Consider the following 144,179-nt stretch of genomic DNA (forward strand, 5'->3'; position numbering starts at 1 on the left):
ACATAGTGTTTAAAATTCAGTACTGTTTGGTGGTAAATGTGGTTGAGGTACTATGGAAAATTATCCCAAAGGAAGTTACTATAACCCCATAATCAGATTACCAAACTCTGATCACCAAATATACATTCGTTCATTCAACAATTATCTGTCAGTATCTATTAGACAATAAAATACATTGAATAGAATTTTATCTCTGACTTTTTCTATTTAGAATAATAATTTTTACTTATCGCTATGCAGCAAATCCTAAGGATTCATGCTTTCTCTGAGTACTATGATATTTTTTCCCACCAATATTAGGCACCCCAGACCTAATAAAAATTTGAATTTATACAATCTAATCCAGAATAAATGGATGTGTTCTCTAATATTTATAATCAGAATTATTTTTATGAATAAGTAGGAAGTTGTTATTGGTTATTCATTCAGTTATTTATGAGTTTTCTATGTACTTCACAGACTTTATATTGATATATATACATTTCAACATTAACAAAAGCTAGAATTCTGTTTCAATTCTCTTAGAAGCTATCATCATGTTGTATTTTAAAACGCAGTAAAAATCATCGGTGATCCCATTAACTGTGTTACAGACTGTTGGCTGAGTGTAAATGCACACTTATGAGAATATGTATTAAGTAAAGTTTACCTTAAAAGTAAGTTCAGTTTTTTACCCTACTGAGGATTGTTATAAAAATTGATCTCAGGAATATTTGTCTAAACTATTTCCAACTTGCATTTAGAAGAAGTGAGGAGGGTAAAAAAATAGCAAGGTTATTCAGAGGTCTCAACAGTTAAATGTCTCATAAAAAGGATTCTTTCCTACACATGTTCTTACTCAGTACACATTGCACACAGATGATCCTAATCACTGCTCCTCAAATCACCTGATGCCTCAATTACCTTGGCTTCAGTGAACACATTCCAAACTCCAGAGCACCCATATACGTACTCTGATAATAGGCTGCCAATTAAGTTATCTTTCTCTGGAAACTTATTACGGCAATTCAGTGAATATAATATCATTAGCTCCCTTATATCATAGCCTGGGCAGTTGCTGACACTGCATGAATATAATTGCTAAGCTATCAAAGTAGCTGTTCAACCACAATAGCCTTGAAATTAAAAAAAAAAACAAAACAAAAAACCCTGTAGCTGTGTGTTCTTGTTTATATGTGTGAAGCAAGCACGTTAAGTGTGAGTGTATGCATTTATGCATGTGTGTATAAGTAAGTCTTTTGTATAAATATTTAGATGAGAAAAATGATTGTCATACACAAAGAAAGCACAAATACCTAGATAGAAGATAGAGGAATTATTAGTAAAAATTGCCCATAAAGCTCATGCAACTTTGCCACCAATAAAAATGACATCAGTGGTAGCTATGTTCAGTATTTCTGTAACATGGAACACTCCCGGAACACAAGACATTGGATTATGTCTTGTAAAAATATCCTATAAGGTATGCTGTTTCCACATGGGATCTTGGAATGAAATTAACACTAATTTGAAACTCTAATTATGAAAGAATGTTTGAGAATAACTAAACTCTTACTCTATAATTAGACTAAACACATTTTCTAGAAAGTTAAGCATAAGGTTACACAAAAATTATGAATATTATTTTTTGAGATTGCAATGTAAGCTGGAATCATTCTTATTAATTAATTAATTAAACTTATTCTTATTAAGAAGCTGGTGAAAGCCATCAGGAGAATAATCTGCTTTACTGGACACTAGTTCTCCTTAGAGTAGAGATAAAGAGCCTGATAACCGGAGTCATTCTGATTGAGTCAAAATCTTGTTTTTACCACTTACTTATACTTGGCAAATTCTTTTTTTTTTTTTTTTTTTTTTTTTTTGCGATACGCGGGCCTCTCACTGTTGTGGCCTCTCCCGTTGTGGAGCACAGGCTCCCGGACGCGCAGGCTCAGCGGCCATGGCTCACGGGCCCAGCCGCTCCGCGGCATGTGGGGTCTTCCCGGACTGGGGCACGAACCCATGTCCCCTGCATCGGCAGGCGGACTCTCAACCACTGCGCCACCAGGGAAGCCCATTGGCAAATTCTTTGACCACTCTAAGCATCAATTTCTTCATTTATAAAATGGGCATTAAATAAGCACGTATCCCATAGGTTTATTGTGAGGATTAAATAATGCAATACATAAAATATTTAGCATGGTGTCTTGAAAATGGTAAATAATATATGATAACTTTTATTTCTATGATTATTTATATTTTTCATTATTTTAAAATTTTCCAAGTTTTACTCTTTTAATGGCTCTTATGTGAAACTGGCCTGTACTGATTTGCTACAATTTAGATTAGAGTCATTACTATAATTTGGTCTTTACTTTTACATATGCTCAGTGTTTCCCTTAAATAAGGTGTTTATCGATTGTATTAATAAGGAGAATTGTTTCCCACAAAATGGATGCTGTTTCACCATTTAATTTAATTTATTTATTTGGTTGCACCAGGTCTTAGTTGTGGCAGGCGAGCTTCTTAGTTGCTCCTTAGTTGTGGCATGCGACCTCTTAGTTGCAGCATGCATGTGGGATCTAGTTCCCTGACCAGGGATTGAACCCAGGTCTCCTGAACTGGGAGTGCAGTCTTAACCACTGTGCCACCAGGGAAGTCCCCAGCATTCTATTTTGTTTGTGAATTTTTTCCTAAGCTCCAGTTCTATTATTTAAGCTCCCTGGCTGTTTGCATATATGTTCAGTTCCTTTGTTCTCTGCTGTGTTACAACAAAAGGAAGGGTACTTAAAATACCTCTTGGAGAGAATGAGTAACTTCCTAATTGAGGTTTTCATGTGAAAAACCAATCACTCTCCCACTTCCTCCCATAGAAGTTTGGACTCCATAACGCTTCCAGATTAAACCATTAACGTTACTCTTTTGGTTGCATCAATTCATTGTATCCTGTGTCTTAAGATAATGTGTGATATGCCTTGTTAACCACTTCATTTCTAATATTGTGTAGACTGTATTCAACTTCCGTACCATTTATATTCTATGTAATAAGAAGATAATTTAAATGTTTCCAACCACAGAAAAGAAACTGTACAATAAAAGAGAACATTTAAGATAAAAATAATTCTAAAAATTAACACAAATTCTTAAAAGCTGAGACTAATCTTGTACCATTTATATCCTTGGACTACTAAATTATACTTTGAAACTAGAATATGGTTAGGGAAACAATGACTGGTGCATGGGTTTCTGCAAAACTATGATACTAGAAGCACAGTGTGTGATTCATTATTCTGTGAAAGGAGCATCTTGAAAAAAGCTCTATATGTGGAAATCAACTGCCTATCAGAGAAATCAGGGAAAGTGGTGTGGTGGGGGAATCAGAAGCTGTTTCCTCATCAGATTGGGCTTTTGTGCCTTGCATTTGAGAGCTCTCATAATGGAAGTCGTGCAGAACTTGGAGAGACAAGAACAAAAATACAGATCCCACTAGGCAGTTCTTTTTTATAATCATTTCATCAGTAATATTTCAGGGCTCTGTTCCTTTCAGAGTTCAGCGATCTGAATGTTACAGAGCATGGCAGTACTGTTCATGGGGCTAGTGGAAACTTACTTTACCTAATCTTGATTTACGCCTCTTAATTTGTAAAGGACTGGCCTTCACTCTGCTGAATCCCCTCCTGCTTCCTTTGGTGCTCGTGCCTGAAAGTCTGAACTCTAGCTAAATTCCCCCTGTGGCTGTACAATATATGAAACGTCTGACTATTATTTTCAAAAAATAGTGGAATACCAAAATAATAAGGAAGCAAGTAGAATCTTTTTCTGAAAGCAATATTAAATGTTGATAGCAAGGGGAAAGATAGTTGTGTTTTGAGGTAAATTTAATTTCAGAGGACTCCTCTTTATGTTTGACCTATATTTTCAGGTGATATGGACCAGTGATGCTGGGATTCATTCCATTTCCCTAAAGATGAAGGTGAGGTACTGGAAGCAAGTAAAAAGCACGGGAGGCAAGTGTGGGAGAAAGGCCAGATCCGAGCTTTGTAACTGGATCATTAAAAAGTACTAAACTGAACTTTCCCGTGGAAGGTTTTTAAGGGTCAGAACTCCACGAGTTCTAAGATTCTGATAGGAACTTGCTGTGCAACCTTGAGGAAGAAAGGCAGTGCACTATATATGGAATGAATCCTTGGGTAGAGACCTTGATATTGGGTATTCTTTGGAGAAAAAAATTCTGGTTTTGGACATTTTAGTATCTGATTATAAGAAGTTAAACAAAAGGGAGTTAGAAAGAGGGCATGAAAAAATGATCCTATGCATGTGTACACACACCATCTAAATCCTGGACATATGGCTACTTAGGCAGGGACCCAAGAAGTCTCCGTCAGAGACCTTGGAGTCACATCTAATCAATCCTGAAATGTTCTTGATTCTATTCCTTCAATAGTGTTAAAATTCATTTCTACTTCTCTCTAGTCTTAACTGAAGTTCTTTTAGATTGGGGTGCCAAGATTTCTCTCGGGGATGACTGTAATAATCTCCTTACTCCTGCCAGCTAGCAACCCTCCCTCTAACCCCTTCTGCACACTGCAGCTGGAGGGGCTTTTCTTTTTTTTTCTTTAATTTTTATTGAAATATAACTGATTTACAATGTTATGTTAGTTTCAGGTGTACAGCAAAGTGATTCAGATATATATGTGTGTGTGTATATATATTTTTTTCTTTTTTTAACATTCTCTTCCATTATAGGTTATTACAAGATATTGAGTATAGTTCCCTGTTCTATACAGTAGGTCTTTGTTGGTTATCTGTTTCAGATACAGTAGTGTGTATATTTTGGAGGAGATTTCTAAAGTGCACATTTGATCATACTGCTTTTTCCCTGAGAATCCTTTACTGTCTCTCTATTGCCCACAGAATGAAATCCAATTTCTTAGCGTAGCAGGACAACCCCTCCATTGTTTAGTCTCTGCTTACGTCTGAGATTCAACTTTCCCAATCTATGGTTCATGTTCACTGGTCCATGAACCACCATGTTTTTACCTCTGGGCCTTTTCATGGGAGTACCTTCTCCCTCCTTAGCTTCAAATCCTCCTTTAGTTATCAAAATAAGTGACTCTTCCTCTGGGCAATATCTTTCAATCCCTCAAGACTGTGGGTCCTCCCCTTACTCCCCTCCTGCCGAGTGTTCTGATAGCATCCCATGCTTACACCTTTTGAAGCATACAACTACTTAAATGACCTGTGACCTCATCTGTTTTCCTCATTAGATTGTAGAATTCTTGACAAGATCTGTGTCTTGTCAATTTTTTATATCCTCCTACATGTTAGAGAATATTTGTTGAAAAAATAAATTGAAATAATAAATGAATTACTTGTTGAATCAGCCTGTCACAGTGTAGCTTATCATCAGTCAACAAACTTTCTGGACCAGCACACAAAGTGTGAACCAGACTGAAATGGTCCCTGCTCTTCTGGGCCTGTGAGGAAGAAAGGAAAATAAAGACAAGAGTACAGACTATTGAAGAAAAAGAGAAGTGCAGGGTGAAACAAGAGAGGATGGGGGAGGGTCCTCAGGAAGTGCAGGGCACAGCGGCGCATTCTTAGGAAAATTCCCTGAATGGGTCTGAAGCCACAGGCACAACTGTAGAAATATCGTTCCTTCTTAAGAGACTAAATGAGACTAAAGTACAATTGTCATGATTTTATGATATGTATATACATATTGCTATGACCTATGGACATTTACACTGAAAGAGGAGTAGTGTCTGCATTAATGCATTCTCCACTCTGCTTAAAGCCAGTTTACATAAAATTTGTATAAAATCCTGCTTGCTTGCCTTCTATGATATGTACAAATTGAAAGAAACTTGTTCCTCTGAATCTCAAATAGGCCAAAAATCTTTTAAATTGGATTTCAACTTTGGCTCATAATTTCTGTTCCAAGGAAAGTAATAATGTGATCATAGTACCCCTTGACCTTCTTTGGAAGTATTGTCTTGTGCTTTTCAAGACCCTAAGAACCCCTCTGTGATTCACCCTAAGAACCAGTGAATCACACCAACTGTGGGAACCTATGAAACTGGGTAATTGAAGATTCTCACTTTCAGATAAGAGGCTGTAAGCAGCGCAAGTAGTATTTGGATTTGATATTGCTTAACAGGGGTAAGGGCCTAGGAAATCTGAGGAATCTTTATCTTTTAGTGTCCTGGAATTTCTATTTCTCATTGAAATAAAAAATTGCAATATTTTCTACCTTAGCAAGATGAGGTATCATGGTGTGTCACTGGTTAAGAGCACGGGACCTGGATCAGGCTGCCTGTAGTTTGAAGCTCCACTCCTCAATTCCTAGCATTGAGACCTTGGTTGAATTTTTCATTGGCTACAGAGTCCTTATCTATAAAATGGGACAATAACAGTATCTGTCTCTTTAGGTTATTTTAAAGATAAATTGATAAATATGTGCAAAATGTCTAGAACAGAATCTGCTACAACAGGAACATCCAATAAATGCTACATGTTATTATTGTGGTTGTGGCTGCTATTGTTGTTGCTATTGTTATTTGTATTATTTCCCAATTTGGCAGTCCTGCCATAAAGGCATCGGGAAAGGCTTTCCTGAGGAAATGAGGTTTAAGTGACAAAAGAAGAGAAAAACTTTTCAGACAGAGCTCAGAGCAGATGGGAAAACCAGAGACAGTAGAAACCATGGTGTGCTCAAGAAATGGAAAGAAACCCCGTCTAGTCGGCATGTCTAGAGCGAGGAAGAAATTAGTGGGGAGTTGAGACCGCGGAAGGAATTGGAAGCCAGATCCTTTATGGTCTTGGAGATCATGTTCAAGATTTGACCTTTATTCCAAAATTAGTGGGCAGCTCTGAAAGTTTTTTTTTTTTTTTTCCCACACGAACAACTTTATATTTTGACTTCTGTATACACTACAGTGTGCTCACCCCCAAATTTAGGTTTCCATCCATCACCATACAGTTAACTCCCTTTACCCATTTCTCCCAACCCTTTCTTCCCCTCTGGTAACCACTACTCTGCTCTCTGTATCTATGTGTTTCTTTTTGTTTGGTTTGTTCATTTATTTTCTTTGTTTGTTTGCTTGTTTTTTATATTCCACACGAGTGAAATCATACAGTATTTGTCCTTCTCCATCTAACTTAGTCACTTAGCTTAATGCTCTCAAGGTATTAAGAGTATTGTTGCAAATGGCAGAATTTCACCTTTTTATGGCTGAGTAGTATCCATAGTAGTAGTAATATTAAAACCTAATATATATTATATATATATAGATAGATATTTTATATCTATCTATCTATCTCTCTCTATATATAGAGAGAGACATGTTTTAAGTGACAATGTTGGTAAATAACAGAATGGCTAGAGATTGTGTACAACCTGGAGTAGGTAGCTTAATCCTGTCCCAAAGACTGAAGATGAGGGATGTGGTTTGATAGAATGAATAGGAATCTGTAACTAAAATGAGAATTGGTAATGTGTGCATTGTGGTAAGTCTTCAAACTTGAGGCTAGGAGTTTTGTTTGAATTTTAGAGCCAATGTAGAGCCATTTGAGCTGTCTGAGAAGCAAACAACATAAAGAGATGTATAAAGAATCTGCTGATGAACATAGGGTTGCACCCATTCATGCTGCTAAATCCAAGTCAATTGTGCTAAACACAGCATACCCTCCTGAAAGTGAAGAGGAGAGCTGGTTACCTTGCGAAACGTAAACTTTTTCTATCACTTAAGGTGTAAGATATGGAGAAACATTTTATGAGTTGTATAGCTTTTGGACTCTTGTTTGGAACTTTTCATTCCAACTGGTATAAGTTGAATTTCACTAACAGAATATCACTGAAGAGCTAACTTGTTTTGGAGATCCGAGAGTTAGAGTTTAAATGAAAAACGTAGAGGACACATTTTTTTTTTGGTTTATGAATAATTTTAATAGAAAATATAATCACCATTCAAGTAATTCACTTCATCCAACCCCCAAAATACACTGAGACGTGCACATGCAAACCCAAAAGCAAGCAGGCTTTTCCTGCCCTCAATATGGAATCTGCATGTGGCTGAGGATTCCCCAAGTCAATCTGTGGTCACAGTCTTGGCTTGGCTCTTTCTCTCCCTGGGCCTGTGGCCCCAGGCAAACTCTACTCCTGAAACTTAACTTTCATCCTCTCCATAGTGGGAGTCAGAAACAATATTTGCGGAAGATTTTGTAAACATTGGGGAAGGAGGCCTTTGTGTCAGGCAAGTGTGTCTGTCGAGGCTCCATAGGAGAGGTAGAATGAGCAGCCGTCAGGCCTCCCCCTCGGGCTGGCCCTGCACCCTCAGCCCCATCTGCTGCCCCTGGGCCAGCCTTGCATGCCCCGGTGGGACCTCTTCTCTGTCCTCTTCCCCCAGTTTCTGACCCTGTTTGTCAATCACTTCTTCATTTTTTGTAATGATCTATGTAGTACCACACAGTTTTGATTACAGTAGTTATGTCTTGAAATGGGATAGACTGATTCTTCCCATTTTCTTCTTCTTCAAAATTATTTTAGTTATTTTACTTTCTTTGCTTTTACATATAATTTTTGGCATAACCTTGTCTATACCTATAAAAAGCCTTGCTGGGATTTTGATAGGAATTGCTTTAAATCTATACATCAATAATCAACTGACACACAACTATCTTCCAATTAAAGAAATCCTTACTGAACACAGAGCTGCTCTTCGGGTTTGACAAGAACCTATATAGGATATGAATAATTTTCTCCTTAGCTGTTTCATAAGAACTGGTATTCTAGAATAGTCTCCAAAATTAAATGGAAAGAAATAGGTTAGAAGAAAATAGAATTTTCTCTTTAGTTTGCTAGGTTCTCAGAGGTGATCTCATTTCTGAAACGTCTACCTTAGTGCCAATTTGTCAGATTCTCCCAGCTCCCAATCCAGTGTTGACAGGGACAACACATTTGAATGATAAAGCATTAATGTTTGCAAAGGAAGGCCTTGGAAAGACAGTACTTCTTAAATGTTTTTTTCACAAGAACAACCCAATTACATCTCTTACTTAATTTTCTATAATTCTAAATGTAAATTGGAAGGAGCTAGTAGATTTTATAAGGCATTGTCCTTGTTTCAGTGATATAATGATGAGCCATGATGAAATAATGGCAGGTTTCACTTTATTACAACACTGTTTGCTGTTTTTAACATTCTACAGAAAACATGGGACATATGGCATTTGAAAGAAGATTTCACTGCATGCTTATCTGACTTCCAGAGACCCTTTGAAGCAACTATGTAGTGGCCTTAACCATGATCCCATTAGATGAATTTTAATTTTAATGGAAATTAATGTAATTTTGATATTGTATTAGCTATTTAACACTGTCAAGAAAAAATGTTTTTATTAGTCACTAATTATTTGTATTTAGTATATGAATGCTTCGCATTTATAATCACGAAGTATAGTAAATGGTAGTCAATTATGCACAACAAATACCTTTTCAGATATAATGCTAATAAAAGCTAAGTGTGCATACTTACTGCAGTTTATAATCAATAAGACCATGTAAAATAAAATTACAAAATTATGTTACTTAATGGTTGTATTAACCACCAGCTTTTTTTTAAATTGAGAAAGGCATTTATATTCATGGAAGAAAATTCAAGCATTGCAAATATAATACAATGAAATTAATTCCTCTCTTATCTAGAACCCTCCAGCAACCGATTCTGTAGTGTGGAGGGATAGCTGTAGGTCCAACTGTTATTTACAGTATTTATGTGATAAAAAATAGTTTAAAACTACACTAACTGAAAGGAAGGCCATTACAACCTGATGTAAAATCTGAATTATAGTATATTTCAAAAGAAATATAGCTTTACAACTTTGGGCTGTAATGAGTTAATGCTGACTAAGAAAGGGGAGGATGGAGCAGAGCATTTATTTAAAAGTGTCCATTTGTGCTTTTCAAACCGATTTTACCCATAATTCTTTTAATAAAAAGCTATTGATATTGTGGTGCTTTAAAAATAGTTTGCTGCTCTTCACTGTTAAGTATGCTAAGTATTTGCCATGTTTACAGTATGCTTTGCTTATCAAATTCTATTTTACAGAAAGCACAAAAATAAATTCTAGCTCAACAGCCTGAATTGCATTCATGCCCATTCATATATCAAACATTTCAAAGTACTGAACCTTGCTATGTTCCTATTAAGGACTGTATATGTTATTTGTGAAAATACTTGTGGAAACATGCAGGCCTCATATGTAATTCTTTTTAAAGATTATAATGTGTTTTTGAGCATATTATTTTATCCCAACAAATCCCTCTGAGTTTCATATGGCCAGCATTAGGAGGTTAATCTCTAAGGCAATTGTTCTTAGGAAATGTTACTGGGAAATTATGATTTGAAAAAAAACATTGATAAAGAGGAATGAATCCTTTTTTTAAAAGATATATACACTACCAAATGTAAAATAGATAGCTAGTGGGAAGCAGCCACATAGCAGAGGGAGATCATCTCAGTACTTTGTGACCACCTAGAGGAGTGGGATAGGGAGGGTGGGAGGGAGACGCTAGAGAGAGGAGATATGGGGATATATGTATATGTATAGCTGATTCACTTTGTTATAAAGCAGAAACTGACACACCATTGCAAAGCAGTTACACTCCAATAAAGATGTTAAAAAAAAAGATCTCATTTATTATTTATTTATCTGTTTATTTTAAAAGTTTATTTTCTTGATGTATAGTTGATTTACAATGTTGTGTTAGTTTCTGGTTTACAGCAAAGTGATTTTGTATACACACACACACACACACACACACACACACACACACACACACACACATAATAGTTTGCATTTGCTAGTCCCAAACTCACAATCCATACATCCCCCGCCCCACTACCCCTTGGCAACCATAAGTCTGTTCGCTATGTCTGTGAGTCTGTTTCTGTTTCATAGATAAGGTCATTTGTGTCATATTTTAGGTTCTGCATATAAGTGATATCATATGGTATTTGTCTTTCTCTTTCTGACTTACTTCACTTAGTATAATCTCTAGGTCCATCCATGTTACTGTAAATGGAATTATTTCATTCTTTTTTATGGCCGAATAATATTCCAGGGTGTGTGTGTGTGTGTGTGTGCGTGTGTGTGCATTTTATATCTATCTATCTATCTATCTCAATCATATATTCTTTATCCCTTCATCTGTTGATGGACATTTAGGTTGTTTCCATGCCTTGGCTATTATAAATAGTGCTGCCATGAACATAGGCATGCATGCATCTTTTCCAATTATAAGTTTGTCTGAATATATGCACAAGAGTGGGATTTCTGGATCATATCATAATTCTATTTTTAGTTCTTTGAGGAACTTACATATTGTAAGTTCTGCACCAATTTACATTCCCACCAGCAGTGTAGGAGGGTTCCCTTTTCTCCACACCCTCTCCAGCATTTGTTATTTGTAGACATTTTAATGAGGGCCATTCTAATCGCTGTGAGGTGGTACCTCATTGTAGTTTTGATTTGCATTTCTCTAATAATTAGCATAGTTGAGCATCTTTTCATGTGCCTATTGGTCATATGTATGTCTTCTTTGGAGAAATGTCTATTTAGTCTTCTGCCCATTTTTTAATTGGGTTGTTTGTTTGCCTTTTGATATTGAGCTGTATGAGCTGTTTGTATATTTTGGAAATTAATCCCTTGTCAGTTGCATTATTTGCAAATACTTTGTCCCATTCTGAGGGTTGTGTTTTCGTTTTGTTGATGGTTTCCTTTGCTGTGCAAAAGCTTTTAAATTTAATTAGGTTCCATTTGTTTATTTTTGTTTTGATTTGTATTGTGTTGGGAGACTGACCTAAGAAAACGTTGGTACAGTTTATGTCAGAGTAGGTGTTGTCTATGTTCTCTTCTAGGAACTTTATGGTGTCATGCCTTATATTTAAGTCTTTAGACCATTTTGTGTTTATTATTGTGTTGGTGTGAGGGTGTGCTCTAACTTCATTGATTTACATGCAGTTGTCCAACATTCCCAACACCACTTGCTGAAGAGGCCATCTTTTCTCCATTGTATTTTCTTGCCTCCTTTGTCAAAGATTAATTGACCGTAGGTGTGTGGGCTTATTTCTGGGCTCTCTATTCTGTTCCATTGATCCATATGTCTATTTTATGCCAGTACCACGCTATTTTGATTACTGTAGCTTTGTATTATTGTCTGGAATCTGGGCACATTTGCCTCCTGCTTTGTTCTTTTCCCTCAAGATTGCTTTGGCAATTCTGGGTCTTTTGTGATTCCATATAAATTTTAGGGCAATTTATTTTAGTTCTGTGAAAAATGTCACGTGTAATTTGATAGGGATTGCATTAAATCTGTAGATTGCTTTGGGTAGTATGGCCATTTTAACAATCCAAGAACATGGGATATATTTACATTTCTTTAAATCATCTTCAATTAGAAAAATGAATCTTGATGGAAAGGTATAAGTACAGAAGGAGGAAAATGTAAGATAAGTTATAGAGGTAAAATTTTACAACCCAATGGCACAAAGGACTAGAGTAGGGAGCAATGAGAGTATACTGTTACTGAGTTCTTACATTATTCAAAATGATACAATATTATTTGAAAGTAGATTATGATAAGTTAATGATGCAAATATAAACAACCATTATAGAGCAACCATTAAACATATAAATATAGAGCAACCATTAAACATATAAAATGAAACAGTGTAAATAATAATATAACAGTGAAGATAAAATGTATTTTAAAAACCTCAATTAATACAATGAAGGCAGGAAAAGGCAAAAAGGGAACAAATAACAGATGGCCTAAATAGAAAACACAGGAAGGTGGTGTACTTAAACTCACCTGTATTTAAAATTATATTAAACATAGGTAGTCTAAATACTCCACTTAAAAGTCATAGATGATCAGATTGGATTAAAAAAAAAACTACGTTTTTACAAAAAAAAAAAAAAATGTACTTTATATTTAAAGACCCAGGTAAGTCAAAGTAAATGATGGAAAATTTATGCTGTGCAAACCCTCATCATAAGAAAACTTAAATGTCTATATTAATAATAGATAAAATAGACTTTAAGCACCAAAATATTTATAATGTTCATTTATAGCAATGAAAATGTCAATTTATCAAGAAAACATAAAAATCTTAAAGCTATATGCAGCTTATAACAAAATTTTGAAGTACATGAAGCAAAAACCAAAGGTGTGAAATAAGAAATAGATAAATCCACAATTATAGTTGGAGATTTCAGTACTGTTCTTTGAGTAATCAATAGAATAGGAGGACAGAAAATTACTTAGGAGCTAGAGTATTTGAACCATACTATCAAGAAACTCAACTTAATTGACAATTATGGAATACTGTACTTGATGACAGCAGAACACACAATTTTCCCAAGTGTACATGGAACATTCACTAAAATAAATCATATACTAAGCATAATAGGAATGTTAATACACATAAATGAAGTTATACATAGTATGTTTTTTGAGCACAAAGAATATAAATTAAAATTCTTCAACAATGAAAAGGAAATTTCTTCATGTATTTATAAAAACATCCTCAAATAGAAAAAAACACAAGGAGAATTAGGCAATCTTTTGAACTGATTGATAATGAAAATAATATATTATTTTTTTCATTAAGCCAAAGTAGTGCTTAGTGGGCAATGTAAGCTTTAAATTTGTATACTAAGGAAAAATTATAATTTCTATAACCATTTTCCAGGACAGAAGTCTGGCAGACTTGGCTGGGTACACTGCTTAGGGTCTCAGAAGGCCAAAATCAAGGTGTCAGCTCTTCTCGGCCCTTATCCGGAGACTGAGGGAAAGTCCATTTTCAGGCTCATTAGGTTGTTAGCAAAATTCAGTTCTGTGTGGCTGTAGGACTGAAGTCCTCATTTCTTCACTAGCCTTTGCCCAGAGGTCATTCTCGGTTTCTAGAAAGGAACACTGTCTAAATTCATTTATAAGGTTAAAATTATCCTGACTCTAAAACCAGACTGATACATTACAAAAAAACAAACAAACAACTACAGGAGAGAATCTCTTGTGATCATAAATAGAAAAAAAAAAATCTTTAACAAAATCAGATCAAACAATATATGAAAAGGAGATACATCATGACAAGTTGAGATTTTCTCAGGAATGCAAGGTTGTTTAAACATTTGAAAATTAATAAATGCAATTCACTATGTTAATAGAAAATGAATATTAACAATATGATCATCTCAAAAGATGCGGAAAAAGCATTTGACAAGATTAAATAACGATTCATTAATAAAAACTCTCAGCAAACTAGGAATAGAAGTAAACACTCTCAATCTGATAAAGGACATCTATGAAAACCCTAAAGTGAAGGTTATTATTAATGTTGATACTTTCCCCTTAAAATTGGGAACAAGATAGGAATATTTTTTTCACCACTTCTATTCAGCATTGTACTAGATGCCCTAGCCAATGTAATAATGTAAAGAAAAATTTAAAAAGATTAACAGATTTAATAGAAAGGAGTAAAACTGTTACTTTTATTCACAGAGGCATGTTTGTGTATGTAGAAAATCCCAATGAATCTACAAAAAAGTTACTAGAGTTAATAAGTGAATTTAAACAGGATGCAAGGTCAGTATACAAAACTCAGTTTTATTACTATGCAACAAACAATTGAAAATGAATAAAGGTGCCATTTACAAGGGTATCAAAACAAAATATTTGGGGATAACCTTTAAAAAAATATATGTAATGGTATAGATGAACTTATTTGCCAAGCAGAAATAGAGTCACAGGTGTGGAGAGCAAACTTATGGTTATCAAGGTTGGTGTGGGACAAATGGGAGATTGGGTTAGCCATATATACACTACTATGTATAAAATAGGTAACTAATGATGAACCTGTTGTATAGCACAGGGAACTCTACTCAGTGATCTGTGCTAACCTAAATGGGAAAGAAATCTAAACAAGAGTGGATAGATGTACATGTATAACTGATTCACTTTGCTGTACAGTAGAAACTAACACAACATTGTAAAGCAACTATACTACAATAAAAAAAAGAAAAAGAAAATGGAGAAAAATTACAAGAAAAAATATTTATATAAATCCTACATACTGAAAACTACAATATATTATGGAGAGAAATTAAAAATGTAAGTAAATGGAAAGATATACTAGACCATGAATTAGAAGACAACATTTAAAAATATAAATTGTTCCCACATTTAGATATATATGTACATGTATATACAAAACAATCTCAGTCAGAGTATCAGTGGACTATTTTTTTGGTGGTAGAAATTAGCAAGAACTTTATACAATTTAAAAGGATATATAAAAGCTAAAATAATTTTGAAAAAGAAAAACTCGAAAAAGTTGGAGAATGTACACTACCTGATTTCAAGACTTATTATAAACCACAGAAATCAAGACAGTGTGGTATTGGTATAAGAAAAGGCATATAAATAAATGACCAGATGGAGTGTCCATAAAAATATAGAGACACGCATATGGTTAAATGATATTTAATTAGAGTGCCCAAAAAAATAAGGAAAGGATAGTCATTAAAGCAAATGGTATTGGAAAACTTTTTATCCACATGGCAAAAAGTGAACCATTACTCTTATTTCACCCCTTATACATTTAGGTAAAAGCAAAACCCATAATTCTAGAAGAAAACATAGAATTAAATCTTCTTGATCTTTTCTTAGACCACAAAAAAACATGAATTATCAATGACAAAAATTAACAGATGTCATCAAAATTAACAAGTCTATTCTATAAAAGACTCACACAAATGAAATGGCAAACCACAGATTGCAAGAATGAAAAATGGACTGGTATGTACAATATATCATGAACTCTTACAATTCAGTAAGACAAATAACCCAGTATAAAATCTGCAAAAGGTTTGAACAAATAGTCACAAAAGAAGATATATAAATGGTTGGTAAGCACGTGGAAAGATGCTCAACATCATTCATAGTCAAGGAAATATAAACTAAAACTACAAAGAGAGTCTATTGCATATCCATTAGAATAGCTAAAATTAAAAAAGACTGAAAAAGACAAAATGTTGGTGAAGATGTGTAACAACTAGAACTTTCATACACTGCTGAGAGGAGTGTAAAATATTACAATCACTTTGAGAAACTATTTGACATTTTCTTATATTATTAAACATAGAAATTCTATATGATGTAGTAATTCTACTCATAGGTTAAGATGAGATCATACTGAGTTATGGTGGGCCCTAATCCAATGACCGGTGTTTTTATAAGAAGAGGGATATTTGGACATAGAGACATGCACAGAAGGCAGACAATGTGAGACATAAGGAAGATAGCCATGTGAAGACAGGGGCAGAGACTGAAGTGATTTATCTATAAGCTAAGGAATGCCACCAAAAAGCAAGGAAAAAACAAGAGAGTCTCTTCTCCTAGAGCTTTCAATGAGAGCATGGCCCTTTCAACACTTTGATGTCAGACTCCTAGCCTTCAAATCTGTGAGAAAATTCATTTCTTTTGTTATAAGCCACCAGTTTGTGACACTTCTTACAGCAAGCTCTGGCAGACTGATGTAATACTCAATTTTTAATGTGTGATGCAAGAAAATATTATGGTGCTATGGAAGAGCTAAAGTAATGCTAGTTTGGATTCCTAAGGAAGATCTATTAATTAAATGATCTCTAGTTCAGATGGAGGTAAGTAGCAGTTAGCAAGATGAAGATGAGGGCAATGAGGAAGAGAAGGGTACCCAGGCACAAAACAGACAAACAAACAAACAAAAAACCAAAAAGCAGCATTTACAAAGTCTCTGAGTCTGCAAAGATCTTGCCATGTTTCTAGACTTGGAGAGAAGGCAGCTTGCTGGAGACTAGAGAGGGAAGTGCAGAGATGAGATTGGAAAGAGAGACTGGATTCAGAGCATGCCTTTTAGGACACAGTAAGGAGTTTGAATTTTATTTTAAATGTCATGGAAAGCCATTTTATGGTTTTGAGCAAGAGATTGATGTGATCAAATTGGATTTGGTTTTTCAATTGATCAGCCTAACTTCTCTATAAAGAAGTCATAGGAATACAGCAGAATGGGCATAAAAGAAAATTAGGAGAAGTTAAGAGGGTAACTATTGTAGTAATTCAAGTGACAGACATCCTGGCTTAAACTAGGGTGGAGAAATGGTGAGAGGCAGACTTATTTGAGAACATTTTTGGAGGTAGACTCAACAGAACTTGGTATGGGTTGGATGTCAGGTGAAAGAGAGGAAGATATTAAGGGCAACTTCCAGGTTTCTGGCACAAACAATTAGATGGTTGAAAATTCTGTCAGCCATGATGATAAGACTGAGGGAGAAACAGGTTTGGAAGGAGATCAAATTTTGTTTTGGACCTTCTGAATGTGGGATATTTGTGAGATATATATGTGAGTATGTGTCTAAGAGATAGATAGATAAGCCTGGAGTTTAGAAAAGCTAGAGATACACATTTAAGAATTATGAATACATAGGTAATATTTTAAGTCATGGAGGTGAATAAGAACATTTAAGGAAAGAGTGTATGGCAATGAAAGGCCTTACACTAAACCCTGAGGAATTCCAAACTTCCGAGGTTAGATAAGAAAAGTAGTCAACAGAAGTGGCTGAAAAGAACAGTCAGAGGGGTAGAAGGAATATCTGGAAAGGACAGTGTCATGGAAGCCAAGTGTTGAGAGTGTTACACAAATGAAAGAGTATCCAACTATGGAAAAATAGTTGACATGCCAAGTTGACATACTCTTCACCAATATTCACTGCCCCTCCCTGTTAAAGTCACACATAGCAATGTACTTGCTTTCACTAGGGGAGACTTGAGTCATTTCCCACTAGCACATATGTCACTTACCCTTTTTCCTTTAGCCATGGCACAAGCAATGTTTCAGGTAGAGGATACTCCACCAGCATCAGCCTGGCTTCTAGAGTGAAGGCAAGGTGGAGCATAGCCATAGCTGGTCTGTGATGGACACATAACATGAATGAAAAAATCAGCCATTGTAGTCATTGTTGTTGTTTGGGTCATATTTTACTGAAGGAAAAATCTAGCCTATTTTTAGTGATAAACCAAGTAAGATACTAGCAAAACAGAGGACTTTGGCTTTAGCAACATAGGTATTTGGTAACATTTGAAAGAGTATTAACAGAAGTATGGTAGGAGTAGATAGCAATGTGAAATTACGTGAAGAGTGAATGAGAGATGAGGAATTGGAGATAGTAAACTCAAGAATCTTTGGGAAGTGGAGCAGAGAAATAGTGTGAATACTCAGGGTGGGGGATATGAATTTAAGGTTTTATCCCTTTAAGATACAGATGGAATTAAAGCCCATTAGAACATTGAAAGAGGTGATTCAGTAGAGAGGAAGAAGACTGAAGATGCCAGAGAGAGAGAGAATGACCAGAATTTAGTCTCTAAGAAGGGGAAGGAGAGAAAATGGGAGTAGATTGGAATCTGATAGGACCTGTGCTTCAACAGGGGGGAAGAAGAAGCAGATGGGGTGCATGTCCAGAGCTGGGAGAATTTGCAGTTCTAAACAAAGGTAAATGTCTTTTAAAAATATTCACATTTTGGAACCAATTTTATAGCTCCATTTTAGAATGTAATGATTTGATACAGTTTCTTACGTAAACCCTCAGTCTGAAAAACTAAATTTGGTTTAAAAAATTCTGTTAAGTTTCCATCTACCTCATTCAGATTTACAGGGTAATTCTACTTGAATTTATAAAATTCTTTTAAGATACCCAGGCCAAAATCTAGGTGATGCTGGAAATTTTTCATTCTTGTGAGTCAGTGATTCATCCTTTAAACAAAGCTTTACTGATTATATTTATTTATGCATGTCCTGCTCTGCTCTATACCTCTAAGCATCAGAGCCTCCTGATCCTCCCATCCAAAAGCATTTCCAGAATCTCCTTAATAGCTTATAGCACTCTTTGCTTTGGGGACAGATGGATAAGACACTGCAAGCTTTTGGGGGAAATTGTGGCTATAATTTATTTTCTAGGGAATAAGTAGTATTGTACACATCAGGATAAAAATGGATGAGCATGAAATTATTTATTTCCTAGAAGAATATAGGGATGTTTTACAAGGTGCAGTATAATTGTTAGGATTTGTCCCTGGCCCAGTCTAATGTTGACAGGGACATAGTCAGTATCTGTCTGAAACATTTTCCCCAGGGCTCACTGAATGGCAAATATAATTCCTGGGGGAAATCTTGATGTTCATAGTCTCTGAAATACTTACAGTTGAAAGTCAGGATAAAAGCTATTCTATGGCTCTGACAGTTTGGTGGGTATATTCATACTAAATCGTATGGGTTCTTAATATTGGGTTGGCCAAATGAAAAAGTTCATTTGGGTTTTTCCATAACAGCTTAACAGTTCTTGTTAATTTAAATTGCAGTTTTAATTTTTGGAGACCATTTCTGTCTTGAAAGACTCTGGTGAGATCTCTATATTCACACTTCTGGGCTTAGTAGCAGGGAGGATAAGTGAGTGATCTTTCCTCTTCCTTCTCTTTCTTTTCTGCCTCTTATTCATCATTTTCTTTTCTTATATGTTAGCTAAATTATTCAGTATAAATAATCTTCAGACTCCATTGCTCCATGAATTAATAAAATTACAGCATTATACATCTATTGATGCCAGACATTCAGTCAATTTCAGGTGTCATTCAACACCCATTAGGATATTATCCCTTGTTGGTATATATGAGTGGCCACATACATAAGGTGCTTAATAGAGGACTGATTCATGATAAAAACTTTTAAAAAAGTATAAATGCCTAACAATCTCCTCTCCTTTTTAAAACTGATCTTGATCTCGAGTATTGTAAGACCTAAAACTTCAAGGGCTGCTTGACATCTCTGAGCCTCACAGGGCCTGTGAGTTCCCCTGCCCTTATCAGATATATCAATACTTCCCACAGGCAGGAAAGCCTCCCCACCCAGATAGTTCCCCTATCAACTGGACTAACTTTACTCTAGCTGGTCCTCAACCTAATGGATTACACTTCCCTTTCAGCCCATAAAATTGTACAGCAAGCCGTTCACATCCTACAGCAAGAACCAGGGGGCACCTTACCTGCTTGTTACTACAGACTTTCCACCCACAGCCAGTGTTGGTTCACTCTGCTCCTGAATGCAACCCCTGTGTTGACCTACATGGTGTGTAGTGCAGGAGTATATGAGACTAACAAACTCCTCTCATTCTCATGTGTCCAGTGTTGGTTATCTTGTAATATTTAGGGTGGGAGATAGCTTTTTCACTAATGGGGTGAGTAGGAGGTAATCAGAAGCATCTCATTTCTATCCTTATAGAATAAGAACAAACACCATATGCTGCTGGATTTTAATCAGGCTTAAAGTACTTATCATTAACCTAATTTCACTTTTTTTGAATTTTATTTTATTTATTTTTTATACAGCAGGTTCTTATTAATTGTCTATTTTATACATATTAGTGTAGATATGTCAATCTCAATCTCCCAATTCATCTCACCACCACCAGCCTCCCCACTCAGCCACTTTCCACCCTTGGTGTCCATACATTTGTTCACTACCTCTGTGTCTCTATTTCTGCCCTGAAATCCAGTTCATCTGTACTATTTTTCTCGGTTCCACATATATGCGTTAATATACGATATTCATTTTTCTCTCTCTGACTTACTTCACTCTGTATGACAGTCTCTAGATCCAACCTAATTTCACTTTTATTTTCCTAAACAAACTTTAAAAGAGTGGCAATTTGGGGGCACTATTTAAAAATTTGGATAGAGTTATGCTATTGCTTTTTTCTTTTTCAGTAATTTATATACATATACACACATGTGCATATTTTAGGCTTCTATAGCTTTTCTCATGGTTTTGAACATGATTAGTATAAGTTGCCTTTACAACAGTTTGACCAAAAAGAATATTAAAAAGAAAAAATACAAATTATCAACTTATTAAAATATTATTGCCTATAAAAGTGATTGTTCAACTCAAATCTGTCACTCAGATTTGTGTGTATATATCTAACTGTGACCCTGTTGTCTAGAAAAAATCTTTTGAAATAAAAAAAAAGTTAGTGGGTCACTTTTAAATCTAAGTAGAATAGTGGCTAAGCCTTTCAATAGCATAAACAGTCAGTGGAGGTTATAACTACATTTCTCTACCCAAAGTATACTTTCTAAGTCAGTGAAGCTTTAAATTAATGAATTCATTCATTCATTGATTCAGAATGTACTTATTATGATCCTGTGTGTACTAAGTTAACTAGTTTGGTGGGTGCTGAGAGGATAATAAAAATTGCTTAGAACATAATTCCAGGCTAAGAATTTAAGCCAACTCATAAAATTACAAAATTGTAGAGCTGGGAATGACTTTAGAATTTCTATATCAAGGCTCAGAGAGTCAGAGGGACTTACCAAAGATCACACAAACTCTGTTAGCCTGATAGGCCGCAATGTGTGTTATAAAAGAGATTCAATGAATGGCAGCGATATGAAAAGCAGTTCTCTTTCAAGTGCCAAAACATATGATAATAAAAAAAAGTTATAGGAGAAAACAGAGATATATGTAGGTAGTCCTTACATATGAGAATCCATGAAGAAAGGAGGCTTTTAGCTGAGCCCAGGAATGGTTTAATATAACTTTCACATGCAAGGGGAAAGACTAAGGACATTTTTATGAAAAGGGATATTGGAAGCAAAATTCTCCATAGTTAGGAATGTGGTAAATGTATGCTTGGGTCCATAGAGTGACTGACTGAATTAGTGGTTAAATTGCTTTTTAGAAATAAGAGTACATAGTAAAAAACAAAAACAAAAACAAAAACAAAACCAAAAGTTGAAAAATATTAGTACAGTAAGTTAGCAAGTAAAAAGTGAAGTTTAATATTTCCATGATTTTTGAGAGTTAATGTGGTTGCAGAATACTTCTAAAATAAAGAGGAAGAATCTTAGGTACCTGAGAAGTCAAGCTTAGCATTGTTTGTTGTTTGCCTAGTGAGAAGTTTGAAAGACCGATTTAATTTCTGTGGGTGTTAGAAAAGTTGCTCTAACCTGCCTTATCATTCTCCATCCCACCTCACCAAAATTGATTCCTGCTAATGACCAGACATGTTCATGATTGTTTGAACCAATATTAATAATGATTATCATTTATTGAACATCTACTGTATGCTCATACACTGTGATGAAAATGAAAATAACTTTTTCTTATATTGGAGAAAGTGGTATCTTGTTAGTATAGATATATGTTTCTCTCTTTTTGAGCTAGAAAATGAAAGTTATCCATCATTCATGTCTAGAGGGAGGAAGTGGGATATATATTCTATACCAGCATCTTGAGAGTAACTCACCTTGGAAATTGACTCATATTTGTGCTTTGAAGCTGTCATTTCCCCTATGAGAAGATAATTGTAATAGGACCAGAACTGACAAGTGGTGTTTTGATGTAAACAATGAACAAACCAACAGATCAATAAATGCTGAGCAAGGCATGCTTCACCTCAGATTATATTGACTTACTGCAAAAATAATGGAGTGACAAAATGAAAATGTATTATGTTTTATCAGAGTTATGGTTGTAGCAATATAAAAGGTAATAGATTAACTCAGATAAGACTTGCTGCAAAAGAAGAATCAAGAACAACTATAAGAAAATCAATTTGCAAACGCCTTCATGAAAACAAGTTTCTAAGGAACAATCACCATACTTTACTAAGGAAAAAGACCTGTCACACTTACTTGTTCACTATCTGTAATAGAGGACCAGATTGGCCAAGAATTAACCTTTTTATTTTAGCTAAGGATTTGACCTTCAACAGAGGTTATTTTAACAATGTTATTACTCAGGGGCATCAGGTCAATATCCCAGAGTGTCCAAAATTCACAATCTTGAGTGCTTTTTGACAAGGTCTTAGAAGTAAAACTGTGACAATGATATGTACCTTTCAACTAGTATGGTGAGTAGACAGCCTTTGGCTGTTAACTCTTTCATTTCCACCTTATCATTTGAGTCAATATCACATGCTTCTTAGGGTGTCCTTAATCAATGACTAATCCAGACTATGCTATGAGGGCAGGCTGCTTTCACTCAACATGGGACTGCTCTAACAGGCACGTTTTACACCAGAGCTCCCTGTTGGCTGATGGAGACTTTGTCAGAACCTCCTGCTCAGTTCACTTTTTCCTTTTTGCCTTTCATGGGTGTTGTGTGCCAGTAAAATTTCTGTACCTTAGCTCTATCTCAGGATCTGCTTCCTGGAGAACTCAATTAACACAGTGGTACTAGCAGAGGTCTAATAAAACAGCCAATAAGGTGGAATTTGCGGTCTGGATTGCTCACCACCTCGTTGGCAATAGGATCCTATCCCAGGTAGTATCCCTGGCAAAATACCTTATTCTTGGCACAAAGTGGTGGCCTAGTTGCTAAAATTTTCATTGGTAGTGACTTTGGAGAATTTTCTTTCTTTTTTTTTTTTAAAAGAGTCTGTGCTTTTTAAAATAATTAATTAATTAATTAATTAATTATGGCTGCGTTGGGTCTTCGTTGCTGTGCATGAAGTCCGTTGCTGCGGACTTTCTCTAGTTGCGACAAGTGGGGATTACTCTTCGTTGTAGTGCTCTGGCTTCTCATTGCGTGGCTTCTCTTGTTGCAGAGCATGGGCTCTAGGTGTGTGGGCTTCATTAGATGTGGCACGTGGGCTCAGTAGTTGTGGCTCACGGCCTTAGTTGCTCCGTGGCATGTGGGATCTTCCCAGACCAGGGCTCAAACCCATGTCCCCTGCATTGGCAGGTGGACTCTTAACCACTGTGCCACCAGGGAAGCCCCTGGAGAATTTTCTAAGAAAGTAGACATGGTGGGAGAGTACAAAATGCTGATGACCAAACTCAGGATTTAGCAATTACCAGACTCCAAAGATGATTGAATGCTCAGCCAAGGCAGGACTGTTATGCTGAAGTCAGCACCCTGCTTGGAAAACCAGCACCCTGACACATCTATGTGGGTGCTGCTCTAGCTTTTCGCTCCACAAGTTTCTCTGACTGCTCAGACCCCTCATCTTGGGCCCCCTCTATCCTGGAAACACTATAAATTCCTTCTTATAGGAATAGTCACTTATCCTGGATACTGTCTTTCATTCCCACAGAGCCTCAATCAAAATCACGACCTAAGGCTTAGGGAATACTTGCTCCCCTGGCATTGAATCCCTACAATATGGCACCTGACCAAGGGACCCACTTAGTGACGGAGGTGATGAGGTGGACTCATGACCATAGGATCCATTGGTTGAATTATACACCGTACCATCCAGAAGCAGCCAGACTGACAGATCACTGCAGTAGTCTACTGAAGGCATAGCTGAAGCATTAGAGCAAAAGTAATAGTTTGTGAGAATGAGGGGCCATACTCCAGGTTGTAGCATACCCATCGAATTAAAGAACTTGTATGATTCTCTGAGCCCAATAGGGAGAATTAATTGGTCAAGGTACAAAGGGTTGGAAATAGGAATGCCTCCATTTACCATTATTCCCAGTGATCCCCTGGGGAACTGTGTTTGCTGTCCCTGTAGCTCTGTGCTCTGTAAGTTAGAGGTATTTGTCCCCAAAGTAACCTCACTCTTGTCAGGGGATGCAGCAAGGTTTTATATGAACTGTAAGCTACAGTTACTACCTGAGCACTTCGGACTCTTTATGTCCAGGAACCAGGCGTCAAGAAGAGAAATCATGATATTGGTAAGGATAAATGATCAGATGATCTAGAGGAGGTAGGGTTGCTGTTACTATGGGGACAAGGAATAATAATACACGTGGAACTCTGCACCTGCTTGGCTGCCTATTGGTAATCACTCAACCAGCTGTGATTGTAAATAGACAAGTTCAGCAACCCTATGTAAGAAAGGTATTTTTTTTTATCAGGGCTCAGATATCTCAGAGTGATGATTTAGGTCATACTTCCAAGTAAGCCACTGTAACCACCAAAGATGATAGCTGAAGGCAAGGAAAATTTAGAAAGGAAAGGGGAAGATGAAGATGATTTCAGCCTTGGAACCAACCAGAATGACTTTTCTAAGTGTTCACTTTGGAAGAGAGCTCAGAGTCCTGGAGCTTGCTGCATATATACAGAGAAGTGGATCCACATGGTGCAGAGGGTAGACTGTGGTAGACATAGAGATACAGTGCTCAGACCCCTCCTCAAGAAAGGGCTCATTGCCCTGCTTTGAAAACTGTGCTTAACCAACAACCTCTAGCTGGTAACATCTTCAGGTCCATTTCCAGTTTTGAGTGAAGATAATGGCACCCGCCCCCAGACAATGACCAAGAAAGACTCTTACACAAAGATATAGCCATTTTTGCCCAGTGCAGAACTACTTTATAGGCATTCTTCTGTTTGGAACTCCCCTTTGGCTTATCCAAGACTTTGTCAAATCTGCAATTCAGATTAATGGCTCCCCTACTCAGTCCTGCTTCCTATCTTTTCCTTTCACAAATCTGACTCCTCAGCAACAGTTTACACTCTTAACTTCTCTGAAAATCCAGATGACTCACAAATTAAAACATCTACTCTATATACATTAAAATTTTACGTGTGACACTTTAGCACTATATCTTAAGAGAAAAACAAATCAGGAAATGCTCCAGATTAGTAATTAGAAAAACCTAGGTTAAAGAGGTAGAAGAAAAGGTTGCAAAGAGATACATGAGAGCAGACAAGAAGGATTAAGAGTAAATAGTCTTGGAAAATAGGGATAGAAAAATAGTCTACAATGCTGAATTGTTCATTATATTCTGGAAAACTAGAACTAGGGAGCTACTTCAAAGCTTAATGAGGTTAAACTTAAGATTAGTAAAAGAAGTATTCTTTATTATTGTGGGTAACTGTAGACTTAGAGTGGTTGTTACTGCCAAAGAAGGATGAGATTGGAATATAGGTTCAAAAGGTCTTCTAAATTCTGTGATGGTAAATATATAATCATTAAACAAATGTTGGAGTCTATACATTTATGTTTGTTTTTGAGGTTGGTTTTTGGGAATATACCCATTCTTTCTTACAAAGAATCCTTTAAATTTGCTGCCAGAGTCAGAAAACTGGGGGATGCCCAGGGTCTGGGGGATATCAGATTTATGCATTGTTAGATGTGGATGTTCCCTTTTTTGACATGGATGTTTCCTTTCTTGGGGATAAATACCTTTAATTTCATCTCATGAAAGAATACCAGATATTTATTTTAGAAGAGAATATCCTGAGAAAAGCACAATGACTGCCTTCAAATTGTTGGAAGGCTGATACTATGGCCAAGGATAAACAGTAGAAAGAAGCAGATAATTAACCTAGTGCAGAACAGACTTGCCCAGAGAGGTATCCTCACAAGGTGTAAACTCCCTGTCACTCAGAGTGATCAAGCAAAGAAAGGCAGACATATCAAGGAGGTCATGAAAGAGACTTTGGGAGGTCATTTATCTAGGTGATGTTAAGACTCTTTCCTATTCTTAGTTTAAAGAATTGAAATTAGAATCTAACCCTATATAAAGGCTTGTTCTCCAAAATATCTATTACATGTTTATGGAATTCAAAACAGAATAAAAGGGGCTAAGATATAGAAGCTATAAGATATATGGAGGATATAGGCTGGATATATAATAAATAAATAAAGCTAATAGCAAAAATGCTAAAGGCATATTAAACGGTTATAAAATCTCTTTCTCTAGAGGACTTAAAATCTATATTAAATCCTCATCTGTTAGCTGGGATTACTGAATTCTGGCCCATTCTGAGGCAGGTGGGAGAGCAGACGAGAACATATTTGCGTGTCTTTTAATGTCCTGCCTAGTCCCCAAATTTGATTCTTTGAATTTGTGCTGTCTTCGGAAAAATATGCAGTTTATCCAGGAAATTACTATTTTAAGTTTTAAACTTCTATTTTAAGTTTAAGTTTAATTTCTATTTTAAGTTGTAACAGAACCCTGTTACAACTGTGGTGAAGGTTATCATCTTTAGTTTTGGCTTTTTATAGTCTAAGGAGAATGTTTTATTATATATTAAATGTGCATAAGACGAATAGTTCTGGCATGGTAAAAACATATGGTGAGGATTTATTTTATGTGAAGAAGCAAAAATGATAAGCAATCCATATTATGTTCATAAAGCTAAAACAAAATGAAATTATGGCTTTAGAAGTATTTTAAAGCCTGTTTGAATGCCTTAAGAGCCCAAAGAATAGTGATCAAAATAATTCACAGCAGCTTGTCATTTGTTAGATTTTATTTTCATGTTTATATGAAAATTTCAATTTATATTTACACTTCATGTAGATGCTTTTAAGTGGATTAAAAACAACTTAGCTTTGAGTGATTGAATTCCAGAAATTTTATGACAGAGTGAGTAGGCAGCATGAATTTAGAATGCACTCTGCTTTAGGGCATTCGTTGTAAAGTTAGAGGAGAAAACAAAAGGCATGAGCCTTTCAGTTGTGAAAATTGATAGGAAAATGAATTAATTTCAATTCAACAAAAATGTGTTGTGTTTCAACAATTTGCTCTTCACTGTGAGCTATATGCTCTAAGGATTCACAAGTCTAGTGTTTCTAATTTAGTTTAGTGTTTAGTGTTTCTCTTAATTTGGGAAACAGTATTCATCTTCATGAGGAGAAAAGCAATGGTGGCAGAAATAACATAGGCTCTGGAGTCCAATTTTGTTCAAAAACACGTTGAAGACTAGTATGACGTATTTCCATTTGGACGGATATATGTTTACTGTGCTTAGGCAAGTAGATTAAACATTTCTAATAATTTTGAGAAATTATGAAAATTTTTATCATGTTTGGGCTTGATCAGTTGGCCAATTACAGAAACATTTCCAATTACATTTTGGGGGAGTTATATAAGTGGACTAATTAACATGCCTACATATATTTGAGAATCATGTATTGAAAATAGAAAAAAGAGTGTCCCAATGAATGTGTAAGGTTAACAGTTTGACATTAATTGTTTAGGAAAAAATAGCAGAGGAGGCTCCAAGCATGCATTATGTCTTTCACTTGGTAACTCACTCCCACTTTTATTCTTGGCGAAGGTTCATTAAATCTCTTAACTGAATAGTTTCTCTCCTTCCTTGAATCATTAACCTGCATTTCTACTCTACCTCTGTGAAACACCAGTATGAACTTAGTCATTAGAAGGCATGCCCCACCTCTGAGATCTAGACTCTGCCACTCCTCCTCTGTCTACAATCTCCTTACATATCTTCACTCTTATTAATCTACATACTTCATGCTGGGCTCACTCTCTCTCTCCACACTCAAGTTCCCTTCCTGGATTGTTTTGCTTAGTCAAAGATATAGTTAGAGGTGGGGTTTTTTTGAGCATCGGTAACAGTCCCTTTTAAATGTGAGAATATTTCATTTGAGTACATATTTCCTGAAAATGGTACATATTGAATCACACATTCAGTGCTGTATAATGAAAGCATTAACTTTTAAGAATGAAGTTATTAATAACATCCATGTCAACCTGAGTGGCAGTTTTTGGATTGTAAATAACATTTTCAGATGAGGATTCATGGAACTGAATAAATAGAACTCGGGTCAATATGGCAGATGGACCATTTTAAGTGTCTTATCAGTGCTTATCCATATTGGAATCCTAGGGGCAATGTTATGGTTGAACTTGTTGCTAGTAGGTTAGGAAGTGAATTTTAAAGTACGTCTAGTATTCAATAGATGAATCCCTCCTTTTTATAAATAACATTTAGTGGAGATACTTAATTGTAGTTTAAAATCTGTTTTCAAATTATTTACTCTTGAAATAGAAATGAGTTACTGCAAGAAAAAAAAAACAGACGAGATAGAAAATAAATTTCATTGTTTTATTAGATAGGGCCACAGACTATATTTTTAATAGACAAATATTTATTGGTAATATGACAAACAAAATATCTATCTAATTATATCTATATTTAATCATTGTGTTGTATATTCTTCACTCTTTTCTGCCTTGCTTATGCCCCAGGAGGCTGACAACTAGTTTCCATCACCCTGAATTTTTTGCCTTCTGACTGATTTCAGCCAATGGGAAGCACAAGCAGGAGATTAGATGGCAGGAGAAGAGAGAGGTCAGAGTACAGAGCCCCTATTCCCCATCCTCCCTGCCTTGCTGTGGTTCTGTCAGTGACTGGTCCTACAGTTACAGCTTCTGTCAATGGCTCCTCTTTTACAAACTTAAGATGTCTCTCGGCTTCACTAATACCTTTCCTTCCCCTAGTTCCTTAAATTCCAGGGATTGTAATGGCTTCCTGTTGTTAGTTCCTGGATGTTCCACCATTGCTTGCTTAAGATTCTCTTACATCTACTTCAAACTCCCTTTGCTCAAGAAATCCTCAGGATTGCTGTATCTTTCTTGGCAGAATCCTGAAAATTAATACCTTAATTTTCAGTTATGTTACAGAGAGTTGAGAAAAGTCTGGGGAAAAAAAAAGATTTCGGAAAAAAGAAGTAACGTCATATCACCTTAAGATATACCAACTTCATGGGACTGAAATAGGGCTTTAGCATAACATATATATGCAGAATAATGGAGCCTGCTTGAGGACATTATGAGCTAAGGACGTTATGATCATTCTCACTACTTGATTAATCACAATGCTTTATGATATGGAATATAATTCAGTTAAATAATAATTAACACTGATTTTACTTGACTTGGGCAGAGTGGAACCAGCTTCACTGATGTAAAAGTATAGACTGAATCTGCTACAGTTATATAATATCATGAATATATTGTTGAATTACTCAATGAGTCTTCATAAATTTACCCATTCGAGTGAGACTTAGCTGCCGATCATGGCAGATGAGTGTATCAAAACACAATCTATAGGGAGGGAGGGAGGGAGATGCAAGAGGGAAGAGATATGGGAACATATGTATATGTATAACTGATTCACTTTGTTGTAAAGCAGAAACTAACACACCATTGTAAAAGTTATACTCCAATAAAGATGTTAAAAAAAATTTAAAAAAAGAATACTTGGCAACTAAAGTTTCTAAAAAAAAACAAAAACAAAAACAAAAAACAATCTAGTTTCTACACTGCTATATTCCTGCATTGGGATGACTTGATAGATGGTTTCAGAGTCTAAAAATCACCATGTGTTTTGATTCTAAAATATTAAGAGATTATGTAAGTCTGTAGCTTACAACTCACTATTTAAATTTATTTGAATTACTGATGTGCAGTGTTATGAGTTTGGCAAATCATAAGTCACACCAAGGTCATAGGTTGACTTAATTTAAACAGTGGCCTTTTGATATGGGCTGCCAAGGGTGGCAAAATGGAAGTGCTCTCTGCTTAATTACCATCTATGTGGTGTTATGGCTAATAATGTTACATGCACCCTTGTACCTCTTGAGATTTAATCCCCTTCTCAGCTGACATTTTTCTGTTTGAATTGCTGTGGCTACTTCAGCCTGATTGCAAGAGCCCGGAGCAGAGACCAAGTCCTCTTCTAAGTCAATACAGAGCAGAGCACACTGTCAGTGTGTTGCAAATGATTAGGAGTAAAACTTTGCAGAGTCTTGCCTTACTGACATCAGCTGAATAATGAAGGCAATAGCAAAGAGACAAAAATAGAGCCTTGCTGTAAGGTTCTTAGTTTCTCTTGACTGATAACATTAAATTTGTTTTTCCTTTTCTGCAAGTTTCTGGACTGGGTATTTGGGCTACTGTAGAAGGGCTTTCCTTGGTCCTTTCTGCTTCTTGCCTGCTATTTTTCTCCCTGATTTATGTTGTTAGGCTTATGGCTCACAAGCTCTCACTCTTCCCATTCAACATCTGTCACCCTTTTATGGCATCTTTAGAGAACTGAGATTGAATGGAAATATTTTAGTTTTAACAAATGCATAACTTGTCTGAGACATGAAGATATTCCCCATACATAAGCTACATTTTAGAAATGAGTAAGTTGGTCTGATTTGCAATTGTCCTTGAAAATTAACGGTATGCAATTAATACTATGCTAATTAATTTTATTATGTGTTCCATATGGTATTGGCTTGAGTTTCATGATAGGTTTGCTCTTTTGAAAATAACTGAAAAATAATTTCTTAGCATTGAGAAGTTTTAAATACGAGGCAGCATGATCTATTGTGTAGAACTCTGGACTAAAAGTACAGAGATGAACTGTATGTATTTATCGTGCAATAATAACCAGAAGGTAGCCCTGAACAACTCTGGAGGGGGCAGTGATTTTTTCCTTGCTAGGATTTATATGTATCTTGGTTTCCTTTCTCTGCCACATTCTTTTTTTTTTTTTTTTTTTTTTTTTTTTTTTTTTTTTTTTTTTGCGGTACGCGGGCCTCTCACTGTTGTGGCCTCTCCCGTTGCAGAGCACAGGCTCTGGACGCGCAGGCTCGGCGGCCATGGCTCACGGGCACAGCCTCTCCGTGGCATGTGAGATCCTCCCGGACCGGGGCACGAACCTGCGTCCCCTGAATTAGCAGGCGGACTCCCAACCACTGCGCCACCAGGGAAGCCCTCTGCCACATTCTTGACTGGCACCACTATCTGAGAACTCACAGATAATGACATCCCATATGATACTGTTTGAACCAAAGACCCACTTTTTTGGCAAAGGAGGCACATCATCATGAAATTCATTGGTCCTACCATATATATCTCTTAACCTTGAAGTAGCTGGCCTAATGGAACTTTGGGATAGCCTTTTAAAAGCATAGTGAAGTACAGCCCTGTAGAATTGTGGTATTATCCTTCAAGATATGGTATAACTTTAAACCAATGGCCACCATATGTTGCTGTATTTGTGACAGAATACATGGATCCAGGAACAGGGGTGAAGTTTGGAGAGGCCCTTGTCACTATTCCCAATGACCTTGGGGAAATTTTACTTCCTTGTCCTCTGCTGGATTAGAGGTCCTGATTTCCCGGGGAGAGATTTGGCATTTCTACCAGGGGATACAGTAATGGTCCCACTAAAGGGCTGCTGCCAGGTCATTTGACACTCTTTGTGCTATTAGATTAACAGGGAAAGAAAGGAGTTACTCTACTGACAAGTAATTAGCCCTCATTAAAACAAGGTGAGGTGGCTACTATATAATAAACATAGGGAGGGGTATATATGAAACGCACAAATTCTCTAGGAATCTTCTTGAGGCTTTCATAATAACACAAAGGTATAATAAGTGGGCTTGGGCCTCTCGGGGACAAGCAGAAATACTGGCTAAGGTATTTAGAGTGAATATAGTAAGTGGTATCAGGAGATGTACAATGTCAATTATAACCTCAATATCATAACCGTAATAGTGAGGACTGTGGCTTTCCCCATTATATTTCCTGTGTTAAGTTCCCATTAACCTTCTCATTGTAAATCTTATTTGTTTTTTAGAAGTTATTATGGACCACCAACTTGAAGAAGCAGTGATGGGATGAACTGAACTCATCTTGGGAGATGAATGAATCTGTGCATAGCAAGTGGCAGGATTTAGCAGATGTTATTGGAGCCCCAAGCACATCCCCTTCAACAGTCACTGTTGCAGTAGCACTCACTGTTTCTGTACAAGAATATATTGATGGTGATTTGTTTAAAAATCTTACAACTCTCTACCTGAGGGCTTTCTATTGGCCCTTGCCCAAGGCAAGCCAGAAGTGCTGGGATAGTTGTTTCTAAGAACAGCTCTCAGCCAATGAGGAATGGAAATTTAGGCATAAACACCTGTAGGTTATAACCCCCCTAGATGGGACAACTCTGAAGCTCCTTTTGCACTGTCTCCCAGGGTTTGCAGCAGGACTGAACCCCAGGTGTCTGCAGTGGCACCCTGCTCATTCATATGCCCTATATTGGCTTTTTTCCCTTCTTTTTCTCACTTCTCCACCGCTCTAATGGTGCTTCTTAGGATCAATTCCTAACCTTCCAAGTAAACCACTTACACTCAAAGCTGCTGAGTTAAACAAAGCTAAAGAGGAGTCTTGAATGCTGCACTTCTTATGTTTTATTGTGTTCAAGGGTACTGGGTATCAACAAGCAGAAGCTCTAGAAGAACTTGTCAATCTCATTCAACCATAGCATCTTTTTCACAAATTCCTTTTCATATCTTGAAGAAATGAGGGTTCTTTAGAAAAAATTTAGAGAATCATTTGGAGAAAAACACCTCCATGAGAGATTATTCTAAACTAGATCAAGCTTTCTGTAACTATCCTTAAAAATGTATAGACATAATTAAGTACCATCTGTGTGATAACCAGAACCTTCTTCCCTCATGCTCAGCCTGAGCACTGCAAACTGAAATCATAACTTACTGTCTACATTAATATGACTTTGCAATTCATGAACACTTCTTTACTCTTCCAGGACTGTCCTGCTTAAGCAGATAGTGTGATTGTTTATTACAGGAACTTCTCAAAAGACACATCAACTCTTCAATGGACAATATCAACAGACATTTTCTGCTTAAAGAGTCTTTGAATCCCTCAAAATCCTAGCCTTTGATGCTTATATTATGATTCCTGCTCAGTCCTAATCATGACCCCCAATTGAAAGACCCACCTTAAGCCAAACTTCCAGTTCTCAATCAATTCTGACTGTACTTCCCTCTTTGAATTGCCGTAAAAGCTTTGCAAGGTGATATCCTCCCATGTATTTGGTAAGCAATAACTCAGCTTTGTCTTACCAACAGATTATGTTAATAACGTTTGGGGAGACAGCTTTTTGCCATATGGTAAATTACTTCCTATTACAGTTAAGAAAACTGGCCCCAGTGTAAGTAGTTGTGTATTACCTCCTAAAAAAAGAAGTGATGTAAAATTAAAGCTGAACCTCACTATGGGCCAAGTCATTTGCTAAGCACTTTATATGTACTATTTCATCATGAGAGACTGAATATACAAGTCGACGTAGCCAAACCTGACAATAGAACTCTAACCCACATCCTCCACAGCAATCACACTGGGAAACCAAATCTCTATCTCCGCACCAATCAGCCCAGAAAGACCAGCACTTGATCAATGACATCCAGATTCCCTATTCCACAACTTCATAATCCCCCACCTTCTCATTCAGGACCAACAGAAGGAAGCAAATATGCTTCCCAAACAAATGGCAGAAAATGCTCTGCTTCTGGTCAGTGTGCCTCCAGCTTCCTTGTGCCAACAACCTGCCATCAGAGCCTACCAGAGCCTTCCCTCATTTTCTACTGTGAAGGTTTTTCATTCCCCTAGCTGCCTTGTGTTGGTGCCAAATGCAAGTGCTGGTGGCCAGCTCCCTCGCTATAGCAACCTCTACACAAATAGCCTGTTTGTTCTCATGTGCGTGGTCTTCATCTCACAATCATAAGAACTCTGTGAAGTGCTTTAAACAAATGAAAATACTGAGACAGAGGTTATGTACATCATCCATTTCACAGCGCTGGTAATAGCAGAGCTGAGATCTGAAACCACTCTGTCTGACTTTATAGCTTGTTTTGCCACCACTCCAGAAATAGTGCAAAATTCTAGAGGTCCTAGAACTACACTATTCAACAAAGTTGAACTTGATTAGAGCCCTGTGACCCTGAAAAACAGGGACAGTTGAAGAAATTGCCACCCTTGGTTTCCAGAAATTGGCTTGCCACAAAGAACCACCTTTCCTCATATTATTTCCATTTAGACTCATGGATGTCCTCCTTGTTTACCTATGCCAAGGCTAGACATATAACTTCCACATTCCCATTTCTTTGACTTATAAAAGATGAGCTGAACTGTTTGTCCCAATTGATCACTCAGAACAAAGTGCTTATTAACTGACTTGACCAACTTCGGTCAAACTTCTCTCCATCCCCTGGGCCCCTGATCTCTGACCTGCCCTCAGCCTGAACCAGTATACAAGCCATCCTCACCTATTCTTCCCTAGAGTCAGCTGACTGCAAGGAAATACATTCCTTGATCAACTGGTCGATCATGCCACCAAGTCCCCCGCACTCAATTTTTTCGAGTCTTGTTTACCTCTCTGTATAAAAGAAAATGCCTTTCTGTCTAACCTTTGAGATGCTTTCAGATCTTGTTGTCAGAGACGTCTCCCTATTGCAATATTCCTTTCCTTTTCCTTTGTTATAGCAAATCTTTCAAATAAATTCTCTTCTTACCCAAATCTGGAATTTTTAAAAAAAATGACATGTCCAATCAAAATGAAGTGCCAGCCACATATATAATTTGAAATTTTCTAGTAGGACATGGAAAACAGTAAAGGAAACAGGTGATATTAATTTTAATAATCTATTTTATTTAACTCAACATATTCAAAATATCATTTCAACAGGTAGTCAATATAAAATTATTAACAGGCTGTTTTATATTCCTTTTTCATACTTACGTTTTTGATATCCAGTGTGCAGTTTTATCTCAGTTTGAGTTGCCACATTTCAAGTGCTCAATACTTCGCTATTATATTCAACAGAGCAGTATTTTTGGTGCAGGCTCTCTTTGTCTATCTTGCTGGAAAGTTTGTTTTTCTCACTCCTCCTCCTCCTCCACTTCATCCCCCTCTTCTACTACTTTAGTCTGTCTTCTCCTTGCCTACCTTAGAAGGTTGCATGTTTTTAATGTCCAGATTTCACTGCATGAGACACAGCTCCTCTTTTTCCAACTTATATAAATATCTGAGCTCTTTAACAATAGAAAAGTATAAGAATAAAACTTAACACATATGATTATTTTCTACTGTTAGATTCCTTCTCACGTTGGAGGAAAGAGACATTCCTCACTTATCTAAAAAATATATCTATAGCTCGTTAATCCATATGTACAGAAATATTAAGTACAGTAACCCCAAAACATCTCAGGCACTCTTAGTGGGTTAAGTTGTTTGGGTGTTCAGAATTGAATATTGGGGGCAGTAAGTTGTGGAGAGCTCAAAAGGAACAGGGGGGAAATTGTACTTGACCAAAAAGTCTCAATGTATGCCTTTTCTGAAGTTTCTTGTTCTCTTTTTTAAAAAATCATAAAAAACAACACCTAAGGCTGGTATATTCACATTTGGGTCTGGATCATCTGAGCAAGTGAAACGATAGCTTAGGATCTGCTGCTGCTTGAGTGCGTCTCTGGAGATTGCTTTGAAGTATCACTACATACTCAGCATTTGAGAAACTGAAATTAATTTGAGAAGGATTGCTGCTTCAGTGGTCCACGTTACTCAGCAAGTTTCCCCAGGTGCCCATCCAGTGTCATCGCTAATGTGGCGTTGTTTGCCAACTGAACACACAGGAGTTCTTTGCTTGGCCCGCCAGTCACAGAGATAATGGATGGGCCATGATCCAGGCATTCTTTCTCTATAGTTAGGCTTAGTTCTTATTTAGATTCTGTTTCATTTCCTCTTTTTCTTCCTCTTAGTTTCAGCTCTCATAAAGGAGTGTTGAATTTCACAGTACCTACAAGAAATTTTTAAATTATCTAATTCTACCAAAATCTATTCAGAAGCTAGTGTGTGCTAGGCATTGTGTTAAGCACTGGATGTGCACAACTGAGTAAAATACTCAAGAATCTGATACTTTAGAAGGGATAGATATAGAAAAATATAATTAGTGCCATGATAGAGTTGTTTTTAAAATGTGGGCATATCAATGAGTGAGATTAGTTTCATTCGGCAGTGAGAGTATAGGGGAAAACCGCAGCATGGTGGTTATATTTGATCTGATATTTAAAGGAGTTCATGCAGACCAGAGATGCAAAAATCCCCCAAGTAGAGGAACTAGAGCCAGCAGGGGGCAGGAGGTATTCAAGATGAGTAACTATAGGCTAGGGTGGAGTGGAAAAACACCAGGTGATCTTAAAGTTGTAAACCATGGATAGACTATGTATCTGCTGTAAGCCAGAGTAAGGAGTTTGTAATTTTTTGGTAGTCCATTGGGAACAAAAGGAGATTGTGAAGTTGATGACATGATATGACCTGTGACTTACAATTGTGATTTTGAAGAGTGTGAAGAATAGTTTGAAAAGGGATCCTGATGTAATATGTTGAAAATAGTTTAATTTGAACATTTGCAAATGTACCTTTTTAAATTCCACCTTTTCTGACATGTAGCTGTTATTTTAATTTTGCAGTTTCCTGCCCAGGTGATTTCGTGTTAATGGGCAGGCCCTTTGTGTCTAGTTATATGAGACTGTCCATGACATAAGGGATCTGGGTATGAAGTGTGATTCGTCTTATAGGACTGACCACTTCGGAGGATCTTCAGTTATCCTTGATAGCCAATCGATGTTCTCAAAAAAAAAAAAAAAAAAATCCAAAAGAACCAATAGCTATTGAAGACAAGTACCCTGCAATTAAATTTAAGAAAAATAAATTATTTGGATCTCTAGTGCAATATATGTTTGTGTATTGGGTTGGCCAAAAAGTTCATTTGGGTTTTCCCATAACATCTTACTGCATAACCTGAATGAAATTTTTGGCCAACCCAATATATGTGCAAGATACACATACATACAAATATATTCAGAAATGATGAGCCTAGCTAGTGTTTATTAAATTGAGATGTAAGAAGACACCACAAACATGTACAGAGAGCGAGAGACCTACAAAGACACCTACAGAGCAGAACACACACATACTCGGACACATAACACTGGGCAAAACAAAGAACCTAGCTCAGTCTTATTTAAAAGTAAAAAGGAATGAAGTACTGATACATTCTACAACATTGATAAACCTTGAAAATATTATGCTAAATGAAAGAAACCAGACACAAAAGACCACTTATTGTATGATCCCATTTATATGAAGGTCCAGAAGAGGCAAATCCATAGAGACAGAAAGAAGATTAGTGGTTGCCAGGGGCTTGTGGGAGGGAGAAATGGGGAGTGGTTGCTTCATGGGTAGTCTTTCTTTTTAGAATATTGAAAATGTTCTGTATTTACATAGGTATAATGGTTGCATAACACTGTGACTATACTAAAATCCACTACATTAAAATGGTTAAAATGGCAAATTTTATGCTACATGAATTTTATCTCTTAAAAAAAGAAAAAGAGTCTTAACCACCCCTCACCACACACACATACAAACATTATATATAGAGAGACATAAATACAGCAGCTACATACAATACACAGGGAAGAAAAACTTATCCATAGAAACATATACAGAGAACAAGAGAGACACATAGTCATAGACAGATACACAGAGAGACAGACAGAAAAAGACAGGCATCAGAGTTGAAGTGAGAGTACAAAAAGATTATATGGAAAAATAATGAAATCAAGGTAAACAAGAACCTCAATTTGTAAATAAGTCACATAATTAGGCAGGATTGACATGTCCCAAAAGGAGTCTTAGGCTATATGAATGGTGAACTTTTTTTAAGGTGACATTTATTAGACTGTGGCAATGACAATATGTAAAACAATATTTCAGTCATTTAAGCCATTTAATTGTAGAATAAGAGAATAAATGAAATAATTGGAATTTGGGACTTGTGAGAATATCGGTTATAGTCACACAGAGGTGTTCCTCTTTAATATCTGTGACATTGCATTATGAGTAAATAATCAGTGTATGAATATGGTGTGGAAAGGAATAACATTCTTCAGGAACAAATTTAACTAATTTCCTGTATATAATATTTGGCCTTGATTTTCTTACAGTACAAAGTAGCTTTATTATCTCAGTTGATTTTATTTTCCTGATAAAGGGCTGTTCTAATATTGCCATGCCTTGCAGGACTGCTATTTATTTTAATAAGAATTTAATAAGTGTGAAATCCTTTGGGAACTTGCAACTGAAAGTTACCAGATGTTCTGTGTGAGTACAATGTGGTTGAAGTATCACTGAAAGCTGTTGTGCTGTTCTCGCCTTTTTAAAAAGAATTGAGTATCCTGCTAATCTAAACCTAGTTCACAACCATTGTTCTTATTTAGTTTCCCTCTTTTTTATTCAGATTGCATCCTTTACTATTTTTATAATGGAAACTTTGCATTAGTTGAGAACACATGTTGTCACTGAGTATTGCAAGAAAGGAAGGAAAGTTTGTCTTATATACTGGGGTTGGAGGAAAATAACTATTCTCTATAGCAGTTTGACTTCACCTTATCTTTCCAAGGTTATGCCCCTTACTACATTCTTGAAAGAATGCTTCCAGTAAAGTGCTTCCTTATTATGAATGAGGTCCTCTTATTGTTCACAGGAGTGCTAGAAGCCACCTTTTTTCAGCTTCACTTCTTTTATTATCCTCTTTTATCTCGTTCACTTTCATCTTATGCTTTCTCTTTGGCTTATAAAATGAGTAAGCTGCAAGAAAGGGGGGGTAAAGGCCATGACTCAGACAGTGGCCAATGGAAGCTTCTATAAAGTCTAAATCTTTTGATGAAGGTTGCAAAGTAAAACATAAAGGTGCTGCCATTTCTATAGAAAAGATGAAAGACTGTTTGAAGGACAATACATATATGTCCAATTAAAGGTTATTAAAATGAATGTTTGAAAGTTTGACATGTTTGCTGAATTGCAGGATGAATATATTGATAAAGAGAAATGGGCCAAAACTCAACTGATCCTAGGGACCAAAGACTTTCAGTGATGAGGGAAAAGGGCTTTGTTTGGGGGCAACTATTTTAATTCAAGAGGCTATGTATTAGCCACAAAATAACAGAGACATGGAAATGAATATTGAATAAATGGAAAGAAAATTGGTTTTCCCATTGGTATCTAGTGAAGATCAGCTTCTACTAAATGATGGGGTGTGTAAAGCAGTTGTGTTATAGCTACTAATTTACTAACTGCCACACATTACCTTTCAACCTCTGACTTTCCACTGTATGTGACTCTTTACCAATTACTTTCTGACTTTCCTTCTTTACTTCTTTAGTACTTCACATTCCTGATTCTCCTCCTTACTCCTTGACTTTTGTTTCCATTTTCCTCTTCGGCTGCTTTTCTTACATGTGATCCTTAAATGTGAGTAGTAGTTTGTATCTTGGTTTGGATCTTGATGCTATTCCTGTCTCCTGCTATGTATTCTCCCTGGGCAATATCATTTTCATGGACTCATATGTTTATGGTCTCCAAATTTCATGGATGGACTCACTTATATTCATAGTTTTAATGGGCACACATATATTTATGATCTCCATGTGTCTACCTGCAACTCAGATTTCTTCTGAACTGTCTTAGCTTATTGAATATTCCATTGGGATTTTCCACAGCCATATTAAATGGTTTAAGCTTAAATAGTATGTTCAGAATGAAATCATGTATTCAACTTCATTTTCAACTTATTCCTGTTTTAGTTTACAAGGTATCACAATATTTCTACTTAACCTGGAAACCTGGGGTCATCCTAAATTATCCATTTTCTCTTTTGCTCAAAATAACCTAAACATTCTGTTGGTTCAATCTCTTTCCCATTTCTTACCTCCATGTTGCCCCTTTTCATTAATTTTTCTTTACCTTGAAGCCAGAGGGCCAATCTTAGTGAATGTCTTACAGTTTCTGAAATAAGTTATCTTGCTCTTATGCTCTTTCCTTTGTACATGCTATTTCCCTTTGTAGGTCTGCTTTGAGAGCCTTCTGTTATCCATTATTCAAGATCTAGATTGAGCATCATCCTTATCTCACATCTTTCCTGCCCCTCTCTTCCTCCTAGAATCATTATTTTCTTTCTTTTTACCACAATAATAATTGATAACTTATTTAATCTCTCTCATACACCATTTTATGTTACATTATGGATTCATTAAGGCCAAGAATCTTGTCATTTTAATAGTGATAACAACAATGGTAATAATATTAGTCCCAGAATTTTGAGGACTGAGTGACAGGATTTGCAATAATTGTAAATGATCACTCTGGAAACTGTGTGGGAGCTAAAATGTAAGATAAAAGACCAGCTCTTGTAATGACCCATGTGAGATGTGATGTTGGTTTAAATCAGGATGGTTGTGGGAAAGGTTAGAAAGAAGTAGTTGATAGAATTTGCTGACAGGTTAGGGATGGATAATTGCTGTGGACATGAAAAAAGGGTGTCACAGATTCTGTCCTGATTAAATACATGGACAGAGTAGTCATTTATAAAAATTGGCAGACTATGGGATCAGTGAATTTTAGGAGTGTATGGGAATCAGGAGTTGAATTTTGACATGTGAAGTTTCAGATATCTATCAGATATCTATCAGACATCCATATGGAAATGTTGATTTAGTAGTTAAATATGAGTCTAAAATTCAGGGTAGAGTTTTGGGATGGTATAAATTAGGGAATTTATGTGTTTAAGGTATTTAAAATCATGAGACAGGAGATCATCTAAGAATAAAAATGAATAAAGAAGAAAAGACCGGGGCTTCCCTGGTGGCGCAGTGGTTGAGAATCCGCCTGCCAATGCAGGGGACGCGGGTTCGTGCCCCGGTCCGGGAAGATCCCACATGCCGCGGAGCGGCTAGGTCCGTGATCCATGGCTGCTAAGCCTGCGCGTCCGGAGCTTGTGCTCCGCAACGGGGAAGGCCACAACAGTGAGAGGCCCGCCTACCACACACACACAAAAAACCAAACAAACAAAAAAGAAGAAAAGACCAAGGTTTGGAGACCTCAACATTTAGAGGTTATAGAGATGAGGAGAATTTAACAAAAGAGCAGGGGAAGAAGCGGGCAGTAATGTAGATAGAGTACCAAAAGAGCCGAGAGAAAAATGTGTTCTAAAGAGGAAGTGATCAAATTGGTTAAATGCTATTAATAGGTCATGATGAGAGATGAGGCTTGATCATAATTTTTATATGAAACCTCATTCATTCATTCATTCTAAGAGTGTGCTTGAGAAACTTGAGAGGTACTGGTATGGGAACTGTAAATCAAATTTGAGGAAAACATATACAGAACAAGAAATAAGTGGGAATCTCATAATCAATCTCAGAATACATGTGTATTCATGAATGTTCCTGCACTATCAGAGAATTTTGATGTAAAAAGTGACATGAGTGGAAGTAATGCTTACAGTCTGTGGGAGAATTGACCAGCATATTTTCCAGAATTTTCTTTAGTAGGAAGGAAGAAAGCTACTATTTCAAACTCTTGCAATATAGCTCTTCTCTGAAGTCTTGGTGGGAGTTTCTATAAAACAATTAATTGTTGAGTGAAAGAAGCTGGAAGAATTTGTTTGACATGCTTAGGAATGGTAGGGTGGATTTGAGTAACATCTTATATTCACTGGCACTATGTGAACATGCATACATAATGACATTTTTTCAAAAGGTTAATGCATGTACTATGTAAGCATGGCTTACTATAAAGCAGTGCAAATTTTCTCCAAGAATTAAAAATGAAAGTCTGCCTCCATTCTGTCAGTATTGAATATAAAAATTCTAATACAAAGAAGTTGAAATACAAATAAAGTACATTAAAAATTTTAAACTATGAGGATTAAAATCATTCTTTGAAGAAAATCAGCAGTTTTTGAGCTTATTTCCCCTAATTTAAAATAATTACAAATAAGCAGTATATTCAAATGGATTAAAATTAAAATGAACTAAACGGGAGAACTTTCTGTCCCATTCATTTCCCACTAGGTGCTTAGTTTTATCCTCCCAAGAGACAATCAAAATGATTTGTTACAATTAAGCATTTTAAGTTCATGTTAAAATTCATTTGTTAAGTGACTTCTACAAACAAGATGCTATGTTAGATGTTTGGTATCAGACTTAAGGGGATTTGAAAAAATTCAAATCTGACTCTGAACAATATGCTAACACTACTCAAAAGTAGATAGCTGCAGTACTACAGTTCCACTCTGGGGTGACTCTGAGGGACAGTGGTGAAAGGAAATCTCAGTCAGCAGAACTTTAAACCTTGAAGGAGAAATAGCCAGAACACTGTTTTATCAGTGGCTGTTGGTTAGATTGGATAGTCAGGAACTTAGAAGGAACACAGTTAGAAAGTTGGTGACAAATTGCTAAGGGGTAGACATATCTTGATGAAACCCTGCATGGGCACAGAGTGTGAAGTCATTTGTATCCCCTCTGAATGCTCACCAGAGAGCCACCTCAGCAGAGGAAGAGCTTACTAATAAGATGGACAAGATAATGCGTTCTATCTCCAGCTATTCCTGTCCTTGCTCAATGGGCTCACAAACTTTCCATGATGGTGGCAATGGAGGTTTACGTGGACTCAACAAATGGACTTCCAGTCGGCTACAGCCAATGCTGAGTGCCCAATCTGTCAAGAGTGGAGAACAACACTCCTCTCCCCAATATGGTGCTATTCTCTGTAGTGATCAACTATCCAGCTGTGGCAGATTGATTATATTGGATCACTTCCCTTATGGAAAGGGCCAGGGTTTGTTCTCATGGGAATAGACATTACTCTGGATATGGATTTGTCTTCCCTCTCATCAATTATTCATCCAAAACCACCAGACATAGACCTGCAGATGACTTAGCCACTGTCTTGGCACCACAGTATTTCTTTTGACTAAGAGACTAATCAAATAAAATGTGACAATGGTCTTATGATTGTGAAATTCTCTGGTCTCACCCTGCTCTCCATTACCATGAAGTATCTGATTTGATAGGTATGTAGAATGACATTTTGAAGACTCAGTTTTAATGCCAGTTTGGGCAACACATTGCAGGCTGGGGTAATGGCTGGCAGGGTGTGATATATACTCTAAATCAGCCATCAGTGTGTGGTGGTGTTTCTCTCATAGCAGGATTCATAGGTACAGGAATCAAGGTGTGGAAACGAGTGAGTTCTCATTCTATTACTTCCCGTGATCTTCTAATGAAAAATTTCCTTTTCTCCACTTAACTTTGGACTCTGCTCGTCTAGAGAACCTAGTTCCTATGAGAGAAGTGCATCCATGAGGGGCACAGGAATGGTTCTATTAAACTGGAAGTTGATATTGACCCCTGGGCTTCTCATACCAGTGTATCAACAGGCAAATAAGAGTTGCTGCACCGGACATGGTGATTGATCCTGACTATCATGTGGAAATTTGTTTACTACTACCCAGTAGGTTAAGAAGGAGTCTCTCCAGAATGTAGGAGATTTTCTAGAACACTTATTAATAGTTTCAATTTCTGTGGTTAAATTCAATGGGAAAGAATACAACAATCACATACTAATGGCCCTGACCCCTCAGGAATAAAAATCTGGATTACTATGCAAACCAAGGTGCCTGCTGAGGGCAAAGTATACATGAAATGGGTAGTGAAAGAAAGATATTATGAATACTAGCTCCTATCATGCACTCAGGTGCAGATATTAGGACTGTAATAATCACAAATGTTTATTCCTTATTTTGATATAAGTGTATTTGTGTATATTTAACTCTTTTTCTTTCCTTATCTCATTCCCCTATGATCTAACAGAATGTGATAATAATAGCTAACTTTGTATCTTGGTGTTTTAAGTTATAGGGTATCAAGGAGAAGCATGACTTAGATGATAGATGAACATCATCCAAAGATGAATAGAGTGACTTGCCTTCTTTCTTGGGAGGAGGGTTAGTATACATTTGGTTATACAAGAGTTAGTGGCATCATGTTAAGTGAATAAATGATTTTGCTATTGCTTTTATTTGGAAAATAAGCATGGTTAAAAGAGATGTGTGTGATGCCAAGTTAATTAAGGGTGGACCATGGTGACTTTGTAATGGGTCCACTTGACTAATACAGGACTGCATTTCCAGAATTCTTTTCCCTCCATGGTTCTGGACTGGGGTTGACCACAAGAGAAATTTGTTTGAGATTTGGAAAGCAAAAGAGAAACAGCAACAATACTTACAACGAGAAGGTTGGCATAGGCACAGGCACACTTGCACCTCATGTGCATTGTTATAGACCTGCAGGCTTATCTCCAGGTCTTGTTAGATCTCCTCCTTTAGCTTCTTCAAATTCTGAGAAAGCTTAATATACAGCTTCATGGTGAAGTGCACTAGGTCTGCAGGAAACCTGTACCTCTGAAGCTGGGGTTAGAGGCTTGGAGGAAGTATGGTACAAAGGCAGATTCTGGTGAGAGGCATGTAGGTTTGTCATCCTTAAGGTTAAAACTCGTCCTCATGGATTTGTTCATCCTTGCTTTCCCCCATTCATATTTATTTTCCCTTCCTGACCACTGGCCCAGTTTACTTGATGCCAGGCACTATGTGTAGGGGAAAGAGATGTAGCTGAAATAAATAAATCTCTAAATAAGCCCTTATATTACCCATAGAGGTTCTGCTACTCTGATGGAAAAAGACTGATAGATATTCTAGTCAGAAAGATACATGTGTATAAGAGGAACTGTAAGGTAGTATGCCTAGATATAACATGTATGTATGATTTTGGAAACACAGGAAAGTGTGCCTGTGCAGGACAGTGGTGGTGGGGGGGGAGGGGAGAGGGAGGGAGGGAGAGAGGGAGGGAGGGGAGAGAGGGAGGGAGAGAGGGAAGAGACTTAGGGATAGGGAAAGACTTCATGCAGGGGGGGGGGCATTTTATTCTATGAACCTTGAAGAATAAGTGGGAAATTTCTACTGTCATGAAAAGGGACCCAAAAGAGAGATGACAAAGTTACCTACTTCATACTTAACAATTGCCAGACATTGGTACCCTGGGAAACAAAACAGGCACAATTCCTGATGTTTTGGAATTTATAGACTAGCAGGGACTATTCACACTGAAAATGTAATGCACTTCATCTAGTGAAGGATTCTAATTATTTGCTGCATAGTTTGCTCTGATTGTATATAAATGACCCCTGAATGACTAGCTGAATCTTGAATACCCTAATATTTTCCCAGTATGGATAACTTTTGCAAGATACCATTAACAAGGTGTAAGGAAAAAGTCTCTGGGCTTTTGGTTTCCTCCCCTTGTTTCCCTTTCTCACTCCTTACTCCAGCTGTTCCCTGCCATCTGTCTTCACTATTCTACTGCAACAACTGTTGCACAGGCCACCAGTGCTCTAGTTACCAAATCTCATAGACACATTTTGGTGCTTATTTTATTTGACATTACTTTGCCATTTGACATTGTGGTCATTCCCTTTTTCTTTAAATTCTCTCAGCGCCTGACATGACCATCTCCTGGTTTCCCTTCTGTTTCTCAGTTTCTTCTTAATCTGTTCTATTTTTGTATTCAATATTTGGTAAATGGCACCTGGAAGTGCCAAAAATGACCTGAAAATCAATTTATCATTCTTTTTGTCTATCACTCTATGCATCCAACTGATGATTAACCCCTGAGCAAATAAATTGTTGAATTCCTTTCTTTGATTTGTGCCCTCTTATTCAGTTTGATTCTCCCTGTTTTCTTTTAACCCAAATGACTTATTCCTTGGCTACTATGAGAGCTTCCTTTTTCTACTTGCTTTATTATTATTATTTTTTAACCTTTTAGGGTATAGTTGTTTTACAATGTTGTGTTAGTTTCTATCGTATAGCAAAGTGAAGTAGAGTTCCCTGTGCTATACAGCAGGTTCTCATTAGTTACCTATTTTACATCTTTTTTTTTTTTTTTTTGCGGTACGCGGGCCTCTCACTGTTGTGGCCTCTCCCGTTGCGGAGCACAGGCTCCGGACGCGCAGGCTCAGCGGCCATGGCTCATGGGCTTAGCCGCTCCGTGGCGTGTGGGATCTTCCTGGACCGGGGCACGAACCTGTGTCTCCTGCATCGGCAGGCGGACTCTCAACCACTGCGCCACCAGGGAAGCCCTGGTTACCTGTTTTATACATATTAGTGTATATATGTCAATCCCTATCACCCAATTCATCCCACACCCCCTTCCCCACCTTGGTGTCCATACGTTTGTTCTTTACATCTGTGTCTCTATATCTGCCTTGCAAACCGGTTCATCTGTACCATTTTTCGATTCCACGTATAAGCATTATTATTTATTTGTTTTTCTGACTTACTTCACTCTGTATGACAGTCTCTAGGTCCATCCATGTCTCTACAAATGACCCGATTTCATCCCTTTTATGGCTGAGTAATACTCCATTATATATATATATATGTGCCACATCTTCTTTATCCATTCATCTGTTGATGGACATTTAGGTTGCTTCCATGACCTGGCTATTGTAAATAGTGCTGCAGTGAACATTGGGGTGCATGTGTCTTTTTGAATTATGGTTTTCCCTGTGTATATGCCCAGTAGTGGGATTGTTGGGTCGTATGGTAGTTCTATTTTTAGTTTTTAAGGAACCTCCATACTGTTCTTCATAGTGGCTGTACCAATTTACATTTCCACCAACAATGCAAGAGGGTTCCCTTTTCTCCACACCCTCTCCAGTATTAACTGTTTCTAGATATTTTGGTGATGGCTATTCTAACTGGTGTGAGATGATACCTCATTGTAGTTTTGATTTGCATTTTTCTAATTGTTATGGAGACACAAAAGACCCCAGACAGCCAAAGCAATCTTGAGAAAAAAGAAAATGGAGCTGGAGGAATCAGACTCCCTGACTTCAGACTATGCTACAAAGATACAGCAATCAAGACAGTATGGTATTGGCACAAAAACAGAAATATAGATCAACAGAACAGGATAGAAAGCCCAGAGATAAACCCACACACCTATGGTCAACTAATCTATGACATAGGAGGCAAGGATATACAATGGAGAAAAGACAGTCTCTTCAATAAGTGGTGCTGGGAAAACTGGACAGCCACGTGCAAGAGAATGAAATTAGAACACTCCCTAACACCATACATAAAAATAAACTCAAAAATGGATTCAAGACCTAAATGTAAGGCCAGACACTATCAAACTCTTAGAGGAAAACATAGGCAGAACACTCTATGACATAAATCACAGCAAGATCCCCTTTGACCCACCTCCTAGAGAAATGGAAATAAAAACAGAAATAAGCAAATGGGACCTAATGAAACTTAAAAGCTTTTGCACAGCAAAGAAATCATAAACAAGACGAGTAGACAACCTTCAGTATAGGAGAAAATATTTGTAAATGAAGCAACTGACAATGGATTAATCTCTAACATGTACAAGCAGCTCATGCAGCTCAATATCAAAAAAAAAAAAGAACCCAGTCTAAAAATTGGCAGAAGACCTAAACAGACATTTCTCCAAAGAAGATATACAGATTGACAACAAACACATGAAAGGATGCTCAACATCCCTAATCATTAGAGAAATGCAAATCAAAACTACAATGAGGTATTACCTCACACCAGTCAGAATGGCCATCATCAAATATCTATAGACAATAAATGCTGGAGAAGGTGTGGAGCAAAGGGAAACCTCTTGCACTGTTGGTGGAAATGTAAATTGATACAGCCACTGTGGAGAACAGTATGGAGGTTCCTTAAAAAACTAAAAATAGAACTACCATACACCCAGCAATCCCACTACTGGGCCTATACCCTGAGCAAACCATATTTCAAAAAGAGTCATGTACCACAATGTTCATTGCAGCTCTGTTTTACAGTAGCCAGGACATGGAAGTTACCTAAGTGTCCATCGGCAGATGAATGGATAAAGAAGATGTGTCACATATATACAGTGGAATATTACTCAGCCATAAAAAGAAACGAAATTGTTTTATTTGTAGTGAGGTGGATGGACCTAGAATCTGTCCTACAGAGTGAAGTAAGTCAGAAAGAGATAAACAAATACCAAATGCTAACACATATATATGGAATCTAAAAAAAAAGGTTATGAAAAACCTAGGGGCAGGACAGGAATAAAGACACAGATGTAGAAAATGGACTTGAGGATGTGGGGGAAGGGTAAGCTGGGACGAAGTGAGAGTGTGACATGGACATATATACACTACCTAATATAAAATAGATAGCTAGTGGGAAGCAGCCGCATAGCACAGGGAGATCAGTTCGGTGCTTTGTGACCACTTTGAGGGTTGGGATAAGGAGGGTGGGAGGGAGATGCAAGAGGGAGAGTTTATGGGGATATATGTATACGTATAGCTGATTCACTTTGTTATACAGCAGCAACTAACACAACATTGTAAAGCAATTATACTCCAATAAAGATGTTAAAATTTAAAAGTACAACTCCAATATGTTTATTAATATGTGGAAAAACAATCCTTATATTATCAGGTGATAAATTAGGATCTCTCTCTTTTTTTTTCTCTCTCTCTCTCTCTCCCACAGGGAACAAAAATCTAAATTTATTTATTTTGGAGGTAGAATTACAGGTGATCTTTTCCATTATATTGTTTATTTGTGTTTCTTTTAAAAATTGTTAAAACTCATTTATTTTAGCCAAAATGTATAGTATATTTTGTGATTTTTCTGATTTATCCTTAAGGAAAGGGCAGGGAAGGGAAAAAAATTACTCTATATTGAGTTCCTACTGTGTACTAGGTACAGTTTTAGGGCTTCACATATATTTTCCTAGAATCCTCCCAATTTTATAGAGGAAGAAACATCCCCTTCAGTTAAGTTACTTGCCGAAGATCACTCAGTTATTTCCATAGCTGGGATCTGAACACAATTCATTCTAATTCCAGAGTACGTTTCCTTAATCACTAGTCTACACTGGCTCTCTAACCTACCGTAAGCCAGCCCCCACTGATTTTTCCCTTCACTGAAACTACATGTTAATTTGATTCTTTTTTGTATACAGATAAATTTCTTCTTTTATGCTGTTTTACAGGATATAATGTACATATACCATGAAGTTCACCCATTCTAAGTGCACAGTGTTTTTTAGTAAATTTATACAAATACCAAAATCAAGAGTGAAAGCAGAGAAATTACTACTGACCCTATAAAAATTAAACTAATTATAATACTAGGAGCAACTTTATGCCAACAAATAAGAAAATTTAGATAAAATGCACACATTTCTAGAAAGACACAACTACCAAGTTAATATGATTCTTATGTGAATTATTTGGTCATATTCTAATTGCTTTGCATGACTTAGGTTTGTATTCTTAACTAGATAAAGGAGTTGTTTAAGGCAAAGGCAGTATTTTTTGCTCCTTTCATATATTCTTAGCACCTAGAACACCTAAGAGTACAGTAAATTTTTGAGATTTATAATTATTAATATCTTAAATGAATCTATAAGAAATAAGAAAATTTTTAAATGTTAGGAATATATGTAATTTTTTTGCCTTTTAAAGGCCCGCCATTGCCAATGTTTCTATGAACTGCAAGAATAATATCCTGAGGGTTTTAAATTTTATTCCTATCATTTCATATACATTAAAGGTTTAGAATGTTCATTTCTTAATATTATGTAGAAATGTGAAATCTGCATTGTTTTGTCTGCTTTCCAAGATATCCCATAATCAGAACTTGGTTATTCTGATGCTACTTTTCATTTCCCCTACTTTTCTTTCTCTCACACATTTTGCTGAAGTCCAAATAAACTATTTCCTGAATGCTCTAAGCCCAGTTCCTCCATGTTATTGTCTGTGCTCTTCCTTTGGCTTGGACCAATCTTACAAATAATCTCCAAGCATCTAAATCTCACCTATCTTTCGAGGCTTGTGACTTACTCAGTCTCTTTCTTGAAGCTTTTTCTCATAAACTTGACTCATAGTAATGTTTTCATCTTCTGAATACAGATATCATCCATTTGCCATTTCATTTGACCCTTTTAATTTTTTTTCCTGTGGTAAAAAACATGTAACATGATATCTACCCTCTGAACAAATTTTTAAGAGCTCAGTATTGTTTATTATATGCACATTGTTGTGTAGTAGGTTTTGAGAACTTTTTCATCTTGCATGATGTTAACTCTATACCTGTTGAACAGCAACTTCCCATTCTCCCCTCCCCTCAGTCCCTAGCAACCATTGTTCTATCATACTTTCTGCTTCCATGAGTTTGACTACTTTAGAGACCTCATATAATTGGAATCATGCAGTATTTGTCCTTCTCTGACTAGCTTATTTCACTTAGCCTAACATCCTCAAGGTTCATCCATATTGCTGCATATGACAAGATATCCTTTTTTAAAGATGAATAAAATTATGATGTTTGTGTGTGTGTGTGTGTATTGGTGAGCGCATGTGTAAAACAACATTTTCTTTATCCATTAATCTGTTTTTGGACATTTAGGTTGTTTCTACTTCTTAGCTATTGTGAATGATGCTGCAGTGAACATGGGAGTGTAAATATCTTTTTGAGATTCTGATTTCAGCTCTTTTTGATAAATTCCTAGAAGTGGGATTGCTGAATAATACGGTAGTTTTATTTTTAATGTTTTGAGGAAACTCCATATGCTTTCTATAGCTGCAACTGTGTCCCACTAACAGTGCACATCCTTACCAACACTTGGTATTTTCTGGGGGTTTTTTTGTTGGTTTTTCATTTTCCTGTTCTGATAATGTCTATCCTATCCTAACAGGTGTGACGTGATATCTCATTGTCGTTTTGATTCGCACTTTCCTGATCAGTAGTTATGTTGAACATCTTTTCATACACCTGTTGCCTGCTTGTATGTCTTCTTTGGAAAAATGTCTGCTCAAATCTTTTACCCATTTTTCAGTTAGGTGGCTTTCTTGCTTTTGAGTTGTATGAATTCCTTGTATGTTTTGGACATTAACTCCTTTTCAGATTATGATTTGCAAATATTTTTTCACATTCTGTAGATTGCCTTTTCACTCTGTTGATTGCTTCCTTTGCTGTGCAGAAGATTTTTAGTTAAATACAATCCAATTTTTTTCTTTTTTTAATTTTTTTTTACTTTTGTTACCTGTGCTTTTGGTGTCATATCCAAGAAATCATTACCACGGCCAATGTTATAAACCTTTCTCTCTGTTTTCTTCTAGGAGTTTTATAGTTTCAGGTCTTAAGTTTAAATCTTTAATCCATTTGAGTGGACTTTTTGTTTATAGCACATGATGAGGGTCCAATTTCATTCTTTTGCATATAGATATCCAGTTTTCCAAGCACTATTTGTTCAAGAGACCATCCTTCCCCATTGTGTAGTCTTGACAACCTTATAGAAGATCATTTAACTATATTTGTGTAGGGTTATTTCTGAACTCCCTATTCTGTTTTGTTGGTCTATATCTGTCTTTATGCCAGTATGGCCCTTAGTATTTTTAGACTTGTGTTAAAATTAGCTAATGAGAAATTTAAGCATGCTTGATAGTTCCTCCACTCGATAGTAAGTTTTTAAAGGCTGCCACATTAGAATCTATTATTGAATCCTTCTTAATAATTTTCAAAACTGATAATGTTCAATATATTTTTGAATGAACATATTCATTGATATAGCCTTAATTCTGTTATTATGGTACTAAAGAAATGAGTAAAAAAATCACACAAAAAACATCATTTCTCTCTCCTGCCCACCCTTTCCTTTACAGCTACACTCATGGCTAAATCTTGGGTTACTATCTGTTTCTCTTTTTATTTAATATGACCACTTTTGATAAACAATCTTTTTTTATTAATGCAAGTATCAAAATTTTTGAAAATGTTTAGGAAACATTGGTGATAATGTTATTATGTGTCTGCATTTTGAAAAATGAATATAATTATGAAAAGAAAAATTGGAAATTAGACTTTAAATGAGAATCTCAAAATACTGAATTTAAAGCTGTTGGTGCTTAGACAATAAGCTAAGCTTAGATGGATAACTCAACAACATACATTTCCAAAGGGAAAAAGTAAAAAGAAAACAAAGAGAAAGAGAGAGAAAAATAAAACCACAGAGTTTTCTTTGCAATACAGAAATGTTTTGTTTTATATTTATCCCATGTTGTTGGCAGTCATATACATAAACACATGATGTGTATATGTGTGTATTATATATAATATTTTGGTATGAATTATTGAAAGATAAACTGAGGCATATTAAAATTTTAGGAGTTTATTTGAGCAAAAATAAGTTCAAGTTGGGCAGCAGCACCAAACCAAAAGTGGCTGGGAGTGCACCACCAACAGGAGCTTGGGGAGAGACTTTTACAGAGAAAAGGCTGAAGAAAAGTAAAGAAATTATTGATTGGCTATAGCTTAAAGTGTAGTTGGCTGTTTGTTGTTGATTGTCCTTAGGTTTCAGTTTTGTAGCTTTGAGGCATTTTCAGGCTTAGGTTTTGGTTTGCTTACATAGACCACCACAGCTTAGAGCCACCTCAGTCTAATGGTCTCCTTGTTTAATTAATTTAACAGTACAAATATAAGTTGCTTTATTATATATCATTCTGCTTGAATTACCTTTCTCCTCCTTGTTTGATTGAAAGGATCCAAAATCTCTAATAAAGAAAGTTAATTTTCACGACATCACGACATCAGGTCTCTGATGTCATGAAGTACGGGGAAATTCTGACATAATTGACAAGAAGTCTTCAAAAAGGGCAACAATAAGGGGATTTCATGGGTAGAGCTTCCTGGAAATTCATACTCGCCCTTCATGGTTAGTTTGATCCTGTGGCCAGTGTCATTTCTATATCTTTCAGTTTAAATTCTTGAGAGACAACAGAGAGAAGATAATTGGCCCAACTTTGATCAGATATTCTTTCTCTCCAATATCCTATAGACAGGAAGGCTTATTCCTATCCATTAAGCAGAGGAAAAATGAGGGACATTTCTAAAGTCTCCTGAAATTGTCTGTGTCCTTAAAGACCTGTCCAACATGATGGCATTTCTCTGACCCCTTGTACCTTTTTTTGCCTTTGTTTTCTTCTTCCTTGGGTTTCTACATTTTTTCCACCAATTTCTGCTGTAATACTTTTTATAATTGATTTATCTTATTTGCCAGCATGTGAACTTCTCAGAGTAGGGAAACATTTTGTCCATTTTATATTCCCAGTGCATAGTAAAGGGTTTGTCATATAGCAGCTGAGCAGTAAATATATAATAAATGAATAAATATTGCTGGACAATGATAAATGGCCATCGCTGAATAACCTAGCATTGGACTACACATATACTCCATATAACTGAGCATGCTGCATTAGTAGACAATAACTTTTTTAAAAGGAAAAAGTGGAGGAACTTAGGGTGTACCAGTTCTACAGTTGTCTTCATAACTATGATCTCCATAGCTCATGCTTAGTCTTCTGGCAGGTATCTTACCTTTTATTTTTGACACAGCATTTAAAAGGGATCTGTTCATCATCATCAGATCCAATACTTGCTCAAAGCAGGATTGTTGTGGGTTTGTCTTTTGCCCCTTAGTAAGAAACTATTGATTTTTCCCTTTTCCCTTGTACCCAACAATTCTCAAATCAAATAAGTAGAGTTTATTCTAGGTTAAGCTATAGATATCAATTCCAATAGAAATATTTCTAGATGTTCTATTCAATAGATATGATTAGCTAAAGTCATATTTTTTTGTTTGAAATTAACTATTAGGTTTAGTTCTAGAGCTGTGTATCTGTGTCTTGTGTGTATGTATATGTATATATGTATATGTTTAAGAAATATAATTTATATTATATATATATATACATGCACATATATATGCACATATTTGAGACATGGGTGAATCTTGAAGACATTATACTAAGTGAAATAGCCTAGACACAGAAAGACAAATATTGCATGATATCACTTACATATGAAATCTAAAAAAAAAAAAAAAAACTTATAATAACAGAGTAGAAAGTTGATTACAAGAGGCTGGGGCTTGTGGGAAAGGGGAGATTAAAAATATATATAAAGCACAGTGGAGGTTGCCGGGGCAAAGGGGAAGGGATCATGGTGAGTGATTATTTAATGGGTACAAACTTTCAATTTTGCAAGATGAAAGAGTTCTGGAGATGGATGTTGGTGATGCTTACACAACAATATGAACATATTTAATACCACTGAACTGTACACCCAAAAATTATTAAGATAGTTTAGGGGAACAAAACTTGCCACCCCCAAATGGCTTGCCACCTCCAAATGGCTCCTTGGCATGTGATTTTTTGAGCTGAAAACAATTAGGACCCGAAAGACTCAGAAAGAAACTTTGACCTTTCCTCTAACTGCCTAAAGAATGTAGATAGAAGACCTGTTTTGGGGAGAGAGCTATCACCACACATAACCATAGTATGAACTAGGTATGCAGACAGGGAGGAACCTAGCAAAGTCTGTGTGTTAAAATTCCTCTTTGTATCCCATTGTCTCTGCAGGCCCAGCAAACATTTGTTTATCAAACACATGCTTTTCCATATCCATGTCAATTGCCTTCCTCCCCTTTGAGGTCCCAAGCCACTACCCCCAACATCCTCTTTTGGATGTTGAAGATGGTATTTAAGGTTAGAGTTTCAGCCATTTTGGTGAGTTACTCAGTTTTTCTGGGTCTTACCCATGTATACATGATGTTAAACTTTGTTTGATTTTCTCCTGTTACTTTGTTTCATGTCAACTTAATTCTTAGACCAACCAGAAGAACCTAGAAGGGTAGAGGAAAATTTCTTCCTTCCTAACAATAGCAAATTTTATGCTATACATATTTGCCACATAAAAAATTGGAAAAAAATTGAGGTGATTGAAAAGGGTCCTGGATGTCCCTTCCCTAAAATCTTCTGAATCACTTTCACCAATGCCCCTTCAGCTTTTTCTGCTGGCCTTCCATCCAGATACTAGCTGCTGTTAGCAATTCCCTGCTTTTATAAAGGTGATATTAGGTGATGATTAATGAGGATTATAATTATGATGGTGATGATAATGATGGTGATAATAATGATGGAATATATAAACAATAATTATAATAATTTGCATATAAAAAGAAAAAAGTGAAAAGAAAAGGAAGAGGAGGAGAATAAGGAAGAGTAAGAAAAGAAGGAGAAGAATTACTATGTTCTAGTAGCTGTGCTAGTTGCTTTGTCCTTTCTTTCAATAAGTATTTATGGCATGAAAAATAAGAAAGAGAAAGTGGAAAACCTTATGTTAAAGTCAGTAATGTCATTTTAGAACAGGGTTTTCTAGATCTGAGTGTTTCAGGATTTGATATATATTAGAGCATTTTGAGTTTTCAGTAGGATTTATGAATTTAAGACAAATGTTTGCTAATTTCCTTTCACTAAAGTCTTTCTAATATAGTTTAAAATCTAAAAGAGACAAAGGACCAAGTGTATTCATTTTTTGTCCCAAACATGTACCAATGTGTTTGATATCCATTAAAAATTTAAATATTTATTGAATTTGAATGAATAAAGTGGCATTATATTAAAATAATCTATTATGGGAACATAGAACAGATGGAGTGACAATATTAATTGGCAGAAAGCAATTTCTAGTTAATTGAAGTGATAAGGGGGAAGAGAGTAGTTATATGAGGTTTAGATTTAACTGGTAATGTAAGTAGGGCTGTTTCTTAAAATGAGAGTTTGCTTCTGGGGGTCTGTGGATAATATGAACTGATGAAGTCAGTAAATAATTTTTTTCAGATTCAGGTCTTAAGAATCATTCTTTTTTTTTCTGTGTCTAATTATTATGGAACTGTTTAGCTATCCCTAAAGCCCTACTACCATATGAGTCTATTATTCTCTCAAAAACAAGTCTTTGACTTATATACTTATCTAATATGAGAGTATAGCTAGATGTAATTTACTTTTCTACCTAATCCCTCAGTAACTTTCTGTGGTGTCATAATCTTTTGTAAGCAAGCAAATGGTCTTTATATTGTGGTACACACTGTTCTAAGCTCTTAATACACATTAACTCTTTTCATTTCTGTAATAACTTTTTGAAGTAGGTACTATCATTATTCCCATTTTACAAACAAGGAATCTGAAGCATCCAGGAGAGGTTAAATGAATCAGTTGGCAAGTAGCAGAGCCAGAATTTGGACCCAGTTAGACTGGCTCCAGAACCTATGCTCTTAACCACCAGCTCTGCTGCATACGGGTCATGCTAAAGCAGCATTTCCCAGAGATCATTCCTCAGAATATTATATCATGGGACACTGTGATAAAACCTCTGTATCCAAAATAGTTTGGGAAATATTTAAGACCATATAAACTTTGTATTATTTCCTGTTGCTGCTATAACAGTTGCCTCCAACTTAGTGATTAAAGCATACAAATTTATTTTCTTACAGCTCTGGTGATCAGAAGTCCTAAGATCAAGGCTGTATTCCTTCTGGAGGCTGTAGGGAGAATCTATTTTCTTATCTTTTTTAGCTTCTAGAGGCCTCCTGTATTCCTTGGTTCCTAGACTCTTCCTCTATCTTCACAGCCTATAGTTTAGCATCTGGACCCACCCAAATAATCCAGGACAGACATCCTATTTCAGATTCTTTAACCACATCTAAAAACCACATCTACAAAGTCCCTTTTGCCATGGAAAGTAATATATTCGTAGGTTCTGGAGATTAAAACACAGATATCATTGGGGAACATTGTTCTGTTTACCATACACATTTGGGGCCATCACAATGTATTGAAAGCTATGAAAATTCTTCAATAATGAAGGTTTCCCTTCTTTAAAGCACATATGCAAGCAAGACCACCATTACCCTGATACCAAAACCAGACAATGACACTACATAAAAAGAAAATTACAGGCCAGTATATCTGATGAATATAGATGCAAAAATCCTTAACAAAATATTAGCAAATGAAATTCAACAGTATATTAAAAGGACCATACACCATTGTCAAGTGGGATTTATTCCAGGGATGAAAAGATGATTCAGTATTCGCAAGTCAATCGGTGTATTGATAATACACCACATTAACAAAAGGAAGGTTAAAAATCACATGATCATCTGAATAGATGCAGAAAAAGCATTTGACAACATTCAACATCCATTATAAATGCTCATCAAAGTTGATATAGATGGAACTTATCTCAGCATAATAAAGGCCATTTATGACAAATCTACAGTTAACAGCATACTTAATGGTGAAAAGCTGTAAGTTTTTCCTCTAAAATCAGGAACAAGACAAGGTTGCCCACTCTCACCTATTTAACATAGTATTGGAAGTCCTAGCCATAGCAACCAGACAAGAAAAAGAAATGAAAGGCATCCAAACTGAAGGGAAGATGTAAAGCTGTCACTATTTGCAGATGACATGATACTATATGTAGAAAACCCTAAAGTTTCCAACAAAAAACTATTGGAACTAATAAATGAATTCAGTAAAGTTGTAGAATACATGATTAATATACAGAAATTGGTTGCTTTTCTATACAATTATCAGAAAGAGAAATTAATAAAGCAATCCCATTTATAATTACTTGAAAAAGAATAAAATACCAAGGAATAAGCTTAACCAAGGCAGTGAAAGACCTATACTCTGAAAACTATAAAACATTGATGAAGGAATGTGAAAATGATACGAAGATATGGAAAGGTATCTCATGTTCTTGGATTGGAAGAATTAGTATTGTTAAACTACCCATACTACCCAGAGTAATCTACAGATTTAATACAATGCCTATCAAAATACTCATGACGTTTTCCCCAGAACTGTTATAGAACGAATAGTCCTAAAATGCATATGGACCAACAAAAGACCCCAAATTGCCAAAGCAATCTTGAAAAAAAAGAACAAAGATGGAAGTGTCATGCTCCTGGACACCAGACTATACTACAAAGCTATAGTAATCAAAGGAGCATGGTACTGGCACAACTTCAGTGGAACAGAATAAAGAACCCAGAAATAAACTCACTCACCTACTATCAGTTAATCTACAACAAAAGTGGAAAGAATATACAATGAAGAAAAGTCAGTCTCTTCAATAAGTGGTGCTGGGAAAACTGGACACCTACATGTAAAAGAATGATATTAGAACACTTCCTCACACCATATACAGAAACAAAATGGATTAAAGGCTTAAATATAAGACCTGAAACTGTAAAACTCCTAGAAGAGAACACTGGCAGAACACTCTTTGACATAAATCACGTAAAACATAGCAATATATTTTTTTAACCTGTCTCCTAAAGCAAAAGAAATAAGAACAAAAATAAACAAATGGGACTTAATTAAACTTAAAAGCTTTTGCACAGCAAATGAAACTATCATTGAAATATAAAGATAGCCTATTGAATGGGAGAAAATATTTGCAAATTATATGCCTGATAAGGGGTTAATATCCAAAATATATAACCAACTCATACAACTCAATATATATTTAAAAAATACAAAAAATGAGCAGAAGATCTGAATAGATATTTTTTTCAAAGAAGATATACAGATGGCCAACACAACACTTGAAAAAATGCTTAACATAGCTAATCATCAGAGAAACGAAAATCAGAAGCACAATGAGGTATCACCTCATACCTGTGAAAATGGCTATCACCCAAAACTCTACAAATAATATATTTTGGTGAGGATGTAGAGAAAAGGTGACCCTATTACATTGTTGATGGTGTTGTGAATTGGTGCAGTCACTATGGAAAACAGTATCGAGCTTCCTCATAAAACTAAAACTACCATATGATCCAACAATTCCACTGCTAGGTATATATCCAAAAGTGAAAACAATAACTCAAAAAGATACATGTACCCCAATGTTCACAGCAGCATTATTTACAATAGTTAAGACATGGAAGCAACCTGTATCCATCAACAGGTTGAATGGATAAAGAAGAGGTGGTGTATATATATATTATATATATATATAAAATATATATATACACAATGGAATGTTAGCTATAATAAAGAATGAAATTCTGCCATTTACACCAAAGTGGATGGACCTAGAGAGTACTATGCTCAGTGAAATAAGTCAGACAAAGGCAAATACTCTATAATATCACTTATGTATGGAATCTAAAAATAAAACAAATGGATGTATATAACAAAACAGAAACAGACTAACAGATATAGTGAAAAAACTTATGGTTAGCATTGGAGAGAGGGAAGAGGGGAGGCGTGAGATAGGGGTATGGGATTAAGAAACACAAACTACTATGTATAGGATAAATAAGCAACAAGTATATATTGTACAGCACGGGGAAATGTAGCTATTATTTTATAACAACTTTAAATGAGAGTATAATCTATAAAAATATTGAATCACTATGTTGTACACCTGAAACTAATATTGTAAATCAACTCTACTTCAATAAAAAATATAATGCATATGTAAGATACATAATTTATAGTACCAAAAAAAGGAGAAAAACAATGCTAATTCAATTGTGATATGACATTTTCCAACTAATTTTATTTTATATACATTGAAAGTTCCATTTAGATTCAGACACATTTTATCATATGTCACTTCTGTATATAAATAAAATAAAGTGAGAAAAATGAGTTAAAGTATTCTTAGAAGGTCACATTTAGAATCTCATTCTTCTAAATCACTTCTGATTCATGGTTATTGATGTTTGTGCTGTTTAAAAACAGTACTGTTCTTTGTGCAATCTAGAGTATTGGTGACACAGTATTGAAAAAATCTAAAATACGGTAACACAAATCAAACTGAAATACTCAATAAAATACTAAAACCTGTGCTCTTAATTGACTTTGAAATTTTATAGAGCTAATATTTTGGGAAAGTTGTTAAATACCTCTGATTCACACTTGCTTCAGCCAGTCCCACAATGGTTTATTTTACAGAGATAAAAAGAATGCTTAACTCTTGATTCTGACACTTATTTCAAGATATTGACCCTGATTCTGCAAGGTTTGATAGTGATACTTCTGTGGTTATAATATAGACATGAAATGACATCATGTGTCATATGCCTGATAGCAATTGTAGAAGTTCATAGATTTTTAAATCTGAAAAAAAAAAGCCTTAAAATTCACAAAATACGGCAGTTGGATTTCACTAAGAATTTGGTGAAATAGTCACTTCAGATAGTGGAAAAGCAAAAGTACCAGAGATATATACATATATCAAATCATCATGTTGCACTCCTGAAACTAATATAATGTTATATGTCAATTATATCTCAATTTTAAAATGTTCAGAGCTGATGGCTGTCAGTGTGAGGTAGAGAGGTCAGAGTACTGAGCTGCCTGTCCCTGGAAGTGATGAGCTGAAAACCATCTGCCAAGGATCTTGTAAGGAAAACTTTGTATTGGATGGGAAATGGGTCACATGACCTCTCATGCCATGTACCTGTCTACTAGCAAGTCTGTGAGGCTGAGCTAGCCTCAGAGGAGTAATGGAGAAGGTGGCTTGAAGGGGATATATGACCTGGAATGCCATGGGGTATCAATGTGCACTTCTGCTTTCCATTCAGAATTTCCGTAAGATCCCTCTGTACTTTTTCCATGACCTTCCAAAGAGTAAGGTAACAGCTTTCTAATCATAACTTGTCAAAGTGTCCAAATTTGACTCTATACCCGTACTACTTCCTGAATTACTTTACTGCTAGAAATTCAACAGGCCTAAAGATAGAATGGGACCAAATATGGACAGCTTAAGCCTTCTGCAAAGAAGACTCCTCTCACCAACATAGCGATGTGAGGGCAAATTATAATAACTGGAAACACAGTGACAGTGGTTGTGAGTTATACTGCTGTGGGTGTACATGAGAAGATGTAATTAGTGTTGCCCATCTCTTTGCTGTGGAGGCAGAGATGACCAAAAAGAGAAAGCCTCTCTGAAGTCAAAGGCTCTATTCTTTTTTTCCCCTGACCTCCACTCTACTTTGCCAATTTAACTCTCCAGTTTTTGCCTTAGCTCTGTTTTCTCCCGTTGCAGAAGTGTTGCAAGCCTCTTCCACTAACCAAGTTTGTCCAGCAGCAGTGGGGGAAAGGACTCTGCAAGAAGGATCAGGATCTAAACAGGGACTGATGATGGAATGCTAATAAAGTGCCTCTTAGTTTTCTTCCATCGCCCTGACTTGTCTCCAAACAATTGTCCATAATCTGTATAATAGCACTAGCATTTATTTTACTTATATTGTGTTTTAGGACTCTCTTTTTCCTTGTGAGTTGTGAGCATGCATATGCTGTTTTTTCCCTTAGGTGGAAAGCTAACCAACAGTGTCTTCTGCTTCCTTTACCCCTCTTCAGTGCCTGAAATGGGTCTTTGTCAGAGGGGATGCCCAGTGACTGACAGTGAAAAGACACATGCTCCACTCTCCTTTCCTAAAATTATTGTTTCTATCCAACACTCTATACCACCCCCCAGAAAAAAAAAGTGCTAGAGGAAATTGTTGGACCATCAGGGAGTGTTGTGGCTTAGTTGTGATCTGATGTCAGAAATTTAACATGAGACTGCTCAGTATTAATGTGTTTCTTTCTCTAGAAATGTTAGGATATTCAAGTACAGCTATAGAAGTTAGGGTGATAGCTGGGTTTAATTTAGGATATGCAAGGTGAATATTGTAAAAAGAAGAAGGGATGAGTGAGTTAAGGGGGTTTGCTGGGAAGTGGTTACGATGCTAATCTACATAATATCAGCACGGTTAAAAGATGAAGAAGATATGAGTGGATGATTAATAGTGAAAAAGAACTAGGGTCTATATTTTGAAGGTCTAAATTTGGTCAGAGAAATGTAGGAATGGAAAGGCAACATCTGGACCAGTTGATAACAGGTTCTGGAGGCAGATCATCTTGGTTTGAATTTAGACTCTGCCACTTACACACACGTTCTGGACAAGTTACTTAATGTCTTTGTGCCTCAATTATCTAATGTATATAATGGGATAAAAAATAATTCCTGTTTTATTGTGTTGTTTATGTGGTTTACATAAGTTGATATATGTACAGCAATTAATTCAGTCTCTGGCACATAGTAAGGACTTAATAAATACATAACAAATTTATTATTTATTTAATAATAATGTTAAATATTTCCTTAATAATAATGCAATTATTATTACTTGGCTAGGTATGCTGGAAGAATAGGAAGTGGTAGTTTGAAGGAGGCTTGCTTGAAATAAAAGATGGGAAGATGGTAGCTGGTGGTTGAGACAGGGTACAGAAAAAGGTTACCGGAGGTAAAGAAATCAAGGAACCAAGGGACCAGGGAGTAGGAAGGATTTTCTTCCTCAACAAGTTATTGCTTTTCAGCCTTTTCTCCCCCCAAATGAGATTCTGCTGTTTTGATAGATTGAATTATTGGCCCTGATTTCTCACACTTCCTTCCATCCATACCCTGCTATGGTCTCATCCTAGTCAGTGTGTATTTCCTTCTTCTCAAACTTGAGCTTGGCCACATGACTTGTTTTGGCCAACAGAATGAGGTAGAAGTGACACATTATTAGTTCCAACCCTAGACCTTCAGATGCTTTGTGTGTTCTGCTTGCTCTGCCTCTGCCATAACCAGGAGAAGAACCCTCTCTGGGTGGTGTTGCCCCTTCACCAGAGGGAGCTTTTGCGATGCCAAAGCAACCCAGCCCACCTCAGAGCTGCAACAAGAAGCAGAGCCTCTTCAGCTATCAAAGCCTGAGGAAGAGCTGTCCTGGCTCACAAACCTGCAGATCAATGTGGCGTGGAGTGTCATTGAGATTGTGTGCTTGTTTGCTTTATATCAGTAGCTAGTTGATATAATAATTTCACAATTCCAAGCTTTTATTTTTCAGAGTTTTCTTGAAGACAGTCCTTAAAGGTATTGGACAATTTTTCTTCAAATTCCCTGTCATTATATAAGGTGATCACACCTAGAATTTCAACCTTTTAAATGGAACTGAGAAAAAAGAAATGTAAAAATGTGCATTAGGTTTAAGTACTGAAAGGCTAATTACATTCTATAGCCATTCTCTTAAATATAACAGCACCTTCTATATTTCTAAGTTTTCATGTTAAAATGCATGAAATTATACTTTTTAATAAGAATCATTTTGTATTTTAATAGGAGTATACAGTTTATGATATATTTTAATGAAGCTAAATATTAGAATTAATGAATCATTGCTTAGGAATTAAGGTGGCATATGACAAATCAAAGTTCCTTTCAACAGAGTAAGAGCTAATAGAGCTCTTAATAAGAGCAAAGAATTCTTTGTTCTACCAATTGTGTTGTATGACTTACATGTTTAATCTCATTTAAGCCTTACAAGAGCTTAATAGACATTGAATGTGTTTATTCATATTCATTTTACAGATGAAAAAATTCATGTTTAGGGTTCTTATGTAAGTTGTCCAAAGTTACATAGCAAAAGAGCTAAGATTTGAATTCTGGTCGATACTATTAATCACTCTTCAGCACTTCAGTCCGTAAACTCTTTCAGTAAAGAGCTCAGGTTCTGGAGTCAAACCATCTTATTTTGAGTCTTTACTATTATGCTTATTAGTTCTGTGAATCTTTTTCCTTTCTTATAAAATGGGGAAAACAATAAAATTTATTTTTACAGAATTGTTACAATGGTTAAATGTCATAATTCATGTTTGGCACATAGAACAGAGGCTGGTAGGTAGAAAGCATTCAACCAATGTCAGCACTATCTTCATCATCATCATCATCATCATCATCATCACTGCCACTTAATAGAATTTAGTATTTATGTGAGCAATCCAACATTAAAGTGGAAGGGCATTTGTAACAGAACAAAAGGGTCAGTAATAAAGAGCATCTGGTATTGTTTTTCTCCTCGTGGCCTGAAATTTCATCTTACAAATAGCTGGTGATAAGAGATTTCAAACTCTGTCTTCCAGTAAATGTGGTGATTGTAATTAAATTGTTTAGTTATCTTTTTGTGCTCTTCTCTCTGTAATGCTGATTTAATCATCAGCATGTAGTATCCTATTGGCAGGATTCCCATGTGTACTTGTAAGTGGAAGGTTATATGCTAATGGATGTTCGTTGTGTAATGGGAGCAGGGGGATATTTATTTCTTATGGCAGAGCTTGTTATTCAAGTTATTGGTTCCTATTTGTAGTCGGTTTTTGCACATCTTACCTGATCATGTGAAGGCTGAGTGGAATATATGCAGTCTCTCATTTCTGCCACCGCAGGGGGTTTATATGCTTTATTTCTTTGTGTGTGTGTGTGTGTGTATGTGCTTTGTTTCATTTCCTATTCTAGCAAGTATTTTTTACTGCCCAATATTCTCCTGAATTCCTCTCATGGTTGAGCGAACCAATTCACCCGTTTAACATTTGTAGTTTTGATGAGTCACAGGAAACCTGGAAAGTTCATGACTTGCAGTACTTGTAAGCATGTGGGGCTCATGACTGAATCATGTGTCCTTGAGTCTGAGGGGGAAAAAAAAAACCCATGAGACTATGAGTGAGCCTTATCACCCATTTGGTTTCAATATCAGTGTGACTCTGTTGTTCTCAGCTTGTCATCAGGTACGCAGAGCCCTCATTAGAGGTCTGAAGGGGTTATTTGAATGCATCGTTACATTCAACAGATTTATGTGAGGAATTATATGCTGTAGTATCATTTACACATGTAGGAATTTGCAAAGGTCTTTTGACATATCCCTTGTGAGTGTTACATGTCTATGGCATATGTTAGATTAAGCCAGCTGTGGTTTGGCCTCCCCCTATTGGGGATGACCCCAAAGCGTACTGTTTTAAAATAAGGTTCTGGGGAACTGATGGTTGGTGAACTCAGAATTATTGTCCTGTCTTGGCACTAAAATGGAGATCAAATTGTCAGTGTAATTCAACTGTATTCAGATAAATTAAATTTCTTTAAAATCTTGAAAGGAGTTTGCAACTTGAAACGTTGGACGCTAAGGCATTAAGAAGAAGAAACAATGCTGTGCATGACCAGTTTGGATTATATTTGTATAACAGGTAGGCAGAAACTAGATGAAAGCTTTCATGAGCACCTACTTTATGTCAGGCATTGTGCTTAATAACATGTGTCACATGTTATCTTACTGGATTCTTAAGACCATTTTAAAAAAAGGTTAGTATGGACTGGGGGGGGTGGTTTGAAGGGTATGCCTGCATAATTAATTAGACAAGACAAGTTATCACTTGCTGAGGACCCCACATCTCAATGTAGAATTTTAATTAACTAAGCTGTAATTTATTGAGACTTCATTTCTAAGCTCTAGAAACAAATTACTGGTATACCTAATGTTCTGTTCAGTCTATTTCTACTCCAAACTTTATACAAGTCTTGTGTCTCAACATTTGAATGTGGTTAAAAGTTTCATATGTAATACTCAATTACATACATTTTAAAAATTATTCACTCTATTTCCCCACTTCCCTGGGGATAGTGTAACTCCTCTACCTTGGGTGTAGTCAAATAACTTCTTTGGTCAATAGGGTGTTGGCATATTTGACATAAGCAAGGCCCCTGAGTGTGATTAGACATATTCTCTTGAGCTTTTGCCTTTGCTATGAGATGAACAAGACGGGGGCCACCTGCTGGTCCCAGGGGGAGGGTTACATGGAGCAGAGCTGATCTGTCACAGCCCAAGCTAGAGCTCCATCCAGGATCCCCCAAGGTGTGGAATGTAACCAGGTGAAATCAGCAGGGCTCTGAGCCCTGCGTCAGCATCAGTCTACTCATAGATCAATAACAAGGATTATTGTTTTAAGTCAGTATATTTAGAGGAGGTTTGCAACACAGAAATCTTGTGGCAGTAGCTAACATATGCTATTAAAAAGCAAAAGAAGATATAAGACATACAGAAACTATTTGTCTGGTACATTCTTTTTTTAAAAAAAAAAAAAACCCTGTGTTGTGGAGTGAACTATGTCCCCCTAAAATTCTTATGTTGAAATGCTAACCTCCAATGTAACTGTATTTAGAGAAAGGACCTTTAGAGAGGTAAGTCAAATGAGGTCATAAGGGTGGGGCCCTAATCGGGGCATCCCTATAAGAAAGATATTTTTATCTTTGCACACACGCGCACACACACACACACTCAGAGACACACACAGACACAGAAGAGACCATGTGAGGACACAGCAAGAAGGAAGCCATCTATAATCCAGTAGGAGAGGTCTCACCAGAAAGCAACTCTAACAATGCCTTGGTTTTGGACTTCTAGCCTCCAGGACTAAAAGAAAATAAATCTCTATTGTTTAAGCCTCTCAGTCTATGGTACTTTGTTGTAGCAGATTGAGCAGACTAATATACCCTGTTATAAGTTACTACCTCCTAGTAAATTTGACCTGAATGGTGTCCTCAAACTTGGATATATTGATAACAACATACCCTTGATGGTGAATTAAAATACTATCTGGATTTAGATATATACTTGGGGAAGACTACGGGAATGAATGACTAGAAAGGGAAAAAGATATTGTATTTCCAATTTCTCTTCTGAGAGAAGCCAGTACCACTTTATTATAGGCCCAAGAAATTAAGGTACCAGATCCATTTCCAAAGTCATTGCGCTTTACACTAAAAATAGGCCAATATTTATTTGGCATCTGCCTTATGTCAAACAGGGGTTACTGTGCTAAACATGAGCTGGAGGGCAGGGGTGGGGCAAACATGAATAAAAAGATGTGTAATATAATGTGTATATTGAATGCGAGTCTCATTTAGTACACCTTCCTAGATAAGGAGTAAGTTTAAGTTTTTAGCCACTTAGGGTTAAGAGGCAAAATTTCGGTCTTAGGCTGGATCCTGTTTTTTAGATTATTATCTCTTTGGTTTCTCAATTGTTTTCTCTAGGGTGATACTTGGATCGACCCTCTCTAGAAGCATTCTAATCCTTGAGATGCTTCAGGCTCTTTCATCACATTCCTAAATCTAATTTAGAAAACATTTCCATTAATTTAGAAAATTTCCCTATACTGCTTTAATATCTTCTCTCATTTATCCATTTCCATCTTTACCATTTTAATCTGTTTATAGCTGCTGTTTTTCACATTTGGAAGGTTGTATTCATTTTTCCTGGGCTTTGTTTTCCTGTAACATGTACTGCTAGGCTGAGCTAACTAACTTAACCGGTATTCCATTTGTGTGTGTGTGCTGCTCTTTCTACCTCCTTTCCAATCTGTGAGTTATCTTCTGTCAAATGCACCTCACCTTGAAGAAAGATCTCAGGGCCGCTTTCTTATTTTTGGAGAGGCCCCTATGTCTGTGGAAGGACAGATTTTCACCAGCGTTGTCTTTCTGCCTATACTCGCCACTCTAGCTGCATTTGTTAGTATTACAATCTCTTTGGTTGTCATACTTCTCCATTTCTTCCTCATTTTTGTTTTTGGCATGATCCTTCTTTATCTTGCCCTGTGGAATTTTAAATCATGGTCTTACTGCTTCCATGGGACAGAATGACTCCCACTCAAAAGTAGCCCTTTCCCCCAGATTTTCAAATGGCCATTAAGTGTGTTCTCCTCACTTGGGTGTCAGCTCACAGGTCACTTCCTCAGACAGGCCTTCTTTATCCTGTTCAAGTATTTTTCTCCCCATCCAAGTGTTGCCTCTCCCTTCTCTGCCTTCTCCATCTCATTAGCCTGTTTTTATTATCTTTAAAGTGCTTTGTTAAATGATCTGGTTTTTTTTTCTTGCATTACTGTTCATTTTACTTATATGAATGCAAACTTAATGAGAACAATAGTCTTTCTTTTTTCTTTACCAATCTACCCCACCCCCGATAGAGGTAAAAGAATTCCTGGCACAGTCTGAATAGCCAATAGATATTTGTTGACTGAATGAATGAATAGATGGAAAGATTGTCCTTCTATGAAATAACAGAATGAATCCTCTGTGGATATTTTTCCAGTTGCTTATTTCTAAAATGTCATCTTTCTTTTACATTTGTACACTAAATGTATCAAAACCTGGCCTTAGACCGAAACTCATGTTATTCTATGAGGGAATTTCACCAGTAAATTGGTTTTTTTTTAACATCTTTAATGGAGTAAAATTGCTTTATAATGTTGTTAGTTGCTGCTGTATAACAAAGTGAATCAGTTATGCGTATGCATATATCCCCATATCCCCTCCCTCTTGCGTCTCCCTCCCACCCTCCCTGTCCCACCCCTCTAGGTGGTCACAAAGCACCAAGCTGATCTCCCTGTGCTATGCGGCTGCTGGCTGCTTCTCACTAGCTATCTATTTTATATTTGGTAGTGTGTATATGTCAATGCCACTCTCTCACTTGGTCTCAGCTTACCCTTCCCCCCTACTGTCTCATATTTATACATTCTACTAGAATATTGCAGTGTTTGAAAATGATGATTTTCCAATTCCTTGACCCATTATATATCTTACATATTTTCAAGATATTTTTTTCTTGTGTTGGGGTTAAATAGTATCAGATGATTGATAATTTTTTTTTGAGGACTGGTAAAGGCACTTCACTCGACATCCTGAAACAACATATGAGAAGAGGAAATACATTAGAGTAGTTGCCCAAAGTAAATTCTGAAAACTAAGAAAACAGGAATCATGTTTATTACCAATAACAATTTGTGTATTATTTTTGGCTCCATTTTTAGGCCTACTGTTTTATCTTCTTAATACTCTTATGATGTGGCTGATGAACAATGGTCTCCATTTCCTGAGAGTGAGGTGAAGGCAGTCATTAACAATGATCACGACTGTTATTAAGAATCCCAACTTTTCATCCAGGACATTTCCATTCCTATCATCAAGTACTCGATTGTTGACACATAACTCGATTTAGCATAATATAAAAACACATAATTTCTCTAGCTGAAAACTACATTTCTGTCTCAGGAGAGGTCTTTAACATTTAGAATGGTGGAGTAGAAAGTATCCTGGATTAAGAATCAGGAGATCAAGGTCCACCTCTAACGTATTACTAATTAGCTGGTTGTCCTTGAGAAAAGCAATTCACTTTTTGGCTTCAGTTTTGGCCTATGTATGATCTTCTAGGTTACATTAGCACTTTTTTCTAAACGTTCTTTAGCAAAACCACTTGATAGGTGTACTATAAGAAAAAATACCTCTGGTCACAAAAGCTTGGAAAATAAAGCATTCAGTATTTTCCCCTTTGAAATTCACAACACACTCTAGCATGTTAAAGGCTCCAAGAAATACTGGAGTTTAAAAATATAAAGAGAAGGAAAGAAGAAAGGAAAAATGTTGCTGAGCTTTATTTAACCAAATGATTTCCAAACTTAGTTGGTTAGTTATGGAATTTCTTCTTTGGGAGAAATGCACCCCAGAAATAATTCTCTGACCAAGCAAGTTAGGAAAGTCTGAGTATCTTCTGGTTCTGAAAGCCTATAAATATTTTATGGACTATAATTTAATAAGCTAGCTGGATTTACTTTATACCAAAGATTGATTTGTTAAGAAACACTGGTATGGATTCTCATAGAAAGATAATATGCTTTTTGAAACATGTATTTGAGTATAGTATAAAATAATCAAAGCCATACTAAATTCCAACATTTTTGAGATTGTTAGAATAATTTCTTATTCTGTTGAAGGATGTGCCCTTGGCCTAGCTTCAGGCCACTACATGATCCCTTTTCCCTTGATCCATTTTCAAATTTGAGGCAACTTTGGGGCTTCAATCAATTGACAGACTGTAAAATATTGTTGCCCTAGGGCAAGTCATAGGTTCTTATTGTGGTTTTTCTATTAGTGACTGCAAAAAAGGGAATCTTTTAGTGTGAGCATGTGCTGGATGTTTGAACCATTTGAACCATTTTTGGAACTCAATAAACATTTTCTTTTCATTCCCCTAGCTGTAAGCACTGTTCATTGACAAGCAAGACAAAGGGAAGGAAGGAAGGAAGGCAGGTGGGAAAGGCGGGAGGGAGAAGTTTATGTCTTAGCAAATAATCCTTCAGCAATTTATTGTGAGAGATAAAACTAAGGTTTTGCAGAATGAGTTGGAATTGCTGGGATCAAACTTCAGTTCTGCCACTTAAATTGTTGCAAATAGGAAAAACAATATTTTGGGGCTTGGAAAAGCACATGTAAAAAATAAAATAAAATTTTATTGATTTATTTTCTTATTAACTATGTGACTTTAGGGAAAATAGCCTTGATGCTTTACCTTTAAAATGATGATGATTATACAATTAATAGTCTATTAATTATCTAGGGGACTTCCCTGGTGGTTCAGTAGTAAAGAATCCGCCTTACAATGCAGGGGACTGGGGTTCAATCCCTGGTCAGGGAACTGAGATCCCACATGCCACAGGGCAACCAAGCCCATGCACCACAACTAGTGAGCTCGTGCACCTCAGCTAGAGCCCGCATGCCGCAAACTACAGAGCCCACACACTCTGGAACCTGCACGCCACAACTAGAGAAGAGAAAACCCTCATGCCACAACTAGAGAGAAACCCACGCACCACAAAGAACCCCGCATGTCTCAACAAAGATCCTGCGTGCTGCAACTAAGACCCAATGCAGCCAAAAAATAAATAAAATAAATAACCTATTGAGTAGGTCCTATATTAAATGCTTTAAAAAGTATTATCTTAGGGCTTCCCTGGTGGTGCAGTGGTTGAGAATCCGCCTGCCGATGCAGGGGACACGGGTTCGTGCCCCGGTCTGGGAAGATCCCACATGCCACGGAGCGGCTGGGCCCGTGAGCCATGGCCGCCGAGCCTGCGCTTCCGGAGCCTGTGCTCCACAACGGGAGAGGCCACAACAGTGAGAGGCCCACGTACCGCAAAAAAAAAAAAAAAAAAAAATTATCTTAATATATTTATACAACATACAACTAAGGCTCACGGTGTTGCACAACTTCTCAAGAACCCAACTCAAAAATAAGTTTTACCCACAATCCATACTACTTCTGTGTCAAAAGTACAATGCACACATCTGTTTCATGAGACAAAGTTTTTAATACTTAACAACAATTGAACATTTGTTTTATCATAATGTCCTAGAACACAAATTTGGTATCTAACCAATTGGAGATATTGATGTTAATGCTTATGATTTAGCTGATGAACTTAACTAACTTCAACTCTCTAAAAGGAAATTACAGATTGTGCAGTTATCTGTTTTCTATACCTAGAAGGTCCCAAGTCACGTTCCAGAAATAATCATTTCCTGAAGAGTGTTTCCAAGGGGACACCTCCATAGTTAATGTTAAATGATAAATAATCAGGCTTCAGACAAACCAGAGCATTCCTAGGCCACAGGAAAGAGAAAGTCTTTGGACTTGGTTAAACTACATTATAATAAATTGATCTTAATGTTAAAAAAAATATCTTTTAAGGAGTCTAGTTCTCTATTAACATCTGATGTCATCAGTATTTAAGAAGCTTCATTTAAGTTTCATCATGATACATATTCGTGTTTCTGAATCTGCTGCATTTGGACAGGTGATCTGAAATATAGATTGGCGGGGGCATGGGGGATGCATGAAATAATTGCAGGCACTGGGCCTACCTGGCTCTTACTTTTTCTGTGGCTTAAATAATGCATAGCCCAGGTACCCATGGTGGTTTTACTTCTCTGCATGTAACATTTAAGTGAATTCCCTTGATTTAAAGAGCAGTGATAATAATGGTTTAAATGATACCAGTATGTACATAAATACAAATAGTAGCTACAATTTGTGGGTCTCATTATTTTCTAAGCAGGATTTTAAGTATTTTGGATGTAATACCTTGCTTAATCTTCACTGCATTTTTATGAGGTAGGGGCCATTATTATGCACAGTTTACTTCTGAGGAAATCACATTTTTAGAGAACTAAGGCATATGCTATTACCATCTCTAGGTAATGTGTTTCTGTCTGAGTATTTAGTTAGATATGCCTATGATGTTACTCTAACCTCTTCCTCACTTTGCTTTGTATATCTTCAAAAGTCCTTTCTAGTATGTAGGATTAGCACTGCATGGGAGCACAAGGCATTTGAGAATGAGTACAATGTGAGCTTCACGAACTATTCAGTTTCTTCCTAGTTGCGAATTTCCCCAATTTCTGAAATGAGATAGAAGAAGAAGATCTGGCATCTCTAGGTATTTTCCTATTAAAACAAGCAGAAGTAGCCAAATTAGTTTACACACATAAATATAGACATGTGAATATTTTAAATCTTTTGTTTTTCATTTTATTAACTGTATCTCTTTGTGTGGTATAAAGGCGTCTCTTCTAAATTCACACCTAGAACATGATTTTCTGTCTTCCCTTGCCTCCTTCGTACATTGATATTCCGTAACGAAGGACTTTTTTTCCCAAGACAAATTTCTATTTCTAGTATTGCTAATCATATTTTTAAAAATTTCATTTTGACCTAACTTGATTACTTTTTACAAAATATTATCTGCTGTTATGTAGGTATGCTTGTTTCCTTTTTTAATTGTGAGACCTTTTTTCAGTCACTGATGAAATTTCATACGTATTTTAGAAAGTTTGGAAACTACAGTAAAGAAACAAGAAGGGCATTCATAATCTACGCAAAGGTAGCCTGGATAACTGATTTTTAAAGTCTTATTTTTCTTTCTATCATGGACTATATGTACTTAGTTTAAAATGTAATAGCATAAAAATTAAAAGTGGTCACATGCTCCACCCGCAAGACACCACTCCCCAGAGGTATGAATGTCCAACACTTTAGCTGAATCTTCTAACATTTACATGCACATTTCTAAATAAACTACATATACTTCTGTTTCTTAATTTAATTTTTGATATTATCTATTGACTTTTCTGCTGTGGTAGATGAATATTTGTATTCAGAGGCCATCCACTTTCAGTTAAACTCACAAGCACTTCTGTAATGCCCATTCTTACCATGAGATTATGTCATATTTTTTGGTTTAATGAAACAATGTTAATTATTTACATCATTATGGATATGTAAATATTGCTATAACTGAGCAAAAATACCAGAGTACCGCATTATAATTACATTTGCTTTCTCTTGAAGCTTTTTTTAAACTAGAAATATAAATTGCCTCTTTTGGTTTGTATTTTTCTCTGTGTACCCATTACTTACACTCCATCCACACTCTGACAAGCTATAAAATGTCTCTCACTTGCCTTGAAGCAATGATGTGTTTGCTAGCAGTGAGCACACTCGGCACACCCAGATCCTGTTTTCTAATACCATTTTCCCATAAAAGGAATCAGTGGTCCTTGGAGAAATGACTGACTCTCAGGCTGGGGCAGGGCAAATGTGAGTTTAGCCAGGAGCATCTTGTAGGACCAGAAGGTAGTGAAGTACTCTGAAAGTGGGAGGATGGAGTCATGTCACCGAGACACGGGAAATTACCCAAAAGATAATCTAATGGCTAAAGCTGGAGCACTTTGAGTAGTATTGGATTATAACCTAAAGAAAAAATAAATATAAGTGAATCTATACGCTGATATAAATAAATTATTAAATAAGTGAATAAATGGGGGAGAAGAGACACATCTTCTTTATAGAAATATTCAAATAATATATGAAGATATTACCCCCTTCAGAGATGAAATTTAACCCTGGTCTAGTTATGAGAAAAACACCGGAGAAGGCCAGAAACCAGGCTAACACTCCTCAAAACTGTTACACAAAAATCAAGGAAAGTCGGAGAAACTGTCAGAGACAAGAGGAGACTGGGGAAACATAACATTTCCATGCAGTGTGGTAGCTTGGATTGGATTGGGGAAGAAACAGAAGACATTAATTAATGGAAAAACTGGTGGAATCTAATGAAAGTCTGGACTTAATTTTTTTGTAAAGAACTAATGTCAGTTTCTTAGTTTTGGCAAATATACCATGGTAATTCAAGGTGTCAACCGTGGGGAAACTAAGTGAGGAATATACAGGAAATCTATGCACTATCTTGGCAAACTTTTCTGTAAATCTAAAATTATTCCTACCTGTAAAGTTAATTTTTAAAAAGAATGCTTCTCACTGAGACCAAACATATTAGGTAATCTACCAGTAGCTTTTTTTCTTTCATTTGGAGACATTTTTCTGGTGCCCTTCACGTCCCTGGTCCAAAGGAGACTGCTTGCTGTCTGGGTCTCTTATACAGTCATCAACATGGAATTTCCTCCCTCCCATCATCCTGGGAATTCCCTTTGCTCTTCATAAGATAGAACCATTATTTTCCCATGTCCTTTTTCATATGTCTCCAACCACCATTTTTGGAGTAGCTGTTTTAAGTATAGTACAAGAGACGTCAAATTTTTGAGGCTTTATTTAAAAATGTCTTTATTCTACCTTATAACTTGAGTAATTATTTGGAGGAAATTTTAAAATAGAAAACTTTTGATAAAACCAACACCAACTTTATTCCTGCATGTATCTTTGCTTGTAACTTTATCTGTTTCTCCTTTGTGCTCCTCCTCTTTGTTTTTCTCCTCATTTCATCATCATTATCCCTGGAAGATTTTACGATATCTTTATCTCTAGAGCTCAGAAACCTAATGTTGACGTACTTTGGTGCGAGTCATTTTTCATTAGTTATGGTGATAAATAATACACGTCTTTCAGTTTAGAGAAAAGTAAACAAATTTCTCCTCCATTTTATTTTTACCTTTTTTCCCCTAGAACTTTTGTTGGTCAGCAGTTGAACTTCCCAGATAAACTGTCTAGTTGTTTTTCTTTATTTTTTTCTTTCATATTAGTTTTTGAGAGATGTCTTCAACTTCATCTTCCAAAATTTCAACTGAAGGTTTAACTGTTGTATTTCTATATCCACAAGGTCTCTCTTTTTGCTCTATTTTTCCTTTTTAAAAAATAGCATTCTGTTCTGTTTTCACAGAGCAATACCTTCAAGGATATTAATTACATGTACACATTTTGAAGTTGACTCCTATTTCTTGTATTATACCTATTTCTCTGCATTAGTTTTCTTCCCTGTTTTGTTTCTTAATTTTCTAACATTTATGTTGAAGGCTTTCCTCAATTGTTTGATCTTTGACAATCTGTTCATATTTAGGATTGAAGCAGTAAAAACTGGAGACTCTGGTGTTTGGGAAGAATTTGTTGGCTGTTGGACTTCACTGTGGCGTGATGTGGCAGAATCATCAATTTGTTGGGGATGTCTAAATTTCACCATCAGCATGTATTTTCTTTTAGGCTGAATTGTTTGTCCAAGAAACATCCTTTAGTTGTAGCCCTGAGGAGTATAATCTGTCTGCCAGAGTCCTGGACTGTGTAGGAGAAATCATAACTTTGTATTTGTAAGGAGTCTTCTGTTCTTCATCATTAAATTGTGTTGTAGTCTCAGCTGTTACCGAAGTATTCATCCTTGTGTCCAGAGCCTAAGTCTTTCAAATACTATACCAAAGTTGAGAGGAGTAGTCTTGTGAATGGTTAGGGTTAGGAAGGAAATTGGGAGGTCTAACTGCTCCTTTTAACTGATTTTCAAATACTTCTTTTATTTTTAGTCTTACCGTGATCCCCACATTTTGAAATACCTGGTGTCTCCGATTCCTAAGTCTTTCTGGGTTTCTAATGCATAAATTGTCTGCTTCCTGTGGACATTCTCTCTTGCATTTTCTCTCAGGTTTTAAATTTTTCCTGTTTTAATAATTACTAACCTCTCATCGACCTGGTTTTCATCTTTCCAAAACTTGTTGACATTTTTTGGGTATTATATGTATACCTGTGTTCCTTAGTTCTTCTGGAGTTATTCCTTTCTTCTTCTTCTTCCTTTTGTTCCCCTGTCATTTTAATGGGTTTACAGGAACACTTAATCTATAATTTTATCTGGAAACCTACACAAATTCAGTTCCAATAGAACATGTGCTAATGACAAAGTGTTGACAAATATAATTAATTTGGGGCTTGTTCTGAATCATGAAAGAACAAAAAAACAGTATCAATCTATTTTATTAATGTAAACAAATATTTTACTGAAAATGCCAAGGTTTAGTTTGTTCCCTATTTGAAAGGTAGAGTATTTATATCAAATTACTTGGTCTTTGGGAGAAGACTTGATTGTACTGAAAATGAATATGACTAGGCTGAATGTGTGATTTGTACTGACATTTCTGAGATGTTCGGATTCTTGCATGTGAAATATAAAATGAGCCTCAGCAGGAGTGTGAGACTAACAAATTTGAGCCAACTAGTTTGTTTGCAAAAAAGTCTATGGATTAAAAAAAATTTTGGATAGCTCTAATGCCAACTGAATTAAGTTGTCATTGTCTTAAATCTGAAACTCTGAAGCATCCTATAATAAGGAATTTTGCATTACCACTTGAGCTTGCCCAAATAGTCTTATGAAAATGGAAATTAAATTACACAGTGCTTTTGGAGGCCTTGGTGAAATCAGATTATGGTGTAATACTCAGTTAGAAATGACTATGTAGATTATACACTCAGTAAAAATGGGTAGAGTCCAGAGCACATGATGACATTGGTAATTGCAGGCAGGCCCATCAAACTTTGCTTCCATCTTTTAAAGCATTGTACACAAGTACTATTGGATGTGGAGGAATGAGACACCTTCTTTATATCTTTGAAAGGAGTTCTTTTCCCTTTATTTGAAGCCCTTCTCTTCCTATGTGAGGTAGGAACTTGCCATGGAGGCTTCCCTGTTTTCCAAGAGGCAAAGAGAATGCATGATCCCGGGCTGCTTCTTTAAGGCTCTTCACTGGGGCTTCTACTGTGATTGGAGAGAAAAGAAGAAGTGAGTGAACAAGACTTCATTTATTTGTAATTTTTATAAAATGGTAAACAGGAGTTTCCCATTGTCAAATGGCATTTGAGTTTATAATTTTTCTAGGTAAACCAACTTGTTTGTACATGCTATTGCCTAATATTACACTCCATTCTGCAAATTTGGCTTCCTGCAATGTAAGTCAGGTTGAAGAAAATTTATAGTAAGTATTATCATCTAAAGATTAGGCTTTCATTATACATCCTAATTAGGGTATTTTAATGAGAATCCAGTGTATATCTTTTAGTGGAGTTAGTGGTGTTTTTCATATTATAAAAAAGTATACAAATATTATTTTACTTTCTTTATGCCTAGTAGACCTCAGATAACACGTGTCAACAAGGATCTCCAGATGACAGTATTTAAAGCTAGATAAATTCAATGATTCCTCTGTGGCCAGATGTAACTTATATCACCATTAATAGGTTTTACCTGCATCAAAAGTAGACTATACATTTTTAAAACCTCTTTAACATCTAGTTTGATCCTCACAAAAGTATTTTCTTCCATTTCACTTTAGGAGTACTAAGAATAATCACAAGAGTGTGTCTTTAACAAACTAAAAATAGAAAGGAAATGAATTTCAGGTAGGAAAGATATTTAACACGTACGCTACTTGGATATACATTTTTTTTTATGCCTCAGTAAAATTTTCTCTGATTTTGTAGTTGTTTTTATAGCTAAATACATGAAGGATATCCATCAGTAGTTCTTTATTGACCTATATTGATGTGGTTTATTCTGAATTTGGTGGTACTCTTTATGTCAATCTGAATTCATAGCAGTTTTTCATCAGCACATTATGTTACAGCCTGGGCATCACAGTGACCTCACTGATAGTATCAAACCAGAATATTTAGATGGAAGGAGTAGTGAAGGAACTGCAGTCATTATCAGTGTCATTCAGTTTGGGGATAAATGTCCTTTATATGGTTCAAGGGAATCTCAGGCCAAAGCCTTTTTTGAAAGTGCTATTGTTTATTTTTCTCTGGGGCACAAAATCAATGTGCTATTTCTCCATTTCAGAACTGCTACATTAAAATGTCATGACATATGTATTTAAAATGTAAAATCTATAAAAAGGAAAAAAAATCCACTTAATGTTGATGGTATTTTGTTTTTACCCTTTCTTCATGGTACAAAAAGTTGTCCTTTTTCTTTTATTCGTTACAAAGTTAAATATGTCATTTATTTACAGATGTGTTTGGAGAACACCCTGCTTTCTACTTGAGGGGATAGGGCAGATGGTGATCCTTTAGCAGACAGTCTTGGTTCCAGGTTTGGAAAGTTGGATTTTTCTTCTTCTAATTCCTGTGAGAGACTGCTTGATTTTATGCTTGATCATTTGCTTTTTAGCTATCCAGATGCTTGTGGCCCTCTGTATATAGGAATTTAAAGAGTCTATATGATATATATTATGTAATATATATTAATATTCTCCATAAACATCTGTAAATAATAAATAGTGAATATATATATATATATATATATATATATATATATATATATAATAAGCAAACAGGTATTTTTACCCAGATTCTGATTAGTATGAAAGTATCTTGAGAGAAGGGTAGAAGTTCATTTTCATCTTTACTTTATAGGTTCTACAATGTCTAGAATGTAATAATTTTCTTAATTTGAAAACAACCATTCAGAATAATTGGGAGAAACCATCAGTGACTAATGAATATTAACCTGTTTTTAAAATGATCAGACTTAGGAATGTTGATATTGTTAAATGAAAGATTCAAATAGATATAAGGTATCTAAACAGCCAGACTGAAATTAATATTTAATATCTGTTTCTTTTTCAACGAGTGCCAGTCAGGTGAAATGAGGTAATTTGAATAATACTTGTCCTTGCACATAAGTGTGACACCCTGATGATTCACAGTCAATCTGTAGCTTCAGTGTCTTTTATATCTTGTCTATATTTCTTTTGGTTTTGGGAGGCAGAGTTTTAGTTTAATTTCCTAGGATTTAGTTCTTTCATCTAAGTCCACATGATGAATTACTGGAATGACATCATACAGTGAAATTTAAATTATTAAATCTGGGCTGGATCAGGTCTGATGTCTGGAAGTAGATTTTGGTTAACGAAACTTTCCAGGGTTCTGGGTCTGAAAATATATGTCTGTAGGTTTCACTAGAAGGTCTTTAACTTGAAACTTTGATTTTTAAGCTAAGCTGTTCTTATGACATCATCTTCTAGAGGTCCAGGGCTATATTTACAAATATAATATACAAATTGAGGGTTCAGAACTATACTTTGTTGCCAACAATACTTTAAGAAATTTACAGAGTCCAAGGAGGAATTAGATACAGAGAGAACCTGAAATTAACCTTGGCAATAGTGTCAGCTGTCACAGTTTTGTTCATTAGATCCATCAGCTGATCAACAATAGTTGTCCACAGAGAGATCATCTGGACTTTCTCCTGTCCTAGCTCAGGGAGGCCAGTACTAGCTCAATGACTCAGAAGGACTTAGTATGCAATGGTAATGACCATCCATTTGCATATTTGTTCAGCACCGTAGAGATGTGTGTAAAATGTCCCATTTTGTTTTCAGACCAAGTCCCTTATAATTGTTAAATACCCAGTCAACGTCTCTAGTATAGTGAAGAGTGGCTGGACTTGAAGAGTTTGTTATTAGGATACTGAGGCAAATAATCAAATCAAATGAAGTCAGTGGCAGACTGCTAGGGACAGGGAAAAGGGGGGAAGAAATGAGTTTTAAGGTGAGCTCAATATGGAAAGCTCAAAACCTATCCCAAGATAGGTTAAAAATACAGAGAAGGGCTTCTTCCCTCGTGGTGCAGTGGTTGAGAGTCTGCCTGCTGATGCAGGGGACACGGGTTCGTGCCCTGGTCCGGGAAGATCCCACATGCTGTGGAGCGGCTGGGCCCATGAGCCATGGCTGCTGAGCCTGCGCGTCCGGAGCCTGTGCTCCACAACGGAAGAGGCCACAACAGTAAGAAGCCTGCGTACCTCAAAAAAAAAAAAAAAAAAAATACAGAGACGATTTAAAAATATCTGTGGGTGAGTGTGGGTTTCTCTAAGTGATGAAATACAAAATAGAATCGTATAGGAAATGGAAAAGAGGGGAGATTGAAAGGAATACATAGAAGCTAGCTGTCAAGAAACGCAGGCACACAATAAGAGACTCAAGAAAGCAAAATGAAAGGACTCAAAGGAAATAAGAAAAGTTTCTATAAATACATCCAAGAGGAGGAACGAAATAGAGAGAAAACCACTATAAAGTAAAAATGTTGAGCAGGTGAAGACTCAAGAAATGACCATAAGCCTGTCACATCTTTTGTTCTCCTCAGCTGTCAGTGAAATCTGGATTAAAAAATAATAAAAAAGGAAATGGAGTTTTAAATTTTTTTTGAATGTGTATGAAAATGGAGGAAGCTATTAATGACAGTAATAGACAAAACTATCATTGAGGAAAAATAGCAATTGTAAAATAAAATTTTATGATGTACTCCTGCAGGTTAAAACTAAATGATTCTGAACATTTTGAAAGAATTGCATAGAGTGTTATAGTCCCAAAAAGCTTCCAGTAAAAAAAAAAAAATTTAAGAAGAGAAAGGTAATATTGTACAATTGTATCTAAATTCCCTCTCTAGGAACAATCAGAATGAAATCAGGGAATATGTGCATTATCAATTACAATTTTCTTCCCAGAATTTATGACACACTTGGAAGCATCAGTTAAGTGTGTTTTGCATCACAGATATGTCTTATTTCATCTAAGCCTTGTTAGGAATTTTTAGGATTCAGGTTTTGTTGAGGATAAGGATGTCAAAAATTATTTTGTAAACTTTGTGTGTGTGTTTGTGTGTGTGTAGGGGTGATGTTTGTACATTCAAATACTGTGGTTGAAGAAAATATAGACACCATGAGATGTACTGCAATTCAAAATGCAAAGAAAACATCTCTAGCATTATGATCTAACATTAAGTTTGAGCTTAACGAATTTTCCTTTATTGTGTTGTTTCTGAGTGTGTTCAATTACTTTCATGGTTCACACAGGAAAGAGTTCCCCATGTGTAAGGCCTCTACAAACACTTGAATATGTCTCACTCCATCCCTGAGTAAGTTCTTTGCCTCACTATCCTTGCATCATGTCTACCCTAGATTTTATTCTTTCCTTTTAAGGTCAGCTTTCTCTTCCTGTGGTTATATGGTTAAATCATTAGAATATAGGACAAACATTTCTACAGACCTTAAAATATCTGCTTGTGTGTTATATGCTGTCAGTTTCTTAGCACTAGAGGGATTAATTGGTAATGCTATATTAATAAACTGAATGTGTAGGCTTTTCTGCTATCTGGAGATGCCTGTTCCTTTACTAGCAACAGAAAAAGAGATGAGGCCAACACAGATGGGGTTAATAATTATATTAGAAATAAATCGAGTTGCAACACAGGTAGCTTCAAACCAGATAATTTAGAAATAGTTTAGATAATTACTAATTGGGTCTACTGACAGAAGAATTTGAATTATTCATGAAAATCTGAAAGCAGAGGATAATTCATTCCTGAATACCTCTAAAACTAATTGGAAAGTCATTTATTATATTTTTCACTGGATGCTGTGCTGGTATTTATTTTGTGCTTTATTTTTGACAACTTTATTTTAGAAATATCTTCAAGTGACAAACAAAAAGGTTGTTAAGAATGATCTTAGCACCACAAAAATTAGCTTAAAATTCTAAATAAAAATCTACTTTTTGTTGATTAAGATGAATTTTATGACCTTTCTGAATTCCCTTTTCAAAATATTAGGGAGATTCCTTTGGCAAGCACTTCTTCCTCTAATTTATTTTATAACATTGATTTTTACTGTTTAAAATATTGCTATTTATTTGATGTTTACTATTTACAGTGCTTCTTAGATTCATTTTTATTGCTGGGCGAGGGATATTCAATATTAGCTTTCAGAATGATGCCTTATATCCATAGGTTATACATTTTTATTTAAATTTTAACCATAATTTGCTTGAGTAAATCTTCAGGAATAGAAAGAAGCAATCTTAGTGATTCTGAGTTTTCAGGTGATAGAGCCATTCAAACATATATTGAATACGTTTTGTATTTTATTTACGTATATTTAATCATTCAACGATTAATTTTATTTCTTTGGAGAAGCCAGTATGCAGCATTACCACTTTGCAAAGCAATGGAAACACATAGTATCTCCTTCCACAACTCAGAATCTAGTGGGGCTATGTAGTAAAGATGGTAGCTAGGAGCTGTTCATGCAAAATGTGTGTTCTCCCTCCATAGTATGAAACAGTCTTGGTGGACTAGATTTTGCCTATGAAACATGAACAGAAGTGATGATTATCAGTTTCTGGTTGGAATGTGTAAGAAGTGTAGTTCCATTTTCCTCATCTGCTTACTGATCCTTGAGGATGGCAAGGCAGGGCCACAAAAGAAAGGAGGCTAGATCCCCAGGTCACCACATGGAAGAAAGCCACCAACTACGAGAAAAACTATACTTGGACTGAGAACCTTCCTGCCATGGCAGCCACCCCACTGAGGACCATGATGAGAGTACCACCACAGAAAAAGCACCCCATCAACCACCACTTGTTACAAAAAATGGCTAGACACAAAAACCCTCCAGGTTTAACACTAAACAACCATTTCTCTTTTGAAATACTCACGAACTACTCACTTTACCATCCAGCCAACCAACCAAATGGTGCCAAATGTATCTGGAGACCAATTAGAGATTCTCCCCCACTTCCAAAGATATGACTTTAATAGAATGCTTTCCAATCAGAAATTCTGTCAGTATTCTTTATACTCTTTAAAACTTACTTTTCTTCTGATAACTTTGATCCTCTGTCTGAATAAATGAAAATAACAGCAGATGGGTTCTCTTGTCAAGTTTATGAATAAACAGCCATTGTTAATTTTGTCCTAGACTTTGTTTTGCCTTTGACAGAACTTTTATGAGTGAGAAATAAACTTTTTTGTGTTAAAACTCTGGGCTGGTTGGTCTCAGCAACTAGCATCACCTTAGTGATATCAAATGACAGGGAAGTAAGTCATAATTTTAATATTGTGCTAATATGAGTACAAAGGACCTATGACAGGAAGGGAAGGAAGCTGTGGAAACACACTGGAATGCCACTAAGGTAGTTTTGCATGTTGAGGCCAAGTCGCAGTCAGAAAAGGAAATTTGCAGGAAGCAGGATTTCATTCAGGGTGTGATTGACAAGTAAGAGTTGGCCAGGCTAAGAGGAAATGATGGGTGAAAACAGAGAGAGACTATAGTCGAAAACTTCACTAATATGGGAAAAGAAATAGTCAATCAAGACCAGGAAGCACAGAGAGTACCATACAAGATAAACCCAAAGAGAAACATGCTGAGACACATATTAATCAAATTATCAAAAATTAAATAGAAAGAAAAACTATTACAAGCAGCAAGGAAAAAACAACAAATAACTTACAAGGGAAAACCCATAAGGTTAACAGCTGATCTTTCAGCAGAAACTATGCAAGCCAGAAGAGAGTGGCAGGACATATTTAAAGTGATGAAGGGGAATAACCTACAACCAAGATTACTGTACGCAGCAAGGATCTCATTCAGATTCAGCAGAGAAATGAAAACCTTTACAGATAAGCAAAAGTTAAGAGAATTCAGCACCACCAAATCAGCTTTACAACAAATGCTAAAGGAACTTCTCTAGGTAGGAAGTACAAGAGAAGGAAAAGATGTATAAAAACAAACCCAAAACAATTAAGAAAATGGTAATAGGAACATATATATTGATAATTACCTTAAACGTAAATAGATTAAATGCTCCAAGCAACAGACGTAGGCTGGCTGAAAGGATACAAAAACAAGACCCATATGTATGCTGTCTACAAGAGACCCACTTCAGACCTAGGGACACATACAGGCTGAAAGTGAGGGGATGGAAAAAGATATTCCATGCAAATGGAAATCAAAGGAAAGCTGGAGTAGCAATTCTCATATCAGACAAAATAGACTTTAAAGACTATTACAAGAGACAAAGAAGGATACTACATAATGATCAAGGGATCAATCCAAGAAGAATATATAACAGTTGTAAATATTTATGCACCCAACATAGGAGCACCTCAATACATAAGGCAAATGCTAACAGCCATAAAAGGGGAAATTGGCAGTAACAAAATAATAGTAGGGGACTTTTAACACCCCACTTTCAACAATGGACAGAGTATCCAAAATGAAAATAAATAAGGAAACACAAGCTTTAAATGACACATTAGACAAGATGGACTTAATTGATATTTATAGGACATTCCATCCAAAAACAACAGAATACACTTTCTTCTCAAGTGCTCACGGATCATTCTGCAGGATAGATCATATGTTGGGTCACAAATCAAGCCTTGGTAAATTTAAGAAAATTGAAATCATATCAAGTGACTTTTCTGACCACAATGCAATGAGACTAGATATCAATTACAGGAAAAAAACTATAGAAAATACAAAAACATGGAGGCTAAACAATATGCTACTAAATAACCAAGACATCACTGAAGAAATCACAGAGGAAATTAAAAAATACCTAGAAACAAATGAAAATGAAAACACGATGACCCAAAACCTATGGGATGGAGCAAAAGCAGTTCTAAGAGGGAAGTTTATAGCAATACAGTCCCACCTTAAGAAACCAGAAACATCTTAAATAAACAACCTAAGCATACACCTAAAGCAATTAGAGAAAGAAGAACAAAAAGAAACCCGAAGTTATCAGACAGAAAGAAATCATAAAGATCAGATCAGAAATAAATGATAAAGAAATGAAGGAAACAATAGCAATGATCAATAAAATCAAAAGCTGTTTCTTTGAGAAGATAAAAAAAATTGATAAGCCATTAGCCAGACTCATCAAGCAAAAAAAGGGAGAGGACTCAAATCAATAGAATTAGAAATGAAAAAGTAGAAGTAACAACTGACACTGCAGAAATACAAAGGATCATGAGAGATTACTACAAGCAACTATATGCCAATAAAATGGACAACCTGGAGGAAATGGACAAATTCCTAGAAAAGCACAACCTTCTGAGACTGAACCAGGAAGAAGTAGAAAATATAAACAGACGAATCACAAGCACTGAAATTGAAAATGTGATTAAAAATCTTCCAACAAACAAAACCCCAGGACCAGATGGCTTCACAGGTGAATTCTATCAAACATTGAGAGAAGAGCTAACACTTATCCTTCTCAGACTCTACCAAAATATAACAGAGGGAGGAACACTCCCAAACTCATTCTATGAGGCCACCATCACCCTGATACCAAAACCAGACAAAGATGTCACAAAGAAAGAAAACTACAGGCCAATATCACTGATGAACATAGATGCAAAAATCCTCAACAAAATACTATCAAATAGAATCCAACAGCACATTAAAAGGATCATATACCATGATCAAGTGGGTTTTATCCCAGGAGTGCAAGGATTCTTCAATATACACAAATCAATCAATGTGATAAACCATATTAACAAATTGAAGGAGAAAAACCGTATGATTATCCCAATAGATGCAGAAAAAGCTTTTGACAAAATTCAACACCCATTTATAATAAAACCCTCCAGAAAGTAGGCATAGAGGGAACTTACCTCAACATAATAAAGGCCATATATGACAAACCCACAGCCAACATCGTTCTCAATGGTGAAAAACTGAAATCATTTTCTCTAAGATCAGGAACAAGACAAGGTTGTCCACTCTAACTACTATTATTCAACATAGTTTTGGAAGTTTTAGCTACAGAAATCAGAGATGAAACAGAAATAAAAGGTATCCAAATCAGTAAAGAAGAAGTAGAGCTGTCACTGTTTGCAGATGACATTATACTATACATAGAGAATCCTAAAGATGCTACCAGAAAACTAGTAGAGCTAATCAATGAATTTGGTAGAGTAGCAGGATACAAAATTAATGCACAGAAATCACTTGCATTCTTATACACTAATGATGAATAATCTCAAAGAAATTTAAGGAAACACTTCCATTTATCATTTCAACAAAAAGAATAGAATACCTACGAATAAACTTACCTAAGGGGTCAAAAGAACTGTATGCAGAAATCTGTAAGACACTGATGAAAGAAGTTAAAGATAATACAAACAGATGGAGGATATACTATGTTCTTGGATTGGAAGAATCAACATTGTGAAAATGACTATACTGCCCAAAGCAGTCTACAGATCCAGTGCAATTCCTATCAAACTTCCAATGGCATCTTTCACAGAACTAGAACAAAAAATTTCACAATTTGTATGGAAACACAAAAGACTCCAAATAGCCAAAGCAATCTTGAGAAAGGAAAATGGAGCTGGAAGAATCAGGCTCTCTGACTTCAGACTGTACTACAAAGCTATGGTAATCAAGGCAGTATGGTACTGGCACAAAAATAGAAATATAGATCAAGGAACAGGATAGGAAGCCCAGAGATAAACCAACACACGTAGTGTCACCTTATTTTTGATAAAGGAGACAAGAGTATAAAATGGAGGAAAGACAGCCTCTTCAATAAATGGTGCTGGGAAAATTGGACAGCTACATGTAAAACAATGAAATTAGAACACTTCCTAACACTATACACAAAAATAAACTCAAAATGGATTAAAGACCTAAATATAAGGCCAGACACTACAAAACTCTTAGACGAAAACATAGGCAGAACAGTCTGTGACGTAAATCACAGCAAGATCCTTTTGGCCCACCTCCCAGAGGAATGGAAATAAAAACAAAAATAAATAAATGGGACCTAATGAAACTTATAAGCTTTTGCACAGCAAAGGAAACCATAAACAGTATGAAAAGACAACCCTCAGAATGGGAGAAAATATTTGCAAATGGAGCAACTGACAAAGGACTAATCTCCAAATATACAAGCAGCTCATGCAGCTCAATATCAGGAAACAAACAACCCAATCCAAACATGGGCAGAAGACCTAATTAGACACTTCTCCAAAGAAGATATACAGATTGCCAACAAACACATGAAAAGGTGCTCATCATCACTAATCATTAGAGAAATGCAAATCAACACTACAATGAGGTATCACCTCACACTGGTCAGAATGGCCATCATCAAAAAATCTAGAAACAATAAATGCTGGAGAGCGTGTGGAGGAATGGGAACCCTCTTGCACGGTTGGTGGAAGTGTAAATTGATACAGCCATTATGGAGAACAGTATGGAGGTTCCTTAAAAAACTAAAAGTAGAACTACCATATGAACCAGCGATCCCACTACTGGGCATATACCCTGAGAAAACCATAATTCAGAAAGAGTCATGTACCACAGTGTTCATTGTAGCACTATTTACAATAGCCAGGACATGGCAGCAACCTAAGTGTCCATTGATAGATGAATGGATAAAGAAGTGTGGCACATATATACAATGGAATATTACTCATCCATAAAAAGAAACGAAATAGAATTATTTATAGTGAGCTGGATGGACCTAGAGTCTGTCATACAGAGTGAAGTAAGTCAGAAAGAGAAAAATAAATATCATATGCTAACACATATATATGGAATCTAAAAAAAAATATGTTTCTGATGAACCTAGGGGTAGGACAGGAATAAAGACACAGATTTAGAGAATGGACTTGAGGACACAGGGAGAGGGAAATGTAAGCTGGGACAAAGTGAGATAGTAGCATTGACATATATACACTACCAAACGTAAAATAGATAGCTGGTGAGAAGCAGCTGCTTAGCAGAGGGAGATCAGCTCAGTGGTTTGTGACCACCTAGAGGGGTGGGATTAGGAGGGTGGGAGGGAGATGCAAGAGGAAGGGGATATGGGGATATACATATGCCTATAGCTGATTTACCTTGTTATACAGCAGAAACTAACACAATTCTGTAAAGCAATTATGTTCCAATAAAGATGTTAAAAAAATATATATATATGTGATTAGATTGGGCCCACCTGAGTATTCTCCCTCTCTCAAGGTCCTAACTTGAAGCATATCTGCAAAGTTCCTTTTGCCATGTCAGGAAACATATTCACAGATCCTGAGGACCAGTTGTGAATATGTTTGGGAGTGATTTTTCTGCCTGCCACACCATGAGATTGGAAAGTTTATCTAAGAGACAGAGATTGATCATTCATTTATTCAACAAATATTTATCGAGCATTTACTATATGACAGCACCCATATAGGAACTTGGGATAAATCATTGAACAAAACAGACGCATATCCCTGATTTTGTTGAGTATTCCTTCTAGTGCTGTGTGTTGAAGACAGGATCAAATCTTACTTCAAGACAATCCTGGGCTTTCCAGTTTTGTGTTGATAAATTATTAATTTTGTTTAAATGAGCTTGTGTTGTGTTTTATCATTTGGACCTAAAATGACCCTGCCTAACACAGGCAGTAATAGACTTAAAAAAAAATCTGTGTTGCATGACACAGTACTCTTCCTTCTTTACTAATTGTGCCTAGCTGAAATTTAAGAATATCCATCCATTTCCAAATTCAGAAAGGTACCCAATTATTTATCCTTTGTTCCTTCAAAAAATATTTACTGAATAACTACTGGATCTGGGATGAAATTGGTACACAGTTGACTAACTTCTCTGCAGAGCTTACAGTGTGTCAGATGACAGATATTAAACTAATGAATACCAAAATATATTTATGTGTATATAACATTTGCAGTAATGATATTGCCATGAGAAAGTGTCATGAATGAAAAGAATAGTACGTCACAGAATGCCAGCATAGAGATTAGCATAGGCATGCTGATCAAGTAAGAACAGGTTAAGGAACGCTTAAACCTGGTTTAGTGAACTTGACAGGTGATTTTCATTTGCAAATGACATGTCAACTTCAACTCTGTCTTGGACAAGATTTGAGGATCTCCAAATCAGCATCAACAATGAAGTCAGATTTAGTCCCTATCATTCTATGGGGTTCATCTTTCAAAACCTAAAGCAGATTAAGATGTCAGCTCTCATATTAAAGATAGATTTGTATGCTTCACAAACTGTGAGTCAAAAGTTCTTTTTTTATGTCTAGTTGCTTTATCCTTTTACTTACTTTCAGAGTTCTATAATCAAATATTTCTATCCCAGACGTAGACACATAACTTGTAAAACAATGTCAATAAAAATTAAAGAGGATCAAAACAAAAATACCTGTAGATAACACTTTTAATGACTGAATGAAGTTGAATAACTTCATAAATAATCAAGATAATGTGGTAGAACTAACACCAGATTAAGAAATTAGGAAACCCAAATTCTAATCTCTTCTCTACCCATGATTCATCTCACTTACTTGGGTTTTAGCATGTCATTTATAGAGTTAACTTTTTTCCTAAGTTTTCTTGCAGCCTAAATATTCTTTATAACACATACCATTTAATTCACATTAATACTCAAGCATATTAAGAGAGGAGTTCTCTTAATGTTGAGTGAATATTTACTGTTTTGGTAAAGAACAATGGTAACATTACAGTACAACTGAGTCAAAGTTATTTAATAGTAAACACTATGCTGGCTGGTTTCTTTCATTATCATGTGGATTGAGCCAAAGAGGATCCTGGTAGCCCTGGAATATCAAGAAATTTACATCCTAGGGCCTTTAAAACAAAGAGCCTTCCTTATCTCAAGTGCCTTGAACTTGGCCACAATGGAAGGTTTATAAGGTCACTCAGAAGTTCTGAAGCCAAACTGAAACTCTGAAATTCTCTTAGGCATTTGTTTTCTATCATTCAAATAGCACTTTCCTTGGGCTGTTTAACATTATCGCTTTGGTTATTTGTGTTGTTACTTGACAGCTCTCTTTGAGTTCAAAAATATCTGCATCATTTATATATATATATATATATATATATGTGTGTATATATATATATATACACACACACACATACATATATATATATATCTTAAAATATTCAAACCTTACTGAAAGGTGTATTTAAATTTCTAAAGTACACAAATAATCTTACTATGTCACATGGTTTCTTTTCCTGCCAAAATGCCAAAATAATAATGGAGGTATAACAGTGATGACATAGAGGAGCAAAAATCCAGGTATCTACTCTTAGTTATCCTTGTTGTAAATACTTTAAGTAACATTTTCCAGTTTCAAAGAGAGACAAACAGGTCCCTGTCCCCTGACTCCTCCATGGAGGTAGTTGTTAGGAGTTCTACAGACTTTTTTTGAGAAATATGCATCAAGATTTTCTTTTTAATCTTGTCAGGGCCACTCATCACAGCCAGTATAACATGATGGCTCTGTATTTGATGAAAAGTGATACTCAGTGGTGGGCAAAACAAAAGAGCCTTTGGTTTCATTATGGTTATTTATCCAAATTAAACATTACATTCCCCTCATAAAAGGCCTCTAAATTCTTGTGCATGGCTGGTAAGTGTTACCCAGTACTCTCTGTACTATTCTTTTGAATATGGGGTGTATTTCTCTTGCAGGGCACTAGTAATATCTACTCTTACACACTGGGTCTACCCCCTTACTCTTGCAGCTATGGCATTTGGGAAGAGGGTAACTGAGGTGGAAGTGATAAACAGGGCCATAACAGCTCGCATGTGCTCTTCATGCAGACAGGGAGCTCATTCAGCTTTTTTGCTGTTGGAGTCCCACACCATCTGTGCAGGCTTATTCCCTGTATAGTGCAAATGGTTCCTGTTCTGTGACCTCCCCTTGGTTATCACACACTTTTAGAAGATTGGCTCAGAGCAAAGGTTGTGTGCTTATCCTCTTTGTGAATACAAATCATGCAGGTAGACACCTACTGTCTTTAAACATAAACCTCTTCTGTTACATAAATAACAGGTTATCTTGAAGGTTAAAGATATGTCTCTTTTATTTTTATTTTTTTAATTTTATTTTTTTTGCGGTACGCGGGCCTCTCACTGTTGTGGCCTCTCCCGTTGCGCGGAGCACAGGCTCCGGACGCACAGGCTCAGAGGCCATGGCTCATGGGCCCAGCCGCTCCGCGGCACGTGGGATCTTCCCGGACCGGGGCACGAACCCATGTCCCCTGCATTAGCAGGTGGACTCTCAACCACTGCGCCACCAGGGAAGCCCCAGGTATATCTCTGACCTGTTGTTTTGTCAGTGGCCTAAGTTTAGAGTTAACTCTATGAGGTTCTAAGGTGCTAAGGTTATCCCATGGTCACATCATGACTTGCTGTTAAAGTTGGCAGCAAGGGATTAAGGGTTTAAAAACTTAGGCCTTCATATCACCAAAAAACTCTGCCGTTTACTAACTGGGTGATTTTAAGCAAGTTTCTTAATGTCTCAGTGCCTTAGTTTCTTTACCTTTAAACTACGAATACCTCCATAGTGGTGTCATGAGGATTAAAATGAGATAGTGTGAAATGCTTAACATAGTGCCTGATACCCAGTGAGTACTTAATAAATAAGAGTTACTGTTATGATTGCTGTTGTTCTTAGCTGGACATTTTCATTTTCTGAGTATAAAAATTATTTAAACCAGTGTAAAGCCATCCTCATTTTTCTGTTTGTAAGTCCAAGGAATTTCACCCAAATTTAGAACATCTCTCCTACACCTTTAAAACATATCTCATTTACTTTCTATATTTGAGAATTACCTGTACGTCTCCAGATTCTATACATTTTTTTCCATTTTTCTTTAGGGTGCTAGTTAAATAGGTATCAGTAAGGAGTTTCCCAAAAGAATAGGTGAAAATTGAGAGGCTAAAATTGTTCATCCCACATTATTTCATGTGAAATTTGAAACTGATAGAACATTTTGGGACACAAAATCTTATAATCAATTAGTAACTTGTTTTGAATAATGTCTCTTCATTTTACTCCCTTGCTTCCATCTTCCCTGAGCACATTTAATACCAGATGGCTTTAGGATGTTTTTAGGCTGTCACACAGTCTGGACCACATTCTGTTCCTGGAGGGCTGTTACCCACATGTACGTAGTTCATGAAACAGAAGAGTAGAGTAATACATTGTGGTAAAACAATTTTATATGCAAGGGAAAAAAACATGTCTTAATTTATTTGCATTCATTAAATTAACATTCTTCTAAGTTGACACATTTCAGTTGAAGGATTGGGCTGTGGATCTTGTCAATGTGTTTCTTCCTATGCACACTCGGACTCTTCTACACATGCTTCCATTTTGATGAAATATGGGAAGAAAGAGTTAGCAGTACTGGCATTCAGTGCAAGCACTTCATATAGACTGTGGCATATTTTTATAGGCAGAAAGCTTAAATATCTTGTATATATCAAACTGACTGTTCTCACTATCTTAAGGGAAAAAAAAAGCAGTTATTTTAAAAGTCACAGTTCCATGTAAAATATTGCTTCAAGAAGTTCTTTGGCTTTGAAGTGGTGTCTAAAGCTTTGCATCTTTACGAGGTCATATTTTTCAGACTGAATTTTAAAATATATCTAATATATGTATGTACACATGTCAAGGCAGAGGGATGCTTTGTATATGAATTTAATTAAGCAATAGGCCACTTTGGGACTTGTTTTATAGGGCCATTTGTTTCATGCGAGTTCAACTGCCCAAGCTACCATGCAATAATGGTCTCATAAAATTATTCTCTGGAGGGTCTTATTTCTACTATAATGTGCTTTTACTTAAAATTTAGTTTAATAGCAACATTTTTTCTTATATATCAACTGTATACAAGTAAAAGCTATCAGAAAATTTAATGGTTAAAGAGCTCTTGGCTTTCTATATTTACTATTGGGAATTGTTCATTCAAAGAATTAAAAATGAGGAAAGAAGAGAAAAATGTACATATTACATTAGTAATCATTATATTTGCTGTTTGTATCTAATTATCTCTTGAAATGCTCTCATTTAAATCCCTTGGGGCTATTTTCGCCCTCAGCATACCCAGCACATACATATGCTTGATCCCAGTTTAACCTTCTTAGAAACAATGAACCATTTAAAGTGGTATTTCCTAGTATGTGCCAGAAGATAGGCTCTTTTTTAGGACCACAGTAATCAATTGAGACCTAATTCCAGTTTTTAGTAAGCAAACAGATTTGTCAATAAAGGTTTATAAAGTTTGTGAAATTTACAGCAGTATGTCCTGGACATATATTCAAGCCATGAATTTTGGTATACATGAAATGTATCTCTCTTCATTTTTCTACAGCTGAACTTCATTTCTATTTTGAGCAAGACTCCCTGGGATCCAGGCCAGAGTGGCTCTTGCCCAGAGCCCTGTACTTTAGAAGACCTTAAATATCTTAAATATGTGTACCCACCAATTTTAAAGAACATATAGGTTTTTCTAACACGTGGAATCTAACACTCACTGCTTACATACCTATAATACCAAACACCTGCTGTCCTGACTAATATCACTCCCATCCCAGTGTAATATTTTTCTCCATCTCTTGCAAAGGCAACTTTGTCCAAATGATGTGAAAGTTGTGGGCTGTGCCACTGATGGCACTGGGGATACGCATTGCTTCTGAGTAAAGGGAGGATCAGAGTGGGAAAAGGGCTTAGTTAAGAGAAAAGATAGATTAATTAATCTGTCAAATACCACTTCTCAAATAGCATAAACCTGGTAGATTTTTGAAAAATATAGCATCATTTCTCAGTAGTGCTGAGCATCTATTTTCTTGTTACCTTTCATGTTCCAGTTTGTTTTTCCAAAGATACAAATAGCAGGTATTCACAATATGTTGCAGAGCTTAAAATATTTTATAACATTAAATGATTCATATTTCTTTAAAATTTGTATTTACCTGGGTTTAGATATAACTTTCATGAAGCATGATGCTAATGCTTTACTTTGGCAGCTAGACAGATGTGAAATGCAAAATTGTAATGAGTTGTATCTTTATAAGATATTTAAAAAGACTTAATTAACTTTTTAGAATTAAAAAATTCAGATTTATTTAAATATTTTAATTTAAAACTGATATTCCTAATTGTTTTTTAATAGTTAATCTTGAATACTGAAAAATAATTTTGGAGATAGCACATGAAAAATAATACTTTTTAATATTGTATTTTATATTAATGAGTAAAAATATATTCAGATTTTATGTACTTTGAATTTAATTACAGTTTATTTTTTAACAATGTTAAGTAATTGAGAAGGAGTACAAATTGAGATTGTGATAGAAATAGAAAATACGAAAACAGTGCGCAGAAAAATCTAAAAAGCAGAAAATGGAAAATAAATTTTAAAAATTCCTCAAAGAGGTGACGTGGTCTGCTTAAAATTTTTAAAGCTGGAAACTATGAAAGTCAGCAAATGACTGCTCATGATGATTATTGTAGGATTTATTAATAAGTCAAAGCCACAATGGGAAGTACCTCTGTGTGACTCTGGGCAGTGCACTTAAACTTGCTGTGACTAAGATTTTCTTTTGTAAAATGAATATAATAAAAGTGCTTACCTGTAGGGTTGCTGGGAGGATTAAGTAAGTTAACATATGTGAAATTCTTAGAACAGTGCCTGACAGAGAGTGCAAGCATTAATATTTTGGGCAGGGTGGATGTGATGTGTACAGTTAAATACCAGATGAAAGGAAATAGGGGTATATAGGAGGTGTTTTATTGATTTATGTTTATTTATGTTTATTTATGTCTCATCGCTTATTTTGGCTAATATGTATAAGAAGGAACTAATGGAATGGGAAACGTTACCCACACAGGAAAATTGGATAACGGTTGGAGCAAGATCCTGGAGGAAGCAGGGGAAGATGACATATAAAGCATTTATGAAAGGAATGCCTTGGAAAAAAGAAGCAATATTTCTCCCTCTGATGTGGAGATGAAGGTGATAGGGTAGTGAGGAAGCAGATGAAGTCCTTCACTTCCCTCTCTCATGTGAGGGTGAAATTGAGTCAGGCAGAGTCCAGCCCATGTCTTAATTAGAAAAGATAGGGAGAAAGGGAGTGCCCTGAGCCATTTAAAAGGAATTGTCCTATTTACATGGCTGGGTCTGCAGAAGTCTGGCTGGAGGAGGAGAGAATCCAGATGTTTGGATTTATTTAAGTGATCATTTTCTAGGATGTTGAACCCAAAACACTTAAACGTAAAGAAATTGAGCATACTGGAAAGAGGATCGTTAAATTGATACCGATGGATTTAGGATGGACAGGTCAGGAGATAAGGTTGGAAATAAGGTGATGGGTAGGGTAAAAAAGAAGGGTCAAGGGAATCAAGTATTTTGAGGTCAAAGGACATGTTTAGTGGGAGTGAGGGAAAGAATCAGCTTATCAGGGGATGCTGAGGTGCAACAATTTTCAGATGCTCTTTTCTAGACTTTTTAGAGGAGAATTGTGCAAAGGAGAGTACCAGATAGGAATCCAGTCCCCTGAAATGAAACAAAACACAAATAGTAATTAATTCTTAAGTAGCCATACCTATTAATTACAAAGATTAAGTTTTTTTGACTAGGTGCTTACATCAAATGAGGTTTCAAGAAAATGAATAATGGAAAACACATTGCCAGTGCAGCTTGCTTGTAGACCCTTTATGTAGGCAATACCTAAAGTCCCAAAGAGGGCCCATGTTAATTAATGGGAGAATTGTTCTTCACTTGGCTTGAATCACTCATCCAGAAGTTGGGTGAAGTGCTTTCTACCTGACAGTAAAATAACCCTTATTTGCAAATAAGCACTTATATGAAACAGGAACAACTTAATGCAGAGCTTGAAGTCAAGACCTCTGAAAACAGACTGCTTTTCTTATGGAATTCCCTGGGCCTCAGTTTGTAAAATAAAGATAATAATACTATGCACCTTGTAAGGTTGTAATGAGGATTAAATGAATTAATATTTGTAAAGCACTTAGGACAGTGCCAGACACCTGGTGAGACTATACAAATAGTATCAAAGAGGTTTAATGATGATGATAACAATAGTAATAATAGTAATAGTAATAATAATAATAACATTAGCAAATATCAGCAAAAATACTGTAGTAACTAAAGGTCTTACACATAGTTCCCTTGTCTATGTTTCACACAATATTTGACTGCCCCCATAGCATCTGACTCAAAGTTACCTCAGGTTATTAGAGGACATTTTCTAAGCCCAGAACCCCGAAGGCCCTAATGCTGTCCTCTGCCAGTGGATTTATCTTATTGTCCCCTCTGGCCACAGCTCCACAGTGTGCTTGTATTTGCTTGGCCAGCACTGTGTGGTAGGGTTTGTTCTGCTTGCTGGGCACTGCTGTGCATTCTCTGCTGACCTTGTGGTAACTTGCTTAAAAATTACTTCCTTGACTCCCACATCCTTTCAGCTACTGCTGCATTTCTCTGCTCATTTGAACATCCAGTTTTTTGGCAGGCATATTCTATAGACGGTATCTTCACTCTCTCATTGCCTAATCACTCATTAAGCCATTGTGATTTTTTTCCTCCCCCACCGTGTCACTGACTCTGTACTTTTCATAATCTCCAATATTGCCATGCTCAATTTCTATCCTTTTATCTAACCTCTCAGCAAAATTGGTATAAAAGCCCATTTCCTCTTTATCAAAAATACTAGCTCCTCTTAGTTTCCATCACCCTCTTCTGATTTTCATCCTTTTTCTTCAACTTGTCCTTCTCCGTCTCTCTTTTTTTTTTCAGCATAAGGACCAGTTTTTATTTATTTATTTTATTTTAAAAATTTTATTTTATTTTTTTCTCACAGTACTTTTTATTTTTTTTAACTTTTTATCTTATATTGGCGTACAGTTGCTTAACAATGCTGTGTTAGTTTCAGGTGTACAACAAAGTGATTCAGTAACCAGCAAGGACCTACTGTATGGCACAGGGAACTCTGCTCAGTATTCTGTAACAACCTAATTGGGAAAAGAATTTGAAAAAGAATAGATACATGTATATGTAGAATTCAGTCTCTCTTATAGGGTTCTTTTTTGTACCCAGATCCTATGTACTGTGAAGCCCAGAGCTCTCTCTGTGTGCCTGTTTCCTTTATACGCATTCTTCCTGGTAATTTATTTCTTCCCATGGCTTTAAATGCTTCCTTTGAGCTCATAATTTTCAAATTTATTTCTTATGCCCAAACTACTTTTTGGAACCCCAGACAGTTTTCAGCTGGCAGTTTGAGGGTTAGAAAAAAAAGACTGGAAGTTGAGGAGAACTTTCCATTTTGTGACTAATGAAGAGACCGTCATCTGCCTAATTGTGGCTGTCCTATGCACTCTCATCATTTCCCCTCTATATAAGAAAGGGGACGCAATTTCTTAGTGGCCATTTAGGGTTATCTGACACAGAGTAGGCAATTAAATACGAATTTTGTAACAGTCTTTTGGTTTCAGGCCAGATTCCCTTCTAGGACATCACCTCCTGTTAAAGGAGGAATAGGGGCTAAGTCATGAAGAGTTGCTTCACATTTGAGTTCAGTTACAAAACCTACGTTAAGGCTGTATTGACTTGCTGTTGTACTGGGTTCTAGAATCTCCAAATAAAGGTAGCCTGAAATATCCTAAAACTTAGAGAGATCTTGTCCTTCATTCCTTGCAAGATGATTGTCAGAGAGTCTGGTGCCTACGAAGTTTCCAGAGGTAGTGGTTACTTTTACAGAGGACAATGATGAAGCAAGTTTCCATGCATCCATGGAGAGAGAGTCTTAAACCATCAAAAGGGCCTCAAACTTAATACATCCAAACCAAATGCTCGATTTCTGCCCGCAAGACCTTTCTTGCTCTAGTTTTTCCTATTTTGATCTTTAGCACTACATTCCCAATTATTCAAGCCAAAATTCCCCTCTCTCACTTACTATATGCAAATGATGAGTAATTCCTATTATTCCTACTTACAAAATATTTTCCAAATTTATCTTTACTCTCCATCTCCAACTGCTACCATTCTTGTCCAAGAGGCATCCTGTCTCATCCAGACTCTGTCAATGACATTATTGATGGTCTCTCTTTTTCTCTTGGCTGTATTTTATTTTATATTTTACTCAGTAGACCAAATAAAATTTGGGGGAAAAAAACAAGAACATGTTACTTCTTTGCTTAAACTTTTTAATGACTTAGCAGTTCCCTTAAAATAAAATTAAAATTCTTCAGCTTGTACAAGCCCCAGGGTGATCAACCTGCACTTGACTCATCATTGACATTCTAAGGGCTCTTTCTCCTTGTTCATTGGGCTAGCCTCTCTGGACTTCTCTCAGGTCCAAATATGTCCAGCTTTCCCTAATTCACTTTGTTGAGATCATTTATGACATATTTAATATTGTCTTATTATTTGTTTTCTTATTATCCTTTCATTCACTTGTTCGACAAATATTATGGAAGCTCCTACTATGTGTCAGGAAGTTTTGTGAGTGCTAGAAATAATAGCAGTTAACAAAATGAAAAAAAATGATCTGCTATTAAGGATCTTACATTTTAGTTGTGGGGTGGTGAGGAAGAAAAAACTAAATTAATATAAAATGTGTCAGATGTTGGTAAGTGCTGTGGAGAACAATAAGCTTGGCTGAAGGAGTAGGAGGAGTTTTCTATTTTATAGGGTGGAGTGGTTAAGTCTCTCTGACAAGGTTATGTTTGAGCATATAATCCAAGATAGTACCAGAGGGATCTATGAGGCTATCTGGTAAAAGAGTATCCAGGCAAAGAGAACAGCAAGTAGAAATGCTCTGAGGTTGGAGAGGTCTTGAGATGTTTGTGTAACAGCAAGGAGGCCAGCATGGCTGAAACACAGTGAGTGAGTGAGACAGTGGCTGGAGATGTGAAGAGAGAGGAAAATCTGTGTGTATGAATTAGACCATCAGATAAGGGAAGACTTTTTGAACTTTTACATATTTGTAGAATTTTTAGCAAAAGCATGACATGATCTGATTATGTGTTAAAATTTTCACTCTGAGTGCTGTGCAGGGCACAGGCCTTAGGGAAATATTGGTGGACCAGAGAGGAGGCTACGACTATAATCCAGGATTGATATGATAGGAACCTGAATCAGGTGGGCAGCTGTGGGGATCCTGAGAAATAGTTGGATTCTGGAAATATTTAGGAGGTAGAGCTGAGATAATTTTCTGATGGATTGGATGGTAGGTGTGAAAGTATTAACGAAGATTCCAGAGATTTTGGGCTAAGCTCTGGGGGATGAGAAAAATGTGGGAGAAGAAAAATTAGTGGTACAGGGATGTGGGATCAGGAATTTATTTTTGGACAGGTTAAGAATGAGATGTCAATTAGAAATCAAGTAATCTTTGAGTAAGCAATTTTATTCTGATTCTGGAATTAAGAAGAGACATCCTGACTAGAGATATAAATTGGAGGGTCATTATTTGTGTATAGATAATAGTTAATGCCATGAGATATGTTAGACAATTGAAAAAATTAAATTATTTTCAAAATAAGTTGAAGATCAGAGATGTACCCTTTGTTCCTTGCATAAACAAAACAAAACAATACAACTAAGATTCTTGGATATCCAAGACACAAATATAAAAATATTTTTAAAATGAAAAATAATGAGGAGAAACATAATTTGGGGAACAAAAGAGAAACTGAAAGATGTTTTTAGTTACATAGATTTGAGAATATATTGCAGTCTATAAAACAAGAATAGAATGCTCTAAAAAAGGAGCTAGAGGGCTTCCCTGGTGGCGCAGTGGTTGAGAGCCCGCCTGCCGATGCAGGGGACACGAGCTCATGCCCCAGTCCGGGAAGATCCCACATGCCGCGGAGCGGCTGGGCCCGTGAGCCATGGCCACTGAGCCTGAGCGTCCGGAGCGGCCACAACAGTGAGAGGCCCGCATACCGCAAAAAAAAAAAAAAAAAAAAAAGAGCTAGAGATGGTCTAAGGGCTGAAGTCTTGCTACGTGTACAGTCAGATGAGTAAGAAGAATCACAAGACACTGTGATATTTTAGAATACTAAGAGTAAAGGGATGATCTTAAAAGTTTCTGTAGATAAAGAAAAAATAGATTAAAAGGAAACAGGAGTCATTCTGGTAATAGGAAATGCTTCAAAGATCCAAAGAAAAATGATTTTAACCTAGAATTTTGTATCAGCAAAAATTTTACTTTTAGCATTCAAGGACTCAGAAAGTAAACCTCTCCTTCACTTTTTATAGAATGTTACTTAAAGTCATAATATGGTGGGATGTAGATGGTAAAAAAAAATGGGATTCCAAAGATTTGATATTTTTCTTGAAATTCTGGAACAACTTAAGGAAATGGTAAAGATAATTAATACATATACAAATAGAAAGGCAATTGATAACTCTAGGAGAAAGTAGAATAACCAAAAAAGCTATATGAGAGAAAAATATAACCCAGTACAGTGAACAAAAACTCCAGCACTAACTACTCTTTAGTGATTTTTCAGCATGTAGAACAATGAAGAACTGATTACAATTAGAGAACAAACTATAAATATTATTGACTTAAGAAATATAAAAGTAGAGGTGATCAAAATTAGAAGCTGGAAGGTAGGAAAGGATAAGTCAAGGGGAGGGTAGAGACACACATAGTCTTGTACAAGAGAAGTTGTCTCTATGTTTTGGAATAAGAAATAAGGTTATAAGCAGATTATTTAATTATAAATTAACCAGTAGTAGAACTAACAATATTACTGTAATTGGGGAGGGAAAGGTAAGAGCTAATGGGCAAGGGTATAAATGAGTTATGTATGAGTTATGTGTAGGAAGGCAATGAATAAGGTCTAAATTTGGTAAATCAAAATAAAAACTCAAAACAGTTGCATAAGTATATTATTTATAAATATGGATCACATGAAAAATAAAAGCCAATAACAATAAACATTGTTTAAAGTGTTATATTATGAGCAGTAAAATTAAGCTTAGGTTGGGGAAGGGAAGGAAAGTAGGAAATCAATCATTTTAATCACAAGTCCTTTAGTGTATTTTAATTTTTATCCAAGTGTGTGCAGTAATTTAATAAAAAGGAATTTTAGTTTTAAGAATAAAACCAAAAGTTAAAAGCATTATGAGCTTTTATTAAGGGACAGCTTTTGCTGTGCATTGCTTTTATATATCTCAGTTTGAATTTTTTATACAAAACTTGTGTATTTGCATAATATGTACAAGCTTTTTGGTTTTTCTATTTTTTACTTCCTATATGTGTTTGTCCTTTCTCTGGAATATTGTTGAGAGGTTTTGGTATGCTTGTGTGAATGGTATAAAACATACGCAAATAGAATACATTTCTGTTCTTGTTCCTCATTCCTCTGAACTGTGAAGCTCATCATCTGTAGCTCCTTTTTATGTTAGGATGGATTTATTATTGAAAACACTGAAAAACTGCCTGCACGCAGCATATCATGTGCTCTTCCTTGGAAATGCTAAACGAATGTAGTGGTGCAATATATATATATTAGATTAGATTTAGACTCTAAATACCAGACTATTAGGTTTTGCACACAGTTCTGCAGAGGCCTTTTTTGTTCAGAAGGGCTAATATCTTAGAATACATCTGAAGGAAGGAAAAAACCTCAGATCTGCAGCAAATGTGGCTTGTGGTGATGTCTATCAGGCTTGCCAGTTTTATTCTAGCTAAGCTGTCACTGTGAAAAAGAGAAGGCTTCAGGAGGGAACGATTCTCAGGGTTAGTGTTCTACGCTAACCCCTCTCTCCATTTCTCATGTTATCTTCAGGTTGGAGCAATTTTACCCTGAGCAATGAGAAAGTAAAAAATCTCATTTTTCCTCCCATGCCTCTGGCATAAGACTATGAACACACCTCTTTGCTGCTTTTGTTCTTGGGATTTCTGTCTATCTGAGATTTGTGAGAGTGGATTTGAAAGACTTTGTTTTCTGTACTTCTAGTTCTGGTACTGTGCAGATATTCCCTGAAAAATGTCACCATAATATCTTTGTGCAGGATATGATTAAGATATTAATTTGACTGTCACTATCCTAAGGAGGAAATGAGTTCTGTTTATATTTTATTAAGTGGGTTAGTTGTTTAGGCACTTCCCTGAACCAAGATCATGATAGGTATGTATGCTTTTATTAATCAATATATGCCCAAAGCAAGATCTCCAAGAGAAAAATTCACAGAGCCTTACACGGAGTTCTCACAAGTAATTGTGAACAGTACTTCTCTGTGTTCTTATCTGTTTCATTTACGCTCCTCTCTGGTTGCAGTTTCTCTCTGAGTTTACCTGGAATTCTTAGTTTGAAGGATTCAAATACATTAAATGTTTAAAGATTATTATTTTAAGGGTGTAAGAAAGGACCCAAGGCTGATGCCTCAAAGAGCTTAGACAATTTTAATATTTAATCTTTGTGATCTCATGAGTCTGCTATGATTCAGTTCTCCTTGCATATTCTAATCAGCTGGGAGTTGGTTAATAACCCCTATGGCTATCCAGGTTCTCTGTGGGATTTTCCTTTTGCCTTAGCTTGGGCCTGTGTCTTCATCCATTCAGGCTGCTATAACAAATACCATAGACTTACAAATAACAGAAATTTGTTTCTCATAGTTTTAGAGACAGGGAAGTCCAAGATCAAGGAACAGCAGATTTGATGTCTGGTGAGAGCCTGCTTCCTGATTCATAGACTGTTATCTTTCTGCTGTGACCTCACACAGGAGAAAGAGAGAGCACAAGCAAGCGCTCATCTTAAAAGGCCACGAATTCTATTATGGGGATGGAACCCTTATGGCCACATCTAAACCCAATTACTTCCCAAAGGGCCCACCCCCAAATACCATCACATTGGGAGGATAGGGCTTCAACATATGAATTTTAGGGGGATTCAAGCATTCAGTCTGTAGCATTCTGCTCCTGATGGCCCAAATTAATTTCTTTTTTTTCTTTTTTAACATCTTTATTGGAGTATAACTGTTTTACAATGGTGTGTTAGTTTCTGCTTTACAACAAAGTGAATCAGTTATACATATACATATGTTCCCATATCTCTTGCATCACCCTCCCTCCCACCCTCCCTATCCCACCCCTCTAGGTGGTCACAAAGCAGAGAGGTGATCTCCCTGTGCTCTGTGGCAGCTTCCCACTAGCTATCTAATTTACATTTGGTAGTGTATATATGTCCATGCCACTCTCTCACTTCATCACAGCTTACCCTTCCCCCTCCCCATATCCTCAAGCCCATGCTCTAGTAGGTCTGTGTTTTATTCGCGTCCTACCACTAATCTCTTCATGACATTTTTTTTCTTAGATACCATATATATGTGTGAGTATATGGTATTTGTTTTTCTCCTTCTGACTTATTTCACTCTGTGTGACAGACTCCAGGTCTATCCACCTCATTACAAATAACTCAGTTTCATTTCTTTCTATGGCTGAGTAATATTCCATTGTATATATGTGACACATCTTTATCCATTCATCTGTTGATGGACACTTAGGTTGCTTCCATGTCCTGGCTATCGTAAATAGAGCTGCAATGAACATTTTGGTACATGGCTCTTTTTGAATTATGGTTTTCTCAGGGTATATGCCCAGTAGTGGGATTGCGCAGTCATATGGTAGTTCTGTTTGTAGTTTTTTAAGGAACCTCCATACTGTTCTCCATAATGGCTGTATCAATTTACATTCCCACCAGCAGTGCAAGAGTGTTCCCTTTTCTCCACACCCTCTCCAGTATTTATTGTTTCTAGATTTTTCTGCTGATGGCCATTCTGACTGGTGTGTTGTTTTCTTTTTTTTTTTTTTTTTTGCGGTATGCAGGCCCCTCACTGTTGTGGTCTCTCCTGTTGTGGAGCACAAGCTCCAGATGTGCAGGCTCAGCGGCCATGGCTCACAGGCCTAGCCGCTCCGTGGCATGTGGGATCTTCCCAGACCTGGGCACAAACCTGTGTCCCCTGCATCAGCAGGCAGACTCGAAACCACTGCACCACCAGGGAAGCCCTCATTGTAGTTTTGATTTGCATTTCTCTAATGATTAATGATGTTGAGCATTCTTTCATGTGTTTGTTGGCAATCTGTATATCTTCTTTGGAGAAATGTCTATTTAGTTCTTCTGCCCATTTTTGGATTGGGTTGTTTGTTTTTTTGTGATTGAGCTGCATGAGTTGCTTATAAATTTTGGATATTAATCCTTTGTCAGTTGCTTCATTTGAAACTATTTTCTCCCATTCTAAGGGTTGTCTTTAGGTCTTGTTTATGGTATCATTTGCTGTGTAAAAGCTTTTAAGTTTCATTAGGTCCCATTTGTTTATTTTTGTTTTTATTTCCATTTCTCTAGGAGATGGGTCAAAAAGGATCTTGCTGTGATTTATGTCATAGAGTGTTCTGCCTATGTTTTCCTCTAAGAGTTTGATAGTGTCTGGCCTTACATTTAGGTCTTTAACCCATTTTGAGTTTATTTTTGTGTATGGTGTTAGGAAGTGCTCTAACTTCATTCTTTTACATGTAGCTGTCCCAGTTTTCCCAGCACCACTTATTGAATAGGCTGTCTTTTCTCCACTGTATATTCTTGCCTCCTTTATCAAAGATAAGGTGACCATATGTGCATGGATTTATCTCTAGGCTTTCTGTCCTATTGCATTGCTCTATATTTCTGTTTTTGTGCCAGTACCATACTGTCTGATTACTGTAGCTTTGTAGTATAGTCTGCAGTCAGGGAGCCTGATTCTTCCAGCTCCATTTTTCTTTCTCAAAATTGCTTTGTCTATTCAGGGTCTTTTGTGTTTCCATATATATTCTTTTTTTTTTTTTTTTTTTTTTTTTTTTTTGCGGTACGCGGGCCTCTCACTGTTGTGGCCTCTCCCGTTGCGGAGCACAGGCTACGGACGCACAGGCTCAGCGGCCATGGCTCACGGGCCCAGCCGCTCCGCGGCATATGGGATCTTCCCGGACCGGGGCACGAACCCGTGTCTCCTGCATCGGCAGGCGGATTCTCAACCGCTGCGCCACCAGGGAAGCCCTGTGTTTCCATATAAATTGTAAAATTTTTTGTTCTAGTTCTGTGAAAAATGCCATTGGTAGTTTGATAGGGATGGCATTGAATCTGTAGATTGCTTTGGGTTGTATAGTCATTTTCACCATGTTGATTCTTCCAATCCAAGAACATGGTATATTTCTCTTTCAGTTTGTATCATCTTTAATTTCTTTCATCAGTGTCATAGTTTTCTGCATACAGGTCTTTTGTCTCCTTAGGTAGGTTTATTCCTAGGTATTTTATTATTTTATTTGCAATGGTAAATGGGAGTGTTTCTTTAATTTCTCTTTTAGATTTCTCATGTTTAGTGTATAGGAATGCAAGAGATTTCTGTGCATTAATTTTGTATCCAGCTACTTTACCAAATTCATTGATTAGCTCTAGTAGTTTTCTGGTAGTACCCTTAGAATTCTCTATGTATAGTATCATGTCATCTGCAAACAGTGACAGCTTTACTTCATCTTTTCCTATTTGGATTCCTTTTATTTCTTCTTTTTCTCTGCTTTCTGTGGCTAGTACTTCCAAAACTAGGTTGAATAAGAGTGGTGAGAGTGGGCAACCTTGTCTTGTTCCTGATCTTAGTGGAAATGGTTTCAGTTTTTCACCATTGAGAACAATACTGGCTGTGGGTTTGTCATATATGGCCTTTATTATGTTGAGGAAAGTTTGCCCTATGCCTACTTTCTGCCGGGTTTGTATCATAAATGGGTGTTGAATTTTGTCAGAAGCTTTCTCTGCATCTATTGAGATGATCTTATGGTTTTTCTTCTTCAGTTTATTGATATACTGTATCACGTTGATTGATTGGCATATATGGAAGAATCCTTGCATTCCTGGAATAAACCCCACTTGATCATGGTGTATGATCCTTTTAATGTGCTGTTGGATTCTGTTTGATAGTATTTTGTTGAGGATTTTTGCATCTATGTTCATCAGTGATATTGGCCTGTAGTTTTCTTTCTTTGTGACGTCTTTGTCTGGTTTTAGTATCAGGGTGATGGTGGCCTCATTGAATGAGTTTGGGAGTGTTCCTGCCTCTGCTATCTTTTGGAAGAGTTTGAGAAGGATAGGTGTTAGCTCTTCTCTAAATGTTTGATAGAATTTGCCTGTGAAGCCATCTGGTCCTGGGGTTTTTTTTGTTGGAAACTTTTGAATCACAGTTTCAATTTCAGTGCTTGTGACTGGTCTGTTCATATTTTCTATTTCTTCCTGTTTCAGTCTCGGCAGCTTGTGCATTTCTAAGAATTTGTCCATTTCTTCCAGGTTGTCCATTTTATTGGCATACAGTTGCTTGTAGTAATCTCTAATCTTCTGTATTTCTGCATTGTCAGTTGTTACAGCTCCTTTTTCACTTCTAAATCTATTGATTTGAGTCTTCTCCCTTTTTTTCTTGATGAGTCTGGCTAATGGTTTATCAATTTTATTTATCTTCTCAAAGAACCAGCTTTTAGTTTTATTGATCTTTGCTATTGTTTCCTTCATTTCTTTTTCATTTATTTCTGATCTGATCTTTATGATATCTTTCCTTCTGCTAAATTTGGGGGTTTTTTGTTCTTCTTTCTCTAATTGCTTTAGATGCAAAGTTAGGTTGTTTATTCGAGATGTTTCCTGTTTCTGAAGGTATGATTGTATTGCTATAAATTTCCCTCTTAGAACTGCTTTTGCTGTATCCCATAGGTTTTGGGTCATTGTGTCTCTATTGTCATTTGTTTCTAAGTAGTTTTTGATTTCTTCAGTGATCACCTCATTATTAAGTAGTGTATTGTTTAGCCTCCATGTGTCTGTATTTTTTACAGATCTTTTCCTGTAATTGATATCTAGTCTCATAGCGTTGTGGTCGGAAAAGATACTTGATACGATTTCAATTTTCTTAAATTTACCAAGGCTAGATTTGTGACCCAAGATATGATCTATCCTGGAGAAAGTTCCATGAGCACTTGAGAAATATGTGTATTCTGTTGTTTTTGGATGGAATGTCCTATAAATATCAATTAACTCTATCTTGTGTAATGTATCATTTAAAGTTTGTGTTTCCTTATTTATTTTCATTTTGGATGATCTGTCCATTGGTGAAAGTGGGGTTTTAAAGTCCCCTACTATGATTGTGTTACTGTCGATTTCCCCTTTTATGGCTGTTAGTATTTGCCTTATGTATTGAGGTGCTCCTATGTTGGGTGCATAAATATTTACAATTGTTATATATTCTTCATGGATCAATCCCTTGATCATTATGTAGTGTCCTTCTTTGTCTCTTGTAATAGTTTTTATTTTAAAGTCTATTTTGTCTGATATGAGAATTGCTACTCCAGTTTTCTTCTGATTTCCATTTGCATGGAATGTCTTTTTCCATCCTCTCACTTTCAGTCTGTATGTGTCCCTAGGTGTGAAGTGGGTTTCTTTTGGGCAGCATATATATGGGTCTTGTTTTTGTATCCATTCAGCCAGTCTGTATCTTTTTGTGGGAGCATTTAATCCATTTACATTTAAGGTAATTATTGATATGTATGTTCCTCTTACCTATTACATAATTGTTTTGTGTTTGTTCTTGTAGGCCTTTTCCTTCTCTTGTGTTTCTTGCCTAGTGAAGTTCCTTTAGCATTTGTTGTAAAGCTGGTTTGGTGGTGTTGAACTCTCTCAGCTTTTGCTTATCTGTAAAGGTTTTAATTTCTCCATCAAATCTGAATGAGATCCTTGCTGGGTAAAGTAATCTTGGTTGTAGGTTTTTTTTCCTTCATCACTTTAAATATGTCCTGCCACTCCCTTCTGGCTTGTAGAGTTTCTGCTGAAAGATCAGATGTTAATCTTATGGGGATTCCCTTGTGTGTTATTTGTTGTTTTTCCCTTGCTGCTTTTAATATGTTTTCTTTGTATTTAATTTTTGACAGTTTGATTATTTTGTGTCTTGGCATGTTTATCCTTGGGTTTATCCTGTATGGCACTCTCTGTGCTTCCTGGATTTGATTGACTATTTCCTTTCCCATATTAAGGAAGTTTTCAACTGTAATCTCTTCAAATATTTTCTTAGTCCCTTTCTTTTTCTCTTCTTCTTCTGGGACCCCTATAATTCGAATGTTGGTGCATTTAATGTTGTCCCAGAGGTCTCTGAGACTGTCCTCAGTTCTTTTCATTCTTTTTTCTTTATTCTGCTCTGCAGTAGTTATTTCCACTATTTTATCTTCCAGGTCACTTATCCGTCCTTCTGCCTCAGTTATTCTGCTATTGATCCCATCTAGAGTATTTTTCATTACATTTATTGTGTTGCTCATCATTGCTTGCTTCCTCTTTATTTCTTCTAGGTTCTTGTTAACTGTTTCTTGCAATTTGTCTATTCTATTTCCAAGATTTTGAATCATCTTTACTATCATTATTCTGAATTCTTTTTCAGGTAGACTGCCTATTTCCTCTTCATTTGCTAGGTCTGGTGTGTTTTTATCTTGCTCCTTCATCTGCTGTGTGTTTTTCTATCTTCTCATTTTGCTTATCTTTCTGTGTTTGGGGCCTCCTTTTTGCAGGCTGCAGGTTCGTAGTTCCCGTTGTTTTTGGTGGCTGTCCCCAGTGGCTAAGGTTGGTTCAGTGGGTTGAGTAGGTTTCCTGGTTGGGGGGAATAGTGCCTCTGTTCTGGTGGATGAGGCTGGATCTTGTCTTTCTGGTGGGCAGGTCCACATCTGGTAGTGTGTTTGGGGATGTTGGTAGCCTTATTATGATTTTAGGCAGCCTCTCTGCTAATGGATGGGGCTGTAGTCCTGTCTTGCTATTTGTTGGGCATAGGGTGTCCAACACTGTTCTTTACTGGTCCTTGAGTAAAGCTGGGTCTTGGTGTTGAGATGGAGATCTCTGGGAGATTTTTGCCGTTTGATATTGCGTGGAGCTGGGAGGTCTCTTGTGGACCAGTGTCCTGAGGTTGGTTCTCCCACCTCAGAGACACAGCCCTGACACCTGGCTGGAGCGCCAAGAGCCTTTAATCCACATAGCTCAAAGTAAAAGGGAGAGAAAATAGAAAGGAAAGAAAGGAAGGAAGGAAGGAAGGAGGGAAGGAGGGAGGGAGGAAAGGAAGAAAGGAAGAGAGGAAGGAAGAAAGGAAGGAAGAAAGCAAGAAAGGACAGAAGGAAGGATGAGAGGAAGAAAGGGAGGAAGGACGAGAGGAAGGAAGGGAGGAAGAAAGGGAGGAAGGAAGGGAGGAAGAAAGGAAGGAAGGAAGGAAGGGAGGAAGGAAGAAAGGAAGGAAGGAGGGAAGAAAGGAAGAAAGAAAGGAAGAAGACAAACTAAAGTAGGGTAAAATATAGTTATTAAAATAAAAAATAATTATTAAAAAGAAAAATTTCTATTAAAAATAAACGTGTCGGTCTAACCCTAGGACAAATGGTGAAAGCAAAGCTATACAGACAAAATCTCACACAGCAGCACACACATACACACTCACAAAAAGAAAAAAAGGGGAAAATAATAGTATATCTTGCTCCCAAAGTCTACCTTCTCACCTTGGGATATTTCGCTGTCTATTCAGGTTTTCCACGGATGCAGGGCACTTCAAGTTGATTGTGGAGCTTTAATCTGCTGCTTCTGAGGCTGCTGGGAGAGACCTCCCCCTCTCCTCTTTGTTCGCACAACTCCTGGGGTTCAGCTTTGGAGTTGGCCCCGCCTTTGTGTGTAGGTTGTCCGAGGGCGTCTGCCCTTCCCTCAGACGGGACGGGGTTAAAGGAGCAGCTGATTTGGGGGCTCTGGCACAGGCTGGGGGGAGGGAGGGGCACGGATGCAGGTTGTGACACTGGACCGGCCCGAGGCGCGCTGCGCGTTCTCCCGGGGAAGCTGTCCCTGGATCCGGGGAACCCGGCAGTGGCGGGCTGCACAGCCTCCCATGAGGGGAGGTGTGGAGAGTGATCTGTGTTCACACACAGGCCTCTTGGTGGCGGCAGCAGCAACCCTAGCGTCCCACACCCATGTCTGCTGTCCGCGCCAACAGCGGCGGCTCGCACCCGTTTCTGGAGCTCCTTTACGCGGTGCCCTTAATCCCCTCTCCTCGCGCCCCAGGAAGCAAAGAGGCAAGAAAAAGTCTCCTGTCTCTTCGGCATCTCCGCGCCGGTTTCCGCCCAAATTAATTTCTTCTCACATGTAAAAAATACTAATTCATCCCAGCAGCCCCCAAAGTCTTAACTGGTTTCAGCAGCAACTCCAAAATCTCATCTGAATATCATCTAAATTGGATATAGATGAGACTAGAGATATGATTCATCCTGAGGCGGAACTTCTCTCCAGCTGTGAACCTCTGAAATCAGATAAGCTAGGTGCTTTCAAAATCAGTGGTGGGATAGCCTCATTCCAAAAGGGAGAAATAGGAAAGAAGAAAGGGGTGATGGGTCGCAAGCAAGTTCAAAACCTAACAGAGCAAATGCCATAAGATACTAAGCTTTGAGAATAATCCTCTTTGGTTTGATGCTCAGCTATCCAGATTCACTGGACGGTAGTCCCACCTATTAGACCCACTGGGATGGTGGCATCCACTCCATGGCTTAGTGGGACACCCCATCTCTTTGGCCTGGCAGAGCCCTGCCCATGCAAATCTTTGCAAGGATCCTGCCTAGATGGCTCTGCTGGGTAGCAGTCCTGTCCTTTGAAACCAAGGTGGAGGCAGCCTTGCCTCTTGGGGCTGTGGTGGGAATAGTGATCTTGAATCACCTTCGGAGTCCTTTTCTTGCAGGATAATACATGTTTTCAGCCTTCTTTCATTCCATCACACTTTCTGTTTCCTTTAATCCTAGCAGGCAGTGTTAATGTTGGCATAGTCTTATCCCGATTCCTGGTTTCTGTTGAGGTGGCTGTTTAAATCCATGGTTCTCCCCCACACTAATCTCTATTGAATAATCGGTCAGTTTCACCTTTGGTGTTCTCTTCTGAACACATTTTTCTCATTTTTTGCTATATGGACAGTCTGAAAAATTTCCAATTCTTTTGTTTAACAATTCCTCATTCAATTCATTTCTCTCTTCTTACATGTTACTATTATAAGCAGACAGGAGTAACCAAGCTATTCCATCAACACTTTACTTAGAATTCTCTTCAGCAAAAATCCAGCTGTAGAAAAGAAATTGTAGAGCCCACTATGCAGGCTTCCACATCGACCCTGGCTGTAGGCTTCTTTAAAATACTATGCCTGTTTTGGAAAAGTTAATATTATACCAATAGCTATAGAAAACCAAGAATGCTTTAAGAGCCTTGTAAATACATCAACTTAATAATAATTATTAAGCTTTTCCAGGGCTATTTTAGGATTGTTGCAACATTCATTATCCTTCCTTTGAAAATATCAAACTCTGAAACAACAGCATAATGGTTTTGCAAAGATTTATTTCTTAGATTAAATGGTGAGGGCTCTTCTCCCCTTGAGCATGTTTTGAAATTGTTCCTTTGTAGCTTGTAAATGTATGTCCATATTGAAATATCATGCAAATCAAAGAAAAATATATGTCTTACTAAAGCAGGAATGGTTATAAAATAACTCTTTATATATACCATCAAATAAAAGAGGGTACTGTTTGGGTGTATGTTTGTATGTTATGTGACTTTTTTGTGCCAAATCAGCAAATGTGTTATGAAAAAATTAAAAGTTCACCATTTGAATAATTAGGTTTAAAAAAATTTTTTTTTGATATGGACCATTTTTAAAGTCTTTATTGAATTTGTTACAATATTGCTTCTATTTTATATTTTGGTTTTTTGGCTGGGAGGTATGTAGGATCTTAACTCCCCAACCAAGGATCAAACCTGCCCCCTGCATTGGAAGGCAAAGTCTTAACCACTGGACTGCCAGGGGAGTCCCCTGAATAATTGTTTTTGATAAAGTAATACCATTAAGATGTTCCTTAATATAGTAATTTAGAGAAACAAAGTAAAAAATATATTCCCCAAACAAAACAACAATGCTCATGTAATAGGTATGGGAAATTTAGAATGTTTTCGATTTCCCACATGAATAGCAGACATTGGGAAAGGAATGTCATGCAAATCCTATGCAGTATGCAATGTGGTTATCCTAAATTGATTATGCCACCCTTCTAAGAACAGTGGGCTCTTTTGCGTCTACTTCTTCATCTTTGACCTTGGTACTTTACTGTAAAGGCATTCAGCAACTGCTCCTACGTGATGGCAGAAATACCTGGTTTGGCAAGTTTGTACTTTATGAAATGTGATATGGCATCAATCATCATTAACCCAAATATCTCCATCACATACAGGGCCTGACCCCATCACAACTGGTTTCCCGTTTGAAAATCCTTCACTTTGTGGAGGTTTTGCTGATAACAATGCTCAGGATTATCTCTAGGCAATGGAAACTGACAAAAGATGAATTATCTGTCACTCAGGAGGATGCCCTGACCATGGAAACAATCAAGTACAACTGTCCATTATTATTATTTTTTCCCCTTGGCTTTCTTTATTTCTTGGATTAGTTTCCTGCTCATCATCTGCTTTAAAGGCCTATTGAAAACCTCAAGAGAAATAAGAAGTAGAGGACTCCCAATGAAATTATTCCTGGTTGTTAGCAAATGCAATCCTTTCCTCTTTGTTGCCCAAATAATACTTTGAATCATAGCACATTAGTTTATGTGCTTAAAAGTACACATATACTGTGTGTGAATATCATATTTCATTAGCTATTAAATGTCTGGACAGATTGTAAGTTTGTGGTTAGGAATCACTGGCTTTATTCTCCTTCTAAAAAGTATTGGATAATTATTAATGTGATATCAATAACTGAAGATGGCTACATGTTAGATGAAAAATATTTTATCATTTAGAATTGACCAGAAGGGTTATTTTAATATATATATTTTTCTCACTAAGCACTGATTCTAGGCTATTTTACAAAGGAACTGTGATATCTGAAACCACTTCCTCTTTGTCAAGAACGTACAAAGCAACATCATAGCTGACATATTTTTCTTTTTGGCAGTTCGAGATGTTTCAGGGGAGTTAGTTTGGTGATGGGTGAGAAGATCAAATCAGTAAGTGATTGTTGTAACTTTATCTGTGTATGTGCAAGGAGAACTATTTGAAAATTTAATCACCAGGCAGGATGTTAAATGGTTTTGGAAAGGCCAATGCATTCTGAAGTGTTAAGAGAATTGTAAGGAGAAAGACTTCTTAAAAGATTTATGTCTAGATTAAGGTGTCAAACTCAGTTGCCAATAGGGGCCAGGAAGGTAATATAAGTTAAGTAGGGTACAAACAAGCTTTGTTTACACCTTAAAAATGCAGCAACAGAATTATAACTTCATGTAACCATACGAGTGAATCTCGCAAACAAGATGTTAAGCAAAAGAAGACATATATAATAATATATTCTGAATAATTCTATTTTCATAAAGTTAAAAAAGGCAAAGTAATTCTATGGCATGAGAAGTTAAGATAGTAGTTTTCTTGGGGGAATAGTGACTGGATGGACAGAAGCACAAAGGAGCTCTTGGGGTGCTGATAATGCTGGTTGTAAAGATGAATTCAATTTATAAAAATGTTCATATAGCTGTGTACTTATGATTTGTGTCTTCTTCTGTTTATATGTTTTACTTCAATAAAATGTTTAAAAAATATGTCCCCAGCAGTCTTCAAATCCACAAAAATATTTGCCAATCATTTTTTTTTTTTTTTTTTGGTGAAATTTGTGGCCTAAAGGTCTAACATTCTAATTCTGGCTTTTGATAGAGGCGTGAGCACAGAGAGCAGTTTTCTTGCCATAAGGAAAATAATTTAGTACATTATGTTGGTAAATGGTGACTGGTACTTGGCCTCAGTATCAAGAGAAATAATAAGGAGAGGACCCTGAGAACTGGAGGGGCCATGCCTTTCTACAGAGGGCATCTGCTTTAATATTTCAGCAGGTTGGTGCCATATGGGTATGTGTGCTGAGGGCTACAGGTTTTCTAATTAAGCCAGGAATCTTGACTTTATTTGAAAATGTCCAGTTTTCAGTTTTGGGTAATCTTATGCACTGCGACACTAGAAGAAGCACTAGGTCAGGTCTGACCTCCAGTTTGATCCCTTTGGCTTAGAAGGGTAGGTTGATTTCTGGGGACTCTGGGTCTATCTCTGGACAGGTGTTAAAATAATTTAAGAAAGAAACATAAAGATAAATAGAGGCAGGAAGAAACATACATATACTTTTTGTTTAATTGAATTTTGCATGTGATTTATGCCAGTGTTAATGATAGTTTGTTCATTTTAACCTCTAGGAGTTTAGAAAATGGGTGTGACTTCTGTGTTCTGGCATCTCAAATTTGAAGAATAGTGGAATCTCTGGCCCTCTTCATTTTCCAAGCTGTTTTAAACATGTTTTCTCTTTGATTTTCCCCAATGCACATTTATTGGTTGCTTACAATATTGTCGGCACTGTGCTAAGCATTCAAGATTCAGCTTCTCGCTTAGTGCTCGGCTACAGTGATGGTTAGCAATTTGCGGGTGAGGAAACTGAAGTTTGCCTAAATTTATAACAAGTTAGTGATAATTAGGATTCAAACCAGATCTATAGAGCTTGAACTCTTAACCACCAAGTCCATCACTAATCACTAACCTTATCACTGTATCTAGAGATATGTAAATCAAAAATTTTCAAGCCTATATTACACATAAGGAAATTGAAGCACAAATCCTTTAAATGACTTGACAGAACTGACATTGCCATTAGTGAGAGACGTTTGATACAGGCCTCTTGTTCTTGTTCTTATACTCTTTCCTTTGTACCCTGAAGGTCATCCAGAAAGTTAATTTCATTTTTGCAGTTTCCCCTAATAGTAGATTCTTTCCTGTCACATATCAGTAAAATTATCCTTTATTTGTGGGTATAATCTAAATAAAATCAACTTAATCTTAGAAGATAAGATGTACCCCAAACAAGAAGTGCACTGATGTCTGATGTGCATCCTGAATTAACGTTCTTGATGCGGAGGATAACAACTGATGGTGCATCTTCTCTCAGCTAGTGAATTCAAAAGCCAGGCATTCATCCAAGTATGCCGATGTTTAGCCTTGTGTAGACAAAACCTCTGAGTGACTGATACAATTTTCACTTTGAATTACATTCTTTGGTGGCTGACAGAGAGAATATCAGGAAAATAAATGAGTGACTTTAAAAATAATTATTTCAATCTTGACCAGTAGCAGCCCCAGTTGAGTGGGGAAAATTTATGTGTTATGACTCGACTTATTAACCTTATATTGTGCTTATTTAAATTTTATTTGGTCCTTTTGAATTTTCTAGTTTTCTTCCATTGAACAATGATTAAAGTTCACAGGTCTGTTTACTAGATGGGATTTAAGCAATCTCAACACTCAAAACAAAACTTAGTTTTGTCCTTTCCTCCTTTTCCTATTTAATCTAGTCAGGAAATCATAAAATATTTAAAGCAGTGCTTGAAATCCAAGAGTTGTAGAATTGTCTCTTGAAATAGGATGGAATACATCAAACAAAGCATTTTATTTGTTGCCTTGCTTCCTAAATGTTTACAGTAAAAAGAGATTTACAGGTTTATTGTGTTTTTGCTAAATTCATTAGGCCTTCTATTCAGTCTGTTAATTGTGTCCTCCTGTCATGTGGTCCTAATGAAAAGAATCCATTTTTAACCAGCACTCTCCATTGTGGCCCTGTGGCTACCATGGACATGAAATAGATTGTTCTGGCATTGTATGTTGTACCTATTTACAGCACATTAGGTAACACCTGGGCATTAAAATCTTACAGTGCAATAGGTTTTTATTTTTAAAGATCACCAGCAGTACCATTTTCCCTTCACATTAGTTTCTTGCCATTTATGGTGTATGACCAGGCAAGCAATAATTATCAGCACTGGTCTTAGGTTGGCAGTTAGATGAAATTTTTCACTAACATATATTATAGAGTATTATATAATATATAATATACACATATAGCAAGTAGAAAAGTACTAGAATCTTCACAACATAAAAACAGATAAGCTTGTCTTAGTCTATTTTTATTAAATCGTAAATGTATATTATTCTCCTAGAAGGTATCTCAAATATATATATGTATAGTTGTATTTCTATTCAATATTTGTGCATGCTTATTAGCTGTTGACTTTAAAAAAAACACACAACATAAAAGCTGTGAGTCATTTATTCAGTGCCTTACTGAGGACTATACCTGGGGAGGCAGCCTCTCAGATAACTCTGATAAACTGTTCCAAAGAGGTAAGGAGGGAATCAGTACATATATGATTTGGTGAAAGGGGTACATGCAACCAAGCACACATCTCAGTAGGAGGTTGCTGCTAGTCACAAGGAACGGATATCTCAGTTAATGGATTTAGTGCTTTTCTAAGTATGGGAAGATACAATACTCCACGTTCAGAAAAAATTTGTCCTAAAAATATATATCTCTCTGAAGCCCTGTTCATCTTTCTTTTGCAGAGCCCACAATTCCTAGACAATTATTTAATCTTCAGATTTATATTCAGTTGGCACACAGTGACAGACATTGTTAACCACTACTTTTCTGAGATTGATTCTCGGTTAGAATTCTCAGTTCTTAACATCAATATTTCTACATATTTTAAACTAGTTACTTATTTCCTTCTGTTTTAGAAATAGAAATAACTTTCCTATTCAAGGCTACTATTCTCCTCCCATGGTCTTGAGTCTGTCAGCTTTAAACTCCATTAGGCCCCAAAACTCCATTTGGCCATGCTAAGATTGCCTCTCATACTGTCACAAAAGCACTCGTACCAGGATTTAAGGCAATCCAAAAGAAATCCTTGTGCTTTGGTAAGTCTATGAGTCCATAGCTTTGACACCAGCCAGAGCACAATTTTAGGAAGCCCCAGAGTGCCACATGCTTTTGGGAAGATTCTCACTTTCTATCCCCATCACCTGCCACACCACCTTCCTTAGTGTTACACAGTGTTGAGGAGACCAATCCCAAGAAGCAACAAGTTGATTCCTCACGTTCCCTGAGAAACCATCAGGATTAATTTCATCGTGCCCTACATTGGGCACGAAAGCAAGTCCAAGCCTCATGGGACATCCATCATGATTTTGACTCCACAGGGCTCTGTGTGTTCTCTAATCTGAATTAGTGTCCCTCCTTTTCCCATTTGCCCACACTCTTCCACTTCACTCTCTACCAAATTCCCTATATCTTTTGCTCTTAACATTTCATCGCCTTTTGGTCTGAATAAAGCCCAGATATCCTCTCAGAAAAAAAACTCTCTGAACGGTGACATCTTTTTCGTCTGTATTCCATGGGGACCAGAAGTGAACTGGATGTTCTCACTTCTCATTGTGTCTTTCAGACTCCTGTCTCTTTTTCTGTCAAAACCTCCAGTTTGTTTGAAGCATATGACTATGCATCCTCTACACTTTTTGAACATTAATCTGCAAAACTACCAGTTATACCTTCTCATTCCCTAGAGATTTTAGTAATTGATTTCACTTTGTTATTTTTCTTAGTATCTTAAACATCCAGATAAGCACTCTGTCTAACACCCTGGACCCTCAGTTCCTTGACTGCTTTATCTTCAATGATTGTGTCTTCCACTCATCCTCAACCTTAGTCATCCCTTAGTCATATTCTGAACTTGTCATTACAAAGAACTGAAATTTCCACAAAATCTTGATTTCAGGGGTTACACTTCATGACAGTCAAAAATTTCTGGCTACTTATTTCATCATTTGCCCTACAACTATTTTTACCCCATAAGTACTTCTGACATGCCACCTTTTTAATCTATCAATAGAACTTCATAAAACTTCTCTTCTTATCCAGATTACATTGTACTGTTTATATTTATCTTCATAGTAGTCTCTTGAATTCATTTCAACTTCCTTGTCTCTTTTTCTACTTTGCCTGGTAGATGCCAACACTGGGTAAGTCCCTTTTGCAGGCGTATGTGTACAATTGCAGCCAAACACAGCTGGAGGGAAAATGCAAATAGACTCATTAGTTTAATTTTGAAATCATAATCACAAGCCTTATGTGTTTCCTTAGGACTACCTAGCTCTCCTACTCCATTTCCTTAATCAATTCACCTCATTCTTTCAAAATATTATTTCACATCTTTCCCTCTTTCCTTAGGGTTTCAATATCCCTTTCACTTTCTCACTCTGAGTTGATGACTCTCCTCTTAAAGCACAAAGAAGATAGAAATAATCAGAAGATCATTTTCTTACCATAAAATCTACTCATGCCATGCATCTGGACATATAGTTATTGCCTATCTACCTTTTACTGTAGATGAACTCTACATTTGTGCATTGGATTCTAGTGCTTATTGCATATCAAATTCAGTATGTCCAAACTAAAAATTCTATCATTGCTTTCCTCACCATCCCCACCCTCACATGCTAATTTCTCAGATTTCCTCATTTTAGAAAATAGCACCATCATTTACCCAGGGGCTTTGCAAATGACTAGGAATCTTCCTTGAGTTCTCTCTTTTCCTCTTCCTCCATTGCCTAGTCATCCCAAATCCTTTCAGTTACACTTTTAAAATATATCCAAACTTTGTTACATTCTATCTCCACTGCTACTCTCCTAACAAATACATGGTAAGCTAACAGTAATTTATGGGGCAGACAACAGATTTTGTCCATTCCACTTCTTTTCCCCCAATAACAAAAATTATCTTTAAAAAACATAATTAAAACAAATCTTTTGCTCATGATCTTTGAATGGCTTTTCAGTGTATTCAGAATAAATGCAGTGTCTTTATTATAGCTCATGTGTTTGTCCCTATGTGTGCTGGACCCTACCTACCTTCCTCCTCATTTTCTGCTGTTCTCATTCTTGCTCACACCTTTCCAGCCCCGAGGGCCTTCCTGCTGTCCTTTGACCCTGGCAAACTCCTTTTTTCCTCTGGACCTTTGAACTTGCTTTTTTCTGCCTTGAACATCCCTATTCATTTCCAATCTTTTAATACCTTCACTATTTTCTAGAGTCTTCAAAGATCACAGAGAGGATAGTTTTTCTTTCTTTCTTTCTTTTTTTTTTTTCAGTATCTAGGGAATGTAGTTATTTAGTTCATGAGACCAGATTTCTTTCAGGGGTTCCCCCATCTTGCTGCACATTAAAATCCTTCATGGAATTTTTTTTAAACATGCAGAATTCTAGGCTCTACCTTAGGCCTGCTGATTCATTACCTTCAAAGGTAGGTCTGTGGATCTATACTTAAACATTTCCTCCAGGATGTGTTTCTTCTTCAGCCAGTTTGTGGGCTAGCATATGGTAGTCTAAAGCATTCTCTTATGATGGTGTCACATGTCTTGCTTTTAATTCCCTCTTACCATTTTTTTTTTATACTTCTCCTTCCAACAAATATTCTCCTTGAAGATAAAAAAGCCAATAAAATAGGATGTAAGGCTAAAGGTCTTTCTAATATTCCTTAACAATAAGCCATTCACCAACTTCAGCAAACACCTTCTCTTTTGTAGCAGCATGAGAACTGAAAAATATTTGTCATAATGCATTTCAAAAATCTCAGCTTCTGTGATTTTTTTTCTTTATAACTGATGTAACACATCATTTGTGTGCATGAAACTTACATATTTTATATATTACTCTTAAAAATCTAAGTTTGAATGTTTCCCTGTTTTGCTACATCTGTTTCTTCAGTTAGATGTGTTTCTTCTTTTAACTTCACCAGTATAATTTGGTTTTCATAATTTTTTGGTCGTATGTATCCCCTAATTCTCTCTAACATTTTAGAATGTCAGGCCATGCTTCTTTGATTTTTAAAAAAATCTTTTTTGCCTCAATTGAGGAAAATGTTTTCAACTTTTCTGCATTTAGGAACTCCTTTATAACATCAATATACTTAATACTCTTCATGTTGTAATAGTTATATTTTTACTATCTGTTTGTTGAGAAAATCCAATATGTCTGTGTGCTCATGGATCCAATTGCTCTATGCCCTTCAGGGGTCTCTTAGAAACTGGGGAATGAGACACATTGCTGGTATTATGAAGAGAACATGTTAAAATAATTGAAACTTGCCAGTTCCCTTTGTTGTTCATAGGTTTCCCCAAAATCATGAAAACGGAAATATCATTTTCTGTATGTGACTTAGTACCTGTTGTCCCCAGTCAAAATGTTGCAAAGGTCTGGGAAAGAGAAAAAGAACCATGTTCAAGTTTAAGGGATTTCTTCTAGCATCCTTCATCCTCTTTAATGGAATCTTTAAAACTGGTCCTCTTTGGCTATCTAGATGGAAGAAATAAGGTAAAGATAGAACAGCTGGTAGGACTTGTCAAAGGGCAGGTCTTTAGTTTGCTTACCTATATAGCTACATCAAATAAAGGATGTAGAAAAAAGAGAGGCATCAGCCATGGGCACACTAGAGAAGGCTAGTCTTGGCCTAGTCTGCTTATCACATAGACGTAGGAGTGAATAATTAGTATGGGCTTGTGACTTTTAAAACATGATAACACTGCCCACAAATATTTGTAGTCCAAGAAATGTCCCACACAATAACTTACTAGCTTACTAAATATGGCTGCCACATTTTCTGGCTGACACAACCCTCTTCTTCCTGGCTTCTTTCCATCTAGACATGGCATTATGACTCTTGTTTTTCCTCAATGAGATATAAGTGGCTGTCAGCAGAGGGAGTTCCCTGGAATGCTCTTAAATTTCTGATAAAATATTCAGCTGGCATGCCCCTTTACCCCTGGTCCTTTCACCTCTTCCTCCCTGAAACAAGATATATTACGTGAAGTTTAGCAGTCATCTTATAATTATGAGGCCCCAAACTAGTGGGCTAAAAATGGAAGAGCAAAAATTAGAAAGCTTTTGGTTTTTTGTTGAAAAGAGGAACCAATGCCAGCCATTGTCAACCTTCAGACTTCTAGTAATGTATGAATAATGAATCTCTATTAGTTTAAACTACTCTTTGTTGGATTTTCTGTTACTTGGAGAACATATTCCTAAAGGATGCAGTCCTCCTCCCCTACAGTGGATGGAGCAAGGAAGGGAGGGGATGGGAAAAGAAGAGTCTGGTAAAAGTTAGTCTGTCTCTGTAGAAACTCTGGCCCATAATTTGGAGATAAAGTTCTGATAGTATCTTATTTTTCCAAACTAAATTCTTAAGAATGAAAATAATCACTGTATCTTTGAGTTTATTCCCTGTAGCACATAGTACAATGCCCTGAAGTACTCTCTCCCTTTCTCTTTGTTCTTCCTGTCTAGATTAGAAAAAGAACCTATTGATAATAGATTCTGCATGCTAGGTATTATAATAGAGATATAAAGATGATAAAGGTAGCCCCTGCCTAAGGGAATTTCACGCCTTAGTAGGAGAGACAAACTAAAGAGTGAACATACATTATATGTGATTATACATGTGTAAACAGAGAAATATTGGAGAAGAAAGGAGCTATATCTGATGATGACTGGGCAAGGGAGGAGAATTATAATGATTTCCAGTTTTATTTTTTGTTTTTTTTTTTCAATAAGTTATAAGGTTAAGAAAAGTTCTTTTCGTAAAGTATGTATAAGACTATTTTTGGTGTCTTCATGAATCTGGAGAAACTACTAAAGAACTCAAGGTTACAATCAAATCTATTTGACAAAGGAAATAATGTACATAGCTTTCATTAATATAATTTCTGAAGCATTCCAATCTTTTTTCTATGTGTGTATATGTGTTACAAAATTCATATCATACTGTATCATATGGTATGAATTGTTTTGTAAACTGCCTGTTAATTAAGCTGTCTTTCATTAACATGATTTCATAACAAAACATAGATATCTACCTATTATCATTCATGACTGTAGACCATTCCATAATATGAACATATGAAAAATTTATTTTAAAAAACTTCATTTATCGGGACTTACCTGGTGGCTCAGTGGTTGAGAATCTGCCTGCTAATGCAGGGGACACGGGTTTGAGCCCTGGTCTGGGAAGATCCCACATGCCGGGGAGCAACTAGGCCCGTGAGCCACAACTACTGAGCCTGTGCGTCTGGAGCCTCTGCTCGGCAACGAGAGGCTGCGATAATGAGAGGCCCGCGCACCGCAGTGAAGAGTGGCTCCCACTTGCCACAACTAGAGAAACCCCTTGCACAGAAATGAAGACCCAACACAGCCAAAAATAAATAAATAAATAAATAAATAAAAAAAACCCTTCATTTCTCATATAATTACATTGTTTACAATTATTTGAACGAAACATGTTTTTATCTAAAAAATATACTTTTACCCAATCATTTCACTAGAGTTTGGGAAGAAAAGAATTTATAGCAGTCTTATGACCAATCCACTGTCTCCTAGAGATGTTCAGGGAGAAAGAATAACTGCATTAATTTTCCTGGCAAACATGAAAATGGTAATAACCTCCTGGCAAACACACTAATGACCTCCTGGTAAACATACAAACGATCTGATAAATCCACTAATGCTATTAACTAGCAGAAGGATAACGGTAACTTCTTATCCATGAAAGAATCTTTAGCAGGAAAACAACTATTCTGTTGAAGTTGCTTATTGTAAATACACTTGCAATTTATAGATTTATGGGGCATGGCTAGCTGGGGAAGGTCACATAAGCTGTGTAATTATTGTAAGATAGCCCACAGAGCTTCCTCTGTGTGAGCCATGTGTCTGCATATATTGCTCAAATGCTTCATCTGTTAACCTGGAGGCAAATGTTGTCCTATTGTGGGAGAAGAAAGTCCTTTTTTATTGAAAGCTCTATCAGAAGGTCTCAGACTCATCCAAGGGAAGAATTCTTTGCCTGTATCATTTAAATCATTGGTGAAGTTTGATATTGCATAAAACCTATGATTTATGTAGTTGGATTTGACAGTACGATCCTTTGTGTCAGCACAGATAAATTCCAGAAGTGGAATTTCTGTGTGAAGGGGAATGTACTATTTTAGGAACTGTGGACCATATAAGTAGTCTATGGAGCAGTCTGAACTTGGTAGGGTCAAATTACCTTTTTCTGTGCTCTCTCAGATCTCCTTTTTCTATTCCTTAGGGGCATCTTGCACAGTTCCCCTAGCTTTCTTCTTACATTCAGCTGTTTATAAATAAGCCCAATAGATTCAAGTCCGGTTTAACGGTCCAATTGCATATTCAATTTACTGCACATCTTCTCTCCTCCTAGTTCCAATGGGGCTTGGGGGATTTGGAGTAGGGATGGAACAAAGTCTGCTCCAAATATAGTCATTCCTTTTCTATTTTCCCTTTTATGTCTCTCTTCTTTTCCAGCTAGTAGAATGGGAAGTTATATAAAAATTAAAAAACAGAGAGAAAACTGTTTCTTATAAGTTTTTGTTTAGGTCACCTCTTGACATCTGCTGGCTGTTGCTTCTCCGGAGACAGGCATTCATATGCTGGCTCTCTTGGGGAGCTTGTGTGATCTTAGTAGGTGATCTCCTCAGTGTGCAGTTTCCTTGACATGGGAGATCTGCTCCATTGATAACTCTGTCAAACACGATGTTTCAAGCTTTGTTACTTTCTGTAATGTCCACTTTCTCCAAGACAGAAGTGGTTGGCTTACAGACCACTCCATCCTGCTCCTTGTTCTGTCCTACTTTCTCTCTCAACTTCTCATTTCCTCTCCTGCCCAGATACTCCTGTGTGAGATCATTTAATCTACTACATAATAAGATCTCCAACTAATGAATGAGGTGCCAGTCTCTTTAATTGATTCTCTCAGAACTTCATTATTTGGCTTTAGGGGAGGAGCAAGACATAGCTCTCTAGATAGACTAAACACTCAAGATACCCTCTCTTTCCCTGGCTGCTGTATTTATCAACCAGGAAGAGAGTGAAGCTTGTATGAAGGATAATACTTAATGCTTAATTCTTTTAAAAAAATTTTATTGGAGTATAGCTGATTTATAGTGTTGTGTTAGTTTCAGGTGTACACCAAAGTGAATCAGTTACATACATATATATCCATTCTTTTTCAGATTCTTTTCCCATATAGGTTATCACAGAATATTAAGTATTAGAAAGGAGTATCTGCCCTACCAACTGTTTTGTATTGGATACGTTTTGCTTTCAATTTTGTGTCCTGCTTCAATTCTTTAGATAACAGGGAAATCTCATTTAAAGTCCTATTATATACACGTGAATAAACTGTCTTCCCAAAAGGTACTACCAATCTATACATCTAACAGTGCTTATGAGAATTGCGGACCAACAGTGAATACTATCATTTATATAAATTTTACTCATCAGATACGTCTAGAGCTTCCTTTATTGATGTTTCAATCAGAATTTCTTTATAGTTAGGTTGAATTTTTAAATATATGTTTATTGATCACTTGTATTCTTATGTAAACAGAATATGCTTGGAGTTTTGCTTATTTTTCTAATGGGTTATTCATATTTTGATTACTTGTAGACATTCTATTTATATTGAAGATATTGAATATTTGATTGCCATGTAGGCTGTGTGTTTTCTTTCAAAGTTTGGTCTTTGCCTTTATTTATTACTTATTAATTAATACTAATTAGTAATTAATCACATTATTAATGACATTTTTGCTTTATATATACTTTGAATTTTTACATAGTCAAAACTATCAGACTTTATGATTTATTATTTGAAATAAGTAACTAAAAATCATGTTTTGTTCTCATACATTTATGATTTCTTTTTATTATCGAAATGTTTAATACATTTTGAATTTATTTTGGAACGAAGTGTGATATGAGAATCTACCATTATATTTTTTGATCTTCTCAATAACATTTATTATTTTAAATTCACCTTTCCTCACTGACATAAGGAATTATTTTATACATTTATTTGTTTCATTTATCTAAGTTTTAATATATATGATAAGGCTTCTTATGTTATTTTTACTTTCAAAGGTTTATAATAACTATTCTCAAGCATCTTCATTTCATGATGAATAGTTTAATACCTTTTATAATTTTCTCATTCCAGAAAATCTCTCACTCTTCTCTCTCTCTCTCATCCTTTTTCTCTCTTTCTCCCCACCCTCCTCTGTCTCTCCCTCCCTCTCCCTTCCTCTCTTTCTCTCTTTCTCTCAATTATGACCACCATCAGTCTGTTTTATTGATGTGTTCAAATAAGTTCTAGGGGCATATTTCTTGATTTCTTAATTTCTAGTCTTTAATAAATAATCTTTCTTTACTTTTCATATGATTGTTGCATTGTTCTTTTTCTAACATACTGTATTTAATGCTTAGCTCAATTGTTTTTATTCCTATTTTCTTTAAGTACAAAGCATGCAACACTAACTTTGGCTGTAATTTTAGAGTTTGATGAATAATCATTCTATTGTTATTAATTTCTCAGTAGCTAATAATTTTGGCTTTATTTTCTTTTTACCAAAGTATATAAAAATTTTTAAAACTGCCTGGTCTTTTAACAAATCATTCATCTGATATTAGTATCACTTTGTGGTCAGAGTAATGTATGGCCTGTAGTATGAGTTCTTGTCAGGGATTTTATTTTCTTCAGCACCAGGTCTACTTGTTATTTTTTCCATTATAGGTGGTTTATATTCCTTTATCACATTTTTAACTTCCTTATAATCTTGTTATATTTCATCAGTTTCCATTTTCTCCTCATCCTATTGTCTTTTCAATTGAGCAAGTTATTTTCTCATGATTTTCTCTCTGATGTATAGTTAGTTACATCTTTCAAAATCAGAAATTACTTTTAGGAAGTTTCTTTTAGTATATAGTAGCTTTTTCAAAGGTATGTCTTTTGTCTAGTTCTTTTAAATGCTGTCTTTAAATACAGAGTCTAAATGCCCAGTTTTCGGTCAGTTCAGGATTTGGGTTTCATGGTCAGTGGCAAGATGCTGGGACAAGTAATAAATATTTTCCTACTCTCCCTCAGGTGATCTGTTTCATGTAGGAAACTGTGGTATTCCATAAATTGGAGAAGGATTTCTTTTCTCAGACATACATTCTTTAAAATAAATAATGATCCTTCCTAAATTTTCTTATTAGTTGTCTGACAGTCTTACTTTAAGTTGTTGTTGAGAAAATTTCCCTTTTTTTGTTAGGTAAGCAGAAGTATGAGAACTACTCCTAGCAAAAATTTTGACAACTTCCATAATCATTATTACTCGTGGTTTGCCACAAAGACCATTCACGTTTGTATTTTAGCACCTTGCATAGTGCTCAGCATATAGCATGTCCTTAATAAACATTTAATGAATAAATTATCCCTAATTGCAGAGAAATAAAGTAGAAGTCAAATTATTTTGGTGAACTAAGAGTTTAATATTTTTAAATTATACTGCAGGTGAATTAAGAAATTAAGCAGATGGTCAAGGAGCAATATACACTTAGACATTTGTTTTTTAGGTACTAGGATTACCCAAGGAAATAAAATTTCCAGTAATATTAATAATTTTACCTGTTCCTAATTTAATCTTTGTGCTGCTACCTACAAGATTTTTAGAGCTTGGATGTAATACCTGTCTCTTCATTTGAGCATTTCTTTGTGCCATGGACATATTTGTAGTCTAGTAATAAATAGTGACATAGATGAAAAAACAATTAAATGAAGTAGATTTTTTCTACAAAAATGTTTCATTTCCTCTTAGTATTTCAAAAGCATATGTTTGTCCCTTTCTGCTAAGGGGCTAAATGTGGGTTGATCTGTGTAGAGATTATGGTTCAAAATAAGGATAATGAAATCAGGGACTAACTCCCAAGCAGAAGTACCCGTTAGAAATGACCAAAGACATAAAAAAAGAGTGGTGTATATTGAGAATTCAGACAAAGCCAACTACCCATGAAAGTAGAAGGAGTAGGATATCTTAAATACATGGTTTATTTATTTTTTAGCCAGATCTGGGCTTGAAGCTGAGCATCTCCTTAGTCAGGTGGTACTTCTCTTATTGTCCTAAGAAAACATTATGCACCTTACACTGTGCTGGTTACTGTGGATTTCTGAAATGCAAATATTAATCTTGGCTAGGAGACTCATTCAATGAGTTGGAGCATGAAGATTTGATATCATGAAATTCTAATAAAGTAAGTATTGGAAATGTGACCAGAAAGATGAAACCAAATCATTATGTGAGACCCTGAATTCTTTCCACCCTTCTCATAAGTGGTATTTTCAAAGCTTCTTCTGAGTTCTTGAGTATACAGATACTTGACCTGAGTTTGAGGGAAAGGGGTTGTAAGAAATATTTACTTCCCTTTATTTTTATTTTTTCCTTTCCTAGCAGAGCAGAAGATAGAAAAAAGAGAAATTGGAACAGGAAAATAAGAAAGAGGGATGGTCAAGCATCATAGAATAATGACAATGTGGACTTTTAAGATCAAAACTATTTAATAATATGTTTTAATTATTATTTTGCATTTCTTCCATGTAAATACCTTTTATCTCTCAAAACCTTTGTATGTAAGGCACATGAAAGTTTTCTTTGGGTTGTTTTTATGGAAACACAATAAAAGAATAGTGTTTCAAGTTTGGGTCAATACTGGGATAGAGATAAAAGAGAGTGAAAGAGCAGAGAACAAAAGTTCAGCACAAAAGTCAAAGACAAAAAGGGAAACCAGAATTGACCAGGACTTTATGAACCTAACAAATTGACAGAAAGTTTATGGATGAAACTGTGCTTTCTGCACCTTACAGAAGGTAATGTCTTATCTAGATCTTAAACTGGGAAGAAACCACAGCTGATATCTAGATTACACAATAGGGAATAGAATAAATTGTGTGGTACACAAAATAAGTCAACTGGGAAAATAAAATGAACAAATAATGAGAGTTTATGTAATGAAGGTGATGGGACCTTAGGTGCGGTTTAAATGGTGGATCAGACAATAGTAGGTAGCACAGAATTGCACTCGAAATGTGAATAACATAGAGGCATCTCTAATTTCTATAGAAAATGTCACAATTCAGACAAATAAGTGATATATCAGGTTTGAAATATACAATAAAATGTAGACTTGATTTATGGGCATTTAAAGTCAGTTCCTACCTAGGGAATATGATTTGAAGAGTGTCAGAATCATTCTTATCTTCCTGTCATGGGGAAGTCAAATTCTAGTTAGAGATTAAAAATTATTATCAGATCATATAAATGACATCCCTGTCCCCTGTCTTTAGAGCTGATTGAGAAATGGATGCAAGAGTTAGAGACATGGAGAGCAGAGTAGGTCTTACTGATGTAATTGTGGCCCAGTGTTGTTACTGAGTCCCAGCTTGTACTGCTTGCCACAGGACAGGCCAATAAATTGTGAGATGAGTTGTTGGGGCAAGGAATAGCCACTTTATTTGGAAATGTGGCAGGCCCAGAAGATGGTGGACTAGAGTCACAAACAACCATCTTGCCTGAGTTAGAATTCAGGCTTCTTTTATACTAAAAGGGGAGGGAGTGAAGTAAAACATTTCCTGGTTCTGGTCAGCCTCAGGATGGGATGTGTTAATTTCTTCTTGCCTGCAGTCATTCACAGGTGGGCCTGGTCAGAATGTTTCCTGTGAGCCAAACAAAGGTATTTTAGCTTAAGGCTCATTACCTGGGGTCAGGGTTCCCAGAGATGGGCCATTATGTGTAATTTAAGCTTATAGGCAACATCCCTTTAGTGATTAACTTGTAATAGAATACAAAGATTCTCCCCCATTACAGTACGAGGGAGGTGGACCTGGTACTACTCCTCATCTTCTTGTTCCAAGACTTTGAAGAGAACTTTGGGTCTGCAGAACAAGGACAGGTCACCCTTCTACCTGCCTAGGGAGAAGAGGGCAGAAGGTGCCTAAAATCCTTTGTGTTTAGGGCTCGTGACAGGTTAGCTCAACCCACTTGAGAAATGTGGAATGGTCCCTATGACCAATCCCTCAGATGTCCCATTCTACTCCCATGGAGAGGAGTTGGGGGCAAGCAAGAAGTCAGGAGTATTTAGATAACATCCTTTCTCATGGAAAACAAAAGGTGTCAAATAAAACCCCCAACTTCAACCCCAACTACTTTCTCCCCTTTGAACTCTAGGTAACCCTTGCAGGGGTAAAACATGCAGTTATCATAGGTCAGTCATACATTGGTATCAATTACTTTATTCCTTTCCAGTGTGGTTCCTGATGGTGCCCAGGATGCACACTGTGGCCTCTGTAGCACATCTGCACCAGGAACGGGGTACCCTCTACTCTGCATGGTGGTTCTAAAAAAAGGCTTCTGCTGTTGCTCCATGGACCTCTTTCTGTCCCGCTGCTGCGTCCAGTTCTCCCGACTCCTCCGATGGTACCGCTTATGGGAGGATGGGGGCAGGCGGGGATCCTCCCATCCCGTTTATTTAACAGCTAAGAAAAGCTTTGGTAATCAAAGGGCAGAGAGAACATCAGGCCACTGGCGACAGAATTTCTTACATGAGAAAGGCTTGACAGGAAAAAAGGGAAAGAAACTGAAAAATGAGATGAGGGAGAGTCTGCTGAGAGCCCCTACTTAATTATTTTGCTTCAGGGCCAATATTTATGACGTTTAATTATTTTTATTTGAAATCCAGATAGATGGGAACCCCATGGAAAAAATTAAGAGGTAGGGTGATAAGGGCAATGTGAATATGTTTCACTCTAGATACCAATTATTGTGAATGATGGACAGTCAACAGTTGTGAAAAAAAATGTTTAGTAAAAAAATGTGCATACTTAATATAGCCAATAGAAACAGAAAACTATATTTTTTATTATTATTTTAAATCTAAGTAGGCTGAAAAGAGCCAGGAGCCTATTTATTTAACAAAGAATTCTGGAATAATATGCTTTTCAAGTTTTTGTCCTTCTAATGTTATTAAAACTATTATGCTATAATGTGTTTGTGTTCTATGGTATTATTACTGATTTGAACGATAAGTCATTTATATAAATAAGGGAATGCAGTTAATTCAAGAGGGAGGGTGGGGGAGTGGGGATATTTAGGGTACCTGTTTTTTTTTTTTAACATCTTTATTGGAGTATAATTGCTTTACAGTGGTGTGTTAGTTTCTGCCTGCTTGTTTTGAAGACATCTGAGCTGAAAAGTCTTTATTCTGTATGTTGCAGCCCTTTCTTTACCGTACACACAAGCAAGCTGTCCTACATTTGAAACTGTTATCTCCTCCCATTGGAGGATGGCTGGTATCTTTGTGAAAGCAGCCATTTCATTTTAGCTGAGCATTAGCTTGAGCCATCTGCTGCAAGGGTTCCCCAGTGGTCTACAACCATGACAGTATTTGAAGTTATGCTTCAGGGTATCTTTAAAAACATTTTGCTTCTAATCTCCCTGTTTGTAGGTACCCTACTTTGTTCCTCCCAAAAGCTGCTTGAATATCCTGTGCACATCCATCCTCCTACCAATCCAACTCAGTAGATCAACAAAATAGTCCATATTTATTGAGCTCCAATTACGTGCAAGATTCAGAGAGGTGGCTATATTTTATTGTTTCAATGCAGGTCGACTGGTTGCATTCCAGGGTCTCCTTATTGGTAATTATAGCTTGCTATTTAATGAGGAGTAGAACTTTTAGATGTTGCTAATAAACTGTTCAAAACTAGAATTAGAAAGTAATTAAATATATGATTTTCTTTTCTGGAAAAAAATAGAAGGGTGTTTTAATGAGAGTCAGAATTACCAAAACTATTATGGTAAAGAAAAGAACCATAATGTTTTTTAAGACAAAAACATCCAGGAAGCGCTTCAGGATGAGCTCAGGTCTTTTGATTAGGTGCCATAAGGTTGGCTTTGGGATTTTTGCATTGTGAAATATAAATAAAATACTTTAGTCCCTCATATTTCAAATTTCTCAAAATTATGTTAAAACTGGAGAGTTATGATGAGGCTTATGATTAAATATGCAAAAGCATATCATGATTATGATTTGAGATATAAAGATAAATAACAAGCATATTAACTATATTTAAATGATCTACAATGAAGATGTTTTATCAAAATTTTGTATGACAACTTTCTGAGGCATACAGACTGATCAGTGATTAAAGATGTTTTGATATCATTTATTCATCTCAAATTTCATCTATATGACATAGAATTGAGATGGTAGCTGTCAGAGTATGACACATATACATTAACCTTCTCCAATACTCTGATAGTAAGTTTGGTGTAGGCAGTTTCCAAACCTTATCTGTAAAATGGGGATGATAATACCATCATCTCATTGAATTGTTTTGACGATTTTATCAGATAAGTGCTTAATACAGTTCCTGACACATAAATGTTGGTTATTATCCCTATTTTTATTATTCTTACCTTTTAAAAACAATCACTGTAAAAACAATAAAAGATGTATCACTGTATCATGCCAACTAGTCAAAGTGTACAGATTAAAGGAATAAATACTATTCATTATAAAATGACTGATAATCTTAAGATGAGAGTTGGATAATACCTGAAGTTAATAGTGACCATAAGAATGGTGGTGAAGGGGGCAAACTCTGTGCTCTGTGACTTTGGAAAGGTTATTAAGCCTGGATTGCCTCATTTTTTCATGTGATACTATAATTATAGTCTCTGCCTCATAGACTTATATGAGAATTTGGTGTGTTAATACATGTAAATCAGTTATAGGAAGCACAATGTTTGGCACTGTGTCAAAATATGCCAGTTATTTTCATTATTGTCATACTAGCATTATTATCTAGGCTAAATCTTGTGAACTACGCAGCTGTTTTTTGGATTCATTTAAACTGCTTGGTAGGACACTATGATGGAGGTGTTTGAAGTGTCACTCATACTTCTCCGTCTATACGTATTCTGAACAATTGGAAGATAACCATAGAAGATGAACAAAACAACAGTTTCATAACTAATGAAGCTGGGTTAGAGGAGCCTGCTTAAACTTGCAACCAAAATCAGGATTCTTCCTCTTTCCCGAGCTGAATCAGTCTCCCTACCTTAAACTCTAGGTTTCTATCCTTTCTAGGCAGGGCCTAGCCTGACAGAATTATTACTTGGAGCAGAGGAGAGTGTTTGTATTAAGAGAGAGGCTAGATGGGAGAGTGCGCCCAGAAGGGTTTGAGCTACACCTGCCCAGAGCTTTCCTTTCAATCTCATCTATAAAATGAGCCATTCCTCTTCTCTAGGGAAACAGTGAATGAGAGGATGGGGTGGAGAGAGTTACCCAGATATAATATTTCCTCCAATACTACTCTCTCCTGGGGAGGGCAGTATAAGTTCCCTCCCTCCTTGAGATTGTACAATATAGGAGGATAAAGCCATACCTATCAATCTGCACTGACACAGTTTAGATCCAGCAAGCGCTCGCTCCTTCCCCCCTTTTTTTCCTGGATCATTAAGTAAGACTTAAAATTGTTCCACTTGAGAATTTACTACCTGGAAAATGGAGTTTTGATGGACAACACTTCTCTATCTTGCAGCAGTGGTTTGGAGATTGAAGACGATCACTGCCTTGGAGATGCTCCAAGAGCCTCACATAATAGGGGCCATTATATTCAGGTATCATGGGCTAGATTATGGGTCTTGTAGAATGCTAACAATTTTAATAGCTAGTTTGTTTTCCTTTAGCAAAGATTCTTTCTGATATTTTCCATTTTTAATCAAACAGAAGTTACTTCCAATTTCCTTTGTTTGTTAGAACTTTGTTTTCTCCCAAAAGTTGAGACATCTTTCAAGATGAGAAAAATATAGTCTTTAAGTTTTTCTTGACATTTATACCAAAATAGCAATGTAGCTGAAATCAAGTGGGAACATTTATAAAGCTAGAATAATAATTGCCTAAAAAAGGAGGGAGTTAAGGGATTTTCAGTGCTTTTGTTAAAAAGTTTATATTTGTCATACTACGCTACGTCTTATTTTTGAAATGCATCGAAAGTTGTCTTCAGTTTGATTTCTCAGATATTGTGGCTGCCAATTCCTTCCCCAGCACTCTGCCACTTGGCTTGTTTCCAATGATGCCATGTGTAGTTTTCCCTTGCCTCCTCCCTTTTCAAAATAGAGAGGAAAACAAGTCCATTCTGGTATTAGCTTGCAAGCTGTATAAGTGGAATTAAAATTCAAGACATGAATATCTTTAACTCAGAGGTCCAGCTGCATTAACAATTCCTCAAGTTTCCATTTCGAAGAATGTAACTTTATTGTTAAACATGGTAACCTCAAAGTTAGTAGAAGTGTGTAGTCTGAGTTCATGCCAAAATAGGAGTGATTTTTCTTTATCAATTTTGGGCTTATTGTTTTATTTTCTCATAGATGTATTGAAAGTGAGATGTTATTGTACTTATCACTAACTTCTAATTTATCAAGTTCCCTTTCCTTTTTAAGGTATATTATCCACTTACCAGATGACCTTTATCTAGTATATTTTATAACAATTATTTCCTAGTATGTGAAATTTAGAGAAGGAACTCAAATTTTCTGTGCCTATATATCATCCATATAAATCTTTCCTCTAGTGAACGGAGCATTGATTACTACTTGTATTAGGAAACAATAGTGTTTTGTATCTTTTTCTTCTAACCTTGTCATTTTTTCTTTCATGTTAGTGGGCAGTCCTTCCAATCTATCTATGTGTCAATAGCTATATCCACATGTTGTGGGTAGGATTATCAACCACCTGCTAACTCCTAGGGAAAATTAATGGGCTCTTATTTCACAGATTCTTCCTTCTAAGGAACTTGAAATGATCTATACCTATGTTATTGGTCCTTACCAAATCTTGAAGGGAGTTGGCAGATGTGTTTATGTTACAGATGGTTCCTCATGAGGCTCCCCTCTCTGCTCACAACCTGGAAAGCTTGCAGTGGACACAGTGGATCTATCACCAAGACAGGTGGCAGTGTCTATATACCTTCCGGGGTGGGGGAGTGCTATGTGCACAGTGCAGACATGTTTCCCCAGGTTTCGCAATCCCTTTGTGACATCTGCTCTTATTTAATGAACTGTGACCATTGATACACTCACTAATGCTCTTTATAGGAATAATTTCTGTTTACTCGGGGCATTAAGAAGGGGAGAAAAGACATAGATGGAACAGCTTCTAGCCTCTTTCATTTCTTATTTGCCTCCCCATAAGAGGTAAAGGTAAAGTGGGTGAGCAAAGTAAGTGTCCGTCCCGTCTTGAGCACTGTAGAATTATAAAATGGGAATGAATAGCATGAAGGTTTAGATCTGTAAGAAGTTAAAGACTTTTTCTTTTCAATGCTTTCTCTATATTGAATCCAGTATAAATTCATATATTACTTACATTGCTCTTAAGTGCAATGAGTCAGAGTGCATAGCACATCTCCTTGAGCATAAAGATGTCACAATTCAGTCCACAGCAGCTGATCTAATAGGCAGATGATCAGTAAGCATATCAGCCGAGTAGACTCATCCTAGACAGTTCATATCAGTGACTGGACACTCCTGCTGCCACTCGCTGAATAAGTTCATGGATGTTTTGACTCCAGATTTTTGAAACAACCTCTCTGGATGCCAAAATAGCTGGTCTGCCCCTACATGTTACAGGTAGGAGACAGGCTGTCTGTAGATGTAAGTGAATTTGAGAAGCAGTGAAGTGGAAGGGACTCGAGGACTATGCCAGCTTACTTCTTGGAAACTCTCCAGCACAGTGTCAAAACAGTAGGCACTGTCTGTGCACCTGCCCAAGCTGCACTTAAAATTAATGATTATGTGTGAGAACAGACAAGGAGGAAAATCTACTTTGTTCACAAATTTGTGGTGTGGATTAACTTCATCGGTATATAATGGCTGACTGCCACCGAGCTGATCTCTTTTTTGTACTTTCTGACTCCTTCTGCAGGATGCCAGAAGCTCTTTGTTTAGCTAGTGCTTTATCTAATTCCGGCATAATCAATTTCACCTCATTCTCTGTCAGCACAATTGGCAGGACTCTGTTGTTTACAGGGAAGGTATTTTCCCTCTAATTTAATACCTGGAATCTTCCTATGTTACTTACATTAAAAAATCTTCCTTTGTTCCTTTCCTATGTTCTTCTCTTTTCTCTCTCTCCTCCTTCAAGCTATATAAAAACCTATCATGTAACTGAATTCCCAACTTCTATTGTTCTTTACTTTTGGTGTCTATGTTTTAACTTATTTTTCAAGGTATACATTTAAAAAATGCCTCATTTCAGTGTATTTCTCTTGCTTTAAAATGCACCAGTGAAATACTGATTTATGCATAAGCAGATTTATGCATACCGTTTGTTCATTGTTTAGCAATAAATGTCCACATTATATAATGAGGCTGACGTACAGAACGTTTTAGTGGTACAAATTAAAGGCCCCATAGTAAATACAGTTATCTATTATAACGTCCAATAAACATTTTTATTACAAGTCCAGTGGGAGCCCTGCTCATCATTGTCTTCTTCATGACTATGTTTATCTTTAGTGAGTACCTGCATGATAAAGAAGACCAGATAATCATCTATCTCAGTACCCTTTAGGTCGGTGATCTCCAAAAGCCTTGGCTTGCAGTCTCCCATCAGTTAGAGGTTTTGAAAGTATACCTCCTATATATTTTTTTAAATTTATAAACTATATAGCTTTATATATATATATATATGATTACTACTGTAACATAAGGCACATTATAGAAGAAATATATAAACAGACATTTAAAAGTCTTCAGTGGAATGAATAGAAATAGAAGTTCTGAGGTTTTTCCTTGCATTCTTGTAGATTATTTTCTGCATACCCAGAGGTACATACTTTGGAGCTGAGTGATTCCCACATCTGATTGATCATTAGAAGAGCCTGGAGAAATTTTAAAAATTTATATGGCCTGTCCCTCTCCCCATACCTACTCAGAATCTCTAATTGAGATTGGAAGGTGCTGGTGCATGTATTTTGTAAACAGTTCTCAATGATTCTGATGATCTGCTATATGTGGGATTCAATGCTCTAGGGCAGATGTATTTTAGAGGGGTCCACAGTTTAGAGCACCAACATGAAATCCAGCTGGATGCAGTGAATAGAATTTTAGGATTCTTAAGAGTCTTTTGACACTAACAGGTGTTATGGGTTGAATTGGGTCACCCTAAAAGATATTGGATCCCCAATATCTGTGAATATGACCTTATTTAGAAATAGGGCCTTCACAGATAATCAAGTTAAGACAAGGTCATCAGTGTGACCCCTAATCCAATATGACTGGTGTCTTCATAAAGGGAAAAAAGGACACAAATATAGACGTGCGCACAAATACACTACCCTGTGAAGATTAGAGTTATGCTGCTACAATCCCAGCCACTACCAGAAGCTAGGAGAGAGGGCTGGAACACATCCTTCTCTAGTACCTTCAGAAGGAGCGTGCCCTGCTGTCACCTTGATCTTGGACTTTAGCGTCCAGAACTGTGAGACAATACATTTTTGTTGTTTAAACCACCAAGTTTGTGATACCTTGTTGCGGTAGCACAGGGGAACTAATGTACAGGGGAAAGAATCATGTACAGCCAAACCACCAAAACAGCGAAAATGAAACTAAGCCTAAAATGCCAAACCACCTTACCCCCTGCTTTTTTCTCTTCTTTTATATATATTTTTTCCAGTTGCCCGTGAGAGGCTGTCTACTTTTAGAATGAATAGTATAAAATATTCTAATCTAATTGTGCTTTAAAAGAACAGTTTAATTTATGTTCCAATATTATAAGTAAATATGTACATTCTCAAAAACTTAAAAAGATATAAAAATGAAAAAAGCATATGAACAGCTATACCAGTACAACTAGTGTAGACATTTGGCATATTCCCATGTATTCTTTGTTCCCTCTCTATATTTTTGAAATATATTTAAGAACTTATTAACATAGCATATTTTATCTGGGTGGTTGGATTGAAAATTATATCTATATTCCCATATTTTAAAAAACAGCCATAGACCTTTGGTTAAACATATGCATTTATCTATGCTCCCTGAGAGTAAGAAAAGAGAAAATAAATCCATATGTGCAAAGTGAATGAGAGAAAAGATGACAGCAGAAAAGAGGTGTCAGCAAAATTACAGAAGAGAGAAAGCAAAGAACAGATGGTAACTGACCTAACAGAACAAAGAAAGGAGAAATCAGACTGCCTGTAGTGGAGGCTTACAATACAATGGTGTGAGTCATTTCCTTCTGAAAACACCTTGAAATGCTCAGGAATTGGAGCCAGCAGCTACATCTAAAATTGGAGGAGGAACTTAAAACAGAAGGAGCTGTTGAAAATTCTTGTGAGTTTCTTCCAGATCCCACATAAGGGGAATTCTTCTTTCATTTTTTGCAAGGCACGGAAAAAATATATATCCTACAAAATATTTTCATAGGATAAGGCATGCCTTAAAACACTGAAATGTTCTTGTTAGACTGATGAATGCAAAGTGCAAGATGGACTTATATGAATTAGGGAAAATTAATTCTGTCCTAAAAATAGCATCATTTCTATAACCTTTTTAGAATAATACTTTTAGATAAATAATGAACCATTAAACAAAGGATGCTCATATGTGCATGGTTATCTTAATGCAAGTGTTTGCTAATAATTCAAATACAGATAATATTCGGTTGGTTTTTGTCAGACTTTGTTCAACATAAGGATATTCCTTGGGAGAGGAGTATATTGGTTAATATACTTTTTTGTTTTTCCTTTTTTACTTTATTTTTTATTAAAGTATTGTTGATTTACAATATTGTGTTAGTTTCTGGTGTATAGCAAAGTTTTATGTATATATTCTTTTCTGTTGTGGTTTATTACAAGATATTGAATATAGCTCCCTGTGCTGTACAGTAGGACCTTGTTGTTTATCCATTCTATATATAATAATTTGCATCTGCTAATCCCAAACTCCCAGTCCATCCTTCCCCCACCTCCCCCTCCCCTTTGGCAACCACAGTCTGTTTTCTATGTCTGTGAGTCTATTTTTGTTTTGTAGATATATTCATTCGTGCCATTATTTTAGATTCCACATATAAGTGATAGCATATAGTATTTGTGTTTCTCTGTCTGACTTCACTTAATATGATAATCTCTAGGTCCATCCATGTTGCTGCAAATGGCATTATTTCATTCTTTTTATGGCTGAGTAATATTCCATTGTATATGTATATGTATATACCACATCTTCTTTATCCATTCATCTGTCAATGGACACTTAGGTTGTTTCTATATCTTGGCTATTGTAAATAGTGCTGCTACAAACAATGGGGTGCATGTATGTTTTTGAATTTGAGTTTTCTCCAGATATATACCCAGGAGTGGCTTGCTGGATTATATGGCAACCCTATTTTTAGTCTTATGAGGAACCTCCATATTGTTTTCCATAGTGGCTGCACCAATTTCCATTCCCACCAACAGTGTAGGAGAGTTCCCTTCTCTCCATACCCTCTCCAGCATTTGTTGTTTGTAGACTTTTTAATGATGGCCATTCTGACTGGTGTGAGGTGATACCTCATTGTACTTTTGATTTTCATTTCTCTAATAGTTAGCAATGTTGAGCATCTTTTCATGTGCCTATTGGTCATCTGTATGTCTTCTTTGAAGAAATATCTCTTCAGATCTTCTGCCCATGTTTTGATTGTGTTGTTGTTTTTTTGTTATTGAGTTGTATGAGCTGTTTGTATAATTTGGAAATTAACCCTTGTCAGTCACATCATTTGCAAATTTTTCTCCCGGTCCATAGGCTGTCTTTTCATCTTATTTATGGTTTCCTTTGCTATGCAAAAGCTTATAAGTTTGATTCGGTCCCTTGGTCATTATGATTTTAATTATGTATTAGAATCATTAATTCATAGATTTGGGTGAACTTTACTTATGATGAAACTATTCTGGTTTGTGCCACCTGATACTACAGTGATGAAGTAGTACTGCCCATCATATATAAGGCTATAATAATACCCTTATAATGGTTACTTATCTAAGTTATAAAAAAGTCTGGATGGAGATTTTAAAAGTTAGTATACATGATGTAGTATATCCAAAGTTCAATTAGTTAGTAAAGATAACTAGAGAATCCTTGAATTCTGAATTTAACAATTTTTTTTTTTAGCATCAGTACATTCAGTGTTTTTCTAAGAGCTTTGTGGTACCTAGGAATGTTCAGTATAACATATAATAAGAATTTAATGGTGAATTAAAGCAACTAGCAATCTGAACTTAGTTTCAAATAATTCAATTCAAAATAAATGATGATCTTTCCCTGGTAGTCTTAATGGTCTTTTAGAGCAGGGCTATCTGAACCTGCTGAACTTTTTGACTGTTGACAGGTAAAAACTGAAATGGGAGAAGATGATGAAGCATAGATGGTTTCTATTATGGACTGTATGGGTTATTCTGCTGAGAGGAAATATCTGTTACAAAAAGTAACAATTTATCTTTTCCTTAGAAATACTGGCTACTCTTTCTTTTCTTTTTCTTTTTCTCTTTTTTTTATTTTGCTAAAAATGCTCAAGTAGGCCTGCTTGGATTAATTCTGCATTGCTATGCTTTCCTTTTACACCTTTGATGCAACATACAGGGTCTTTTAATGGGTAACTAATTCTTAGCAAAAAAGTCACTGATAGTTGGTGTCATTCTTATCTTAGGATACTCTACAAGCCTATAATTTCCTTTCTTTTCTTTCCTGCCAATCAGCTAGATAAAGTATGTGTATTATTCTGTTAGAACTCCATCAGGTTTGTAGCTTTTTAGTATAAACTCAATGATATAGATACTATTTTATTTAAGAATGCAAACTAATTTCATTTTTTTCTTCTATAACGAGAATGCACTAAAGAATATAGTCCTACTTATTAGATTCTTAACATATTTTAAGTGGGTTATTTGAAAAGCATAATATAAGAAAAAATATTGATCAGATATTAGATAAGAACCAAACTTTATATTTGAGTTTCATTTGTGCACATTTGATAACTTCAATGAACTGAATTTATTGGAGGAAGAATAAATGGTTAAAAGGAGCTATTGAAACCTCCTCAAAGTCATTTGCCCTGAACTTTTTCACCAAGTACATCATTTATCCATCATACTGAGTGAATAGAAGGGTAGAAAATTATGTTGGTGACAGCACTGAGTTGATTTTTCTGAAGAAGAAGATAATTATTTAGCAATGAAAATCTAAAATGACAGGTTAATACATAAACACATGCAAACAAAGGGAGACAACAGGTTTCTGAATATTAAAAATTCATTTAAAAATATTTCATTATGACCATCTAGGACTAGGCATTCTGCTATGGCTGAACATGTGAACAAGTAGACATGATCTCTGGCCCTTTTGGGTTACATTCTGGTGGGGAAAACAGATAATAAGATAAGGAAACAAAAAAATAATGAATTGCAAATTGTAATCAAGTACTATGAAGAGAAAACATGGTACTGAGATGGATGATAGTGTGGAGGAAATTTTTATTCTTCCTTTCTTAAAATCTGCCCCTGACTTTAAACAAGGATAAAGAAGATATATCTTTAACAGTGACATTTCATAAAAGATTGACTTATGAAATGGGACTAGGTAGGCAAAGAGAAGGGGGGGCTTGGGAGAAGATGGCAGAAGAATAAGACGCGGAGATCACCTTCCTCCACACAGATACATCAGAAATACATCTACACGTGGAACTGCTCCTATAGAACACCCACTGAATGATGGCAGAAGACCTCAGACCTCCCAAAAGGCAAGAAACTCCCCATGTACCTGGGTAGGGCAAAAGAAAAAAGAATAAACAGAGACAAAAGAATAGGGACGGGACCTGCACGAGTGGGAGGGAGCTGTGACGGAGGAAAGGTTCCCACACACTAAAAGCACCTTCGCGGGCAGACTTCGGGTGGCGAATGGGGAAGCTTCAGAGCCATGGAAGACAGTGCAGTAACAGGGTGCAGAGTGCAAAGTGGAGAGATTCCCACAAAAGTTCGGTGCCGACCAGTACTCACCAGCCCGAGAGGCTTGTCTGCTCACCCACCAGAACGGGTGGGGACTGGGAGCTGAGGCTCAGGCTTCAGTCGGATCCCAGGGAGAGGACTGGGGTTGGCTGCATGAACACAGCCTGAAGGGGTTAGTGCACCACAGCTAGCCGGGAGGGAGTCCAGGAGAAGTCTGGAGCTCCCGAGGAGGCAAGAGACCTTTTCTTCCCTCTTTGCTTCCTGGGGCGTGAGGAGAGGAGATTAAGCGCACCATTTAAAGGAGCTCCAGAAATGGACGTGAGCCGCGGCTATCAGCGTGGACCCCAGAGATGAGTATGAGACCCTAAGGCTGCTGCTGCCGCCACCAAGAGGCCTGTGTGCGATCACAGGTCACTCTCCACACCTCCCCTCCTGGGAGGCTGTGCAGCCCGCCACTGCCAGGGTCCTGGGATCCAGGGACAACTTCCCTGGGAGAACGCACGGCGCACCTCAGGCTGGTGCAACGTCACACCGGCCTCTGCCGCTACAGGCTTACCCCGAATCCGTGCCCCTCCCTCCCCCCAGCCTGTGCCAGAGCCCCCAAATCAGCTGCTCCTTTAACCCTGTCCTGTCTGAGGGAAGGGCAGACGCCCTTGGACGACCTACATGCAGAGGCGGGGCCATATCCAAAGCTGAACCCCAGGAGCTGTGCGAACAAAGTGGAGAGGGGGAGGTCTCTCTCAGCAGCCTCAGAAGCAGCGGATTAAAGCTCCACAGTCAACTTGAAGTGCCCTGCATCTGTGAAATACCTGAATAGACAGCGAATCATCCCAAGTTGAGGACGTGGACTTTGGGAACAAGATATATTATTTTTTTCCCCTTTTTCTCTTTTTGTGAGTGTGTATGTGTGTGTTTCAGTGTGAGATTTTGTCTGTATAGCTTTGCTTTCACCAGGGTTCTGTCCTAGGGTTCTGACCATCCTGTCTTTTGTTTTTCTTTACTTTTTAAAATTTTTCTTCTAAATAATTATTTTTTATTTTAATAACTTTATTTTATCCTACTTTATCTTCTTTCTCCTTCCTTCCTTCCTTTTTTCCTTTCTTACACCCTCCCTTCCTTCCTTCCTTCCTTCCTTTCTTTCCTTTCTGATTTTTCTCCCTTTTATTCTGAGCTGTGTGGAATAAAGACTCTTTGTGCTCAAGCCAGGAGTCAGGGCTGTGTCTCTGAGGTGGGAGAACCAACTTCAGGACACTGGTCCACAAGAGACCTCCCAGCTCCATGTAATATCACATGGCAAAAATCTCCCAGAGATCTCCATCTCAACACCAGGACCCAGCTTCACTCAACGACCAGCAAGCTACAATGCTGGACACCCTATGCCCAACAACTAGCAAGACAGGACCATAGTCCCATCCATTAGCAGAGAGGCTGCCTAAAATCATAATAAGGCTACAGGTACCCCAAAACACACCACTAGTTGTGGACCTGCCCACCAGAAAGACAAGATCCAGCTTCATACACCAGAACACAGGCACTAGTCCCCCCAAACAGGAAACCTACTCAACCCACTGAACCAACCTTAGCCACTGGGGACAGACACCAAAATCAATGGGAACTATGAACCTGCAGCCTGCAAAAAGGAGACCCCAAACACATTAAGGTAAGCAAAATGAAAAGACAGAAAAACACACAGCAGATGAAGGAGCATGGTAAAAACCCACCAGACCTAACAAATGAAGAGGAAATAGGCAGTCTACCTGAAAAAGAATTCAGAATAATGATAGTAAAGATGATCCATAATCTTGGAATAGAATGGAGAAAATGCAAGAAACATTTAACAAGGACCTAGAAGAACTAAAGAGGAAGCAAACAATGATGAACAACACAATAAATGAAATTTAAAATACTCTAGATGGGATCAATAGCAGAATAACTGAGGCAGAAGAACGGATAAGTGACCTGGAAGATAAAACAGTGGAAATAACTACTGCAGAGCAGAATAAAGAAAAAAGAAAGAAAAGAACTGATGACAGTCTCAGAACCTCTGGGACAACATTAAACCCACCAACATTTGAAATATAGGGGTCCCAGAAGAAGAAGAGAAAAAGAAAGGGACTGAGAAAATATTTGAAGAGATTTTGAAAACTTCACTAATATGGGAAAGAAAATAGTTAATCAAGTCCAGGAAGCACAGAGAGACCCATACAGGATAAATCCAAGGAGAAACATGCCAAGACACATATTAATCAAACTATCAAAAATTAAATCCAAAGAAAACATATTAAAAGCAGCAAGGGAAAAAATAATGCACAAGGGAATCCCCATAAGGTTAACAGCTGATCGTTCAGCAGAAACTCTACAAGCCAGAAGGGAGTGGCAGGACATATTTAAAGTGATGAAGGAGAAAAATCTACAACCAAGATTACTCTACCCAGCAAGGATCTCATTCAGATTTGATGGAGAAATTAAAAACTTTAGAGGCAAGCAAAAGCTGAGAGAGTTCAGCACCACCAAACCAGCTTTACAACAAATGCTAAAGGAACTTCTCTAAGCAAGAAACACAAGAGAAGGAAAAGACCTACAAGAACAACCCAAAACAATTAAGTAAATGGTAATAGGAACATACATATCAATAATTTACTTGAATGTAAATGGATTAAATGCTCCCACCAAAAGACACAGACTGGCTGAATGGATACAAAAACAAGACCCATATATATGCTGTCTACAAGAGAACCACTTCAGACCTAGGGACACATACAGGCTGAAAGTGAGGGGATGGAAAAAGATATTCCATGCAAATGGAAATCGGAAGAAAGCTGGAGTAGCAATTCTCATATCAGACAAAATAGACTTTAAAATAAAAACTATTACAAGAGACAAAGAAGGACACTACATAATGATCAAGGGATCGATCCATGAAGAATATATAACAATTGTAAATATTTATGCACCCAACATAGGAGCACCTCAATACATAAGGCAAATACTAACAGCCATAAAAGGGGAAATCGACAGTAACACTATCACAGGGGATTTTAACACCCCACTTTCACCAATGGACAGATCATACAAAATGAAAATAAATAAGAAACACAAGTTTTAAATGATACGTTAAACAAGATGGACTTAATTGTTATTTATAGGACATTCTGTCCAAAAACAACAGATTACACATATTTCTCAAGTGCTCATGGAACATTCTCCAGGATAGATCATATCTTGGGTCACAAATCTAGCCTTGGTAAATTTAAGAAAATTGAAATCTTATCAAGTAACTTTTCCAACCACAATGCGATGAGACTAGATATCAATTACAGGAAA

Source organism: Kogia breviceps, chromosome 6, assembly GCF_026419965.1.
Source record: "Kogia breviceps isolate mKogBre1 chromosome 6, mKogBre1 haplotype 1, whole genome shotgun sequence".
NCBI lineage: Eukaryota > Metazoa > Chordata > Mammalia > Artiodactyla > Physeteridae > Kogia > Kogia breviceps.